This window comes from Canis lupus, chromosome 23 (assembly GCF_048164855.1).
Source record: "Canis lupus baileyi chromosome 23, mCanLup2.hap1, whole genome shotgun sequence".
Classification (NCBI taxonomy): domain Eukaryota; kingdom Metazoa; phylum Chordata; class Mammalia; order Carnivora; family Canidae; genus Canis; species Canis lupus.
Window position 1 is genome coordinate 277,958 of NC_132860.1, and position 143,592 is coordinate 421,549.

At 41.2% G+C, this 143,592-nt stretch overlaps 5 protein-coding genes and 2 long non-coding RNA genes across 19 annotated transcripts; 4 read left to right on the forward strand and 3 right to left on the reverse strand.

The window, feature by feature from the left end:
* The first annotated feature begins 17,086 nt into the window (after positions 1–17,086).
* On the forward strand, positions 17,087–33,483 carry LOC140614606 (membrane-spanning 4-domains subfamily A member 3-like). The gene is made up of 7 exons (XM_072793686.1): positions 17,087–17,172; positions 24,768–24,924; positions 25,360–25,491; positions 26,302–26,358; positions 27,023–27,166; positions 30,522–30,623; positions 33,090–33,483. The coding sequence occupies exons 1-7, from the start codon at positions 17,087–17,089 to the stop codon at positions 33,207–33,209; spliced, it is 798 nt and encodes a 265-aa protein (XP_072649787.1). The 3' UTR covers positions 33,210–33,483.
* A 6,182-nt stretch (positions 33,484–39,665) lies between these two features.
* Positions 39,666–47,747, forward strand: LOC140615355 (membrane-spanning 4-domains subfamily A member 4A-like). 2 transcript variants are annotated; one of them, XM_072795252.1, is made up of 8 exons: positions 39,666–39,897; positions 42,000–42,123; positions 42,992–43,160; positions 43,507–43,641; positions 43,817–43,873; positions 44,168–44,296; positions 45,071–45,172; positions 45,501–47,747. In XM_072795252.1, exons 3-8 carry the CDS (start codon positions 43,041–43,043, stop codon positions 45,588–45,590), a joined length of 633 nt encoding a protein of 210 aa, XP_072651353.1. In that variant the 5' UTR covers positions 39,666–39,897; positions 42,000–42,123; positions 42,992–43,040; the 3' UTR covers positions 45,591–47,747. The 2 variants fall into 2 exon arrangements, with proteins under 2 accessions (XP_072651353.1, XP_072651352.1); XM_072795251.1 differs by lacking the exon at positions 42,000–42,123 and adding an exon at positions 42,151–42,218.
* Positions 47,748–48,420: 673 nt separating this feature from the next.
* On the forward strand, positions 48,421–62,956 carry LOC140615356 (membrane-spanning 4-domains subfamily A member 3-like). The gene is made up of 7 exons (XM_072795253.1): positions 48,421–48,545; positions 51,318–51,655; positions 52,850–52,981; positions 53,699–53,755; positions 54,562–54,705; positions 55,799–55,900; positions 61,267–62,956. Exons 2-7 carry the CDS (start codon positions 51,500–51,502, stop codon positions 61,405–61,407), a joined length of 732 nt encoding a protein of 243 aa, XP_072651354.1. The 5' UTR covers positions 48,421–48,545; positions 51,318–51,499; the 3' UTR covers positions 61,408–62,956.
* LOC140615357 (uncharacterized) lies at positions 49,280–57,359 on the reverse strand. Its single transcript, XR_012016026.1, has 3 exons — positions 57,220–57,359; positions 53,528–53,729; positions 49,280–49,378 (listed from the first exon to the last, which is right to left on the reverse strand). It is a non-coding gene; the product is annotated as an uncharacterized lncRNA (long non-coding RNA).
* Positions 62,957–65,668: 2,712 nt separating the features above from the next.
* On the reverse strand, positions 65,669–71,957 carry LOC140615358 (membrane-spanning 4-domains subfamily A member 4A-like). Its single transcript, XM_072795255.1, has 7 exons — positions 71,758–71,957; positions 68,772–68,907; positions 68,247–68,381; positions 67,986–68,042; positions 67,231–67,347; positions 66,277–66,378; positions 65,669–65,889 (listed from the first exon to the last, which is right to left on the reverse strand). Exons 1-7 carry the CDS (start codon positions 71,826–71,828, stop codon positions 65,806–65,808), a joined length of 702 nt encoding a protein of 233 aa, XP_072651356.1. The 5' UTR covers positions 71,829–71,957; the 3' UTR covers positions 65,669–65,805.
* A 15,249-nt stretch (positions 71,958–87,206) lies between these two features.
* Positions 87,207–104,940, reverse strand: LOC140614621 (high affinity immunoglobulin epsilon receptor subunit beta-like). 8 transcript variants are annotated; one of them, XM_072793703.1, is made up of 9 exons: positions 104,843–104,909; positions 96,654–96,799; positions 93,870–95,073; positions 92,492–92,615; positions 91,830–91,964; positions 89,859–89,915; positions 89,177–89,332; positions 88,740–88,838; positions 87,207–87,856 (listed from the first exon to the last, which is right to left on the reverse strand). In XM_072793703.1, exons 3-9 carry the CDS (start codon positions 93,929–93,931, stop codon positions 87,758–87,760), a joined length of 732 nt encoding a protein of 243 aa, XP_072649804.1. In that variant the 5' UTR covers positions 93,932–95,073; positions 96,654–96,799; positions 104,843–104,909; the 3' UTR covers positions 87,207–87,757. The 8 variants fall into 8 exon arrangements, with proteins under 8 accessions (XP_072649804.1, XP_072649810.1, XP_072649807.1 ...); XM_072793709.1 differs by lacking the exon at positions 96,654–96,799 and having other exon boundaries at positions 92,492–92,592; positions 93,870–94,065; positions 94,930–95,073; positions 104,773–104,860; XM_072793706.1 differs by lacking the exon at positions 96,654–96,799 and having other exon boundaries at positions 93,870–94,065; positions 94,791–95,073; positions 104,773–104,860.
* Positions 93,869–101,848, forward strand: LOC140614622 (uncharacterized). 5 transcript variants are annotated; one of them, XR_012015410.1, is made up of 6 exons: positions 93,869–96,997; positions 97,498–97,604; positions 97,865–97,927; positions 100,690–100,838; positions 100,988–101,130; positions 101,383–101,848. It is a non-coding gene; the product is annotated as an uncharacterized lncRNA (long non-coding RNA). The 5 variants fall into 5 exon arrangements; XR_012015413.1 differs by having other exon boundaries at positions 101,554–101,848; XR_012015411.1 differs by having other exon boundaries at positions 93,873–96,479.
* Positions 104,941–143,592: the final 38,652 nt, after the last annotated feature.

Here is a 143,592-nt window from a genome sequence, read left to right on the forward strand (position 1 = left end):
CTTACACCTCACTAAATAAGAGTGGTGGTGTCCTTCTGCCCAATTCTGTCCAATTCTAGCCAGATGCCCACAAAGGAGTATTTCCTAGTTATCCATGGCATACGTGCCTGTGAAGAAGAGTGGTCATTTATGCAGGTTGAATCTCTCACAGATTCATCCCTTCTGCCCCTTAGTTGGTCGTCTTACAGGCTGGCACACTGATTCTCAAATACATCAACTTTACACCAATATCCAGCGGTATCTCCTATATAAGAGTAAAAGTCCAAAGATGATGATGGCTATGTGTTGGATTAAATACTTAGTCGATTCTCCTAAAGCCACGTGGTCCATGTAGGCTGATTTCCAGTGGTATCCCCTCCCCTGAGGAAGTGCTCTTTCTACTGTCCTCATGTGGGCTAGCAAGTCCTTCCCAATATGATAAGGTGCCGTGGGGGGCATTTTTGTTTCTAGGCTATAGCCCACACAGCAATCCCATAAGAACCCAACTTTCTCAGGCAAGGTGTGTTGTTCTGAGTCTAATATTGACAAATGCCTCCACCTCAGTGTGAATCTTGTTATCACCATGCAGTCCCAGGGTTTTGTGCAGTCTCAGCCCAACTACAATAGGGCAATCACCTACAAATCCCTGGGGACTTGTGGGCCCAGGACTCACCTGGGCCCAGTGAACCTCCCACCTTTCCAAACCAGTGTTAGGGCTGGACCAACCCTTGTGGTTATCAGGACTGCGATATGCCCTGCAGCAGCAATCATTAGGAAAGACCTGGAAATTACACAGCACACTGGGGTCACGCAGCAAGGTCAAGGGTGGGAGAGAAGGAGAGAGCAGGGGCCTAGGGGTCTGTTTTTATTGGAAACGAGGGTGAGGACCTAGGGTTTGGGGGACTCTTTACTGGTGAATATAAAAGAGCAGGAATTTAGAATACTAGGAAGAGAAAAAAGCAAGTGGCCCAAATGATCAATGAGGGAAACCAAGACAGAGCTCTACCCCTAAGGAGTCGGTGGCAGAGATGGCCTGGCTCTTCACCACGTGGCTGGCAGTGTGTTTATTCTAGATGGCTCTCTTGGAGGTGGTTGCCTCCTTGAAATGAATGTCTCTCAAAATCAAAGCTTAAGGTGTCAGACACTTGCGTTACCAAAAGCAAAGAACTGTCAGGGCTGACACTACGCCAGTGCATAAGAACTGTCCTCTGAGGGCAACTCTGGAGGCTCCATGCCTTTACCCATAGTGACAGGCTAAGTCACAAAATCTGAAGCTCAAAAATTTGCTTCCACTTAGGGGTCAGTCATGTGCCAAAACATTCCTTTCTACTCGGTAGTATTTAGAATTAGTAGTATGTCCCCTTATTGTCATATAAAGAAGCCATGTGAGTAATGATCTGCCAGGCTTCCCCTGTTATTTCTAGAAAGTATCTTAATTCTTACACACTGTTCTGTTGGGACTTCCTATCCCCTTGGTCACAGTTCTCTGCTACACAGACAGCTCTTTTTTTTTTTAATTAATTAATTAATTAATTAATTAATTTGAGAGATAGAGAGAGAGGCAGAGGGAGAAGTAGGCTCCATGCAGGGAGCCCGACGAGGGACTCGATCCCGGGACCCCGGGGTCACGGCCTGGGCAGAAGGCAGACGCTCAACCGCTGAGCCACCCAGGGATCCCCTACACATATAGTTCTTCAGTAGTAGGTGATTTTGAGTAAATAAAAATCTTCTCGGGAGGTCATGGAGGCAGAAGGCTACCCAGAAAAAGCCAAACCTATCACCTCCTCTTGTTTTAGAGGTGAATCCTGAAGCAGGATCACTAACAATAACCGGGTAATGGGATCCTCAACTAATTTCTTATACCTTGTGCTCCCTGTCAGGCAGCTTTGGTCTGTCTTTCCCAAGTCCCACTCAGATCAAGGTGGGTGGGGAGTCATCCCGATGAGGAGAACCAAGGCAAGAGAAATGCAGGTAAAATTAAATTTCCTTACAACTTGTGGCCCACTGATAAATACCTGAGACACACGGACTGTGACCATTCCTCAAGGAACTCACAGCGGCCCTAATGTTAATGCTCTGCTAGAGACCTAACAAACAAAAGCACAAAACCTTATCTTGACAACAGCCAGACCTCCAGGGGACCCTGGAGTCTTCTTTAACATCGGGAAATTCCTTTAGAGACTTCTGTTATCTTACTCCCTCCCAGCATAAAAATATATATAATATTTATATAAATATATATATATATAATATAATCAGTTACACCTCACAGTTCCAGTGCCCCTCTTTCTGCCCACGGGTCCTGTCCTTGTGCTATAATAAAGGCATCTTTTTTCACCAAAACTGTCTCAAGAATCCTTTCTTGACCATTGCGTTCAGTGACTCCGCATCAGACCCACATCAGAACCACCATCCCGTTCCCATCATGTCTGCTCACTCTTTCTCTGTTCTTGCCTTTTTATCACAAAACTGTACCACTTCTCTTAAAAACTGATTAGTGGTTTCTAATAAAGCTGAACATGTGTTTTCTGAGACAAGTATCTGTTTCAAGAGAAGATTTTTGATAATGAAGAACATTTTGAATCTGGTCAAGTCAGGAACCTTTTCACAAAATGCGGAGAAGATAGAAAGCAGTTCTATTTGTTTTTTAATGCTGCCAAATCTCTTTGCAGTTGTATTGCCAAATCTACAATAGCCCCAAATTTTGCCCTTTTTAAAAAGTCGAGGTAAAGTTGACACACAATGTTGTATTACCTTCAAGAGTAGAGCGTAGTGATGAGACACATCTGCCTGTTGCAGAGGAAGGAGAATTCTTCCTCTGACCTTCAAAGCTGGGCTAGGAATTCAATTTACATGACATAGATGAACAGGAGGGGAAAAAAAAACAGTTTCATCATGGGTGCAAGAGGTCCAACAACGAAATTGAGGCCCAAAGCAATGACCAAGGCAGGCAGTTTTTATATATTTAGACCAGGAAGTTATCCATTTGGGAGGTTATCCATTTGGTTATCCATTCCATAAACCCAGGAATTTACAGGAGAAAGAAAAGTATTTAGGAGCTTTAATGAGTAAGGAATTCTAAGCAGAATTTGGGCTGAGATAGTAGATTAGTAAAATGTAACAGGGTTTATTTCTATAGTTTTCTCACCTTTAAAGAAGGCCCTTTCTCAGGTGATAAGGGTGTCTCTTCACTTCTTAGGACAGGGAGGGTATTTTTCCATACGGGAGATTTGTTTCCTGCTTCCAGAGGGCGAGGAGGGTCTGAGTGTCTTGGCGACAACTGTTTACCAGGTTGTTTTGATTCAAAATAATCAGTGTGCCATTGTGGTTCATGTTGGGAGTGGCCTGCCCAAGCGTAGCTAGCCTGTCACTATCCGTGCTCCTCACACCCCATTGACCATACTCCTGACGCTGTGCCTTCTACTCCCGTGACTCGGCCAGAACTGGAAGCCCGTGCCTCCCACTCCCCTTCACGCGTGTTTCAATGTTACTTTGAATAAGCATAAGCCAGGATGCCAAGCACATCTGTTAAAGCAAATACAAGCTAAAAATAGAAGGATTAATTCGCCCTGTTGAAAATGAGAGAAAAGACTTCCCTCGCCCTCCCTTTCTTGGAATATTTACTTTAGAAAACTAGTAAGTTCTTCCTCTGCCTCACTGAAAGGTAGGTATGTCTTTTTGAGACAGGAAAACTAAAGGACTCGATAAAAATCTGCTTTTTGCTCCTTTTCCTGCTTCTATTCCTGCCAGGACCTGCACCTCCAGCCCACTCTATAGCGCCTCACAATGTAACTAACGTGGGTTCCTTCTTGTAAGGGACAAGGAGCTGATGATTTCCCTAGATTGGATCATCTAAGGAAAGATCAGGTGAGAATGATCGGACAAAGCCGTCATACGTGTCCCAGACCACTGGCACCAGATATCTCGACGCCAAGACCCCTGGGCTCTGTGGGATGACCTGGCCCCTCACCTTTGTTCTAACCAGTTCCTGGATGCCTGAGAGGACACGTACACCAGACCTCCATCCTCAGTAAAACCCTCAGACCCTGAACCTCGTTCTCCTTTTCCTTCCAAGTCTCCCAGACGCTCCGTCTATATCTGCTCTCTCTACGTTCTCCGTAAACTCTGCTCTCACTTCCTGCTGGCTCACATTTGATTTCGATCCTTCAAGAAACCAAGGACCTTCTTGGCTGGTCTTGCAGGATCTCCTCTGCGTCACTGTACCCAGTCTTCTAGCATCATCTTGGAAAGCTTAACCCAGGGGCACCTGGGCGGCTCAAACAGTTAAGACTCTGCCTTTGGCTCAGGTCATGATCCTGGGGTCCTGAGGTCCAGCCACCCATCCCTGCTCAGTGGGGAGTCTACTTCTCCCTGTCCCTCTGCCCCTACCCTCACCCCCTCATGCTACCTCTCCCTCTCCTTCCCTCTCTCTCTCTCAAATAAATAAATAAAATCTTAAAAAAAATAAAGAAAGTAGAGCTTAATATGTCTCTTGACAATTTTAAGACTCAGGAACGCCCTTCTCAAGGACCTGGGACCCTTTCTTTGAGATAGAGTCATCAAGACAGTGCCCCTATCTCCCAATTTCTGTGGTGGTAAGATCCAGCTCCACTAGGCAGCTCTCGCTAGGTTGCAAAACTGCCTCCTGATGGACAAGATGATGGCTGTGTCTGTCTTTGTATCTTGTATCTGAGAAACATTATTTGGGAAGATGTAAACATTGTTGTAGGGCCTACACTGTCATGGAAATGTGACATGACTTATGTGATTGACAGGAATTCAGGGGAAATTTATTAATCACATCACCTTCTGGTTTAATGCTTATTCAATGATGGAATGGTTTGTTTCTCTTTTTCCTTTGTGGAGAGATTTTCTGGGTTGGGAGCAGATTATGTTTTCTTTCTTTCTTTCTTTCTTTCTTTCTTTCTTCTTTCTTTCTTTCTTTCTTCTTTCTTTCTCTTTTTTTTGTAAATTTATTTTTTATTGGTGTTCAATTCACCAACATCTAGCATAACACCCAGTGCTCATCCCGTCAAGTGCCCCCCTCAGTGCCCGTCACCCAGTCACCCCCACCCCCTGCCCACCTCCCCTTCCACTACCCCTAGTTCGTTTCCCAGAGTCAGGAGTCTTCATGTTCTGTCTCCCTTTCTGATATTTCCAACTCATTTTCTCTCCTTTCCCCTTTATTCCCTGTCACTATTTTTTATATTCCCCAAATGAATGAGACCATATAATGTTTGTCTTTCTCCGATTGACTATGTTTTCAATTGTATTTCCCCAACAAGTCATAGCTAATCCAGAAAAGAGATTTTTAGACAGCTAAACAGATAAAATCCTTTAGATACATGTTCCCAAGTATAATGGCAATTGACTTCAAGGCAGACCACTTGACAGCACATTCGTCCTTTTATATTTCAGCCTAAATTTATCTAGCCATGGGAATAGCCATCTGTGCTAGTCGTCTTTGTGTGAAGGAATAATAAAACATCTGGGATCTCTATGATAAGCAGATGGTTACAGTTTGGAGCAAGTTACTAAGCCAAACTTCCACAGTGACAAGGGAAGATGGAGGTTTTCCTATTGTTTACATTTCAAGGAGACAGCTCTGAGCTCTTAAAAAAATATTCCTGAGTTGTAATGCTGGCAAGAGATCTACTTAGCCAAAAACCTTTTACATACATATCAAAGGAATATGGGAAGGATTCACAAACACTAGGTTTCTCGAGGGCATGCTTTTAAAAAGAGGTGGGAGTGGGGAAGAGAGAAGTCTATTTCCATTTAGCAACAAGGAAAATTCTAAGTATTTTATTCACCATTACAATAGTCCTGAAGCCACAGAGTGGTGGCTTAGCAAGGGAAGTCTATTCCTTTAGGCAGAGAGGTAGCATCAGGAAGGCAGTCTTAGGGTAAAAGTTCGAGTACCTCAATTTTGCTCAGGGAATACTCGAGGCTATTTCAGAGAAATGTGGAACCTACAGATGACAACATCCTGCCACCATCTTAAAACTGTATCCACTTTCCTGGAATTTGTTGAGAAAATGGTCTGTTGATATCTGATTGTCTTAAAGATGCCATGCCCCAAATAAGCCTAATATTAGAAAAGGTGTCTATTTGGAATCAGAGTAAGTTTTTGATGGAGAGAATCTTCATCAAAAGATGAAGAGAATCTTCTAGTGACAATTTTCTAGGGGATGAGCAAAGGATTAAATCATCCATACATTGAAAAAGAGTAGAATTTACCTTGAATTATAGTTCTTGATTTATAACCTGAGAAGTATGTGCAGATGCCCTGAGGTATGGCTGCCTACATGGAGTTTTGCTTTTCCCAAGTGAAAGCAAACTTTTCACATACAGGACTGGCAATGGAAGTAGAGAAAGCTCTACCACTATGAAATAAATAGAATCTGAAGAAATGGGAAGCAAGAATAATTTTCTGGCTGGAAATCATTTATCAAAATCCAAGAGATAATCCTATTCAGAGCAGCTATGCGATCCTGAACAAGAGCTGTTTTATCCATGAAGTGTCTTTGCTAGTGGTCAGGGCTATTAAACAGGCTTATCTAACATATGTTCAACCTTCTTTGTTTCAGATCCTGTACAATTCATTACAACCAGATGTGGCCTCTTGTTTGGGGTTACTGAAGGAATCAGATTTTGTTGGTGGTGGGCTGGTTTTTAGGATCATGGTAACTTAAGGCTTCAATAGTCTGCATCAGTATTTCTTGCAAGGCATAATATAATAAGGACTTTTCTGATAGATCAGACAAAACTGATATAAGCAATATAAACTCTAGAGCTGGAAGATCCAATGTCAGAAGGAAGACATACATCTGAAGGAAATCCATCTGAACCATGGAAAATGGTGATATCCCAGTTACAAAGAATATCATGGCCTAATAAGACCTGACAGAGATAGAGTTGTTAAGGTTGTTCAGGGGCCTAAATGGCAGAAGTTGTTTAGGAAAGCAGCAAGGTCTATGGGTTTTAGGGAACTGTGCTAAATAAATCTCTGTATTCCAAGGATCTAGTGAAAAAATGGCAGGATTAAGAAGTAAATAATGTAGCTCGTTTGTCAACTAGATAAGTGGCAGTTTTTCCCAAATGTGGTAGGAAAAGTTCTCCATTCATGTTGAAAGGAAGGAAACAAAACATGCAACTACAAAGCCCTGTTGGGAGGAAAACTTTTCTCTACCCTCCAAGATTCTTCTCGCTGGTCTACAAATTAAATTGATGTGACACAGATTAATAGGAGAAAATCAAATGTAATTACATATGTACAGGAAATCCACAGACACATGGAAACTCCAAAGACAGTCAGACAGAATGAAGTACATATACCATTCTAAACTTTAGGAGAGGGGTATGGAGTCTCAGCTCCAAAGGTAAGGAAAGGCATTCACAGGAGGATGAGGAGTAAATGTTTGGTTAAAAAAAAAAAAAAAAAAGTTTGCTGGGCCACACTGAAGCAATGAGACATAGAGGGATTTCAACAAACAGGCTGCTAAATTTCTCTGTGCCTACCAGCCCTGCCCATGGCACACTTACACCGCAGCTGTCTGCGCTGGGAGCTCTCTTCCTGGAGCAGCTCTCTAGCTAAATATTTTTAGGCAGTTAAGAATAAGTCAAAGTTACTTCCTTAGTGGTTTGAGCCTTACTTGTTTTCAGCTTCAAAGAGTCTGCATGCCAGAGTGGACGTCTTGAGGGAACTAGTTCTGAACCCCTACAGTTCCCATTAATCTGATTGATAAACAAAGACTGTCAGTTCTTAAGACTGTTGCTTGCCAGCTAAGGCAAAAACAACTGTTCTGCCAATGTCCTTACCACCATGATAAGCATCTTCACCTAGTGTATACCACTCGTCAGTGAGTTTATCTACTGTGCACCACCTCGCAGCTAGTATAGGGACCAAGGGTAGGCCGCCCCAAATACACCACTCTGACATATTGTTTTATTTACGTATTTATTTATTTACTTATTTAGAGAGGCACAATGGTAAGGGGAGGGGAGAAGTAGAGAGAGAACCACAAGTAGGCCCCATGCCCAGCACAGAGCCCAACGTGGGGCTCAATCTCATGACCCTGAGATTATGACCTGAGCTGAAATCAAGAGTTGGATGCTTTAACCAACTGTGCCACCCAAGTGCCCCAACATATTATTTTAAACAAAAGTTACTTAAGAGTGTGTTCAAGAGGGGTACCTCACCAGACACCTCTCAGTTGCACCTGAAAGCAGGAAATAAATCTCCCATGTGAAAGGCACCCTCTCATACCAGGAAGGACGAGATGTCTTTATCACCAGAGATAGACAATTTGGAGCCAAGAGGGTGGTATAAACAAAACTTGTTACTTTTTACTAATTTACTACCCCAGCCCAAATTCTGTTTAGAATTCCTTACTAATTGAAGCTCGCAAAGTTAAGTTTTCTTTGTCCTGCCAATTCCTCACAGATTTATTGTCTGTTGGTCTAAAAAGTCTAAAAACTGCCTGCCTTGGTCTTTTCTTTGAGACTCAATTTTATTATGGGGCCTTCATGTACACGCGGTAAAACTCTGGACCTTTTCCCTCCTGTTGATCTGTCTCATGTGCATTCTTAGTCTAGCTGGAAGAACCCAAAGTGTAGAGGAAGAATTTTTCCTTCCTTATACTGATAAAACTATAAGCCTATACATTCTGTTTGAAGTTAATCCTCTTTGTTACCTACTGTTCCCTCAGGATATCTGGCAGGTTGCTGTCCTGGCAGGTGAGACCAGTTGTATCCTATACTCTGCCTTTCCTCCTACCCTTGCTGGAAAGCTGCTACACGTCCAAATGTGTGCTCAGTGGTTTTTTTTTTTTTTTTAATTCTTCCTTTATGTTTGTATTCTCAAAAAAAAAATTGAAGAAAATGTACTTTTCTGTACCAGGTCATCATCATTCTCTCCTGAAAACACCCCTATTTGCAGCCTTCAAATTGCCTTGATTTTAGTATTTAGAACTCCTCACAATTCAACATTGAAGTGTGTAAGATATGATTTCACTGCTCCCTTTTGTAGAACTTGACCAGAGGTTTCTAAATGTCAAGTTCAGGGATCCCTGGGTGGCGCAGCGGTTTAGCGCCTGCCTTTGGCCCAGGGCGCGATCCCGGAGACCCGGGATCGAATCCCATATCGGGCTCCAGGTGCATGGAGCCTGCTTCTCCCTCTGCCTATGTCTCCGCCTCTCTCTCTTTCTCTCTCTGTGTGTGACTATCATAAATAAATAAAAATTAAAAAAAAAAGTTTAAAAAAAAAAATGTCAAGTTCATATTCTTTTCATTCTCTTGCAGTAATTCCACAATTGCCAAACACAATTATTAGAACAATCTTCTTCTACAACAAGAGTATTGAAAATATAGAGAAACTAACTCTTGAATTTGGCCTCCATCTTAGATGAAATATTTTAAATCAGCATAAGAATTCCAAACTAACCATTTTTGTACTTCGGAAGACCGTGAAAGGGAAAGCTGCACATTAGCTAACCAACGTAAGCACCCCTGAGATTCATACTTGTCTCAGGATGATCCCTGCAATGCTTATATTGGTTACCTAACAACTATGAGGCAAGTATCTTGGCCAGTTTTCTATTATTTTTATGGAAAAGGCTTAATGGTAATAGGAAATAAATAACTGAGATCTTTTTAAAAACACAGTCTAGAAGAATTCTTTGCAGCTTTAAACTTGCAATATTAAATCTGCAGCAAGATAGTAACATTAGTGCTCTCTACAAAATTGGAAATGTTTCAGAAAGGGGTTAGCTTTCTTAATTAATCCTCAATTAAAGAAATAATCTCTTCCTAAAATGTATCCCGTGTTGTACAAAATTTCAAAACCGTAGCTCAAAAGAGAGAATTTGGATAAGCCCTGGAAATTGACCCGGGACCAAACTTATTTTCTAACACAAGTACATGGAGAAGATTTGCCCTATGTGTAGGACAGCAGGAGAGGGATTCATGCCTTGGCCCATAAATATCACTCCATTTCACCAGGGCCATAGGACGATAGCTCTGTAAGGCATCAGTGTTAGGTTCCATCACAGAGCTTTCCCTGGAAGCATTACACTGGGTTCCTTGGGGTACTATACATTGAGGTAGCTGGATATTTTTCCCATTTGTGCTAGATTTTTTTCTTCAAAACAGAGTTTCTCTGTTGTGTAAAGAAATAATTATTCAACACACTCACAGGCACCCTCTAGTCTCTACTTCCTCCAGATAAGGTGTTAAGATGGGTTAAGATGTGGACTCTCTCTGAGATAGCCTTTTATCTTTTATTTTGAAACATTCAGACCTTTATCACAACCTACAAATCTTGATTCCCCAAAGCCTGACACATATTTTCTTCCCTTTGTCTACCAGTTGTCCAAGGAGTCAGTAATGGGTTATGTGAGGGAAAATATCAGTAATAGAAAAATTCACATTCTGAGAATCAGAAACTAACTTGTCCACAAAAGAATCATGATGTGAAAATAATATAGGGAATATTCCTTATGGAAGTTACATTGTCTTAGGAATTCTCTGTTGATCCTTTAGAACTCCATTTTGGCCTCATCAACACCATAATCCTTTACAATCTTCTCAAAGTCCCCAATTATTCTTCTGGAGAAGAATCTATAGGTAAAGAATGCCCAATGAACCTGAGAGAGGAAATCATGGCTGGCAATGACCTGTCATTTGTCTCCGGTCTTATCTTTCCTGATGTTCTAGGGAGGCCATGTTATATTTTACTCCTCTTGGAGTTGAAAACAAGATCCTCTCCCAACCATGAAAATCTCTCTGCAAAAGTAAGAAGAAAAACATTTTGCATAACAGATGTTTCCAGCTGTTCATTCAAATTTCAGAAGAGAGCTTTGCTCTGAGGTTGATGAGCAGTATCCTTGGTCACTATAACACTAAACTGCCTTCCCAATTCTTTTCCTTAAGTAACATTATAATATACACCCGACCCGCGTCAATATAGCGTATTGAAACTGATCAAGAATTCATTGTCCCCACTCATTAATTCTATGTTATCAAGGTGCTCCTTTTATAAGATGGGGAGTCAAGAGTAAAATAGACGTTAGTCCTGGTAATCAGCCATTCTTAGCTCTCCCGGACTACCAGGAGGGGTCCAACACAGTGCACTTGCCTTCTGTTACACTGGAGGGGAACGTATCATCTCTCTGGCTATTGGCGCATGACCGAGCACCCATAGCCCTCTCATTTTAATGAATTTCTGTATTGAACTAAGGCATCAAGCCCTATATTCTAATCTTCTGAGCCAGAAGCTGCTTTTGTTGTTTTGTTATATTTTCTTTGTGGGAAGGCACCTATATGAACCAAATTAATTCTTCGTACAAATTTCTACAAATTTCTATAATTGAGTTCATCACATGGGGATGATTTTCATTGACCATCTAGGGCCAATATTGCTGATCATCTAAAAAGCCTGCCTGCTAACATCCTCCCCACCAACACACATGTGTTAATATTACACTCTGGGGCATGAGCCAGACTCTTGTTCCACTTCTAAGTTTGTTACCATCACCTCTGAAATACTCTAATTCCATGCAGATTTTATTGTCTTCCAGACAGCAGTGTAGTCATTAACCCAGGAATTCCCATCAAGAAACTACGTGACCTGCTTTGCCATTAATAGGAATCTTAGGACTCAGACTACCTCTGCAGTGTCCACAGAGGCTCTCAGCGACTCCTCCCTTGCCAGTGTTAGGAAACAACCTGATCACAGTGTGTTCTTGAATATACCACTTCATATTATGAATGAGCTTTTCTTTTTTTAATTTTTATTTTTTTAATTATTTTTTTTAAATTGGAGTTCAATTTGCCAACATATAGCAGAACACCCAGTGCTCATCCCATCAAGTGCCCCCTTCGATGCTCGTCACTCAGTCACCCCAACCCCTGCCCACCTCCCCTTCCACTACCCCTTGTTCATTTCCCAGAGCTAGGAGTCTCTCCTGTTCTGTCTCCCTCACTGATATTTCCCACACATTTCCTCTCCTTTCTCCTTTATTCCCTTTCACTATTTTTATATTTCCCAAATGAATGGGACCATATAATGTTTGCCCTTCTCTGATTGACTTAGTTCACTCAGCATAATACCCTCCAGCTCCACTCACTCTCGCGCTGTTTGTGGGAATGTGAATGAGCTTTTTTGTGCTGCTTCCTCTCTGTTCAATTGTCTGAAATCAAATATTTCTACTCCTTCTTTGTGGAAGCAGTTGTAATCATCTCAGTAACAAGCCAGTTGTCTCTCAATTAGATTCTAAAGAGAAATTGTCTCAGACAGTTTTTCAAACTTGGGGACTCTTCTCTGTGTAGACCTGATTTTTTTCTCAAGGTCTCGGTCTGTGTTCTGGTTGCAGATATACCTCTAGTATTATCTGAATAGGTGGAACAGGAGGACAGAGGAATGCCTTCACAAATGTTTTTTATAAATATTTTAATGGTTGTTTCGGATCAAGAACGCACTCTAATTCAGCTTTTTTTTTTTTTTTTTTTTGCTGTGACATGTGAATAGAAACCAATAATATTTCTAGATGAGGGAAATTAATATTGCTTTGGAAGGAATATTCCATTTGAGTACGAACATTTTCTGTTTTTAGGGAGGTCTGCCAAACCCACCTGTTTTCATATCTAAATCCCTGCAACAGATTAGTTGTTATAATATTTGAAAGCATCCATGCATAAAAGGTTACACACCATGTTTTAAATTTCCTGCTCTTTGATAAATATCATCAAATCAAATATTAAAATTAACATTAAAGGAAATTTCAGGGACACCTGGATGACTCATCAGTTTGGTGCCTGCCTTTGGGCCAGGGCATGATACTGGAGACCCGGGATTGAGTCCCACATCGGGCTCCCTGCATGGAGCCTGCTTCTCCCTCTGCCTGTGTCTCTGCCTCTCTCTCTCTCTCTCTCTGAGTGTGTGTCTCTCATGAATAAATAAATAAAATATTTAAAAATAAATAAATAAATAAATAAATAAATAAATAAATAAATAAAGGAAATTTCAGAACATCATCAGTAATGAATCAAAATCATGCACCACCCAAAAGACACAATAGAAAAACCTCATCCTTCTTCTCCCCTATCCCTGTCCCAATCATACCCTCATTCTATCATGATGAGACTTTACACAACTCCATATTGAGAAACATTCTATAAAACAGCTAGTGTATAGTCTTCAAAACCATCAAAATAATAGCAAAGAAAATTCAAAACTATTCCAGACAGAGGGGACCAAAGAGATAGGGAACTAAATGGTGTATGATTCCTTACTGGCTCATTTTGCAATAAAGAAAAGTATTTGATTATTAATAAAATTTGGGTAGTCCTGGGAATTAGATAGTACCACAGTATCAACGTGAATTGCCTGGATTAGATACAAATCTCTTCATCAATATTATCATGAAGTTATGTAGAAGGCAAGCTACTATATGACAGAAGATATTTGCCACAGTTATATTCAACAAAAATCTTATTTCCACATGCATAAGTGTCTCCTACAAATCAGTACATCAAGGAGACAAAACAATGGGAAAAATTGATAAGACTCAGAAACAAGCAAAAGTTTGTCCAATAAGCATATGAAAAATAGATATTTAACCTCATTAGAAAATAAAACCAATATGAAACCAGCCTTGATAGAGTAATGGATGCCCAGATTGCTCTCCTAATATAAACCAATAGGAAAATGGGTGGAATATATAAAAGAATTATTTCCAGAAATAAAACAGGAAGCATGGGAATTTCTTTTCTGAGAGAATGAAAACAAATAAATGATCCCTACACTCAGGCTTTCTGCCTGGAGGACTAGTGAAGAAAGCAAAAACCAAATGCGAGCATAGCTACTTTATTGATTTGAAAAGACAGAAACCTTAGTTCCAGGGAAGCCTGTGTGATTTAGAAACAACAGGGAAAAGCTCAGGAGAAGAGGAAACTAGGTAAGAAATGCACTGTACAAAACTGCCTAGGAGTCCTTGAGTCTTTGCTGTATGGTAAATCGTGAAGTACAGTGCAAAACTCCTCAATTCTGGACAAAGGACAAGTTGAGACCAGTAAGCCTAGTGATTCCTAGAGCTCATCTAATGGGGAGAGACACTCAAGTGCAGAGGAGGGGCCTTTGTAATCATTCAGCACGTTCAACAAAGACCACAAACATATCATGTCTTAGTAAAAGGGATAAAGTTTACCAGCATGAGGCTACTTGACACCCATACTAACCAAGCATAAAAACAAACTAAAAATACCAAGCTGATCTGTATGTAATACAAGTGCCCAAGGCAACAAAAACTGGCATTATCTTAAAAAAAGAAACAAATATAGTCACTCCAAGTAGCATGTACAATATTCACTATCCAATCAAAAATTCAAATATTCCTGGGATTGAGTCCCACACTGGGCTCCCCACAGGGAGCCTGCTTCTCTCTCTTTCTATGTCTCTGCCTCTCTCTGTGTGTGTCTCTCATGAATAAGTAAATAAAATCTTTTTTAAAAGGAAATAGAGAAAGAATGAAAGGAAGGAAGGAAGGAAGGAAGGAAGAAAGAAAGAAAGAAAGAAAGAAAGAAAGAAAGAAAGAAAGAAAGAAAAGAAAGAAAGAAAGAGGAAAGAAAGAAGAAAGAAAGAAAGAAAGAAAGAAAGAAAGAAAGAAAGAAAGAAAGAAAGAAAGAAAGAAGAAAGAAAGAAAGAAAGGAAAGAAAGAAAGAAAGAAAGAACCTTAAAATAAATAATCAGCACTGGGGAACTTGGGTGGATCAGTTGGTTAAGTCTCTCGATTCTTGGTTTTGACTCTGGTCATGATCTCAGGGCTGTGAGATTGAGCCTTGCATCAGGCTCTGCACTCAGCAGGGAATCTGTTTGAGATTCTCTCTCTCTCTCTCTCTCTCTCTCTCTCACCCCCCCCAACTCTCTGTCTCTCTCAAAAAGTCTTAAAAATAAATAAGTAAATAATCAATCAGCACGTTGGTAATTTGTAGAAGAATACCAGGCAATTTAACACACGTATAAATGGAGTCACCTAAGAAGACAGAATGAGGGTGAAGAACAGGAAAACACTGAAAAAAAATTATGGCAGAAAACTTTCTAACTGCAAAAACTAGGAGCCCACTGACTCGATGCAAGATAGGCCAAGTAAGATAACATGTAAAGGTGACCACATCAAGCTATAGAGTAATTAATTTTTTGAAAGCCAAAAATCAGAAAATCTTTAGACTTGCTAGAGGAAAAAATTATGTACAGAGAAACAAGGAGATTAATGGTAACAAATTTCACACTGGGAAATATGCAATATGCAGGGAAGAGGAAAATGGGAATTTATGGAGTGCTGAGGGGGACTATATCTGATGACTATTCCTTCAGAAATGAAGACATGTGGTCAGGAGATTTTAGGTAATATTGAAGAGGTGTCTATCGCTGAAAGGCAGAACTGTTTCTGATAACGACTGCTGTATTGCTGATTCTTTTACTGAATGAATTTTTCAAGCTTGCAGCTTGAGCTGAATATATATATTCTCTTTCCAAATAATTGTTTGACCACTGAAGTGCACAGATGGAAAGCAGACCTTCAAGTTGGGCAGGAAAAAAAATGGTGAGAATAAATATAAGCTTCTGCATGTTATAGAAGAGACAGCGTCCAACATTTGAGTCGGTGTGATTGTAACTGCTATCTACCACCAGCAACCGGCAGCCGTGAGAACACAACAGAATATAGAATACAGAACACTATGATGTCTATTTTAAACTGAAAATTCCTATGTATGCAAAAATGAAAGGGGGATGGAGAAAAGGAGGAGGAGAAGAGAAGGAAGGAAGGAATGAAGGAAGGAAGGAAGGAAGGAAGGAAGGAAGGAAGGAAGGAACTGATGCTTAGTTTAAAAAATAAGAAAAGACAGAGATGTCTGGGTGACTTGGTTGTGCGTCTGACCCTTGGTTTCAGCTCAGGTCTTGGTCTCATGATCTTGTGATCGTGTATCAAGCCCAGAGTTCTCGGTGCAGAATCTGCTTGGGCTCTCTCTCTCCTTCTGCCCCTCCCCCTCTGCATGCTCTCTCTCTTTCTCTGTCTCTTTAAAATAAGTGAAGAAAATCTTAAAAAAAAAAAAAGCAAAAATAAAAATTTTAAAAGACAATAGAAAGCAGACTGAGTTGAGCCCAAAGACCAGTCATTAGTAACTTTGCTCTAAAAAAGGAAATCATTTTTGTCTAAATCCCAGCATTCCCAAGTATAAAATCATGAAGATAATATAGCTGACCCTCAGACAACACAGAGGTTAGGGGCACTGACCCCCTCCGCAGTAAAAAACCAAAGTATAACTTTTGACTCCCCCAAGACTTAATGACTAACAGCCTACAGCTGACTGGACCCTTATCGGTAACATAAACAGTTGATTGACACATATTTGTCATGTTACGTGTACTATACGCTGTATTCTTGTGCTAAGTTAAGCTCAAGAAGGGGAAATCATGAGGAAGAGAAAATGCATGATTCGTACTGGACTGTATTTGTAAAAAGCAGGTCGGTGTATAAGGAGACCCATCCGGTTCAAACCTATAATGTTTGGGCATCAACTATACTTTGGTGTCTTCTCGTAGGGAGTTGAGGAGATGTATTGTTCCTAAAGTTCTCAGCACAAAACTTCTTTCACTAAAAGGTCCTAAAATTCCGTCTGCCCGTGTTTCTTATCTGTATTATTTCTGTAAATTCCTTCTGATGCACAGAAAGGAGACATGGGGCCGGGCTGACGACTGTTGTCGGTGCTCACCGTCCGCTGCTCCCTCCCGGGTGTGTCTGAGGAGCGGCTCCAGCTGAGGCACAGGCACAGGGCTGAGACCACTGAAGAGACCCCCTTTTAGCTAACGGCTGAGGGGACGATGGGCAGAGCTTCAGTGAGCAGGCTGGAGGGACCAGGAGTCAAGGGCAGTGGCAAATGACGCCGTCAGCAGCGGGAGGTAGGCCCCGATGCCCCTAACTGTGGGCGGTGGAGTTTGATAGGTATCAGCCTTCAGCAGCACGTGCCTGAACACACCACAAGGCCCTGATGCGGGGGCACAGCCTGAGGAGCCTCCCGGAGACCGGAGTGGAGATCTTGCCCCCACATGACGGTTCAGTCTGTGCCAAACAGGGAGCAGGGCAGCACCCCAGGAGACTCCGGGCCCCCCTCTGTGCAGCTGGAGCAAACCAGGTACACACCACTCTTCACTCTTCCTCCTGACCTGGGGCCTGGGGCCTGGGGGCGGGGGTCCTTGGGTAAATCCTAGGATGTGGAGACAGACCCTTGCCTCTGGAGATGAAGCCAGTGGGAGGGTGGGCTGCAGTGCGACGTGTCTGCTTCCTGTGCCAGGAGCTCTGGATGTGCTCTGCGCCTCGTGTGTCATCTCCCTGCTCCCCTCCCTCCATGACCTGGGTCTTGCTCATGCTTTCTTGACAGAACTGCCCTTTATGGCAAATACATTTTCCTCGGGCTCCTTTCCAGGGGACCATGCAGTAGGGCTATTTGTAGTCAAAGTGAGTATGGGGAAGTTTTTATTTTGCTGGACTGAGTAGGAAACAGACTTTGCACAACTGTGTCCTCTGCAAGAGCGATAGAGAGAATGGGGCTGCTCCGGTAACATATTTCTGGACCACAAACAGAGGAGAATTCATGTTTTTATCATTCAAGCATCCTTTCTCAGCCGGGGCGGGGGAAAGAAGGAACCAAACTAGGCTCTGAGTCCTTCCACAATAAGGAGCCGTTTTAAGGACTGTGGGGTAGAGAATGACCAACACCAGTCCTGGCACTTATTAGGAAGTCGGTGTGCCTGGGGGGCAAGAGAATGATGAATGAAGTCAGCAGAGAGAAGTGCCCTTGGGAAGTGCTAAGGATCCCCCAGCAGATCCAGGAGCAAGCAAGCACGGAGAAGTGTGCCCCCGGCCCCGTCAGGGAGCTGGATTTTTCCACTCTGTTCTTTTTATCAAAAGAGAATTTGGAATCCTGCGTACTTTAGATTAGCTAAAATATAGTGGCTCAAACTGTCTTCACGTCTTAACTTTCCACTGAGGCTGGAGTGAAATATGTAGAACCAGACAGTGTTGGCACCATCAACCCTCCCTGTTTCCCTCTCCCTTCCTTTTTTCCTTCTTTTCTTTCTTTCTTTCTTTCTTTCTTTCTTTCTTTCTTTCTTTCTTTCTTTCTTTCTTTCTTTCTTTCTTTCTTTCTTTCTTCTTTCTTTCCTTTCTTTCTTTCTTCTTTCTTTCTTTCTTTCTTTCTTTCTCTTCTTTCTTTCTTTCTTTCTTTCTTTCTTTCTTTCTTCTTTCTTTCTTTCTTTCTCTTCTCTTTCTTTCTTTCTTTCTTTCTTTCTCTTTCTTTCTTTCTTTCTTTCTTTCTTTCTTTCTTTCTTTTTTTTCTTTCTTCTTTCTTTCTTTTTCTTCTTTCTTTCTCTTTTCCTTCCCCCTGTCTTTTCTTAATCTTTCTTTACTCTCTTCCTTTTAAAAATTGACCAGAAGTTTACACACCCATAATATTGCACTTCCACTTTATTTCATTGATTCCTTACTTGGGAATGTATCCTCCAAGTTTCACTCAACAAAACGGTGAGTGTGCACAACACCAATTTATTTTTGGAACAATGCCTAAGGACGTGGATGCCGGAGCCAGAAAGCTACACTTACCTCATATTAGTTTTGTAACATGGAATATGTTACTTGTCTGTACCTCAAAATGAACTTTTATTCAATAAAAAAAGAAAAAAAATATGTATGATTAAAAATTACAGAGTGCGATTGTTGAGATTCAATGAATTATTCACTTAATTAAATTGATGAGATTTAATACAAAATATACCAAGAGTAATAGTCTGTTATTAGTATTTAACCAATATTACCATAGTATATATGAGTAAGAGAGAGGTAGAGCTGGGTAGGGAGGGACAGACAGGGAACTACCTGACTAGGGTCACATAGAAGTACGTGATCAGGCTCATTGAAAATCCCAGAAATCCTGAGGTATAAGGAAGCCAGAGATAAGGGAACAAACCAGATCACACTGCCCTGGGCATCAGGGTGGGGGCGGGTGTCTTTCTATGGCAGGCACACTGTGACCACAGAAGATGATCAGACCCTAAGAAGAAGTTAGCCATTAAAGATGTGATCACCAGGCCTCACTCAAACCAAGACATCATGAAAATGTTACGGCCACAAGCTCCCTGGTCAGTTCTAAATAAGAGACTGTCCGTGGAGGCCCCCGCGGGCCGCCCTGTTCGGACCCTGCTCACTCCTGGGAGCTTTCTCTGCATCCTTGCTTCACAAAATTCTATCACTTTGATTACTTTCCTTTGTCTGCAAGATTCATCCTTCAGCTCCATGAGATAAGAAAGTCACTCTCCTGCTTCATAAACACAAGATCACAATAATAGCCAAATTCTACTTAAAAAGTGATTAAGAGTTTCTACTACCTGCATGACTGTGTGAGGAGGTTTACAGAGCTATCCCCAGGCAAACTGGTAAAATTCTTAAAAAAACATTTAATGTGTCTATAAATAGTCATAGAGAAAATTAATAAAATTTATTGAAGGCAAATAAACTAAAATATGGGGGTAAATCCGTGGTATTTAAATCTAGACCTGCTCACCCCAGCTCCCATTCAAAGATCTGTCTTCCTGAGAGGGGCAGGACATCAACATTTGTCATCCTGCCCCCACTACCTGTTGTGAGGCTAAGTTCCAGATGAATGTACGTGAAGCTTGGGTCTCCTTCTTTCTTCTCAGCCCCTACCTGTGGCTCTTCCTTGGCACAGCACTGCTGAGAATACCGGGTCTCGACCCAGCTCATGAGTTGGGTTCCATACCCTGAGAGGTAACGTATACACGAGTCTGATGCCCTTCTCCTCTTGGCTGCTAAAGCGGCGGTGTCATTCATAAAGAAGCGTGTCCTTGTTCCTCTACCCCAGCACCAGAGCTACAATTTAAAGATTTTTTTTTTTTTGACCTCGGGATGGGGAGTAGCAGAACAAAGAACAAAGGCCTTCAAAACACTCCCTAAAGGAAGCAACTTCCTTTGAAACAGAGTGTAGAGAAGTTCAAACCCAAAAGTTCTCTCAAAAACAGTGTGGGTTGCAGTGAAAGGTGATCGGAAGCACATCAGTAGATTCCCTGGAGATACGTGCTAACCTGTGTGCTGGCTAGCTTTGCAGGGGAAAGGGAAGCAGAAGTCTGCCTGGGGCCAGCACAAATTTTGAACACTGACCTGGAACTATTTTTTAAAGGAGCTTGATTTTGATTGCACTTGTTTGTGTAGCAATTCAAAAGGCACTGGAGAGGCCCTGTTGAAAACAATCAAGCCGCCAGCCTGCAATTAGTGGAGATTAATAGCTGGTTGAGGGCAAGGAAAGGAACATTCAAAGCAAGCCCCAAGGAAACCATCGTCATCCCAGGTGACTGCCCAGGCTGTGTTCCCTGGGGAGCAACATCAAAGGCTTCATGCTGCCTGGGGAGAAGTTGACTTACTAAAATAGCCCAGCCAGGGAATATAAAAGTAAACAAAGAAATAAAAATAGCAAGCCTAGGAGCAGTACAGTTCCCAGAAATGCTACCGTATATTATGTAAAATGTCCATTTTCTAACAAAAAACAATGAGACATGGAAAGACACAGAGACACATTAGTACAGATAAGGAGTGGCATTTGGGAAAACACACTCATATATGCACCTAACAACAGAACATCAAGATATAGGAAGCAAAACCAACAGAAATTAAGTGAGAAATAATTCAACAATTCTAGCTACTAAGTCAATGCCTCAGTCCAATAACGGATGGAACAGCTTAGTATAAGATCAGGTATAGGAGGCTTGACACACCGCCCACCAGGACCTCGCAGTCTTAAGGAGTCAGAGTGGAGTTAGCATTCCATCCAACAACAGGATAGGCATGCTTCTCAAGGGCACACAGATTAGTCTATAAGGTAGGCCATAAAGCAAACTTCAATATGTTTAAAAGGAAAGAAATAATACAAAATATGTTTTCTGACCACACTGCAGTGGACTTAATAATTAATAATGGAAATGAACTTGGGAAACACACACATGGAAACTAAGCGCCACACTCCTAAAAGTTGGGGGATGGGGTGCGGTCCAGGAGAAAGCAAAAGGAAGTTAGGAAATGTGCTTATGGCAAATGACATAATTTATGGAATCCAGGTAAAACAGCGTTTAGAGGCAATTGTGTACCTGAAAATACCTATATTAAAAAAGAAGAGCGTGGCCCAGTCAATTAAGCATCAGACTCTTGATTTCAGCTCAGGTCATGATCTCAGGGGCTTGCTCTGCCCTGGGCGAGGAGCCTGCTTAAGATTCTCTCTCTCTCTCTCTCTCTCTCTCTCTCTCTCCTCCCCTCTGCCCCTCCACTCCCCCCACTCACTTACTCACTCTCTCTCTAAAAAAAGAAAAAAAAGAATAAGAAAGATCTTAGAAATCAGTAACCTAATATCCCACCTTAAGAATCTGGAGGGAAAAAAAAATACACTTACAGCAAGGAGGAAGAAAGAAATATCAGAGCAGAAATTAATGGAATAGAGAATGAAAATAAATAGAAAAAAAATCAATGAAAAAAAAAAAAAAAAGAAAAAAAATCAATGAAAAAAAAATCAAGCTGGTTCTTTGAATAGACCAGGAAAATTGACAAATCTTTAGCTATACTGAACAAGAAAAAAAGATAAAAGTCTCAAAAATTAGAAAGAGGGGACATTGCTACTGATCTTATAGAAATGATCACTGTAACTGTATACTGTAAGCAACTGCAGACAAATACATTTCTTAACTGAAATGGAATGTATTTCAAAATCCAAAAGATACAAAGTACTGAAAAGACTCAAGAGAAAGCGATCTGAGGAGATCTTTAACAGGTAAAGGGGTTGGCTTATTAATAAGAATTATTCCCTCAGAAAATCCCAGGCCCGGGTGGCCTCATAGGTAAGTTCTGCCAAACATTCAACGAATTACTATCAAGTTCTCATCAACTCTTCCAAAAAGTAGAAGAGGAGCAAACACTTGCAAACTCCTTCTGTGTGGACAGTCTTACCTTGATACCCAGACCAGGAAGTACATCACAATAGAGGAAAGCTGCAGACTAGTGTTGCCGAGGCATAGAGATCAAATCCTAACAGAACATAAGCAAACAAAATCCTGCGACATGTAAAAGAATGATACACCATAACTACGTGGGGTATATGCCAGGGATGTAAGGTAGCTTTAAAGCCTGAAAAATCAATTAATGTACTGCACCATCATTGCACAGAAAAAAAAATGCACCATTGATAGAAAATGATCATCTGAATTGATGCAAAAAAAGCACTTGACAAAATCCAATACTTTTCATTATAAAAGCACTCAATAACTAGGAATAGAAGGACACTTTCTTAAAAGGCGTCTATAAAAATCCTATAGGTAAGACCATACTTAATGGTGAAAGACTGGACGCTTTCTCCCCAAGAGTAGGAATAAGATAATTTTGTCTGTAGTCACCACTACTGTTGTCAACATTGTCCTTGGAAGTCCTAGTTAAGCAAATAGGAAATAGGGGGAAAAAGAAATAAAATAAGAGATATTCAAATTAGGAAGAAACAAAACTGTTTCTGTTGGCACATAACGTAATTGTGTGTATAGGAAATCTTAAGGAATCCACTAAAAAAATCATCTATTAGAAGTAACAAAATTGGGACGCCCGGGTGGCTCAGTGGTTGAGCGTCTGCCTTCAGCTCAGGGTGTGACCCCAGGGTCCTGGGATCGAGTCCCGCATCGGGGTCCCTGCATGGAGCCTGCTTCTCCCTCTGCCTGTGTCTCTGCTTCTCTCTGTGTCTCTCATGAATAAATAAATAAAATCCTAAAAAAAAGAACTAATAAACTAAATCAGGAAGGTACAGGATACGAAATCAATATACAATAATCACTGTAATTCTATACACTTGCAATGAGCAAGCTGAAAATGAAATTAATAAGACACTTTACAATAACATCCAAAAGAATAAAAATATTTAGAAATACATTTAATAAAAGAGGTATAAAATTCAATGCTACAAAAATATTATTCAAATAAGATATAGTTAAATGAAAAAAATATGTTTATAAATTATAATGTTTAATATTGTTATAATGGCAATAGCCACCAGTGACCTATAGAAATTCAAGACTCTCTCTCTCTCTTACAACCCCACCTGGCTACTTTTCTAAAAGTTGATACACTGATTCTAAAATTCAAATAGAATTGCAAGAGGCCCCGTATAGCAAAAATGTTTTTGCAAAAGAACAAAGTGTAGGACTCACATTTTCAGTTTCAAAGCAATAATAATCAGGAAAGCACGGTATTGGCATAAGGATAGACATCAGTACCAAGAGAATAAAACTGAGAGTCAGAAATAAGTTCACGTGTCTGTTTACAGTCAAATGATCTGTGAAAAGAGTGCCAAAACCATTCAAAGTAGGAAGAACATTTTTTTCAACAAATGGTATTGGGAACAACTGGATAGCCATGTGCAAAATAATGAAGTTGGACCTTAGTTCATACCATAAATAAAAATGAATCCAAAGTGGATTAATCTAAATTTAAGAGCCAAAATTACAAAACTCTTTCAAAAATATAGAATAAATCTTCATGACCCTGAGTTTAACAATGGGTTCTTAGAGATGAGACCAAATATGTGGGAAACAGAAGAAAAATAATCAAGTGGACTTCATCACAATAAAAGCTGGGCTTTGAAGAAGACCATTAAGAAAGTGAAAAGTCACCCATAGCATAGGAAAAAAATTTTTGCAAATCATATAACAGATAAGGGAGTTGTATATAGGATATGTAAGGAACTCTTGTAAGTCAATACTAAAAAGACAAATGACATAATTTTTAAATGTGCAAAGGCTTGGACTAGGCATTTCTCCAAAGAATATGCACGCTTGGCCATAAACATATGAGAAGATATTCAAGATCTTGAGTCACAGGGATCTCCAAGTCAATACCACAATGAGATACCACTTTATATCCACTAGAACGATTAAACCAAAAGGTCAGTCAGTAATAGATGTTGGTGAGGATGTGGAGAAATTGGAACCGTCACACCCTGCTGAATGGAAAATAGCTGATCCCCTCTGTAGAACAGGTTGGCCATTTCTCAAATGGTTAAACACAGAATTATCATAGGACCCAGCAATTCCACTGCATGTCTACACCCAGGAGAATTAAAAACATATGCACATACAAAAATTTACACATTAATGTTTACAATAGAAAGATTCATAATAGTCCAAAAGTGGAAATAACCAACATGCCTGTCAACTGATGTGGATAAACGAAATGTAATATATCTTTATAATAGAATATTCTTTGGTCATAAAAAAAAAGAGAGAAAGCACTATACATGCTACAATATGAAGTAGTTCTTTCTGGACCATCTTGCCACCTAGTCCACATAGAACTTTCAAACCCAGATACAAGAGTGACAGATTTCTATAACCTAGAAAATTTCCCAGACACCTGATAAATGATATTTCTAAAGCTCCATCACTTTCTTTCTCCTTTATTTTTCCTACTTTTGCTGCTAGGGGCCTAGTGTGGGCGTACTGCTGGGATCTGCAATGATAGACAAACATGGCTTGGCTTGAGACCCTTTTGACTTGTGAGATATAAAGTCTGCAGAAACGGGAACATTAGTGTCTACTTCATGCTAATATTCCTCACAGACAAGCAGAGTATCGTGAGCAATGAGTAGTCAATACTGGATAGTGAATCTGACGCTGGTAACAGATGGTTTCTTTACAGAATGGGAGAAATTGTGGGTTCCCGTGGAATAACTGTGGATATTTCCTTCAATCAAAACCAAGGTATCCAGTTAGGGAAGGCTGGGATATCCAATGCCTCAGGTCACACACCAGGCAAGCTGCAGAGATTCCTGAAGGAACATCTCAGGCAACTGGGGGTACGTGCATCTTAGCCAGGTGGAGTTTTGGAGAGGAGAGACTGGAAGCTTTGTTTAATCTTGGTTGGTGATGGCGGCTGGGTTGACTGGAAGGTGGTAGAGTGGAGCGCTGGGAATCCCTTGGAGGAGGCTTGATGGACACCAGTGTGTGCCTGTCGGGGTGACGTCAGCCAAGAGGACAAGCCTTCACAGTGATGCTATTTTAACTGTTGCCATTAGAGGGAGGAGATTTCATTGCACTGGGCTCTACTGAAGAGCTTTTTTTTTTTTTTTTTTTTTTTAAGTTCAATTTAGTTGACATATAGTGTATTATTAGTTTCAGGGGTAGACTTAGTGACATCTGAGGGTTCACTCCATGAAAGATCTTTATGTTTGAACAAAGAAATCTTCTCTCTTGGAATGTCTATACTTTATTCTGTTCTGTCTTTTATCCAGGTGGTTCAGATTATGATTGGTGTGAAATTCATCGTCTATGGGACACTTGGAATTACGGCTCTCCATTACACAATACACAAAATTGGTTTCTTCTCATTTCAGATAGGCTTCCCCATATGGGCAGCTTTATCTGTGAGTACATCTGACTTATGTCTAAAATAATTAATAGTCAATTCACTCTTCACTCAGTCATCCATTCAGTTGTGCATTAGCCTCCTGCAAATGCTGCAGAGTTTTCAGACATGCTAATCGAAGGTTCAGTGTTCATTCTCAGCCATTCTAAACCTTCCATCGTAATATGAACCTTAAGGTCTACGTGCTGGGGATTATTCGTTAAATTCTAGGTGTGTACTAGGTGTGGAGCATAAAGCCATACAGTAAAATCCTGTTCACTTGCTTAGGAGACTATATTGGGTTGGGTTACTAGATAATCCCTGATTCATCCACAGAGTTATCTTCAAATATGCAAGGGGTATTGAAGTGTTGAAGATAATGGTAAGGTAGTGAACTATTCCTTTCAACTTCTCTGTTTTCCTGGCCAAAATTACTGAGATGAATATCATGTTGTATGAGTGCATATAGTCCCTTCTCTGAACCTCAAAATAATTTGTATCTAGCTCTTTTTTTTCATTTTTCTCCACCTTCTATTAAAACATTCACAGGAATCCTTTGATTTCACCTCTCTACTTTATGTAAGGATTTTTATTTTATTTTAATTTTATTTTATTTATTATTTTATTTTATTATTTTTTTAATGTAAGGATTTTTAAACCTTTAAATAATGTGAATACAGCCATGACAATTTAGTCAATAATCTACTTGAAGTTTTGAAGGGATTTCCATAGGAAAAAATATACACTAAGGATAAAGTTAGTCCTTTAGAGGTGGACTGTAAATGTCCATGAAGCAGTGCTAATATGCCCATTTCTCTCTCATGAGCAGTTTATTATTTCTGGATCTGTGACAGTTGTGTCTGCAAAGAAGCAAACAAAAGCTCTGGTAAAGTATCAGTGAATTCACATTTATGAATAGTATGTGGCCACTAACACTCTGATTTCCTATACAAAGCCCAATGAACCAGAAGTTCCACAGCTTTCAGTACATTTGAGAACAAGTTCAAACGTCTTTTCTTTCCACTAATTCATCTGATCACTCCGGGTCTAGATATAATCAGAAGCTCTCTCGGGTTTAGATTACATATATTCCCCTGGAGTTTCAGAACACAGACCTCCATGAGTAAACCTGGAGATAGATTTTACAATCATGAATGGTGTTGATATAGAGAAATGAATGCCTTTAGCCTTGAACAGGGTAGATATCTATTTGGGCCCATCCAGAGCAAGCAAAGGAAATAATAAAGGTTTATGGGGACCTGCAAGAATATGGAAGTAAGAGTGGCTGGGTGGCTCTAACTCTTGATTTCTTCTCAGGCCCTGATCTAAGGGCTGTGGGATGGAGCCCTGCCTTGAGCCTGCGTCAGGTCCCATAATGGGCTCCTCACTCAGCACAGAATCTGCTTGAGATTCTCTAGCTCCCCCTGCCCCTCCCCCCACTCGGTTGCCCATTTTCTGTCTCTAAACGAAATAAATAAATCTTTATAAAATGAATATTGAAATAAAGTGTCCTGAATATTTTCAGTGAATGAACTTTCTTTCTATTTCAGCTGAGAGGAAATCTGAGAGCTAACATTCTCAGCACAATTGTTTCAGGCACTGGAATTCTGGTTCTCTCAAACAACTTAATGAAAATCACCTTCCTGAAGTTTGAGAAAGAAGATTTATGTTCTGGCATCACATCAGTTGCAACTGTAAGTATTTTCCTTCTGAATGCTGAAAAGCCTGATAACTTCTGAGGCCCAGGATCAGGAGATCAGATAGTCTAGGCACAAATCTAAAACAAAAAAAGTTCCTGCACTTGAGTTTTATTCATAAATTCTAGCTAAATTTGATGTCCTTTTAACAAGAGGCAACATATTCCATTCAATTCAATTGGGCAGAGAGCCCAATATTCCTGTATCCCAATTGGATAGCTTCATGAAAAATGGCAAACAAATGGATCAACATTATTTATTTCTTGGTCCATGACTGCTGTGATTTCCATTGTCTGCTTTATATTAATTCTTTCACAAATTTTCTACAATAAGTATGCATTACTTATACAATTAAAAACAGTAAATAATAATAATAATAATAACTGCTGTACAGGATTATATTTTATCTGTATTACCAGTACCTGTGAGCAGACCTTCTACTATATGGCCATGTAGAAGAAAGGGAGAATGAATGTCAAAGGAAGAAGAAAAGGAATATGTACTATACTTGGGAAAAAATTTTTTTTTAACAAAAACAAGAAGATTGGAGGATTACTACTAGTGGATAAGTTGGAGTAACAGGGCCTGGGTGCCTCCTTTCACTTGAAACACCACCAACAACAAAACTCAAGAAATATATGAAACAATGATTCTTAAGACACTGGACATTGATGGTAATAAAGAACTCGATCCCTGAGGATGAAGTAAACCTTACAAATGAAGCAAGCCTAAAAACTACTCTCACGTACTGACTTGTGAGCATTTCCTGGCCAGAGCACAGGGTTGGACAATCCAGGCAGAACCAAGAAAACTGTCCAAATTGAGGAGATGGGGGAAGCTGAGAGTCAGGAGAAGCTACAGCATCTAGAGTCTTCAGGAGAGAGCACCTGAGAAAAGAGATCTGCAAACAGAGATAATTCCAGATATATTCAATAGGTCCCCTTTGATATTAATTGCAGTACTTATCAGTGCATGCTCATGAAAGAATACCTAAAGGCGGAGAAAGCATCGCCCCAAATGATTAGAGGGAACAGTACCCGATATTCACATACGGCCATGAACAGTGTCTGTTTCTACCTGCAAGTCTGTAAAAACATCCTGTATCCAACAGGATAAAAATACAATGTCCCACATCTAATAAAAAGTTACCAGACCTACAAAAAACAAAATAAAATGTTCTATAATGAGATAAATCAATTGAAACAGATTCAGGAAAGACATGGATGTTAGAATTAGCAGACCATGATGCTAAGAATTACTTTATTCTGCATCTCATACTTTCAAAAGTTAAGTACAGACATGGAAAATATTTTTTTAAAAGTCCCACATCAAACTTCTAGAGGAGAAAACAGCCTTGTTTGGGGTGCCTGGGTAGCAGAGCTGGTCAAGCATCTGACTCTTGATTTCAGCTCAGGTCTTGATCTCAGGGCTGTGATTTCAAGCCACACATTGAGGCCCATATTGGGCATGGGGCCTACTTAAGAAAAAAAAAAAGAAAGAAAAAAGAATAAGAAAAATTATCATATATGAGAAGAAAAACTGGATGACAGGATTAATGACTGAATAAACATTCAAGAAAATAAATACTAATAAATAAAAGTATTAATAATGACCTTGAAATAATATTAAAAACTCTGCAAAGTGAAAAATAGAGGCACAAAATAAAGGTGAAAATATTAAAAGAGCATCAGTGACTGATGGAATAACTTCAAGTTATTGAAGAGACATGTAATTGGGGTCCCCACAGAAAAAGAATATGGGACAGGAAAAAAATATTTGAAGTGTTGGGTAAATTTTTCCAAAATTTTTAAAAATCTGTATATTCATAGAATCCGAAGTTGAATGAACTTCGAGTGTAAGAAATCAAACAGTAACTATCTCAAGGTTCATAATAGTGAAATTTCTCAAAACCAATGACTGAAATATGAAATATTAAAATATGAAAAGCAGCCAGAACGTGAAGAAAAACACATAAAGAGAATTGCCAACAGATTTTGCATCAGAAACAACACAAAGGAGAACAGAGTGAAGAAAAAATTTTAAAGTACCGAGAGAAAAAAATTTGTCACCCTAGAATTCCATGTCTAGTGAAAATATCTTTCCACATGAAGACACAATAAACATGGTTTTAGACACACAAAGGCTAAAATAATTTCTATGCAGAGCCTAACAATACAAAAAAGTGTGAAGTTCTTCAGGAAGAAGGAAAATGAGCAACTACACTAAGTATGAACACCATAGATGGTGACATGGGAAAATATATAAGAATTTTGTGTTATTTAGATATCTTTAAAAGATAATTGACTTTTCAAAAAAAATTTTATTTATTCATGAGACACACACACACACAGAGAGAGAGAGAGAGAGAGAGAGGCAGAGATGCAGGCAGAGGGAGAAGCAGGCTCCACGCAGGGAGCAGCATGTGGGACTCGATCCTGCGACCTCAAGGTCATGCCCTGGGCTGAAGGCAGGAGCTAAACCACTGAGCCCCCCAGGCTGCCCAAGGATAATTGACTCTTTAAACAAAAATAATAGCAGTGTATTTGGGGAACTTAAAAATATGTATAAATCGTGTGTAAAATTACAAAAACATCCAGTCCAAGAGGGTAGAGACTATATTATTATATAATCCTTATATCACAAATAAAAGCGTTATAATATCAATTGAATATGGATTATGATTGTTTAAATATATATAATATAAATCCTAAAGCAACCATGTTAATAAGCAGAGTTATATCTAATAAGCAAAAAATATTTGAGATCACAAGACTATATAAATAATCCAAAAAAGGTAGCCTGGGAAGGCCACAGGCATGAGGCGGCCGGAGGTCATGGTGGGGTGGGGGGAGCAGTCTTGCTGTGCCCTGCACCTTTCAGATGAATGATTATAAGGGGATCTTCAACCTGTAGGACACTCCTGGTTTCAGTTAGGAGGCCAGGTTCAGGAAAGGGGATTTGGATCCCCCTCCATCTCTCCTTGAATCCCCTATCCATTGAGAACACTTGCTCCTATAGACACTGCATCTTTCCTGCGGAGAATGAACAATATCATGATACCAACAACTTATAAAATGATCCTAACACAGGAAAGTAACCAAGGCTATTTTTTTTTAAAGCAGACATTGTTATGTTAAAATTCATAGGAACACTGGCTTTCTTTCTTTTTTATTTCTGAAATTCAGTTCATCAAAAGCAACACGTTACATCTTTAGGCTCAGACCCCACCCGGCAAGTCACTGCCTTGGGGACCGCCTAGATGGACTCCAAAGGCCCGAGTGGGCTCCGGCTGAGGGGTCTCCAGAGGGCAGGGGAGCAACATCCAACCAAGTGCGCTCTACTCTCTTAACAGGGCCTGGTGGTCGTGCTGATGCTACTCAACTGTCTGCAATTTTCAATCACACTTGCTCTGTGTGTGCTCGCCTATCATGTGGACGGCGAGAAAATTGATTGGGTAAGTGGCAGTTCTTGAGAGAACGGGGATGTAATGGGTTATTTTATTTGGCGACCTGGGCTGTGATTATTTGCATGATCTTGGAGAGGAACAAAGACAAAACAGGTGGTATAGAATTTCCGAGAACAGCTTTATATATATATATATATATATATATATATATATATATATATATATATATAAATTTGTTTTTTATTGGTGTTCAATTTGCCAACATATAGAATAATACCCAGTGCTCATCCCGTCAAGTGCCCCCCTCAGTGCCCGTCACCCAGTTGAGAACAGCTTTTTATACGCTGACCGTACTTTCGAGCACAATGATCGCTGCCTCGGGTAATCAGAAGCTTTACCCGACGGCGACACCGAGTAATTTCGTTTTGTTGCTAGTTTATGGATCCACTGACGTGCATATTTAACAAACGCAGGCGATGCACTGTGTGGCTCCGCAAAGATGCAAACACCAGTCCTTCCTTGGAATGACTCCAAGCTGCTGGGATGAGTCGTGCCCTCGGGCACCGGGCACCGGGCCAGGAACTCAGACCACCTTCAAAGTGCCTGCAGGGTGTGATTTTCTCTTCCTTTCTTGTCCCAGCTCAGGAGTAGGCGGCCCGCACCCGGTGGTGTCACCCTCGCCTCCTGCACCGTGTGGTCTCTCTCTTGGGTACAAGTTGCTGCTCTGGCTCCTTCCTTTCTGCCTGCATCACACCCCAGATCTTTGTCATGAGGCCACACACGGTTGCAAGGGACATTGCACAGTTCAGTCATTAGCTGGGCATCATCTGTGTAGGTTAAGCCCAAGGGTTCTTTTTTTTTTTTAACTTAATTTCTTTTTTTTTTAATTTATTTTTTATTGGTGTTCAATTTACTAACATACAGAATAACCCCCAGTGCCTGTCACCCAGCCCAAGGGTTCTGCTACCCAAGGACGCAGATGGTATCAAAAGTGGGTAGGCAACCCTGTCACATTGGGTCCAACCTTCCTCTCCCAGCTGAAGGTCCCTCCCCACTCCTCCAGGAGAAAATCCTTGAGAAAACACAAGTCTGCTGCATTTGTTGTTCTTGGCTCAAAGTCCAAGATTCTTGAGTGATTTGCCATCTTCCCCTACAACCCTGGAACTACTTACTAGTTTAAGAAGCTACTAAGTAGAAATCCAGCTTGCACGCACATATCCTCAGAGCCAAGAGGTAATAGTCGATGAGGAGGATTAAAAATAATAACAATCCCCAGTTTGAAAAACAAGCCCCAGTAACCTCCCTGTTACACATCCTTAGGAATGATCTGACGGTGAGCTGTCCACACAAGGGCATGGCTTTCCCCTCTGCTCATTTACTAAATAGCCCCTTACTGTCACCTGTCTGGGTTCTTCCTGCCTGGGGCTGGATTGCTGCGCCCCACCCTCTGATGGGGCAGCGGCATCCGGGGGGCAGGTGTCCACCGTTCAGGTTTCTGCAGTGCTGGCTGCTGAGTCGATGAAAAGAGTGTCTTAAAAAAATCTGGGGTGGTTTAACAGCCCTGTTGTCTTCAGCCTGAGCTTCCCGTCTGTGGTCTGTGCCAAGCACGCTGTTTCAGGCCCAGCAGGAGAGGAAACACACATTTACTTTGCGTGTGCCATTCAGGAGTGGCTCACAGTGTTCTTTCTTGCACTCCCTTGGCTTCAGAATCTGGCCACTCAGAGATGAAAATAGCCTTGAAAGATCAAGTCACATTCAATGTTAATAATTGAATTCAAATAAAATTAAACATAGAAAAAAAAAAGAAAGAAAGAAAAAGTCACAAATCGACAGCTGCTTGCTCAGGTAAATGCAAATGGATTTTTTTTTACAGGAGTGAGAGAGAAAATGTGGCCTTACCCCTCCTATAAGTGTCTTAAAAAAGGGTTCTAAATATATTTTATATATTTATAACACAATGGTCCTCCTGCATACATGTAGATCTTACATATATTCTCTTGTGAAATCTTCTTTACACATTTATGTGTGGACGAACATAAAATCACACACGTGCAAGTATATATTAAGCTTCTAACAGGCACAGATGATTTCTAGGCCCTCATAAATATCCAAGGTTCCCAGAAATAGCCAGGCTGACTTCCAGGTTAAGGACAGACAAGGAGGGTGGCGACATTGTATCCTTCCCTAGGGTGTGTCATCCTGAATATCTTTTAAGGGGTAAACTTTCTTTTTCCTTTATATTCCGGAAATTCTGTGGACATGGGCAAATGGGCTGGACAATGTCCACATGCACCCCGACACAGGGGTGGATCTCAGGGTAACTTGGTGGCATCAGTGGTGCCTGGAGTTGACCCCCACTGGGCCGTCTCTGGGGGGAGTGTGCTAAGTAACAGGCACTCAGAGTAATGTGGGGTAGACTTTGGAGGCCAGGATACACCATCAGGAATCAGACTGGAAAAGAACTCTGAGGATTTAGGGGAAATGATTCTGAATGATGTTTTGGCTTATTTGCAGCTTTCAGCATTATTTTCCCAGAAATCAGCTTCAGAGAGTCCTGATGAAGGCTTGCTGCCTCTCCCTTCACTCTACCAGAATCTTGAGAGGAAGGACACACTGTTATACTACAACACCTGAGACAGGAGTACAGGAGTGAGAATGTGCGGTCATGAAGGTGGAAACTGGAAAAATAAAACAACAGAAGGCCGAAAGCTTGTCTGGATCCTCTTTTATTGACTCCTGTAATATCAACCGGCATAGACAATGATGCCGTAAGAAGATCTAATCCCCGAAATGCTTCTTGTGCTCATCATAATTGGATCACATGAGTTGCATATCCCATGTGACCTAATAGGTCAACAGGTGCACCTGCCAATTAAAATCACATTAAGCCAAAACAGACTGAAGGATTTAGCCGTGGTTCCATGGAGGCTTGAGTACAGGTGAAAGCAGGTGAAAGACAGGTCCATACCATGGGCCTTCTTTGCTGTCATGTTTAACCGATAGAGCTTCTAACCAATAAAAGATTTCTTATTCTCTTTTCATGTAGGCAAATCTGAATAAACATTACAGCCATTACCAATATCAGAGGCAGCTTCTCAAATGTAAAAGACTAGTAACTTATTTTGACCAAACACTTAGGATGATTATTTTTCCTGACTTTCCTTGTGATAAAGACACCACATAACAGTCACAAGCCTCCTTCACAAAATCCTCCTGGATATAATTTTTAAAATTCTCTTTACTCTAGTAGTCTTTCTCCTCCCTGGCTTTATTGAGATATAATTGACAAAATGTAATATTTTTAAATTATACAATATGGTGACTTGATATATACAAACCTTGTAAAATGACCTCCAGAACTGAGTTAATGGACACATCCATCACCTCACACAGCTGCTGTGTGTGTGTGTGAAAGCTTACGATCTACTCTGTTAGCAAATTTCAAGTATGCAATACAGTATTATTAACTACGGTCACTGTGCTGTTTATCAGACCCTCAGAACCTTTCCATCTTATAATTCTTTTTTTTAAGTTCTTATTTTAATTGTTTACTTAAATTTCAAATAGTTTACATACAGTGTAATATTAGTTCCAGGTGTAGAATTTAGTGATTCAACACGTAACTCTTTATTGCAAGTCATCCCCAAACTCTTACCACAGTGAGGGTTGGGTGGCCCATGGCACACTTGAGGAGAATGACAATATGACCCCTCCCAATTATATATCCAAATTAAAGGGAACATCTAACACTTTCCTTTCTGAAGTCATGTACTTTTTACCTTTATAGAAATAAAAATAAGAGCACAAATGCTTAACAGCACTCCACTAATGTGTGTGTAACTGACTTGCAAAAAATTGCACATTTAAACTAGCAATCTATTACAAGAAGAAAACTGGGAAATTCAAAAAGATAAAATTAAACAACATGCTGCTACTAAACAACCAGTATGCCAAATTAAAAGAGAAATTTAAAAATATCTTGTGACAAATGGAAAGAAAACACCAAAACAAGGGATGCAGCAAAAGCAGTGCTAAGTCGGAAGTTCATAGCCGTGAATGTCTATGTGAAAGAACAAGACCTCAAAAAAGCAACCTAACTTTACACCTCAAGGGCTAGACTAAATCTCCTTTTACATATTGCTTCTAGAATAAATTTCTAGAATAAATCTTAGCAGTGGATTGTGGAAATCTCAAATTTATGAGGATAATCCTCAGTATTCTTCCCAAAAGAGGTATAATGGAATAATTAAGCTTTCATATGTAAGTTAAAATTTATCTCCCTAAACAGAAAACACATGCTTCGTCAGCAAGGCCTTTGGCACGTGATTGGTAACGGGGAGCTCAGGTTTGTGCTCAGAATGGAAAGCAGTGATCAAGGCTTTGTTACCTGAAACTGTGACTATCCAAAAGTATCCCAACCATGGAGATTAGGAGCTGTGTCACCATCCTGCAACCGACTCCATCACAGAACACCATCTGCTAGAAATGAAGTTGCAGAAAGATGCTTAAGGGCAGTACGTCCTCAGCTCCCCAAACAGCAGGGATCTGTGTCTTGCTTAGTAAAACCTCAACACGGTGAACCCCATGCCCATGGTCTCAAGTGCCTGGTAGGGATGCAGCTCGTATGCATGTCTGCTGTGTTTGGGGAATCTGCCAGGAAAGCTTCAGAAATGGACTCTCATGAATGGATGCTCCCTAGTCTTCACCAACATCTAGGTAAGACTGAACGGTGTTTGGGGACAGAGCTAGGTATTTCTCCTATTTTCTTACATATGCAGCTATCCTCTTAGATTCTTAGAGGGTTTGCTCAGTCTGGGCCAGTGACTAAGGCTCATACAAGTTTTCCTTGAGTTGTCCCATGCAAAGAAAATATAGAAGAATATTAGTTTTACAAAAAGCTCTTGTTATGGGACTAGTTATTGGAGAAGGCCATTGAGGTCTAAGGGGATTTCCTTTTCCATATATATATATATATATATATATATATATATATATATAACACCTGGGTGACTCAGTGGTTGAGTGGCTGCCTTTGGCTCAGGGCATGACCCCGGGGTCCGGGGATCAAGTCCCACATCGGGCTCCCTGCATGGAGCCTGCTTCTCCCTCTGCCTGTGTCTCTGCCTCTCTCTGTGTGTCTCTCATGAATAAATAAAATCTTTAAAAAAATTACCTGACTCTGGTTGCAAACAATGTGACTATTTTATAGACTCTCAGAATACTTCTAAGCTGGGCTTTGAAATGATTGCAATCATGGAGTCATTCTCAAAGGGCAGGAGAGAATCTACTAAAACCCATATTCTGTCCAAAATGTGCAACCCTGAGTACTTTTTCAGTGGCCTTCAATGTTGGCTAGCTAATTCCCCTTTATCCAATTAGCCACTTCATCCAATTCTATGCAACAAATAATTCTTTTGAAAATGTATATCAATGTAAGGACTGTGATCCATGAAGGAGGTGTACTTGACGTGGAATCATGTTCTCCAAGTACTCATTGTTCTTGCTGAGAAATAGGATATTTCACAAAAAGGCTCTCACTTCTGAAGAGTGTGTTTTGTAAATCACGAGTCAGTTGAAGAAAAATTGTAAAATATGCACTTGATCATCATGAAGAATGAGTCACGGTTTGTCCGGAGAGAAATAATTTGCTTTTAATTCAGATATGACTTGATAATGACAAACTAGGATTAAAAGATTTAAAAAAAACAATAAATTAAGTAGTGAAGACAGAAAGTAATGAGCTACTTATAGTGTTATGAAAATATAAGAAAAATACACTTTTTCCTAACAAAACACAGAATTAACACAAAATGCATTTGGTTTGTAGGGTAAGCCAGGGTGGAATATTTCATCACCATCGAGAATATGTCCATCATTTATAAAGGAGAGTAAGCAGGGTCAGTGGCAGAAACTCACTGTGCTCCATCCCTCAATCTTTTCTTTAGACAGGATTTTATTTTATTTTTTAAAAGAGTTACTTAATTTTTTTAAAGTTTTATTTATTTAAGGAATCTCTATACCCAACATAGGGCTCAAACTCAAGACCTCGAGATCAAGAGTCACACGCTCTTCCGACTGAGCTAGCCAGGCACGCCTCTATCCATGATTTTAATTGGCAGGGGATTATGATTTTGAGGCTCATCCTCTTTGTGCTTGGACTTGTCAACTCAGTGTCTCTGGATTTAGGTGCAAGTGCTGTTTGCTATGATGTGAGCTCAGTGAATGTGGTCTGGAGGACTTGGAATATGTTCTAGGGCTTCTCCACCATTCTCATATTTACCTCTATTGTTATTAGGCAGTACGCAACATATAAAAGCCCTGAGCCCCTGTTTAATGCTACACATCTGTGCGAGGAGCCCATTAGTGCTCAGTTTTGCCCCTAGGATCCACAGGCATAAGATTGGACTGGGCACAAATTGAGGAGGTGCCTAAGGTGTACATGTTTGGATCAAAACAAGACAAAAGTATCCCCAGGAAGGATCCATAAGGACATTAGGAAATCTACGGCCTTGAGAAAAAGAAACCCCACATGCTTATCTGTTGTGTGTCCTGATTTCTCCACAGGCGGTAGTTGACTTATCTTCCAATGAGTGTGAACTCTCCATAATACTTCCACGTCATGATGATGATGGTGTGGCTTCCCAACCCACCTGCATTGCTTGATATATCTCTTCAATGAGAAAATCCTAGATTTATTCTAGTTTGTGCTCTTGAATTTATATCAGTTTCCACAGCGAGAGGAGCTGATGTGTCCTCAGCAATATGACAGTCATAGGTTTGTTAATGCTGACTTTGCCAGGGTCATCTACTCTTTCCATCAACGTATCACCTTTGAACATAATGAATTAAGCATCCAATGCTCATGGCATCTGGACTATCATCATGCCACAGCTTTCTTAGCATGAAGAAAGACACATCAGGAAGTCTGTTGAAGGTTTCAGGTGCCGTCCGCTCCTAAAGAGAATGTCTCAGGACCACCGATCTGTACAATTTCTAGAAAGTCATTCACTTCAGATCATACTGTGAATGCCATTTGGAGTCATGCAATAGGCCATCTGTGCCAGAGTGTGATTTTTCTGACTCCTTCTGCACAAAACCATGTTATACATTTCACATGTAACCATGAAATATAAATAATTAAAAATGAACCCTGTCCTTAGCACCTGACCCTATAGTAGGCTCTCCTGTTACTTATTTAGGTCTTCGGACTTGGACCCAAACTAACATTGGCTCTGTGGTCTCCAATCTGCTGATTGTGGAACTTCGGACTTCTCAGCCTACACAATCACACATGCCAAATCTTTATAATAAATGTCATTGTTCATATCAGTGCATCTTTCTGGTTCTGCTTCTCTGGAGGACCCCGATCGATACAGATAGACTTGTATCATGAAAAGAAATTGAATTCATAATTAAAAGACTTGTCATGCACGGAAGGTTGGGTGGAGATGGCTTTGCTTGTGAATTCTCCCGAACATTCAATGAAGAAGTAATACCAATATTATACAAACAACTTTCTAAACATTGAAGAGGAAGAAAAGCTTCAGAGCATATTTTTGAGGCAAGTAGTAACCAGCTCTCTCACTCTGCAAAATGGATTAAAATATCATAAGAAAATAAAATATGCATCTATTTACATGAACTTAGACCCATATATCCTTACCAAGACTAATAAATTAAACCTAGTAACATATAAAACAGGTATGTCACAGGAAAACTGGTTTATGCAGGGTGTGCAAGTTGTTTACACCTCTGAATAAAGGGGAGAAACTATATGGTTGTTACAATAGGGGAGAAAAAGCTGTTGAAAAAGATCAAACTCTTCTTTTTTTTTTGTCTACTACCACCAAAATCTGCACCTGCTGTGTTTCCACTGGTGTCTTCTGGGCTTCAAGGTTCATTGCATTGGCCCTCCTACTAGTCACAGCATGGAGACCACAGGGTGGGGGTTGGGGGGAACTGCAGTACCTCCCACCTAGGACCCCACACCCTCCCACACCACCCCCTTCCAGCCCATCCATTTTCAGGGCTAGTTGGCTCGCAGGTGAGTTGTTACTCACTCCTTAGTGGATTCTGACTTCATGGCCGCTGTCCTCTTGGTCAAACTCCTTTCACGATAGAACTTTTCAGCGAATAAAAGAATATACTGAAAATTCTTAAAGTTAAGAAAAGGAGGAGCAGGGCTCGCTTTGGCAGCACATATGCTAACATTGGAACAATACAGAGACGCTTCACGCAGCCTCTGATGACACTCACGTTTGTGAAGAAAAGGCAGAGCATTCCTTTTGATGGATATGAAGCAAGAACAGGGACAGTTAGTCCTTCTTTTATTCAGATACAAGGATAGGAAAAGAGCTTCTTTTTTCCTATTAGAAGCTTTACCTCAAATGATTACACCTTGAGGGAAGGCAGGGGGGTGGTGTGGAACACGGAGATTCTCCATCATTCATGATGGAAACTATGGGCAAGACCATAAAAGAACCCAGAGGGGTCACAGAGCAGAGAGAAGGACAGTTAATGGATGATTGAGCCAAGATGAAAGAATATACAAAGGCTCCCTTTTACATTTGAAGACTATAATTCCAGAGATATGGACAAACAGCACATTACTCCCATCTTTGGATTTCCTGACTTGGGCTCTATAAATATTATATGCTGTTTTTCTAAAATTATTTGTCAAGTAGTAGAAATGAGAGTAAGGAAGCTTGCTAACATCATGGCGGAGGAACTGGCATTGTTAGCAAAACATACAGAGTATAATTTGGGAGCCAACAGAGTAAAAATCCCATATTTATGGAAAAAAATCCCATATTTTCTAACAAAGGTGAAGACTTCTATGCGCAAGTTAAGGTTTTATTTTAAATCAAAATATTTCCCCAAACAGAAAGCATGTGGTTCATGGACAAGGTCTTTGAGGAGTGGTGGGTAAACAAAATTAAGATTTGCCCTGGCAAAAAGAAGAGTGTGCCAAGCTTTGGCACTCAAATTGTGGCTATCTGAACAGCAGAGATAAGTCGTTATCTCTGTCAACATCATCAATTTACTCCATCATAGAGACCCATCTGCAAGAAGTAGAGTGCAGAAAGATGCCTTTAGGGTGGTGTGCCGTTGTCTCTTCATAGAACAGGGCAATCTGTCTTGAGCAAAACCTGTGTACACCAAGGACCCAGGACCTCGAGTGCCTGATGGAGACACAGATCATATACTGCTTGCTCTGTGGGGGGAACTTCCTTGGGAAGACTCTGAGACCGACTCTGGGTACTGAAGTTCCCACATCCTGTTTGGATATCAAGTTAAGACTCAATGGTGTTTTGGGACAGGGGTATGTATTTTTCTTTTATTCTTACTTAGGTGGCTATTCCTCTGGCCTATAAGAGGCATGTCCATTCCATGCCGGTCCCTAAGACTCATGAGAATTGTTCCAGGGGATGAAACCATGGAACAGGAGTAGAATAATCTTATAAAAACTACTTTTTGTAAAACTAGTTGTCTGAGAAGGACATAAATGTCTAAAGGGATTTTTTTCCATTAAAAAAAATGCTTGACTCTCTGTTAGCAAATTAAATCTTACAGTTGTAAAGAAACATTCCAGATTGTGCTTTGAGATTATCTCAGCCATGTAATCATTTTCAAAAAACAGAAAACAAGTAGCCTGAAAATCATATGTTATCCAGAATTTGCAACACAGAGTTCTTTCCTAGTAGTAGGGACCACTAGTGTGCTGCTTTATTCAATTTTATATAATGAATGATTACTTTGTCCTTTTTTTGTCAGCGAAAGGATTTGATCCAAAAGGAGGAGGTTCTTGATCTAGAATTATATTCTCTGTATAATCATTAATTTTTTGAGAAAAAAATACAGAACTGAGTGGACTCTGAGAGTCCTGCTTTGTAAATCAGGAATCAAGGAAAACATATTTTTTAGGGTGTTGACTTTATTATCAGAGAGAGACAGTCAAAGAAAGAAAGAAAAGAAAGAAAGAAAGAGACAGTCACACAGTTTGCTCAGAGAAACATATTTTTGCTTCAGATATGATTAATAATATGGAACAGAACTAAAGTTTTTTTTAAAAGTAAATTAAAGAGTAAGGACAGTAGCATACTAATTATAATGCTATCAAGATGTAAAAAAAAATACATATTTGTTTCCATACCTATGTATGGTTGGTAATAATCTCTGTTGGTAATAAAAACAGATTTTGCATATGAGAATTCAGTATTCAGAAACTCATTGAAACAAGGGTAGAAATAAAGTCAGAATATCAAGTCAGAATTCTATATAAAAGATCATTGGCCTGCATTAAACACCAAAGCTTCTATTCCCACTTGACTCCTCATGCAAATTCAACATCTAAATACCAGCTTTCAAATGTGTATGACTTTTCCCCACCCATTTTCCATTTGAAAATAATTACAGTTGACCCATGAACAACACAGGGGTTCTGGGCATCCTCTCTCCCCACAGTAGAAAATCTGGTATAACTTTAGACTCCCCCAAAACTTAAGTATTAATGGCCCAGTGTTGACTGGAAGCCTTACCGATAACATAAAAAGTCAATTAACTCATGCATCTTATGTTACATGTATCTGTACTATATTCTTACAATAACCTAAAGAAAAGAAAATGTTACTAAGAAAATCAAGAGGGGCCCCTGGGTGGCTCAGTGGTTGACCATCTGCCTTTGGCTCAGGGCATGATCCCGGGGTCCTGGGATCAAGTCCGGCATCGGGTTCCCTGCATGGAGCCTGCTTCTCCCTCTGCCTGGGTCTCTGCCTCTCTCTTTCATGAGTAAATAAATAAAATCTTTAAAAAATAATCGTAATGAAGAGAAAATACATTTTCAGTACTGTACTATAAGAATCCACAGATAAGTGGACCTGTAAGGTTTGAAACTGTGTTGCTCAAGGGTCAACTGTGTTTTCTTTTCTTTCTTTCTTTCTTTCTTTCTTTCTTTCTTTCTTTCTTTCTTTCTTTCTTTCTTTCTTTCTTTCTTTCTTTCTTTCTTCTTTCTTTTTCTTTCTTTCTTTCTTTCTTTCTTTCTTTCTTTCTTTCTTTCTTTCTTTCTTCTTTCTTTCTTCTTTCTTTCTTTTCTTCTTTCTTTCTTTCTCTCTCTCTCTCTCTTTCTTCTTTCTCTTTCTTTCTTTCTTTCTTTCTCTCTCTCTCTTTCTTCTTTTTCTTTCTTTCTTTCTTTCTTTCTTTCTTTCTTTCTTTCTTTCTTTTCTTTCTTTCTTTCTTCTTTTTCTTTTTCTTTTTTTCAATCTCCTAAGAATAAAAGGCATTCATTTCTATTACAGGATCACCAGATTTTATGGAACTTAATAAAGGTAGTAGAAGAAATATTTGTTTTATTGCTATTGTTTTATTATATTTTCCTGATAAATTCGAACGTACCTGTACACCATATAGCTAGAATTTTTTTTACAGTGAATTCTAGAGGAAAAGTGGAATTGTAGCTCCATGGACTATACCAAGTTTCCTATGATTTCACTTCAAAGAGGAATGTATGCAAGACAGAGTATCCGTTGCCATCATAATGAAGACAGAAAAGGTGATACTATTTCTTGTTTATACTCAGGATGGTCCATGTGTTCAAATAAAGAGAGAAGATTTCTTGTGGTCAGAGAAGGGAAGTATTTCTAATATGTGAGTATTTTGCTTGACGTTTCTGTAAGCAGATCATGAGTAGAAAACAAGGGTTTGGGCTCGGGCAGATGTGGTTCCCAGCCACCGACTCAGCTTCGCCAGTGCGGACATATGGTCCCTTCCAGGCTTTCTGTGAGTCGTGTGTCGTCTGTGTGGCGAGTCAGTTGGAGGCACCAAAAAGAAGCAGCTCTGAGTCTAGGAGCACACATGTTACACAGTGGCTTGTTGGGTCAAGTGCTGTTAGTTCTTAAACTTCAGAAGGAGCCTGAATCCAGAGATAAAACAAAAATAACAATGCCAGATGCTACCTAGGAACAGAGGTGTAAAGAAATAAAGTAATAAATACTGTCTTTCCATGGGACAGGAATACCAGGACCAGTGGGCAATATTTATTTTCAGCTTCATGGTCAAGACAGTCAACATCGTTTCAAGACAATAGGATCTATAAGGCACATGCTCTCGGGCTACCATCCTCAGTTTCCTATAATGTAACTTTATGTTACTTAGATAGCCTTTCTGGAACTCAACATAATAGTGACTATGTCATTCTGAACTGCCCGAGGTACACTGTTAAATACTTAATAAATGTCAGATTTCTTACCCTTAAGAACTGAAACAATTGCATGGCCCAATTTCTTACACTTAGCACAGCACTTACTTTTACTTTAAAATATTTATGAACACTAACTATTGCATGGAATCAGAGACTAATCCTTTTACCTGATCTTTCTGACCAACATATGCTTCACATGTGTCATGACTCAACGCCACAGTGAGGGGAGCAACAGGTTGTGAAGAGTGACGACATCAAGGGACACAACCATGGACCTTCAGCAGAGGGATCCAGCTATCCACCAGGGCCAAACTGGGCCAGGGTCTCTGCCTCAGGAGGCACAGAGAAACCTGCAGAATTTCCTAAAGGGACAGCCAGTTATTATTGGGGTAAGTACAATGAAGGTCATCTAAGGATTTTGAGGTGGCTCATATTCCTCTGAATTTGCTCTGGGTCAAAGCTACATGATTACCTGAGACAAAAGTTTGGAGTGGTCACAATAATTACCATATCAAGAAGAAAATAGGACTTTAAAATGAGAAAACACATATACCATTTAGCCAAATCACCAAACTATTTTATATTTGGGAACACTGAATGGAAATTTAAGTGCTGATCTTGGAATTCCCCCAAGTTAAAGGGCTCCTGAGCCATTTACACCTCCACATGTGGGGCACGTATTTCTAAGAGGAAAGCTGATTCCTCCTAACTCAGAGGCACTTTCTCATTTTCTAGGTGAGCCAAATCATGATTGGCCTAATGAATATTTGCCTGTGGATTATGGTAAAAGTCTTCCTTTCATTCCATAAACTACATCTATTCCTAGAGGATACTGTATATACCTTCATTTTCCTTTTGGGACCAACTTTTGTAAGTAAATTGGAACAACTTATCTCTGTATCACTTAGAATATATGTAAAATCCTTAATAGTTATATGTAAGCACAAAATTGGAGGAAAAGTATTGAGAAATATTTGGTGTTAGGAAAAAAGACTACGGAATGAGGTATTCAAAGACTAACTCCTTGAACTTTATCTTTGTACAGTTAATCACATCCGGAACTGTGTCTATTGTGTCTGGGATGAAGACAACAAAACAGATGGTATGTTTATCTACAGTTTCAGAAAATCAAAGGAGGCATAGCATAGATTGACCTTCATTTTCGAAATAATCAGGCTGTCTTTGATTCTCGGAGTTTTTTTTTTGTCTTGAGTTGTGATCTCAGGATGATTTTTTCCCTGTTCCCTATAGGTCATATAGTAGATAGCAACCCTGTGCATAATTTTTACAAATTCCAATTTTACCTACACTTTAAGTAAAATGTTCACATGTGTACAATCAACTTGCCAGGTTGAAGAGTGTAAGAACAGGGACTCAGTTTCTGATTCTTTTTCAGATCTATGGCAACATTGGAACAAACACTGTGGCCGCCATATTGACAGGAGTGTCCCTAATAATCGTTGCATTCAGAATAGCCATATCCCTTTACTTCCTACCAAGCACATCAATTCGTTATTTCATGATTGTAAGTATTGATAGATCTGGTGAAAAAAAAACTCCTGATATTTATCCACATGTATAAAATTTCTTATAGAAATCTTTCTCATCACAGGTGGGCAATAGGGCCCCACTTAAAACTGACAAATCACTTGCAGAAAGGTCAGGGCCTTGACTCCAAGTGAATATCTACAAAATATAAATTATTGATGATGTCAGGACTTATGTACATCAGGTGAAGCTAAATAAGACTCTTATTTTAGGTAAGATCAGAATGGGTGCCAATGAATTCGCTCAATGATTGTGATTGTCTTCACTGAGGTAAAGACAAGTCTAGATGTTTAGTCCATTCAGCACAGTGATAGACAAAGTCTAGGATCCTTTCTAGAAAGTATATTTAACAAAACTGACATGGATCTACTGATCACATGGTGAAAATTACTATGAGCTAGAAAGGAATTCTAAAACATTCTGATTTTTAAACACCTCAATAAAGTAAGGTTTGCAAATGAGCAGCTTTTTATCAGTTGGTTATGTCGAGAAAAAAAATGGATAACAGGATCTTACTTCACTTGTGTGAAAATTACAAATGAATGAAATTGCAAATTTGGGAGTCTGTAAATTGGAGTAATTATGTGTACCTCTGCCCAGATTTTATCTGAAGGTGAAGCCAGAGTGTAGCATCTTACTACCGCTGACAATTTGTCAATGAGTTAGGAAGGACAACATTCAGGGTCCGTGACAGAAGCTCCCTTGCTCAGTTCTTCAAACTTTCCTCTCCCTGCATGATTTTAACTTGCAGGGGATTATGAGTATGAAGCTTATCCTCATCATCCTCGGACTCATCCTCTCAGTGTTGCTTTCTGCGTTTGGATGCAGCGCGGTCTGCTGTGGTACGACCTCGGTGAGTGTCCGTGATCTAGAGGACTTATGATGTGTTCTGAGATATTCTCTGCCACTTTTCCATTTACCTCTTTAAGTTGTCCTGAAACAGTTCAAAGCATATGAAACATCTAAGACCCTCTTTCACTTTAGGAGCCCCTCACATTCCATTTTGCCCCTGGCAGCCACATGAGCAGGATCAGACGTGGCACTAGCAGAAGATTGCTTGGATGGATAGAGATGTGTATGTCAGAAAGAGAAGAGTGGCCCCAAGGGGACTAGGGCCATGGGCAAGTGAAATGTCATATCACGTCATGAAATATCATCTCCTGTGTGTTCTTCCTCCACAGGTGGTTGTCGACTTATCCTCCAATGAGTGTGAACTTCCCATATCTGCTCTTTATCATAATTATGATGATGTGGCTTTCCAACCCACTTAGTTGTTTGATATATTAACTTTTGAGCTATCTCTGGAATTACTTAAATTTCATTATTGGGAGTAAATTAGTAATCAAGAAGTAAATAGTCTTCAGTGTTCTCAGGGGGAGAAAAAGGCTACAGATTTGCTGATGTTGACGCTGCTATGGTCTCCTACTCTATCCCCAATCATGATTACATTTGGACATGATGAATGAAGCATATGATTCATCTGCATCAGCACTGGCATCATCTCACACCTCTTGTAGTGTGAAATAAAGGGAACATATCAAAAAAGTTGTAGGTATTTGGGACTCTGGTCTGGCCTTGGAGGATATGTGCCAACTGCTGACCTATGCAATTTCTGAAAAGCCATTCACTTCAGACTATAATGCTAACGCTATACTGGGAATTGTGCGATAGGCCAGCCGGGTAGATCATGCTGTTTCTGACACTCGCCCTCTTAAAGAGTACAGATTTCCAGAAATAAATGAATTAAAATAAGCCCTGCTCCTATCCTTTCACCTTGAAGCAGCCATTGTTTCTTTTCATTTTATGTTGTAGTGTTATCTGTATCATGAAGATTTGACATCATGAAGTCAGTTACCATCTTTTAACCTCAGGATTTTATAAAGCCATTCAATGAGTAAAGTGTGACTGGTGTATTAAAATAGGAAAATACCCAGGCTGGGTGGCTCAGTCAGTTTAGCGTCTGCCTTCAGCTCAGGACATGATTCCAGAGTCCTGGGATGAAGCCCCATGTCCAGCTCCCTGCTCAGCCAGGAGTCTGTTTCTCCTTTTTCTCTGCCACTCCCCCCATCCTCCCACTGGTGCTCTCTCTCACTCTCTCATTGTCTCAAATAGAAGAATAAAATCTTTTTTAAAAGTAGGAAAATACATACACATTCTGCACACAGGTACTGCTTCTTCAGTGACTAATCCCTTGCAGGTCCTTATTCTCTTTGCTTTGTGGATCCTGATGCAGCCTGAAATAACCTACACACTACTTGACAAGGGAACAGTCATTATCACATGTTGACTTTTTTTGACAGGCCTGGAACACTCTCAATTTGTAATCTGTCATCAAAAGATGCATGTGGCCTCTCTTAGTATATGTCTAACCAAAATTTAAGGAGATACTAACAGATGGCTTAATGCAATCCTGCCCCTACCACCTGCAATAGGATCGGAAAATGGCAATCCGCTGTGTGATTCTGACTTAACTGTTGTCACAGTTTGATAGCATGTTGTCAACTACAGTACATTTATTGGCACTTAACACTGTCTTAGACATTAGACTCTGGTCTATGGGAACAACAAAAGACTGTAGAAAAAACATCTAATTGTGGCCTAAAAAATTAAACTTTCTTATTTTAATGCTCTTTTTCAGAAAGCAAAGTCTACTTTACATTTTCTAGTTCTGGATTTTTTAAAAGATCCTTTGGGACTTTCTACATAGACAATTATATCTTCAATAGGGACATTTATATTTCTTACTTTCCAAATTCTAAGTCTTTTCTTTCTTTTCTTACCATATTACACTGGCTATGACTTCCAGTAGATGTTGAACAGGAGTGGGGAGGGCAGATACACTAGTATTGGGAGACAGAGGAGTACATTCAGTAGGTTACTATTGGGTATGCTATAACTGTAGGTTTTTGTATATGGCTTTTTTCAAATAATGGGAATTCCCACCTACTACTAGTTTTCTGAGAGTATTTTTCTTTATCATGAATGAATAAGTTTTGTCAAATGCATTTTCTGTATATTGAGAAGACCATGTGTTTTGTATTTATTTTGTCAACATGATGAATTGTATACATTGATTTAAAAAAATCAGTTTTGCCTTCTTGAAATAAATCCCATTGGTTGTGGTGTATTATCCTTTGATACATTTTTGGATTTGATTTGATAACACTTTGTTGAAGATTTTTGCTTCTATATTGAAAGTTATTGCTTCGTAGTTCTTATGATATCTTTGTCTTGTTTTGATATTGCAGTAATGCTGACCTCATAAAGTACAACGGATTATGTTAAATTATTAGTTTTTCCTTAAATATTTGGTGGAATTAGTCAGTGATATGGCTAATCAGTTGGAGTTGGTTTTGCTGTTGCTGTTGTAATGGTTTTGTCTATACATTCAATTTTTTAAATAGATATTAAACTATTGAGATCATCTATTCTTGAGTCAGTGTTTATAACTTGTGTCTTTCAAATAAAGATTCTATTTCCTTCAAGATGTTAAATTTATTTCATAAAATTGGTCACAGTATTTATTTATTATCCTTTAACTGTCTCTGAATTCTGCACTGGTATCTCTTCTTTTATTCCTCACATTGATAGTTTTTGTCTTCTCTTTTTCCCTTGGTCAATCTGGACAAAGTTTAATCCATTTTATTGATTTTTATTGTAATGTCATCTTAATATAGTTATATATTAATACTTTGTTTGGTATATTTGAGCTTGATCATTGAGATAGAGTCCTGAAATTTAAATATTATTGGAAATATATTTATTTTTCTGTTTTTTTTAATGTTTATTTTACTTTAGTGAAGGTATAGTTTATAAGGTGCTAAAGCAAAGACCAAGAGAAGTTGGTTGAAAATATGAATTTCCTAGAAATTGCTCCAAAGGAAAGAATTTTATTTAGTAAGCTAAAAAAATACATTCTTTTTTAGATTAATAGAAAGAAATGGAAAGACAATGTGCAGAAATAAAACTATCAATTGGTATTGCGGATTATGGTAATAAGGCTACTAATTTTGTGCAACAAAATATGATATGTATCAACTTTGTCTAAACACATGAGAACTGCTTATCTGGAATTCTGGGTGTGGAAATACAGCAAATGAAGAAACACAGAGATCAGAGCATAGATTTTCCTCCCCCATATGTTGTCACAGTCCTTGATAGATACAGAAGAGACGTAAGCTTAAGAAGACTACAGGCTCCCACATCTTGTGGTGGAACATGTCTAGGTAGGTAACCTTTTTTTCCTCCATTATCCTGAGCACCAGAAAGTACTTTTGTCTATGTTCTGAGAGGCACAGGTGTGAAACCTGACAGACTGAGGCTGGACTGAATGTGGGCTCAAGGCAGAGACCATTCTTCCTTTGTTTCCATTGGTAGATACTCACTGCCTAATATTTCAGGAATTTTTTAAGGTAATGAGAAAGTTCCAGTGACTTAGATACATTTGATCTTGTCTTCATTCCTGCTTTCTGACTTTCTGATTATGCAAGCACACCTTACTCATCAGTGGGTAGAGAGTAAGGCTTAGCATTAACAAGGAAGTTTATCTCCAGCCCTATTTTCTAGAGGACGCAATTTAAGATACAGGGGAATAATTTGGTTAGAATTGTGACAGAAATTTTTTGGTTACAATCTGCAAGTGCAATTCAGCACTTCAAGACTGGATATGGTAAGCCAGCTAGGTTCACAGTGGCATTCTTAGTGAGAATCATGAGAGTTTTATAACTAAGCTGGTAGAGGTATAACGAAGAGGATTTGGTGGGTTTGAAGCTATATTAACTTAAGAGGTTAATAGGGCTTTGACCTCAATATTTAAGGTGAGGACAATGTGGTAAACAAGGCGAATTTTTGTACTGTGGAGTAGCCAAGAAATATTGCAATGTCATTCTCTAAATAGACAACAGAGATGGAAGAGCAGCATTTGTTAGAAAGATGATAACTGTAAATGCGAAAATCTTACCAAAATATTGAACAGTTGGATGGTGGCTTCAAGGAGCAATCAAAGGCTGAATTACAAGTGTAAGATTGATAGAATATTACAGTATTTAATAACATATATCTGTAACAAAAATCATTAAAGTGAGTTTAGTGAATCAAAATGTGTCCAGTAAATATTATAGTCAATATTTTAAACCTAGAAAATAAATATATTTATTAAGTGAATGAATGAGTAAATAATAACATTTGCAATGAGGAATAATGGGAGATACTTTTTGGAGTCAACAATTTATTCCCCCCCAACAAAGTTATACTGAAAGCTATGGCTCCCTCAAAAACTCAAACCTGTTACATGGGAGCTTCAGGAGGCTGAATAGGGGATGTGTTAGTCTGAGCCAGGCTTGATCTAAAGAGAAGATTTTTACTTATCAGACCTATGGCTCTTTGGTCCCACATCTATAAATATGTCTGTGAACTTGGGCAAGTTTTTTTTTTTTTTTTGGTTTGTTTGTTTGTTTTTTACCATCTTTGGATGTAGGAGTCACATGTTAAAAAGATATAATAACTGATTGAATAGATATTTTTTTTAATGAAATATTGACAAGACTCATCCACTTAAGAAATAGAAAAAAAAAGTTCTTGTTAGCACTTCCAGCTTTCTCATATAAGATAAATTCCTTGTTTCTACTCCTTAATTGAAAGCAACTAGTGGAAATAGAAAAATTGAATACTTAGGATTAATCTTAAATGTCCCATAAGAGTCCATGTCATGATATCTTAATCTTTTCATTGGGGCTGCAAAGAAATTTACACACACACATTATTGGGACCAGTATACACTGCTATCTCCCCCACCCCCTTTTTAAAATAAATTTGGTATGGACCACAAAAGTCAGAAACTATGTTTCCACTTTGATCCAGGAATTTTGTACAAAAGCAATTAAGGGTCTAATTCCATATAATTAGCATAATGGGAGGAGGAAACATAAGAAATTATACAAAGTGTAAGCAGAACTAAATTAAAACATACTAGGGAGAGTGATAGAATTCATAGATACCAATGCAATAAGGAAGAGTCTGCCCCTATCTCTCAAACTTAACTTAATGTTAGCACATAGTCATAAAGTTGATATGGTAGAAGATTATATAGAAATAAAAAGCTAATATTTGGGGAGCAAAGGTTCAAAATGAGTTAGTTTTCAAAGGTGGCCATTCTGGGATTTGCTCTTCTATGGAAATCCATCACTGTTTTTGACAAGTACCAAAGCATAGCCTAACTTCTTGAGAAGATAACTGAGAATTTATGCTACATTTATCACATCTCTGATGATACTGAGAAAATCGGTTGCATCATTTCTGGTGTCACACCTATGAGGCATAAACATAATTATATTTTATGTTGACAAACCTGGAGCTTCAACTAAATTCTTTGTCACAGTAATTTTTTAAAAAAGATTTTATTTATTTATTCATGAGAGACACAGAGAGAGAGGCAGAGACACAGGCAGAGGGAGAAGCAGGCTCTATGCAGGGAGCCCGATGTGGGACTCAATCCCGGGTCTCCAGGACCATGCCCTGGGCTGAAGGCAGGTGCTTAAACCTCTGAGCCACCCAAGGATCCCTTGTCACACAATAATTAAAGGTATGGTGGCTTTTATCTAGTGTATCCCCAGGTCTCTGTTTCCTTAGCATAATTATGGATACTACTCCTATTCTCTTTCATTCTCAAAACTATCTTGGATTGGATGATAAATTACCTATACATTTAATTAAATTAAAGAGAAATGTCTTTAATTCAGATCCGTTTGCCTCTAAATCTCAGGTTATTTTCACTCCACCAAGAATAAGGCTAAATAGATATATCACAATTCCCATGGTGAGTACTTTTGTACAAGTCTGTGACCACATGCAACCTAAAAAACAAAACAAAACAAAAACTACAGACTTGAGATTTACAAATTTCCTTAACTTGGGAGGATATCTTACAGTTATGTAGGCTTTGATATTTCTCAACCTCTGTCATCTCTCTCCTTAATTTACACTGTTGTTTATCGCATCAGTGATATCAGAGTTACCAGCACGGACACATGAACATCACATGGCCAGTGGCTTCTCTTCATACGTGATAAAGGCCTCAGATAAAGGAAATCCAGTATCTACTTCCATTGCGATAAAATGAACAGTATTTGGCATATGACAGTACATATCTGATGTTATTATCAGATGACAGATCTATTACAGAATGAGCAAAGCTTTGAATTCTGATGGGATGACTGTGGACATTTCTTCAAACCAAAACCAGAGTACCCCACTGGGAAAGACAGAAACATCTGGTACCCTGAGACATCCCTTAGACAAGCTGCAGAAATTCCTGAAGGGAAACCTAAAAGCACTGGGGGTAAGTAAACCACTAATAAAGAATTTTGAATCAGGAAAAGCAGGAGGATATATTCAGGATGAAGGATTATTCTGGCTAATGAAGTGGTTGGCATAGAGGCACCAGGTTATGACCTGTGTCAGCCATTCTGTGTCAACCATTCTGTGAAGTGGAAGTACAACACTTTGATTAAAAGCAAAGGACTAGAGTTTCCTCAAAAAGTTGAAAATAGAGCTACCTTACGACACAGCAATTGCACTATGAGGTATTTACCCCAAAGGATACAAACATAGTGATCCCAAGGGGAATCTGCATCCTAATGTTTATGGCAGCAGAGTCCACAACAGCCAAGCTGTGGAAAGAGTCCAGAGGACGTCCACCCACAGATGAATGGACACAGAAGATGTGGCATAGCGAGGCAGCGGAATAACACTCGGCCACTAAAAATGAAATTTTACCATATGCAACGATGTGGATGGAACTGGAGGGTGTGATGCTGAGTGAAATAAGTCCATCAGAGAAAGACAATTATCATATGGTGTCCCTCATGTGGAATTTAAGAAACAAAACAGAGGATCATAGGGAGAGGGAGGGAAAAATAAAACAAAACAAAATCAGAGAAGGAAACAAACTATAAGAGACTCTTAACTCTAGGAAACAAGTTGAGGGTCACTGGAGGGGAGGTGGGAGGGGATGGGGTAAATGGGTGATGGGCATGAAGGAGGGCACCTGATGGGAGGAGCCCTGGGTGTTATATAAGACTGATGAATCACTGAGCTCTACCTCTGAAACTAATAATATCCTATATGTTAATTGATTGAATTTATATTTAAAAATAATAAACATTAGCAAAGAAAGAAAGAAAAAAAGCAAGGGACTGTGTTTATATGGGCATGGGGGATGGGGAGGTACATTAAGAGGAGACCGTAGAAGTCCTAAGCTCTTGGATGAGCCTCATACTGATTATATCTTATTGAAGCAAGGTTTACCCACATGGGCTGGCCACTGGAAAAAAAAAAGAAAGGCAGATTCTCCGGGAACTGATTCTTCTTAGCAGATCTTTTAATAATAGTCAAGGGGGTCAACCCTATGAGTGACCACGATATTTGGACCAAGTGATTCTCTCTCTTGAAAAAGGTTCACCATTGTCTTTAAAACATGGATTTTTGATAATTTGGGTGGTTGGTAATTTGGCTTGTTTTGTCTCTTATCCAGGTGGCTCAGATTATGATTGGTGTGAAATGCATCTTTTATGGGATAATTGGATTTCTTCTTCTTGATTCTAAAACGTACAGAATCATTTTCTTCTCGATTTACACAGGCTTCCCTATATGGGGGGCATTGTCTGTGAGTATCCCACATCTCTAATTATAATCATTTAATCACTCATTCATCAACTCAACACAGAACTTGTATGGCATCCTGCCAATTCTCGAGTGCTTGCAATGATGCTAGGTTAAGATCTGATTTCCAACCTGAACTTGAATATATATTCTACTATAATAAAGCCCTTAAGTTCTGTTCATTACTGTATAGCATGAACCTATTCGGTATAATCTTGTGATTTTGCCTGAGGAGAATATCCTGGGTTTGACACATAGAAGAAGAGTCTCTGAAATGTATTATTAATACGTGGATCAGAGAAGATGCTGGGGATAGGGAGATGCTCCTCCTTTTAAGTCATCACAATTCTTGGCCAAATACACTGAGAAAAATGCCATGAAATTTGAGCTCACCTTTTCTCTTTGAGTTACCTTTGAGTTATATCTACTCTCTTTATTTCATTTTCTCCACATTGAATAAATTGTTTTCCCCTGTGATTTTTACATCCACTTCTTTTATTTAGCTAAAGGAATTTTACTATTCATAAGAATAAAAGGAAGACCATGGTACCTTAATTGTGTGGTTGCACACACTTTAAGGATCTGCTTTCCTCCAAGTTCTGAAGGGAGGCCCAGGAAGTAGGGGAGGGAGAGGGAGGGGGGAGATGCATCTGGCACGAGGAGGAAGGGCGAGTTGAACGTAGCTGCTACTCTGCAGACATCTTTCTTATTTTATAAACAGTTTATCATCTCTGGATCTCTGACTGTTGCGTCTGCCAAGAAGCAAACAAAATCACTGGTAAGCTAACAAGTTTTCCATTTGTCGTTCAGAAAGAAAATGAGAACTTACAACACTCTGACTTCCCGTGTGAAGCCCAGTCCCCCAGGGGATTCATTATTTTGTAGTACATTTCATCCTGTAACTGTCACGTTGGCCCAATGACTCAAGTGATCATCCTATGGCTGGATCTCCCTGGATTTTAGAAATTGTGATCCTCATATCTTGTCACCATAAGAAGAATGAATAAAGATTTACGTAGCTACTAAAACTCTCTATGGTATGAGGTTGGGAGATGTGAATAAAGAGAAAACCATGTCTTAGGGTTGAGCAAGGCAAACTTTTATTTTTGGTGGAGGGAAGAGCTATACAGAGTCAAAAACTACAGAGGCTAAGATGTCTATAATGCTTCATATCCTATCCATGGTATGTGCTTAAGAAAGATCAGGGATCCCTGGGGGGCTCAGCAGTTTAGCGCCTGCCTTTGGCCCAGGGCGCCATCCTGGAGATCTTGGATCGGGGCCCCCGCAGGAAGCCTCCTTCTCCCTCTGCCTACATCTCTACCTCTCTCTCTCTCTGTGTGTCTCTCATGAATAAATAAATAAAATCTTTTTTTAATAAATAAAATCTTTTTATAAAAAAAAATCCATCTTCTGCAAATTTTCTTCTCCCAAATGTGATTTGCCATTGAGCTGAATTGACCATATAGGAATGATGAAAGCCTGTAGATCCCATGGCTAAGTTAAGTCAGAATTCTCCCCTCAGCTTATAGGGTCTAGAAGCCCCTGGCCCTTAACTTATAAGCTCATTATTTACTTTTTTTTCAGCTGAGAGGGAATCTAGGCGCCAACACTCTCAGCACCTTCATCTCGATTGCTGGGATCTGTATTTTGTCGTACAATTTAACAAAAAATATCCACCATGATTGCGAGAAGGAACCTCTCTGTTTGGGCATCAAATCAATTGCAACTGTAAGTATTATCCTCCTGAATTGTGGGCAGACTGAATGCTTATCTGAGCATGATGCAGATGAGACATGATCATTGGTATATTTGAGGAACAAAATTCTTGCTTCCAAATGCCCCTCTACAGGTGTCACATTTAGGGAAAAAACAAAACAAAACAAAAACTATTTCTTTACAATGGCAAAGATCCCCAAGTTCTGGGATCTAAATTTTGTTTTTCAAGAAATAGCGGTGAAGAAGTAGAATGATGTTAAAATTTGAGTCAAAGATTGGGGTAGTCTTTACGTTATTCTTTATTATTCTTTAATTATATTCTATCATAATATTCATCACTGCTAGGAATTAAAAATAAGTATTTCACAAAGCTACATGGAGAATGAATATTTATTCTGACTTGCCACCACCTGAGAGTGGACGCTTTTTTGCAATAAAGCCTTGTGAAAGTAATGGAGATGAATGGCCTGAGGCAGAGGAGAAAGAAACCGGTGGGAAACCTGTAAAAGAGGCCAAGACCACTGGAATGTTGGAAGACACATCTCACCTATTAGAGCAAGGACAAAAAATTTCGCAACCGTCATTTGATTTTTACCTTAAAGTGTATTCCAAATTTGGGAAACTTTCTGGTTTTAACTAGAATTGAGTTCACTGGAAAACTAAAAGAATTTAGTATCTCACTGGGGAGATAGATCTGAACCCCTGCCGTTTCTGCTTTGTATATTGAGAAGAGCCAACTTTGTAAGCATTGGCAACATTACCAATATCTATGGCAAACTAATAATAACTTCAATAATAGTATAACTAATAACCCACCACTACCACCACCAATAATAATAGTAAGTGGAATAATCATTGTGAATTCTGAAATCTCATCAAGTTTTACTTCCTATCTTATATTAGTATATTCAAGAATATTGACTATGCTAACTCTTGTTTCCTACAGCAGCACATATACATCTGGGTTCAGATCCAACCTCATGCCACCATTTTGTATAATGTAATGTGTCCCCTTTTGAGGGCCTGATGTGAGGCTCTGAAATAAAACCTTCCAAACTATCATCAGGGTGGAAGGTAATGCATGACATTTTATTTTCTTTGACAGGGACTTGTGATTGTCCTAATGATCCTAACTTGTCTGCAAATTTTAATTTCACTTCCTCTCTCCATGCTCAGTTATAATGTGGATGACGAGAATATTCACTGGGTAAGTGCAATTCTTGGAAGAGTGAGGATAATTTCAACTATTTCATGAAGTGGTTTGTCAGTAACTCTTTCTACCTTGGGTAAAACAAACAAAAACATAAGCTATAACTGATTCTGTGGATAACCTGGGAGCTACTAGTTGTGTGTTGAGCACTGTTGGAATACATAGTGTATAATTCTCTAATCCATACAGAAACTCTCACCCATGGGTATATATCCATGAATTCAAACATCCATCCGGGCATGCATGCATGCATCCGTGCCTCCATCCATCCATCCATCCATCCATTAACTTACTAGAGAAGTATACTCTTTAGTATGATGAATATACAAAGTACATATCATCCAAAAAATAATAAAATCAAGGTATAATTAATTTAAAAACCTGAAACAGATTAAATATATTATTGCAGGTCCACACAGTTGAAAATACAGCAGACTAAGAAACACAAATAGAGTTGGAATTTTGTATTTTATTATCACACGTAACAAATATAGGTAATACAGAAGTAGTAGCATACTTTCCCAACCTCATTACTTGGTTCTTTTTCTGTGTTGAAATTACTGCTGCAGCTGTGCGTCAGTTAGGGTTAATTCAAACAGAAAATGGAAAGATTTATGGCAACAAAACTCCCCTCCCCTCATTTCAAGTATATAACACTTATCACGAGCATTGAATTCCCTGATCCTAAGGGAAATAATGCAAGTCTGAATTCCTCAGGACAGGCAGTTGGAAAGGAAGACCATGGATGGGAGGGACCCAAGGGCATGGCAAAAGGCGTCACCCAGAGGTGGAAATTCTTCCCTTTCACCTTTTATTGTAAGCAAGAAGCTGGGTGAGCTTTACCTTCAATACTTTGGAAATCTCCTCAGTTTGTTATCAAAGTTCACCATTTACTAGTTGTGCTTCCCACATGACCGTGAGACAACATTCTGTTAGATTTCTGCCTCTCCACAGCAAGACCTTCCCTTCAGTTTCTAGTAATGTGTTCCTCACTCCTTTCTGAGCCACACTGACAGCATTCTCAATGTCTTTAGTTCCAGTAAACAAAGAATTTGAAGCATTTTAGGCTTTCTCTGTACTTTTTATTTCTCAAAATTTTGTTCTTGAAAATCTTGCTCCTCAAAATTTTCCTCAAACTTGTTTTGTCCCACTGCCCACTTCCACAGCTATTCCCATATCCTAGATATTCATTCACATACCTTAGATATAGTAATAGTACTGGATTGTTACCCCATTTCCGGTACCAAAATACATAATAAATGTTTGTTGTTGCTTGACGAATTGCCACAAGCATACCAACTTAAAACAATACCTACCACCGACTTACCACCTCGCAGCTCCGTAGATCAGAAGCCTGGGTGGACCTGGCTGGAAGCTCCACTCAGAATCTCATAAGGCTGAAGTCCATGTTCTGGAGACATCAGACCTCTGGAAAGTCTCAAATGGTCTGCTAGCTCATTGTTGTTGGCAGGATTCTGTTGCCCATCACTATGGGACTGAGATGATTGGCCAGGAGTCACTCACATTCAGTTCCTAGAAGCCACTCTCAGACATTATCAAGGTGTTCCCTCCATTTCAGCAACAGATAACTTGCTCTTTGTCAAATGTTTCTCATGCTTTGAATCTCTCTGACTCCTTCTTCTACTATCCAGAGAATAATCTGCTTAAAAGACTCCTGTAATTAGATTAAGGCCATCCAAATAATGTCTTCTTTATCATAGGATATAACATAACTATAGTAATGACACCATATTATTCTGCACGCCACAGCTCCTCCCTTCATACTTGTGCAACACCCAGTGAGAAAAGATACAGAGAAGGGGAAGACGTGTTTATTCTTGTAAGGTCATGGATTTGAGGTGAAATGTATCTCCCCTCTCGCATTACACTGGACCAACACGTGTCACGTGATCTCATTGAACTATAACGTATGCTGCAGAAGTCCATCAGGCTCAAATTGAGCTAAAGTAGATAGAATTTCTATTATTAAAGAAAGATGGGTAATGTTCTCAATGTCATTCTTCTCTATAGGCACCACGTATAAATATCTACCTTCCTCCTCATGCCTAGAATACACTCATCAACTCAGAAAGGACAATAATCCAAACCATTTATTGTGCTGGAGTCTTTGTATATTTGTAGCTCTCTTCAACAAGTCCAGGCGTAGCCCATTGCAGTGCTGGCTGAAAGACAAATCACTTGCCCCCACTCTACTCACATCCTTTATGTGAGTGTGGAATGGACCAAAGATAATGATCATCAACCTGGAGAGAAAAAAAGAGAAATGTGAAATCACTGCTCTATAGCAATTGCAATAATTTTTATGCAAGAATTAAGAATTATGAAGATTCCTTTCCCCCCGCCCCAAAGACATAAAATACTTAAGTTATAGTGTAGTTCACGTCTCTGGGAGGTATTAACTTATTCATTTTTCCTCTCCAGCTCTTTGTACACTAATTTTCACGTCCATCACTACAGTAGACATTGGAGAGGATACTTTTCTTAGGTATTTCTTAGTATTTGCATCCTATTCTCTGATGATATAGGTGGCAGTAGAATTGCTTTATATTTTAAATATTCCCTGGCTATGGTAAGCCAGGTCTTTGCTCTCTATGGCAATGTACTTTTACCAAGAACAGGGATGGAAAGGTAGAACTTTTATTCTCAAAATGTGGCTTTCACCTCTAGATCCATGAAGGAGGTTCCAGCTCCTACTGTCACATCCACATCTCAACCAGCAGAAAGGAAAAAGGGGGATGAGAATACATACCCTTCTTTGTAAGTGTGTAACTCCAAACTGAGACATGCTATTTATTCTCACATTTTTCTGGATAGTAATTAAATATCTGTCCATACTTAGCTGCAAGAAAGCCTAGAAAACAGTCACAATTTTATCTCCATTTTCTAGTTTAAAAACAAGTTAGATTGTTAGGCAAAGAAGGGAAATGTTAGTAACAGTTCCATAGATTAAGTATTATTTAAAAATTATGAAAATACAATAGTCTTCCTTTATTTAAAAAAAACTCATATTTTTTCTCTCATCAAGTAATCATTCATTATAGAGACAAATATCAAATCACAAATACAAAATACAAAAAGACCTCACATTTTATATACATAATCACACCTACTGTGTTCAGACACTCAAAAACTTAGTTCTATTATCAGCTCATTATTTTCCAGCCCATCAGCAATGCACCAAATAAACAAAATTCCCAGCATTAGGTGGACTGGCATTCTTTATACCCAAATGATAAAAGAAGGCAAAAAGCCCTATCATCTCTCCCTATTTCTGTTGTTCAAGAATTATTTTGATGGGTAGGCTTATATTTTCCTTTATCTTCCTCAAGACTAAACACTGATAAGCCAGGTAGCCTGATACCTGGCTAAATATCTGGAAAAAAGTCATTATTGGGAAGTTTTCTTTCTTTACTCATTCACCTTCATGGTGAGCTTGGTGCTAAACCATTCATAGATGACCTGCTTCTGCATGTTTTTTTGTCTTTGTTTTTGTTTTTGTTTTGTAGCAGAGCAGTTCCTTTGCTCTTTGCTGCAATCTATTATTGAAAGTCAGCCCTTGACACAAGGGTTTGTAAATAAAATGTAAATAAAACTAAAAAACTATTAGCAACAATGTCCACAACAGCCAAACTGTGGAAGGACCTCGACGTCCTTCAACAGATGAATGGTTAAAGATTATGTGGTCTATGTATACAATGGAATATTACTCAGCCATCAGAAGGGATGAACATCCACCATTTACACCAACATGGATGGAACAGGAGGGTATGATGCTGAGCAAAGTAAGTCAATCGGAGAAGGACAATCATCATATGGTCTCACTCATATGGGGGATATAAGAAATAGTGAAAGGGATGATAAGGGAAAGGAGGGGAACTGAGTGGGAAAAATTAGAGAGGGTGACAGACCATGAAAAACTCCTAACTCTGAGAAACAAAGTGTTGCAGAAGGGGAAGTGGGTGGGTGATGGTATGTCTAGGTGACAGGCACTGAGGAGGGCACATGATGGGATGAGCATTGGGTGTTATACTATATGTTGGCAAATTAAATTAACATTTTTTTAAAAAGGAGATTGATTTGGGAAAAAAAAAACTACTAGTCTCAGGTGTACAATATAGTGATTCATCACTTCCATACAACACCCAGTGCTCATCATGAAGAGTGCCCTCCTTAACCCCCATCACCTATTTCACCCATCCCTCCCTCACCTTCCCTCTGGTAACCATCCATCTGTTCTCTATCGTTAAAAGTCTGTTTCTTGGTTTCTCTCTCTCGCTCCTTTTTTCCTTTGCTTATTTGGTTTGTTCCTTCAATGCTACATATGAGTGAAATCATATGGCATTTCACTTAGCATAATACTCTCTAGGTCCATCCACATTGTTGTGAATGGCAAGATTTCATTATTTTCTATGGCTGAGTAATATTCCACTGCATATATATATTCCATATATACTACGTATATATACACCACATCTTCACAATCTGTTATAAGTTGATGGACACTTGGGATGCTTCCATTTGGCCACAAATGGCTACTATTTGGCCATTGTAAATAATGCTGTTATAAACATTGGGGTGCATGCATCCCTTTGAATTAGTATTTTTGTATCCTTTCATAAACACCTATTAGTGCAACTGCTGAATTGTAAGGTAGTTCTATTTTTAACTTTTTGAGGAACCTCCATACTGTTTTCCAGAGTGTTTTTTCTGCCCATTTTTTAATTGGATTATCTGGTTTTGAAGTCTTGGGCTTTATCAGTTTTTTACATATTTTGTATACTAACCCTTTATCAGATGTCACTTGCAAATGTCTTCTACCATTCTGTAGGTTGCCCTTTAGCGTTATTATTTCCTTCATTGTGCAGAAGCTTTGCATTTCAGTGAAGTTCCAATAGTCTATTTTTGTTTTTGTTTCCCTTGCCTCAGGAGATATATCTAGAAAGAAGTTACAATGACCAACGTCCAAGATGTTGCTGCCGGTGTTCTACTCTAGGAGTTTTATGGTTTCATGTCTCACTCACATTTAGCTCTTTAATCCATTTAAAATTTATTTTTGTGTATGGCGTAAGAAAGTGGTCCAGGTTCATTCCTTTACATTTTGCTGTTTTTTTCCCAACACCATTTGTTGAATCATTGGGTACTTTTAGTCATGATTGAAATTGACCTTATCTTCTTCCTTTTTGGAGAGCAGCCAGTGGGCTCCTCTGGGCCCAAAGTCCACCCAATTTATCTTTGGAGTAAGAGAGCATATATTTGGAGACAAATCATTGAGGACTTGGATTATATTATTCTTAATGGCTTATGTTACATACTTTAAAGATTATTCTTTGGCTTATTTACAGATTTATGTATTGCTTTGCTGGAAATCACCTTCTGAAGGTCTTTATCAAGACTTGTTGCCTCAAACTATAATATATCAAGAACTTGAACGCAAAGAAGATACACCTTCACGTTATCCCACAGATACTAACAAACAAATATGAGTCTGCACCTCTGTATTTTGGATCCACAGTGATAGCAAGAAGCTCATACTGTGGCCACTGAGGCATGAATACACACCTGTGAAGATACATAAGCATAGAGTTCAGGGTCACAAAGAGAGCAACTAGCATTTATAACATTGAGATTTTGGTTGTTGCCACTTTTTTTGTTAGGGTTGGATGTCATCACAGACTAGGTTTATGCTCTGTTACAAAACTTAACCTTGAAATATTGGTGGCTTAACACATCAGAAGTTCATTTGCTATCTACTTTACATGTTCTTTACTTCACTTTAGATGCACACTGATATGAGTTCTACCAAATAGAACAATATCTCAAAAAGTTTTTTTTTTTTTTAATTTTCTCAAGATAGGGAAAGAAAATGTTAGAAGTTGGACCTTTAGCAATTAGTTGTTCTAGAAAAAGCAAGTGTCACTTTTTGCCACAATCCTTTAAACAGTCATCTTCCCAGCACTGTGTGGGAGACAGGAAATGTAGGCTGACATCAAGTTAAGAAGCTTAATTTTTGATGAAAACCACTGAAGTAAACATAGAGTTTCCTGAAGTAATTGTGAAAATTGTTTGCATGAAGTCTTTGGTCCATCATTTTTACACTCTGTGACTTTGGATGTGCATCTTCCCTGACTAAAGATCAGTTTGCTTATCTCTCAAATGGTCTAGCTTGTGCTTACTCAGTTCAGATTGGGATATCTATCAAGGAAAACAGTTAATATAGGTTTAAAAAAAAATCCCAAACTTTTAACTATATGAGGTACTATAGATTATAATATTTTATTAATATCATGTTAGGTTAATTATTTATACTGCATCATTCTAAGTACATTAAGGTTTTCTGATGATATTTTATGTAAATAGTCATATATAAAAACTTGTGTTGTTTAATTGACCCACTGACAATTAATCAAAGCATTACCCCATTCCTCTTGAATAATACAACCAAAACTTTTCAAAGTCTAATAAAATTAATACTATTTCCCATGAGATCAAACAATTCCATTCCTGTTCTACATACTACAGTAGCCACTATACATGTATAGCAAGTTAAATTTAAATTATTTAAATCTTTTAAAATTTAAAGTCTATTTTCTTAGTCTCAGTAACCATATTTCAAGTGTTCAATGGCCACTTGTGGCTGGTCCAAAGCATTTGAAGAAAAAGATGGAGAAAATTAAGAGGATAAATAGACAAATACACCATTATATTTGGAGACCTCAACATATTTTTGACAGCAACTGGTGTATCAACCAGGCAGAGAAGTAGTAAAGGTATAGATGGTATAGATGGCCTGAGCAGCAGTTCAATCAGGTTGATCTAATTGACATTTATAGACTTCTTCATCCAACAACAGTACATTTTTCTCAAATATTCATGGAATATTTACCAGTATTGGTTACTTCCTGTGTTGAAACACAACTCGACAAATTTAAAGGAAAAGAAATCATACAAAATATGTTCTCAGATAATAAGAGAATTGTGGTAAGTGGAAAATTCAATATATTTGGAAATTATTAAACAGCATACTTCTGAATAGTCCATGGGTCACAGAATAGTTTTTAAAATGTGTAAAAATTGTGGAGCTTCTTGTGCCTTTTTTTAGCACTTCTCATGATTTTCTTTTCAAACCAGATGTAACATATATAACAGATGGCTATGGATAAAAATTTTTATAGATGTGTACAAACATGGTGCTATGGACTGAGCATCTGTACCACCCCCCCACCCCCCGCCATCCCAAATTCACAGGCTGAAACTCTAATCCTCAATGTGATGGTTTTTGGAGAAGGAGCCTTTGGGAGGGAATGAGGCAACAAGGATGGATCTGGAATGAATACCTCATAAGAAATGATATGAGAAAGTTTGCTTTCTCTCTTTGTTCTCTACTATTTGAGCATACAATCAGAAAATGGCTATCTAGAAGCCAAGAAAAGACCTGACCATGCTGCTACCCTGATCTCAGACATCCAGCCTCCAGAACTATGAGAAATAAATGCTGTTTAAGCTACTCAGTCTATAATATCTTGTTATAGTAGCTCAACCAAGACATGTGAGTTAATAGACATATGCACATTTCTTTGCTCTGTTAAGTTAGAGAACCGGAAAGAAATGACATACCAATAGCAACAACCATACCTAGAGCCCAGATCTTGATTTCTAATCCCATTCTCCAATAAAAGGAAACAGGGCTGCCTGATGAAATGGCTGATTCCAAAACTGGAGCACTAGTTCCGTAAGATGAGCCTGAGAATATGGTGGTGCCATAAAACAGGGAAGGGCTCACACACAGTGAGACACAACGATGGGGTTCAAAGAGACACAGGAGCCACTGTGACCAAAATAGAAATAATTTGAGCAATAAAATAAGGTAGCATTTGATTATAACCCAAAGTATATGTAAATATTCATGAATTCATACAAATGAATAATTGAGTGCATAAGTAAGTGGGAGAAAATAGATAAAATCCCAGCACAGAATATCTAGTAATTTATGTAGCTACTGCACCCTCAACGCAGTAGATTATAACTCCTGACTCCTTGAGTCTGGGCTGCACGCAATGGCTGTATAGTGACGTTTTTCCCAAGAGTACAGCATAAAAGTCAGGAAAAAGGTAACAGTGGAAAAAACCGAAAAACTTTACTCAGGGAGGTGATTAAAGTCAACATAAACAGCGTAAATCATGTTGATAATATATGCCCTTGATTGGTTATGATAAGAATATATTTTACTTCTGCAACCCTCCTCCCCAAACTCAAAACACTAGTCTAATCATGAGAAAGAAAAGTCAGACAAACTCCAGTCGAGGGCTGTTTTACAAAATACTTGGCCAGGATTCCACAAAACTATCAAGGTCCTCAAAACCCGAGTCTTGAGAATCGTCACAGCCAAGAGGAGCCTAAGGAAACATGGCAGCCAATGCAATGTGGTGTCTTGGTTGGGATCTTGGAACAGGAAAAGGGCGCTCACTGCAAACTAAAGAAATCTGAATAATAGTAATAATGCTTTAGTTAATGATAATGTATGAATATTGGTTCATTACACTAATGTAAGATGTCAACTGATTTGGGTTGTATGGGAACACTCATTACTATCTTTTGCAATTTTTTTTTTTATAAATCATTTTAAAAATACCATTTATTGGGCAGCCCGGGTGGCTCAGTGGTTTAGCACCGCCTTCGGCCCAGGGTGTGATCCTGGAGACCCAGGATCGAGTCCCACGTTGGGCTCCCTGCATGGAGCCTGCTTCTCCTTCTGCCTGTGTCTCTGCCTCTCTCTTTCTCTGTGTCTCTCGTGAGTAAATAAATAAAATCTTTAAAAAAATAAATAAAAATAAAAATACCATTTATTTTTTAATAGATAATATTAAAAGTATTACAATGTGAACAACTACATCAAGATGGTTAAAATGAAAACCACAAATGCCAAGGTGAAAATGTACAGTGACTGGAATTCAGGGACTGCTAGAAGGCATGTGTGTGTGATGTGCAATTTGGATATGACCTAGCAATTCCAGTGGAACTGTACACATACCTGTACCAAGGTATAGAGGTACAGTTTTCGTGCACAGCACTGTTCATCCCGAATGGAAGTATCTCAAATATTCATCAATACTAAATAGGTAATAGCTTGTTCCATAAGTCTTAAAATAGAATATCTTCAGCAGCATGAATAAACTACTGCCACTGGCAATCGCATGAGTGAAGTTCACGAGCACGCTAGAAGAAAGGAGCCATATTCAGTACGCATACTCAGTTATACAGATCACAGATTCCCTTTTATATAATTCAAAGACGGATAAAACTCACATTGGTTGTAAAAGTCAAGACTGCAGTTACCCTGGGGATCTTAGTGAGTGAAAAGGAGCACTCAGTCTTCAGGAACTTTGATAATGTTAACTCATTGACACAAGTGCTGGTTACATGAGGATGTTCTCTTCCTATTTATCTAAAAATTGGAGGTTCCTGGCTGACTCAGTTGGTAGTGCATGTGGCTCTTGATCTCTGGGTCATAAGTTTGAGCCCCTGTTAGGTGTAGAAATTACTTAAAAATAAAAATCTTAAAAAAAAAATAAAAATCTTAAAAAAAAAAGAAATTGGCCAGCTGTTATAGTGATCTTCTCACTTTCCTGTGTGTGCGGCATAGTTTCTTTAAGAGTTATCAAGAGAAATGATACTGTGCATCCCAGGCATATGATTGGTTATGGGACGATGTGGGAGGATGGGATTCAAAATCACAATCAGCACCAATAGAGGGAAAAAATGTATTTTATTTGGTTTTGTAATAACTGTTCTTGTGCACAGATGTGAACACTTCCTGGCAGGCAAGCTATTATTGACTCAGTGACGCACAATGAATGACTTTTCTAAAAGCAGGAACAATTCTGTTAAAACTCCAGCTCCTCATAAACATGTTCATAAGGGGCCGTTACTGAGGGCAACTTGTCATTGGTTGACTGGATAACCACCACCTGTTGGAGATTGAGAATCACACACAGAGTTATGCACGTACTCTTTCAGCTAGAGGGATTCACATCTATCCTGGGAACACCTTCTTTTCTGTATCCTGGGACCTAAGAGTTAAGTATCTGTTCTTTCAGGGCCTTGGACCCTCACTAGATAAAGATCAATATCCAGCAAGATCTATGAGACTCCTGGAAACACCTGCCATAGCTCTATCTCTGCGTGCTGCTGTGTTCTCTAGTTTCAGGAAGAAGTCACATCACAGCCATCCTTCCTTCACTCTGCTCCTTTATCTTTCCCATCGGTTCAGAGAGAAGAGCCAGTGAAAGAAACAGAAACACAGACTCAGCATCACTCGCCAAATGTGAACCCTCCCTCAGGTCCTGAGCACTCACCTGCGAGACAAAGCAGGTCACCTTGCACCCAAACACAGAAAGAGAGATGGCGATGCTGATTTCCAGGAGGGAAAGGACCAGTATCACAGTCTCAAATGCCCTCTAAAAAGAAACAGATGCCACAAGGAAAGAGGGAAAAAGGGAAGGAATATAATTAATAGATGGAGCTTCTGCAGGCCCTGGATTATCTGATTCCAATCTGACTCTTCCTCCACTTTAGAAATAGGTACATTCTTTCTCATAACAAACCAAAAAAGAAAAATTGACAAGAAGATCCTAAAATGACTGAGAGGAGTTCTACTCCGGATCTCTATAAGTGCAGGGAAATTCAGATTAAATCAGATGTATTTCCTTAGTTTTTTTTGGTTTAGAAATTCTCTATGTTGTCTGCTTCAAGTTTTTTTCCTTATAACCACTCCCCTGTATGAGTTTATGCTTTTTTCTCATCTAAAGATCAGGGAACCTCCAGGCCTAGGAAAGGGACATCAGTGTCCTTTCCTTTTACATAGCACACCCCGGAGTTTCTGAGCATCTTGGCTTGGGGCCCTGCCTCTCCTCCCCACCACCACCCCCTGCAAATGACACTGAGCTCACTGAGCCAGCACAGCAGCCTGCTGCCATCTCAACTTGAACCTGGAGACTTTATAAAAAGATCCTTAGGAGCACTGGATGGTATACTATATGTATAACAAATTGAATTTAAATTTTAAAAAATGTAAAAAAAAATTTTTCTAATGTAACTCTGTTCAGTGAAGAATGAGAGAAAAAAGGTAACTATCCTGGTAGGTCCCAGCAGAAAGGGGCTGAAAATTCTCCCCATGAGATCAGAGTCCTGGATCTTCCGGCTTGTCATGATACGCCAGGATCAGCTAAGAGACAATCATCTCGGGCAAATATACATTTAGATAATATAAACAGAGTTTCAGAAAATCAAAGCAGCTCGCAAACACTTACAAAAATAAGACACCTTCTTTCTGACTTAAGTTCCACAGTCAGTTCTACTGTTGATATGATTGTCCCTATTCCTCCAACCACAGCACTGAGCGTGTTCATTCCCAGGCTGCCCTTGATCTGGAAGACAATGATCGGTGTCACCTGTTTCACGCTCTTCTTCTCTTTGGAAAACACAAAAACATTCACTTATTTTTTTTTAAGATTGATTTATTCATTTATGATAGACAGAAAGAGAGAGAGAGGCAGAGACACAGGCAGAGGGAGAAGCAGGCTCCATGCCGGGAGCCCAACGTGGGACTCGATCCCAGGACTCCAGGATCGCGCCCTGGGCCAAAGGCAGGTGCTAAACCGCTGAGCTACCCAGGGATCCCCACATTCACTTATTTTTAAGGGGTTGAAGACACATTCTCAAATAATTCTCCAAAGTCTAAGAAAGAAGGAGGAGCATGGGCTGAAGCATTGGATTCTATGTTCACAAATTAATCCCAGGGACGGAATGTCAGACAATAGGGGTGGAAAAAGTCCGTCAAACCTCAGTTTCCTCATGGAAGAATTTGCCATGACCCCGTAGAGCCCAGATGATTCAGAGAATTGGGGATTATTTCTTTTGTCTTTTTTTTTTTAAATTTCTTTTGTCTTGAGCTAGAGCGCACCTGCTGCCTGATTCTTTTTTTATTTAATTTAATTAATTTTAATTTATTTATTTATTTTTGCTGCCTGATTCTGCTTGTGCTTTGGGCCCCGGAAGTACTTACCAGGTTCAGTGTCCTGTTTCTTCCAGCAGCAATAGACACCGCTCCGGATATAAGGAACTAAAAATGGAGGGAGCCACTCAGCCTGGTGGGCCTGCCCCTGCACTGCCACCCGTACCAGAGATCATCCGAACCCCAATGCAGTTAGTCACATATTTTGCTCTAAGAAGTAAAATCCCAGGTCAAGTCATTGGGTTTTGGAAAGAGAAGGCTGGAAGGAATATTTGCAGACTGCTATCACTGAGGAAGGTAAGGTGTACTCACAAAGAAGGATCCCCATATCGGATATCCTGAGACCATGCTCAAGGGATGACACCAATAACTGAAGTCAGAATAATAGAAACACTGATTTGTAGCAAACAGGCACACTTTCATCAGACCAATCAGAATCTGGGCCACCTGGGAGTGAAGAAGAAGACGCTCAGAGCATGAGGCTTGCAGGTCTCTAGGAAGAAGATTTTGTGGTCTTGACACACAACTGGTTTTGAAAGGGCTCCCAGGATGAAACCCCTAGGAGTCCATGGCCTTTCCTCAAGTGCAAGGCTGTTTAGAAAGATCTTAGGATAACTTTTTTTCCCCCTTTCATTGCAGAAATGCATTTTCCTTTCAGATTACAGTACTTCTGATTTTTTTTTTTTTAAAAGAAATCTCTTTCCTGCCACTGAGAGGTTTATGGAGTCAGCTTAGGACACAGTTAATCATGGCTCAGGCGTCACAAAGGAAAACTGTTCTCCTCTCTGGAATCCGCTATCTCCGCAAATACTATGCTTGGAGGCCAAGCTCACTCACCCCCAGGATTTGGGGCTCCCCCTTCAGGAAGGTCTTCAGGTTGTCTGTTTGGTCTTCTTGGATGATGTTTTTCTGTAGAGGATTCGGGCCAAACCCTCCAGGTGTTCCTTCTGGTGTATTAACACAGTCTCTAGCACTGTAAATGTAAACATTTTACAGAAAACAGACTCATTCTCCAACCCCTTTCTTCTAGACATGAAAAGCGGCCTTTGGGGAGAATGGTATCATGAGGCAGTCTGCTGTGCTGGTAAGTTACTCTACCAGAGTTATAATTCCAGTCACGCACTGTATAAACCATCTCCATGCTCTGGTTTTTAAAATTATAAAATGGTGGGGGAGGGGTACCTGGGTGGCTCAGTCAATCGAGCATCCAACTCCTGGTTTCAGCTCAGAACATGGTCTCAGGGTCATGAGATGGAGCCCCAAGGTGGGCTCCATGCTTAGTGCAGAATGTGCCTGAGATTCATTCCCTGTCCCTCAGCCTCTCCCCCCAGCTCTCTAGCTCTTTATCTCTCAAATAAATAAATAAATAAATTATTTTAATAAATAAATAAATTATAAAATCATAAAAAGGGGGTGATTGTGGTACCTGCCTCCTATTGTTTGTCATACGTCTATGATTTCACAGATCTGTATGCATAAAACTGGGAACTGGGTACCTGGTGCCTCCTAAGTACTTAGTAGATAGTTAGCATCATTTTTAAAAATTGTTTTATTATTAAAACTTGATATAATAAATATACACACAGAATGCTTACATTTATATCTTCTAGAAGAAAATGACTGATGGAAAATGAATCATGTAGAATCCTGTAAGAGCCATGTATCGTGGCTGCTGTTCACAAGAGTACTATCCTCTCATTCCATCAGTCAACAAATATTGATTAAATATCTACTATGTGCCAGACCCTATTATAGGTTTTGTTGCTAGGAATATAGCAATGAACCAAACATGCGTAATTCCTGTCAATGGGAAGCCTACAATACAGTAAAAGAGAATACATTTTTAATTTATATCATGAATGTGTAAGTGCACGGGAATAGAAACTACGTAAAATGAGAATCTTCACTTTCCATGTACGGAAAATGTCAGTCGGCGTTTCCATGTTTGAACCAAATGAGACTTCACCTTCTCTGGCAAACTGGCCTTCGCTAATGTTGCCCTTTGCTACAAGCATAGTGACGATTTATTAGAAGCTCTGATGGCCGGGCCAACTCCAAATGGCCTTCAGGCTCTTGTTCATTGTTGCATAGCAGCCCTGCAGACAGGTTTGTTGCACCGACAGCCTTTATCCTTTCCCTTTCCCTGCGTTCACACCAGGGCCACATGACTTTGCCGCTGCCCCCGTTAAAAGGTGGAATATATTTTCTTCCTCTCTCAATGTTGATGTTGGCCTTGTGATTCACTTTGGCCAAGGAGATATCAGCAAATATCTTAAAAGCACAGGCTCTTGAGCTCATGCGTGGCTAAGGAAAACTAGCTGGGCCCCCTTGCTTGAGGATAAGAGACACTGGAAAGGAGAGAAGTCGTAGCCTTCATCTCGGGGGGAGTCATCCCAAATCAGGCAGCAATTATGGGCCCTCACGCGTGTGAGTGACCCCAGGGGATTTCAGAAGAACCATCCACACCCACGTGCAGACTTGTCAGCAATATGCGTGTTTGTTGCTTTAAGCCAGTAAGTTTCGGGGGTTACTTGTTATGCACCGTTACTGTGGCAATAAATCACTGACGCACCCTTGCTCACGCTGCCGGACAGACTCTGCCTTCATTCTGATGTGACCTCTAATGAGTCTCGTTTGTCTGTATCTCCTAGTTTCTGTGTCATTTTTTTGCCTTAAAGGAAAAAAAAAGTGCTCATTCCTGCATATTCTCCCACACAAACAGGGATCATTACAAATAGACTCGAACAGTAGCTTCACTACCTCTGGGAAAAAGAACACGGACAGAGCCTTGGCGACTATCTGTTCAGTGATCAGGATCCAGGTCTCAGTAAAACATCCTGAAGACAAAACCTAAACTTGCCACCTCAGGTTACATTGGGTCCCAGATAATTTTTGCATGTGTTTAAAACTTATAGCTACGGGGCAATGTCAAAACATGTTAGCATATGATCTTCTGTGTCTCAAGAAAGAATAATATTTCTTTCCCTTTTCTTTTTTTTTTTTTTAAATTTTTATTTACTTATGATAGTCACACAGAGAGAGAGAGGCAGAGACACAGGCAGAGGGAGAAGCAGGCTCCATGCACCGGGAGCCCGACGTGGGACTTGATCCCGGGTCTCCAGGATCGCGCCCTGGGCCAAAGGCAGGCGCCAAACCGCTGCGCCACCCAGGGATCCCTCTTTCCCTTTTCTTTTAAGTACACTCCATGCCCAGCATAGAGCCCAACACAGGGCTTGAACTCACTACCCTGAGATGATCAAGATCTGAGCTGAGATCAATAGCTGGACACTTAACCGGCTGACTACCCAGGCTCCCTAAAAGAGCAGTATCTCTATCATTACACAGGGAATACGGATGGGCTAGTGAAGTTTCCTTACATCATCAAGTTCTCACAGTTTCCCTGTGAGATCAGGTCACGGGTGAAGCCGGGGTGTGTTGAGCTGCCTTCCGCACGTGAATAGACTCAGCAGAGTCATTTACCAGGAAGGGGGGGTTCTACTGATACCCTTAGCCTGCCACTTCTTCCTTTTCCCTTCCTTCAATTTCTCTGGCTCAGATTCCATTTATTCTGGAAGTTAGCTAATATTTCCCTTTGAAGTAAATGTTGAATGGGGCACAATTCCGCAGCCTGGACATTCACGCCCACGTAGGTGAGAACCTGCCCTTCGAAAGCCTGGTCAGGAGCAGGCTAACTCATCCCAAAGCTCATTCTCACCTCGGCCTTTACCAGACACCTTTGACCCACCTTCCCGCATGTCACCCACCAATAGCTGAACCCAGAACTCTTCCTAGAAGCTGAGAATAGAAAATGAGCTCTGCCTACCTTTGCATCTCTCTAGAAGTGCACCAAATGGGAGGTGAGAGCTCCTCCTGACCATCGTTCCTTAAAACCATTTCCCCTGAAGAGTCTGATCTGAAGAGTAGTGGGATGACCACCTTCAGCTCTGCAGTCACTGTTGCTTCCTGTGGGTCATCGTACCCCGCCTACCACAGGGCAGCTGCGAGGAAATTTCGTGAATTAAACCAGTGCTTGCATGAGATAGCGAAGCCAAGGATAAACCAACAGAAACTTGCTTTCAGATCTTGATTGCCCTCCTGGGCGGTTTTCTTAAGTACCGTATTTAAGGTGTTTCATATCAAAACCTCAGTCACATGAGGACAAGTGATTGACTTTTATCCCAAAGCCCAAACTGCAGCTAAGAATAAATTTAAATTACCACAAATTAACACTTGTTAACAAACATCAGGACGAAAATCACTAACCGCTATGACTGGATATACTAAAAAAAGTTGCTGGGGTGCCTGGGTGGCTAAGTAGGCTAAGCATCCTGCTCTTGGGCTCAGGTCTTGAGCTCAGGCCCCGCACTGGGCTCCATGCCCCGGGTGGAGCCTATTTAAAGTCACTAACCAACCCTTGTGATAGCTCTCTACTCTTGGTCACACTAGAGAACTCCGCAACCACTACTCTTATTATGATTATGATTTTACTTGAGATGTCACATGTGATGTTCTAGTGTCTTTTCCAACACAAATATTTCAAATATTTACCCCTCAGCTCTGGGTCCCATCAATTTGTAAAATCAAGGGGGATATTCCATTTATTTTATGGCTTGTTAATTAATTTTTTAAATCAGAGAACCAATTGCTTCAGAAGAATCAAGAGATAGAAATCAGATCCAAAAAGTTTTTTTTTTTAATTTATTCCACTTATTTTCTACAAAATATAACATTAAATACAAATCAGATTTTTTCGGGATTGATTTTCAGTGCTCTGCTCCTTATATCTTTCTCCAGTTTTGAAAGTCTGTGAAAGGGAGTGCATTCTGTTAGGATATGGGCAGACTAAAGTAAAGTTGTCCTTAATCAAGTTCACTAATATATTATGATTGTGTTTTTAAAATATGCATTTTATCACGTTTTCCTTCGTCTTCGAAGAGCATTTTTCACTCTCTATCATAATGTGTGGCTTTTATTCATATTAATTATTTTACCATATTCAACTGTGTAAATACAAACATTTTTTTCCTCACATGTTGATAAAATTTACAGTTCTTGCAATATTTTTATTTTATCAGAAACCCAACTCAGAACATTCTGGTGCATGTCTCTTTATATACTGGCAAATAATTTGCAAGGTCTATGTCTTAAATTGTGCACACCTCCTACCACAGGATATTCTTAAATTATTCTCTAAGTCATCTTTCTAATTATCTTACTTCCTGGAATATGTGATGACCGCTATTACTATTGCTTCACATCTTGTCCAATTCTTGGTTTTATAAGATATTAAAAACAAACAGTATACAAGAGATCAATTTGTATCCATTCTATGGGCTTAAAATGGTGGCGAGTTTCTTTTCATATATTTTTTGCTTTTATTGGAATTGACTGTTGTGTCTTCTATTTTTCTGTTGGTTTGTTTGAATTTGTTGTCTTGAGTTTAAAATCTTCTTTAAATAATTCTGTGTTACTTTAGTCTTTTTGGGCTGCTCTTTCTAACAGAATACTATACTGAATTGCTTATACACAGTAAAATTTTATTTCTCACAATTTTGGGGTCTTGGAAATCTAAGATCAAGGTGTAGGCAGATTTAGTGTCTGATGGGGGCCCACCGCCTGGTTCACAGACCTCACAGTCCTTATAGGGCAAAAAGAGGCAAAGTGGCCTTCCGGGGTCTCTGGTAAAAGGCACTCATCTTATTTATGAGGACTCTGCCCTCATGACCTAGTCACCTCCTACAGGCCCCACCTCCAAATATCATCACATTGGAGATTTAGCTTTTCAACTTATTAATTTTGAGGAGACAAACAGTCAGCCTACAGCATGCATTAATGTTGTCAGTCAAGTGTAAAACTACTATACACAGATACTGGAATTGAACAACTAAGTGGACGGTGGATTGCGGAAGCCGGGTTTCTCATTGTTGGAATGGGACGTTATGGATGGGCCAGGGGAGAAGTCTAGAATGATCGACGTGGCAACCTATTAGAGATGGAGAAATCAGTATGGGCTCATATTTCAGCTAAGATAGACACAGGTGGATATACCCAGGAATATTTATAGATACATATGTTTACAGGGGTCAGCGTGCACACCCATTTCCCTGCTCTTTCCATTGAGAGTACTTTAAAAGAACAACACCCCAGTAACAAGCACACCTAATTTGCAGATTTTTGCTTCAAATACCATGCTCCAATAAAGAAACAATACCTTGAGCAAGTGGTATATTCTAGGTCTTGGGTAAGAAATAGACAAGATAAGTTTGGAGTATATTTCCATGCCAAAAAGTAAGAAAGTAATCAAAAAGAAACAGTGACAGGAGATGTCAAGGGGACAGAGGAGACAACTGAAAGAGCTTATAATGTCCAAAGCTGGAACTTTTTAAAAAATATATTTTATTTATTTATGAGAGAGACACACAGAGAGAGGCAGAGACACAGGCAGAGGGAGAAGCAGGCTCCATGCGGGGAGTCCGATGTGGGACTCGATCCCGGGACCCCAGAATCACGCCCTGAGCTGAAGTCAGGCGCCAAACTGCTGAGCCACCCGGGCTGCCCAAAGCTGGAACATTTTAATCAATGAGATAAATAAAGTTGTACTGGATTAGAATCTAACATATACAATAAATATCCATACTGGTATAACATAAATGACTGAGTAAATAAATAAAGGAGGATAGGCAATTCTGCTGTGTAAATTCCAAATAATTTTAATTGTCTACTGCAAGGAGGTGCTTAGGAAATCAGGCAGCAGATAAACTAATTCTCTCCAGTCCCTCATGATGTGAAAATATTCTATTTTCCTTCCATGAACTCAAATAGTCTCAATCTCAATGCTTACTGCCCACTTTTTCCACCCGCTCACCCAGCCATGCCCCACTACCAGCCAGACAGCTGCCTGGACTTGGTGAGTAACATTGGGAATTAGGGAGAAGGATAGAAGATCATTAGAGTCACAAATATATAAATATCAGTGTTAAGCTCGTGCTACATCAGTGACCAGGTCTGTAACCAAGGTAACAATAAAGCTTTTCTAATCTTTAATTTCCTTAATGTCCTTAAATCAATGTCAATGGTATTTTTTTCAGTTTTTGTTTTGAATTTGAGGAGAATACACATAGAGATAGGTATGCATAGATAAACCATATTACATATATAATCATATATGATTATATTTTTATAATTATATTTTATTCAACTTTTATATTTTATATATTACATATATAAAATTATTGACAGGTTGCTTATTTCCTTTTGAGCTCACAAAATTCTGATTTTAAATGTTTGTTCTGTAAATTTGGCGATGAAAAGAAGGGAAAGAGACATATTCTCCACTTTTATTAATTCTGATAATAGCCACCCCTACTTTGGTTTTACTGTAGGATAATTAAGAAAGATCCAAAGCAAAGTCATAAAGGAGAGGTAGAGAAGAAATGCACTATTCTCAGTATCTATCTATTTCAATGGGAAAAGATTAACTTCCAGAATAAGTGGGATCTCAGCCAGGGAAACAGAAAGGAGTGAAAAGGGGATGAGGGAGTGGAATAAAGCTTCAGAGTCTAACTCTAGGCAACAGAGATGAGTAATTATCTACTGTACTAGAAGTCTGGACACATTGCAGCTGTTTATCAGAGAGCACCAGGGGCTAAAACAAAGATAAGGAAAACCCCACAGGGGTTCCTGCTAAAGATTTCTTGGCCCAGATGCTCAGACTATGACAAACACAGAGTTTCCAAACACAAGGAGGTTCCTAGATATGACACCCAAGCACAGCCCATTGCCAGGTCTTTATTCTTTGGCTGCCAAACAAAGAGAATTCTTAAGCTGGAGAAATGTCATTTTCTAACTCAGGTTTTTAGTCAGACGTTTTAAGTAAAAAATTCAAAAATACCTTTTATATTGGATTTTGGTTCATAACAGCGACCATGAGCTCTCATTTTCTGTATTGACTTTTCCTCTATTCTTTCCTCTATTTGTAAAATTTCATATAATCAAAACTTGCAAAAGAGATATCTTCTTTTTTCTCTTAAACTCTTTATTTTGGGTTGATCACATCCAGTTACATAAATGTAAGTAGCATTTAAGTGCAGGTGGCTTCCACCATTTTATCCCCAAGTCTAGACACATATTCCAGAATGCAGACTCTACACTTAAACACTTATCCATCATTTTACACTCTTATCCAAGCATAAAGGCCCAGTAAAAATCTCTTATTTCCAAAAGTAGCCATTAGCCTTTTTATTTTTTTTAAACTTTATTTATTTATGTATTCATGAGAGACAGAGAGAGAGAGAGGCAGAGGCAGAGGGAGAAGCAGGCTCCATGCAGGGAGCCCGATGTGGGACTCGACCCCGGGACTCCAGGATCACACCCTGAGATGAAGGCAGACACTCAACCACTGAGCCACCCCGGCGTCCCGCCATTAGCCTTTTTAAAGTGTATGATTCAAAGGCATTTAGTACATTCAGTGTCGTGCAGCCATCACCTCTGCCTGGCTCTGGGAACTCTTCACCACAAATGGAAATCTTGTGCCCATTGCTTCCCTACCCTTCATCCCTGGAAACCACGAATATGCTTTCTGCATGTATAGGTGTGTCGATTTTAAGGGTTTCGTATAAATTGAATCACATAATATGGGATCTTAAGAACTACAAACAGTCAAACAAACACTTGTATACATATGTTCATAGCAGTTCTATTCACCATAGCCAACAGGTGGAAACAACTCAGGTGTCCATCAACAGAGGAATGAATAAACAGAATGAGGTATGTCCATATAATAAAACATTATTCAGCGACAAGAGGAAATTAGGAACTGATACATGCATCAAAGTGAATGAACTTTGAAAATATTACACCAAGCAAAAGAAATCAGAAACATTGTGAGTTTTTATTATACAATTTGAAAAGGTTTTTTTGTTTTTGTTGTTTAGGGACGCTGAAGGGCCCAGTCTGTTAAATGCTTGGCTCTTGATTTCGGCTCAGGTCATGATCTCAGGGTCTTGAGATCAAGCCCCCTGGCAGGCTCTACACTGAGTGTGGAGCCTGCTTGGAGTTCTCCCTCTCCCTCTCCTTCTTCCCCATCCCAGCTAGGGCACACATGCACCCTGGCTTGCTCTCACTCTCTTAAATATTAAATAATTAAATATTAATTATTAAATACAGCAAACCACAGCATTTAGTACCTTAAAAATAATCATGCAGATGAAAAATAAAGGCCATCTGGTATACCTGGGTGGCTCAGCAGTTGAGCATCTGCCTTCAGCTCAGGTCATGACCCTGGAGTCCCAGGATTGAGTCCCATGTCGAGCTCCCTGCATGGAGCCTGCTTCTCCCTCTGCCTGTGTCTCTCCCTCTCTCCCTCTGTGTCTCTCATGAATAGAAAAATAAAATCTTTAAAAACATTTAAAAAAGAAAGGCCATCAATTTGGAAGTAATATTTGCAAGATATATAAATTGCACAAGATTAGCACATGCTACAGACTGAATGCTCACATGCATGCAAAGAAAGATGGCTAAATGTCTCAACCTCCTGTGCTCTGACAGTTCTGGGAGGTGTTTTACACACTTCTTGAAGATTTGGGAAATTGAATCCCAATTGCCCCAAATAGTGGATTTAACCATCATATTTTGGCTTCCTTTCTCCTTTCCTATCTACTCTCCCCACTCCCTCTCACAGCTTTCTGAGCAGATCACCCAATAAACCATCTGCACTCAAATCCTGATCTCACATGCTGCTCTTAGGGGAAGTGAGTAGAAAGGAACCAAAATGGCTCTACAAAGTAGACGTTCTTTATCAAATTTTGGGAGCGAGTGTGTCTACGCAGTCAGATAATCATAAAGATTCCAGATTAGTGGAAATTATAATGATGATGTCTAGATTGCTGTAATGTCCCTACTGAGATTCGAGCCAGCGGTGGGTAAAAATGAGGTCCATGTAGAAGAGAAGGTTTTGAGTTAAGCAGTGTTAGTGTTTTGAACAATATGAGGAGATGATAAGTATTGTCTCATTGTCTGGTGATATTAGGTGCATTAGAAACCTTAAAGAGGGATCCCTGGGTGGCACAGCTGTTTAGCGCCTGCCTTTGGCCCAGGGCGCGATCCTGGAGACCCAGGATCGAATCCCACGTCGGGCTCCCGGTGCATGGAGCCTGCTTCTCCCTCTGCCTATGTCTCTGCCTCTCTCTCTCTCTGTGTGACTATCATAAATAAATAAAAATTAAAAAAAAAAGAAACCTTAAAGAAAATGAATAGAATTCTTAGGTTATTTAAATATCAACCAAATGCACACCAAGGGAGTCTCAAAGCTTCCCCTAAAACACTTATATATACATACACTCTGCAACCATAAAGCAGAGACTATGATGGAAATCAAGGCCAAACATTAGATTTTGAAGGTAATACAACTGCAAAGGATACTAGATATATGCATATTAATAAATCTTTTATTGTGTTGTCAGGGACCTTAGTGATAAAAACAGTGTGATGGTGAGACTTGGAATGGGGAGATGGTCGTGAAAATGCCCGGAAAACTTTAATTCCCAGATTTTCCTGTAACCTGTAAACTGGCAGAAGCTTTCTTACTTGATAGAGAAAAATCTCTCTCTTGCTTTTGCTGATGAACTTGGAGAAGTGCAAGCATGATCTCCTTCAAAAAATGCAAATTGGACTTCAAATTATAAAACATCTGTTCCTTGAAATATGTAGATGTAGAATAAAAACAAAAGGCTGAGAATAAAGAGTTTCAAATCATGTTTCCAATAAAGGACTTGAATGAAGAATATACAACGACCTCACAACTCAATAACCAGAAAACAAGCAATTCAGTTTAAAAGGAGGCAAGAGATATGAATAGACACTTGACCAAATAAACAAGTGATAGCATGAAAAGAACTCAAAATACAAGTTAAACTCACAAGGAGACTACTTCGCATCCATTAGCGTGGTAAAATGAAAAAGACTGGCCATTCCAAGTGCTGGCACTGATGCGGGGAAACTGGATCTCTCATATGCCTCTGGGGGGATGTAAAACAGTACGATCCCTTTGGAAGCTACGTGGCAGTTTCTTAAACGTAAAATATCTTTCATGGGAGTGAGACTTTCCACTTCTAGATATTTATTTAAGGAGATTAAAGCGTGTGTCCATATAAAGGCTTGAACAGGAAAGTTCATAGTAGCTTAATTTGTCATAGACCAAGCCTGGATACAGTCCACTGTCCATCAATAGGCAAACCGATGAATTGTGGTAAATTCATACAATGGAATACAACCCGGTACACACAAACACGAATGACCATCAGTAGAAGTTTGCTGAGTGAAAGAAGCCCCCAAAAAGAGCATGTAGCTATCGAGAGAGATTACCCATCTTCACACATAAAGGAAGAGAGACGAGAAAGATAATGTTGTTTTGCAGAGAGGTTCCTCTTTCTGGAATAATCTATGAGGTCACCTATTCGCACACAGGAAACAGAATTATCTTCAACACCATCACGGGGAACATTTAGAACCAACATAATGTAACAATAACCACAAGGAAAGATTTTTTATATTTAGTGAGTGAATCTCTTCTCCAAGATGCAAAAGTCGGGCCACACGTTGTGCATACATAGGGCTATAGGCCCACAAACACAGTAGAGCATTTTCACAGAGACATGGATAAAAGACTGTCTTGAACCTATCTGTCCATGGCTTATAGTTTTCACTTCCAGACGTACCAAAACCCTCAAAGTTAGTGCTAGAGAGTCATCAATGGCACAGACATCTGCTTCCATCCTGGCATCCTGTTCCATCCTGACCTTCCCTCTTCCTGATAGAAAAGAATATAAATTCGTCCACAGAGGAAGTGCAATATGCAAATAGGCGAACACCAAGCACTTAGTAAAATTATCTTGAGTATGTACGTTGGATTTTTTCATGGAAACCAGGGGGTCCTTCTCATTCAATTTCCTACTTTGTGTGAAAGGGGCTAGAAGACTAGAGCCAATCCCTACCAGATCTCTCAGCTAAGGTTCTAGAGGCAATTCATACTCTGTCAAGGATGCGTGCTAGAATAAGGTCGGGTAGGGGAAGAGACATAGAAGTTACACACTTTTTTCTAGGTTGGCAAGAAGAGGTGTAGACACACGCTTCAGCAAGCATGAGGAGTAACAGCAATGTTGCTTTTCCTACTGGTCTCCTTCCTCAGTGCTCTAGGGGAGCCGTGTGGCCACTGGTGGGATTTCTGCAGCTTCCTATCATGGGCAGCAGCAACCATATCTTGATCTACTGGAAACAGCCGTGACTGACAGGCAACAGCAGTGTCTTCCTGGATCTGGTTCCCCAACAATGTCCAAAAATTATTTTTTAATTTTTGATTATGGGAAAAATAATATATAAAACTTACTACTTTAACCATTTTTTAAGTACAGCGTCAGCACTGTTAAATATAGTTAAATGGATGCACAACAGCACTTAGAACTATTTCTTGTTGCAAAACTGAAATTCTGTACCCACAGAACAACTTATTTCCTACCCCTAGACCCCGGCCACCACCACTCTACTTTCTGTTTCTATGAATTGGACTTCTCTAGATCCTCATCACAGTGGAATTATATGGCATTTGTCTTTTTTTTTTTTTTGTGATTGTCTTATGTTAGCATAGCATCCCCAAGGCTCATCCATGTTGTACATTTGAGGAGATTTCTTTCTTTCTTAAGACTTAATAATATTCCATTGTATGTATACACCGTATTTTCTTTATTCATTTGTCTGTTGATGAACCTTTGGATTGTTTCCACCTGTTGGGTGTTGTGAATGATGCTGCAATGAGCATGGGTGTGCAAATATTTCTTCCAGATCCTGCTTTCAGTGTATACTCAGAAGTGGAACTGCTGGATCAAAAGGTAGTTCTAATTTTTTATTTTTCAAAGAATGTCCGTACTATTCTCCACAGTGCCTGCACCAGTTTACATTCCCACCAACAACATAGAAGAGTGAAGAGGGTTCCCTTTCCTCTGCATCCTCATCAACATTTGTTGTTTCCAAACTTGTTAATTTTAGCCATTCTGACTACTTCATATCTGAAAGATAATTTTTCTGTATACAGTACTCTGGGGGGGGGGCAAGTATTTTCTTTCAACACTTAAAATGTCATTCCACTATCTCTTGGGCTGTAGGGTTTCTGCTGAGGAATCTGCTATTAGCCTAATGATGGTTTCTTATAGGATAGGCTTCATGCTGGAGTCCTGTGGTCAACAGGAGCTCTGCCCCTTTCATTCCCTTTGATACTCTTATCTGTCTCTTTCAGGATCTCCTCCATATCCTCAGTCATGGAGCCTCAAAAATCAGGCTGCTCCAGGACAGGAACCATTTTCTCTAGCAGTGACCCACACAGCTGCAGTAGCTGGGAACTCAATCATTGCTCTCGCTTTTCCCCAACAGAGAGAGAGAGAGAGAGAGAGAGAGAGAGAGAGAGAGAGAAACATCGCCACCAACCACTTCAGCCCCATGACTGCCTCTTCAAGGAAGGGGCGTCACTGGAAGTTCCTCTTTGCCCTCTCCAAGGTGTCAAAACTTAGCATTTCTTTTGGTTTGGTTTTGCTCAATGGAGTGCTAGGATCTCTCCTTGGTAAGACCGGACTTGTACAAAGTCTTTCACCTATCAACGCCAGGTGAGGCCTCCTCTGATTTTCCCCTACTAAGGCCGAGAGAAGTTGTGGCCAGTTAGCCAGCTCCTGATGGATCTGGAGCCCCTACTCAGATCTGTCTGCCTGGCACCAGATGCCCAGGGCAGCAAGACTCCTCCTAGGTCCCTTGGTGTGTGGTACTGAAGCTCCCACAGAGGCACTTGTGTTCAGGGGCAGATCCAGGATTAGTTGTTTTTAAATAAAGGGGAACAAGGATACCTGGATGGCTCAGTGGGTTAAGTGTCTGACTCTTGATCTCAAGGTTATGAGTTTGGACCCTACACTGGGCTCCATGCTGGGCACGAAGTCAACATAAATAGTAAGTAAGTAAGTAAGTAAGTAAATGGAACAAAGAGGAGTGATGTCTTATGCTTTATGATGCTGATGTCACCCCAATGATCCAAGTTTTCTGTGAGGAACCAGTGAACAACCCTTTGGAAGATGACAGGACTCATTTATCCCACACTTCCCGTAACCAAAGGGGCAGTAGAGCCAAGAGGAAACAATGTAGATATTGAATCCAGCTGGCTTGGGTTGAGATCCCAGCTCTGTCCTCTCCTGGCTAGGTGACCTTAGGTGAACTACTTTTATTCTTGTTATATACAGGAACTTGCAGATTTTAAAGAGAGATATTGCTTACCTCACAGTTTATTTTATGGAATAAAATGAACTAAGACAACATAGACTTCCAGCAGAAGGCTTCCAGCAGAATTTCCTAGTGGAAATTCAATGAACTTTAACTTTATTCTCTTTCTTACTCTCCCACGAGAGTTCAAACTCCAATTCAGCTTTTTATTTTTTTTATTTTTTATTTATTTATTTTGTTTTCAGTTCAGCTTTTTAAAATTTAATTGTTGGTTTCCTGTGGTACCTTCCCAGCTAGTGATACTGTTCCTCTGCGTTCTAATAGCATCTTCTATTCACCCAAGTGAATGTTTCTTTCTTTTTCTCTCTCCCTATTTGAATATAAACCTCTGAAGGGCAGGATTCACAATATATTGATCTTCTGTTCTGTGATGGAGAAAAATGTCTGGAATACAACAGAGGATCACTGTTTATTTTGTGATAAATAAAATATCCATATCCATAGAATTGCCATATCCATAGAATCCTGTTAGATAAAATATCAGTTCATTTACAAGTGACAAAAACATGGCTGGAAGCTGGAAGTGATAATTGTCTATCCCAGGATACTTGTCTCTGGGAAAGGAAGCACTGAAAACTATCACACCAGGTAGAAAGCCGTTCCTAACTTTCTTGCGTAGACTAATTGTCAACCCTCTTGCCTGCCCTAAATTTATCCCAGTGACCAAGTACTCACAAGAGCACAGATCAGAATCCAACCCAAAAATGTTATCGGGGTCACCAAAGAATAAGAACAGAAAATGAGTTGTTTCATCTGGTACCTTTTTGGCGCAGCTGAACATTAGATCCCAGAATCTCCCTTGATTATCCATCTCTCTGTTCCTTGTGTTGGTTTCGGACTGAGGCTCTTGCACTGCGTTTTCCTAGCAGTTCATTCTTACTAGGTTGACAGCACGTGTTCATTGCCCAAGAGAAATGTTTTTAGAAGTTTCCCAAACTTCATCTGGTACCATGTTTCTCTATGGCCTCACCTCTTCTACATTTCTGCCTATTTAGGGCTAAGCCAATGCCATCCTCCAATGTACATTTCATGCATTTCAATTTACCAGAAGTATATTATGTGAAGCCTACTACTAGTTACCTTTCTTGGTCCCTTCCAGTCCCATACCCACTTTCCCGAACTAGAAATGACAAGGTATAGGTGAATTTTGTCAAAAGCTTCTGAGAGGTTGGGACAATATCTCTTTTCCTAATTTTAAGTTTATGATTAGGCATAGATATATATCTATGAATGCAAAAGTATGTCCTATACACCATTCTAGACACTTGGCTACATGATCTTTGAAGATATACAATGAATTTGAAATAGTTGCGTTTAATATATCAGTTTAAGAAATAAGAAAAATAAACTAAGATAAAATTGCCCAAGATGATAGAGCCGGTATCTATTGTGGCTACTACAATTTGGCTCTGAGGGTTTTATATCCCAAAGTTCACATTCTAAACAGTCTCTTTCCTCAATGTCATTCACCAAAACTCTACGCAGGGTGTCCCAGAGAGAAGCTGTTTGGGAGACACCAGTTGAGCCCACTTGACTGTGCAGTGAGTAGAGGTTTTCCAGGGGAAATAATATTCATGAAAAACAGCAACTATCAATGGATTTTCACACTCTTGCATGTATAAATTCACCTCAACACTCTATATCAACCTGAAATTATGAATACAGTGCTCTATTTTATTAGTGTTTTTTTTTTTTTTTTTTTTTTTTTTTTGTAGGTAGACCCAAACCTGATAGAATAGGAATTATTTGGGAAATTTTATTTCTAAGACAATTTTCAGGAAGAAACCTTTGGTTAGCTTTGGTCAGAGGAGTTTAGAACATGTATTATTGTCCCAGGTGCCTTGCTAGGCCCTACGTCAGCTAGCATCAACTAGCTCTGATTGCTAAAGCTAGCTCAGCCACAAACTTAATCGCTATGATTACCAAAAGCACAGAATATGGAAAAGTGAAAGATCAGTGGGAAAACTTCTGTTGCATTTTCAGACAGAGAACCCGAGGTCCACAAAGGGAGAAGATTATTCCAAGTTCAAACACAGCAAAAAATTAGAGTCAGAATGAACTTGTATATGAGATTCATCATCACATTTTTTTACACTTTATCCCACCATTTATTGGCAGGAGATGGCTGACAATTGCTCTTAAAACTGTTTTCTGTCTATAGGATTATTTGGAGTTTGTTCTATTTGATAAAGTATTGATCAAAAAGGAGGATTCCACAAACTGTTCTTGGTCCTGGACATCACTGAACTGATGCTTTGAGTCTCTGTTACTCTTGGTCAGACCCTTACCCTCATGCACAAACACAAACACAGACAAGAAATCAATTTAAATTATTCCAATTTATTGCACAAATGCTAGTGAGATACTTTGAGAAGATCACAAGTACACTAACAATAAATGATTATATACTGCATCATGGGGTAAAGTGGTTATGAAGCAATAAGTGAAAGCTGGATAAACAGGTGTGCACCTGGCATCTTCATGCAGAAGACTACCTTTAAGTTGAAAATTTTAGAAAGATAATTTGAAACCAATGCATGTGAGAAGAACAGGCCAGTTGTGTGCTTGGTGTATGCCTGATGTGGGCACACCATAAAAGGTAACTGAATGGTCTTGAGAGAAAATTTGTCACGTACACAGGAAAGACAGAGTCAACAATGTGGCTAAAATATGAATTGAGAAAGAGTGATGTATGGTGCAGTTGTAAAGACAAACTGGATGCATTTTCGAGGTCCTGGTAGACCAGGCTTAGGAGTTTGAATGCATATATATACGTCATGGAAGTGATGTGCTCCAGAATGGGGATATCACTTAGCAAGCAACACAGTGAAAGGGGACATTTTTATGCTGCTATCAAATTTTGAGAGACACAATATTATTTCAGAAAAATTAAGGTAGAAAACCTGAGGTACTAGGATTAGATACTAAGTGTATGGTTATGTGATCACTTGTAGAGTCTAGGGGAGTTGATGTCTACCTGCCACTTTTTAATCTTGGCACTCTAAGTACATAAAACAAATATTTCATCAATGAGTTGTGAATGTTACCCCAAGATGATTTTTCAGGCTCTCCACAGGACCCGTCTGCTTGGCCTAAGATGTGAACCACTTTTTCCTCCCTTTAATAACAAAAACAGCAACAGCAACATAATCATTTTGCTTATTTTTCTTCATGAGCTGCTACTCACCATCTCTTCTCTTACTCGTCACATGACATCCTCCCTTTCTTCTGCAAATGTATTTACTTACTCACCACCAGGTCCTGGTTTCAATTCATTTGCATTGTCTCTGCCCCATCTCCGCACTTCACCCTGAGGCCCACTTCTGAACACACCAGGGCCAAGTCTTCTCTTGGAGACTTCTCGTGGCCCAGGCCAGCAAATACTGTCTCTGTTGGTGAGTTAGTCTCTCTTTACCAGACCTCTCTCTGCTCTGAGCTACCTGCTGTCTACTGTTTTACAGTGTAGTTTTCTGACTAATTGTAGTTTCGACCTTGGTTTGTTTTTCCTTCCTTTTTACCCCTGTGTCTATAGGTGTGCAAGGGTTAACTTGGCTTCCCTTTTATCTCAAAATAATTCAGAGTGTTAAGCTGCTTCATTTAATAATGATCTCTCTCCTAATGACACCAAATCTCATCTTTCCCAAAACTCTGTATTGGACATTGTCAGGCTCTCTCCATTGCAACTCTCTTTGGTTTCCTAAAAATGAAAGTCTAAGAGTGAGCTTAATTTAGGTTTCTCTGTGCCCCTCTCTCATCAATTCATATTTCCGACTTCCTATCAGTTCTTTCAACCTTAGCAGGTGTCCTCCTTTGACCCGAGACCCTGTGGCAGAATGTGTTTATCAACCAATTGCTTGTCTAACTTTACCCTTTAATTCAACTTGTTAACAAGATCTCCCGATTTCTCTTTTGCTCCATGTTTTAGATATAACCATTTCTCTCCATTCCCAGTGACTCCATTTTAGCTCAGGTCTTCATTAATTCATTTTCAAGTTCTTCATTAAATGATCTTTTCATTTATGGCTTTCCTGTTTTTCACCTACCCACCTCTCCAGGTACTGAGTTACTTAGTAAAACTCCCCACTGCCCACTCATCAATCTGCAAACATTATTGAACAAACTGGTGTCAGTTAATTTGTTGGTGATTCAGGAAATATACAGATTTTTATGAGACCTTGTGTGTTTGAAAAAAATATATTATCATTAAAATATAACATAAAATATTTGCATGTGGAAAGTTACATATAGTGTAAGTCGTGTGTGTGTGTGTGTGTGTGTGTGTGTGTGTGTAGGGGGGTGTGAGTGTGGGTGTTCCCACAACAGACCTTTAATCCTGGCAGGTAAATTACCTTCAATATCTTACTTTTACAGATGAAAAAAGACAAATTAATTTATTTTTTTTTAATAATTGCCACAACTCACTCAACTAATAAGCAATAGGCCTGGAATTCCAATGCATTTTATAAGATCAGTGGTCCTTCTAACATTCCATATAAGATCAAACTTCAAAAGGAAGCATCCATTGCTAAGCTGATATGATAAACAAAATGATTAATACAAGCTTCTAGGATCCTATTCAAATCTCCATCCAACTACTCTCTTAATACAAACTATCTGCCAGTTTGGTCTCTTTATCACCACCACGTTCACTTCAGAGTAATTTCTTTTCCTTGTCTACTCTTCCTCTTACCTGACCTCATGGGATACCCTCCCAGAATGTTCCCTCATCCACTCTGTAAATCCACTTCGAGCTCCCACTATGAGCGAAACTGGGAAGCACAAAGTGAAGGAGACAAGCGTGGGAAATTTCAAACACCTAATTGGTCCTCAGTGTACATTTGCTGCATGAGCTTTGCCCTCTAGGCAGTTCCAGTTCAGGAGGGGGACATGTATCACACATATGTGTAGCTCTTGTGAACTCTGAAAAGGGCTAAGAACCAAATATTATCAAACTGTCAAAGTTTTTTTAAAATTATATTTATTTATTTATGAGATTGGGAGACAGAGAGCAGAAGAAGGGATAGAGGGAGAAGGAGAGAGAGAATCCCAAGCAGACTCCCCACTGAGTGAGGAGCCTGACATGGGGCTTGATCTCATGACCTGAGCTGCAGTCAAGAGTCAGACTCTTAATTGACGGATCCACCCAGGTGTTCCAAAACAGAAAGTTTAACTCAGCTCTCAACCAGCCTTCCACTTGTTCCCTCTATTTGTACAGTTATAGGCACAGAATAAATGCTTGCTGATTACACGTTGACTTCCCATAAAAGTTGCTACACAAGAGAGCAATAGAAAACAAGAAAAATAGGAGTCTATCACATACCCATAAGTGGGTGGTGGGGAGGGGGAATTTTAGGTGAACAGAAACAACAGGCAGCATATACCATTTGGAGAATAAATCCTAGTGTAAAACTAGCAGATCATAGACAAGAATCAAAATTTTGCCTGTAGCCCCTTTAACAAAGATCTTGGCTTATTCTAGACCCTTTTCTGTGAGAATGTTCTGAACACAATTCTTATGAATCAACAGGAGAAGATTCCTCCGCTTTGTCTTCCAGCTCACTGTAAATCGGTGAATATATGTTTAATTCTTCATAAAGACGATCTTCTACAATCTGATGAGGGAAAAATGATTTAATATCAATCACCAGGAATTTTCTGCCACTAGATGACTCATTTGCAAGAACTGGATCATCTCTTTTTGCTTTTCTGAGTCTCATACTCTCTCATTACACTGTGATTATTCCCTCCATCTCCAACAAATCAAACCAGACTGGCTGGCCAAGTGGGCCCAGAAGAAATTACATCCATCAATAACAGTTTGGAGAGACTATTATGTGTCTGATCTTTGGTATATCTGCTGTCTTATTTATCTTTGGAGGGAAGTTATATACAAAAAAAAAAAAAAAAGCCACCAGTTGAATGTTTCAGGCAAGTGGACAGATGGAGAGAGTGTGTGCCATCTGGAGGATCTGAGTAAGTGCATGCACATCAGGTATTGGTGGTTCTTTCTCATACATTGAGGGTGTAATGATGGGTAGGGCAAGTGGAAATGCAGCTGGTAGTCGTGAATTAGGAAGGAAAGAAAATTGAGGCTTCAGAGCAAGCACGAAAGTAAAAGCCAAGAAAAAGGAAAAAGCAGGAACAAATATAAGGAAGCTACGCTGGAAGAGAAAATGAACCCGGATACCTAAGTGTTTCCATCATATGATACTGCATATTCGTCTCTCATGCTCAGCACATTTAGAAGCGTATCTGCATTTTCTGAAATTATGAAGATTCTACTCTCCTAACCCTTAGTCATGAGGATTATACTATGAGATTTGCCCTCTTATGAGTGGAAAGTGTGATTTAAAATATAGATTTGGAAACCAAAATACTAAAACATGGACAAAAAATGTTCTAGAAGAAAGTTTCCAGGAAATCCAAGCTGTATTTTTAAGCAATGAAGCTCAACTGCTTCAGCTTGTCATTCAGGATTATCAGGCCTCTACTTACCTTGTTCCCTTGGACTAATTCTCCAACTCCATAGATCGTCAGTGACACAGCACTGCAAAACCCCAGAATAGTGAGAAACAGGATCATTGCCACAATTTCCTGTTGAACAGTAACCAACAAGACAAGTAGAGTCACAAGGCAGGTGCCCCAAAGGTGTGTTCCTAACAGAAGCCCCTGATTTCATCACCCCGATGTGATCACTCCCAATGAAGTGACACATACGTGGGAAAGCCACAAAAAGGGAGGTCAAGGCGGGTGACTCCAGCCTCACAGAACCCAGCTGGGGAGGGAGCGGCAGCCAGCATCTTTGTCCATGAACCCCCCGAACACTACACTATGTGATAGAGGTTACAGCAAAGGACGACGTTCGTGGGAAAGGAGAGGGCTTGTACTTAGAGTAGGACCCAGACCTTAGCCCCCTCACAAGAAATACGTACTGTGGAAAAACAAGCCACAAAGCAGAAGTCGTCTCTGGGAGCTTGCTGGCAGTTGTGGATGTAAGCCGAGCTCCTCTGCAGGTTGACCGTCAGGATAAAGATTCCTATTCCCGCAGCTATGCTGCTGACAGTGTTGGCTCCCAGGCTGCCCCACGCCTGATGGTGAAGGACAGCATGCAGGCCTGAGCCCCCACCTGCCAGTGCGTTCAATAGCCCTGTGTGTGTTTTTAGCGCTGGTTGTACCCAATAAACTTTGCATCAGTTCAAAATGTAAATTAAAAAAGGAAATCTTGGAAACATCCTCATTGTTTAACAAACATCTATAACCTTCTTGTGGGTCTGTGTTCGGGAAGACCCATATGGACGCACGTCATCCTCCTCAATCTCGTTTAACCAGAAACAAATCATCTGATCATCTGATTGTCCTTACGAGGACAAGGCCTGGTGGGGCGTTATTTTTTAAGCAAGTGCCAAGGTAATTATGCTTTATTGTTTTCTAAAGAAGACAACTGATATTTTAATGATTATATCCAACACAAAATAGATTGGAAAAGAACCCCACATATCCACATTCACTCATAATATGAGACATGATGACATGATGACACGTCTCCCTCAAGACTCCTAAAATTCCATCGTCCTTATCTTCTCAAGGATGGATGAAGACTGAATGGCAACTCACCAGATATGTAGCATGTTTCTTTTCAGACATAATTGGCAAAAATCCAGAAATAGCAAACTGTAAAAGGAAGAGGGAAAAACACAGTGAGTCTCTGCCCTTTATTTCCTCTTCAGCCCCATCTTCCAAATACAAGGTAAAGTTGTGAGAACTCTGTAAAGCTGAGTTAATATTCCCCATAAGCTCACTATTTTCTTAGTCTTATTCCCTATAGAGTGCTTCTCAAAATTAAGTGTGCATATGAATCATGTGACAGTATTTTTAAAAATACAGATTCTTTTTTTTTTTAATTGAAGCATAGTTGACCTGCAATGTTACGTTAGTTCCAGGTGTACCGCATAGTGACTCCACAAACCTACCCACTACACTATGCTCACCACAAGTGTGGCTACCGTCACGCTATACAACACTATTGCAACACCATTGACTGTGTTCCCTATATTGCAACACCATGGACTATATGTGCCTTTTATGCCCATGACTTATTCATTCCATAACAGGAAGCCTGTACCTCCCACTCCCCCTCACCCATTTTGCCCATCCCTCCAACCTCTTCCTCTCTGGCAACCACAAGTTTTTTTCTCTGTATTTATGGGTCTGCTTCAGAATGCAGACTTTTATTCAGTTGGTCCTGAAGGGGGCTTGAGATTCTTAATTTCTACCAGCCTCCCAGGTGATGCTGACCCTAACAATCCATGGGTTACTTTCAGAGCAGCAAGGTCTGGGAGACCTGGTACATGACTGTTATAAAATGATTCCAATTTATCGTAATTATTTCTCTGTATGAGCGTCCTGTGTCAGAGTGTCAGCCTCTCTGGACAAGAAATATGTGTTTGTGGCATATATCTCGAATCTGAAGTATGTTGCATAAACATATAATAATTATGAAAATGTACATGGGAAAAGATTTATTGAAAATATAAATTAATGGCACAAATGCAAAACAATTTCAAAGTTTCAGAGTGTATGATGGGTTGAGAGACACCTAATAAGCTAAGTGTATGGAATGAAGGACAATAGAGAGAAGTGTGGAATAAAATATGGCAGAGGCTTGAGGAGAGTCATGAACACAGGTAGGTGATCTGATGAGTCCTAAGTGTTTAGCAGAGTGCCAAGCTAATGTGATATTTTTTTAGAGTTAAAATATATCCTTGTGAATGAAATGTTGATACAAAACACCATGGATTAATAAAAAAAATTATTGTGCTGAGTGAAGGAAGACGGATTGTAGAGAGAATATGCTGTATAATTCTCTTTAAATAAAACCCTAGAAAATCCAAACTAATCTGAAGTGACAGAAAGCAGATCAGTGATTGCTTGAGGGTGGAAAGACAGGGAACAGAGGAAGGGATTACCAAGGGGCGCAAGGAAGTTTTTAGAGGTGATGGAGATGTTCCTTATATTGATGTGGTGCTGTTATCACGTGTATACACGTGTCAAGATGTATCAGGTTGTAGACTTTAAACATGTGCAATTGATTGCATGTCAATTACACATCAATAAAGCCATATATTTTTATGATCTCCTTCAGTCCTCTAGTTTAGAAATAGCACAATGATTAAAGGAGACATAATGAGAACACACTTAAAGGAGTTTCTAGGATGTAGTAGTTCATCAGATGCCTTCGACCTAACTTCAACTTACTCTCCTCACCTCCTCAGTCTTCCCCCTGACCTCATGGAGATAACTTGATCGATGAATAGGTTTAGAGATGTTTTCCTGGAATTGATTTCTGAAAGTTTAGATTCAATTTTTTATTAGCTAAGTGCCCCTTGGGCAATTCATTTAACTTTTATCAATCTCAGGTTTCTCATCTGATAAAAGTGTGCTAACATGTTTAGCCCAAGTGCTTTGTAAACCGCAATATGTTCATACACCCTAAATACTGGAGTAAATGGTTGGTTAGACCTGGCTGAGACAAGAGAAAAGCTATGCGCAGTATTATTTCCAAAGCAACTGTAGATATTTACTCACAAACACTGCTCCCCAGAATGGGTAGCCTGCTTTAAATGATGAAAAAATGTCTTCCTTAAATTCTGAAATATTGATCACGGAGCAGACAATTATTCCAAAACAAAGACATACCAAGGCAATCAGAATTTGTGTTACCTATAAAAAAAATGCATATGTTTTGTAAAATAAGAAGGTATTTTCCCAAGATTGCATCAAATTCCTTTTGACTGAGGCCAAATATGAGAAATTGCTTTGGTGTCTTAGGCAGTTCTGAGACAGAATTCAAATGCAGCATGTCCCAGTATCACCTGGCCACTCTAAAAGTGGATACAGGCGTGACCTAATGCAGGGGCAGCCAATACATTTCCATATGCCTTTATTTACATGGAGTGGACAAGCAACAATTGTGCTTTCCATCGAGGTGCAGACAAAAATTATTAATTTGATATTAATGATATTAATCCAAGAGCAACTGACCAGAGTTGGCAGATCCCATTTGCCATTCTTACCCTAGTCTTCATGAGGAAATGCTTTTCTCCACTCAGTCAGACCCAGTATCACCTCTTCGTCTACCAGGCTTTTACAGCCTCATGAATTCAAGTGGGGAAACTGTGTTCATGTACCCAAATACTCTTTCCTAGAGCCAGTCCCACTCTGGTTGAGGTAGGCAGATGTTCACTCACCCCCAGAAATTCCAGCTCCCTCTTCAGAAACATCAGCCACGTATGGCACGGTGGGGATGAACCAGCCTTCTCCAGTAAGGGGTTTTCACGGAGAGGTACTTCTGAAAGTTCAATTTCAGGTGCACTGTGAGGTTTAAATAGAAATCCAGCCCTGAGAAAAATTCTCTCTCTGTGAAAAGTTCTCAACTGACAGAAAGGAGAGATTTTGATTATTTTTTCAAAAACAATCTTGCAATTAAAATCTTCATTAGGGGATCCCTGGGTGGTTCAGTGGTTTGGCACCTGACTTTGGCCCAGGGCGCGATCCTGGAGTCCCGGGATTGAGTCCCAAATCTGGCTCCCTGCATGGAGCCTGCTTCTCCCTCCTCTACCTCTCTCTATCATGAATAAATGAATAAACCTTAATAAAATAAAATAAAGTAATAAAATAAAATAAAATAAAATAAAATAAAATAAAATGAAATAAAATAAAATAAAATCTTCATTAAAATGTATAGGAAGCTAAGATTCAGAGGGTCAAGGTTGGGGGTCAAGAACGCTGTCTACCGGTGATGAGATGAACAAAATGGAACAAAAAAAATGAGCCAAGTCTTGATTCATGGTTACTACCAAGTTCTTTCCCAGTGATCTATGCTGATGAGGAAAAATAAAAACAGGCATGCTTACCTAGGTATCTCCCAGTCTTTTTAACACAAAAATACGTTTTGTCAATGATAAAATGTGCCCAAAGGAATGGCTCTGAAGGATTAGTTGAAGCTCTCTTCTTGTTTTCATCCTCAGAGAAGGCTAATTGGAAATACTGCCCCTCCTAAAACCCTGGAATATACTTAATATTTTGCAATGGTATTCAATCCAATACTGACTCTCAAGGCTCTATCATCAGCCTCTGTAAAGACTTTAAAATGAAACTCTTAATAACATGCTCATCCTCAGAATGCAAGTGAAACCTGAATCGTGCCTCTCTACCAACCCCGCTCAAGAATGTTTCCCACTACACAGTGGGGCAGGATCCCATAGCTGGTGGTTCACAAAGAGTGACCAGGAAGGTGTCCCAGGTCAGGCTGGAAAGTTTCCCTTCACAGACATAAAATGCAGAGGCAAGAAATCCCCTTTGGTGGGACAAACTCCCCTACCTCAACCCCAGAATATGAGCCCTTGTTGTAGGAAAACTTTATTCCCAGTGCACAACTGAATAAAAACCTTCCTCCCCATCACCCAGACAGAACCACTGGCAAAGTGCAGCGAAGAGCTCCTTTATACTCAATATATTAATTAAACCAGATGGGTCCATGCCTAAATCCATGGACTGGCATCGCCCCAGCCCTGTGACTATCTCTGTTCCTCTGGGAATAGGAGAAAACCAGTAGTTGGCACCTACCTGGAGGGTCCCTGCGGGTTCGGGAGAGCAAGGCCTGCCCTGCCACTGTTTTCTGGCTCCATTTTCTCATTAGCCGAGCTGTCGGCCAGGGAAGGACGTTGGTGCAGTGAGCTGGGGGGGCTTCCGTCCGTTGGGGTTGTCTATGACACGGATGACTATCTTCATACCGAAGATACTGGTCAGATAAGTTTCCCAGCTGATTAAGAGAAATAGGGCTTTTTATTTGTTTTTGTTTGTTAGAATGAGGAACAAAGCCGAGGGACTGTTCAGGGAGTGGTGGGAGATGAGGAAATTCGAGACTTCTGGAGAATAACTCTCCTGAGACCAGCACAATTTACAGAACCAGCAAATGAAACAGGTTAGTGGAGACTGAGAGGGTGAGAGAGAGTCGCAGAACACAAAGATGGTCTCCTCTTCTGGAACTTTCTCTACTTGGCCGTTTCTGTGCCAGAAGTCTTCCGAAGGTGCCTCTGGGAAAGCCCGTGCTCCCTGTACAGGGCAGAGGCCGCATCACACACCGTCTAAGGGTGAAGCACGGCTAGCCGGAGGGTCTTAGCCCGAGTCTCTGGATTTGGCTCTGACTTCAATACTTCTCGTCTTCCTCTCTCTCCCTGTCCTTTGGACACTATTTACATGGCCCTCGGCAGCGGATGGGCCCTGAGACTGGACGGGGGAAGGCTCCGGGTCACTCTTGGTAGACGGCGGGAGCTGCGTGTCCACACAGAAGACCCCTGGCTCCTAAACATTAGGCCGATTCCGCTGTTTTGATTTTGACGATGGCAGAGCTGTGGCCACGAAGCACCAAGGGACAAGAGCCTGATGATCCTGTGAGTAGATCTAGGCCGCCCTGGATGGAGCAGGGCATCTGAATAGGGTCAGAGCTTAACGGACATGTTCATGTTAATAGCATGAATAACTTACAAGAATTGGAATACGTGGCGAAATGAATCCACAGGTGAGATTCACAGATTCCGGGTCCTTTTGTTTCAGTTGAATTTAGACATAACCTTGAGTGGCTCTTCCCTACACTGTAAGACACTGTAAATTGCACATGTATTACCTCCCTGGGATGTGATGAAACTTCTCCTCCTTCTCCGGGAAGCTAGGCTACGTACAGCAAGAGGACACCAGAAGACATATGAGTGCACCTTTCTGACAGCAATGCATTAAACCCGTGCCATCTTCCCACCGTGTCTTTGGGAACCTGTGGATCAAGTCAGTGTGTTACTGGAATTAAGAAATGAAATGTCTTTATGCACGCATTCATCCTAAAGGGCCGTGGGGCTCGGGGCCAGGCACTGCCTTGTCACTGAGCGGGCAGAGGAGGACCCCATGGCCCAGCCTCGGCCGGCTCGCTCCCAAAGCTGGCAGAGCAGGACAGAGGTAAGTGAGATCATGTCACCAATACCTCAGTCGCTGCCGGAGCATGAAGGAGGGGGTGCGATCCTACTGCTGGGGGGATGCCCAACTCGAGAAAGTGTCCTGTGAGCCAGGACGTGAACTCGCGCCCTCAGGAGCTTTCATGTGCAGAACGAGACCACATCTGCCGGCGAAAGTCCTGAGGGACACGCCTGCTGCTGGGATGTCCTGGGAGCCTGTAATCGCGCATTATGTGCAATTAATCGGAAATTAGGCTTGAGATGTGGACGGGAAACAAACGGAGGATGGTCTTTGGGGTTTGGACAGGATACTGTTTTGTGAGAATTCTCAACAGAAACTTGCAAACTGCAAATTAGAAACCGAGACACACCTTGTGGCCTCCAGCTTGCTCCATAGCCGGGTTTCACCAGCGCCTCCTCCCCCCGCTCCAGATGCTGACCCAATCACGCACCCACAGCTGAGTCCGTGGAGCACGCGGTGCCGTCTTTCACAATTGGGAACATTGAAACGTGTGCCAAGATGATGGTGTGTGTGTGCGTGTGTGCGCGAGTGTGTGCGGCAGAGGCAAAATTATCAAGATGAGTCATAACCATGCCTCTGTCTGAAAGAAAGAGATAACAGAGAGACGTTTCCTGCACCACGGGGCCTGCACAGCTACTTGCACGCGCCTCCAACCCACCACCTTGTTTCCAGGAGCAGTTGCTTTTCTTACCACACATCGGACTCACTACTCTTCCAAACCCAGAAGACAATTTGCTTTCAGATCCCGTCTGAACAACTGTTTTCTCCAACCGGATGCTCAATTTACTTAAAATAAATATGCACCAATTTGCGTGTTACTAATGGAACTGTTTTCTGGTATTTCCAAAGGAATTATTACAGCCTCGCTGTCTCCATCTCTGTGCATCTCTGTGTCCCTCTGTCTCTCCTTGAGAGGACCGGAGAGGCCGAAATGGACACCAAACGCCAAGGTTCCGTGGGAAATTGGGTCATAAAAAGGAAGGAAATAAGAAAATGTTGCTCACAATGGGCTACTCACCTGCCAAGGTCCTGCACAGGTTCCTTCTCTATCTAAGGGCTCACACCCCTTCTAGCTCCCAAAATGCACTTCCACGGGGGAAATTATAAGCGTGTAATATGTTCTCTTCTGACCAAAAACATCTGCCTAGTGGGGAGGCCAAGAGACACCTGGCATCATAGGCCGAGAGCAGCCCCTAGCTCCCATTCCAGGTATGGAGGTGAGCGTGCTAGCTTTCCCCAACCCCGCTGCCTTTCTCCCCAGCCTCCTAATACAACTATATTGGAACATTTGGTCGAATTCATTTTCTACTTTTTCAGGGTCATTCCCAGACTTTGCATAATAGCCTATTCTTTATCAGCTTATTTTTGAAAATGTGATTCTACCTTTCAATCCCTTCCAAGTGTTGTATAAATCGCCTCTTCTTCCCATTGCTAACCCTGGAGAATGAGGTGATGACAGACTTTTTTTCTGGATTACCCGTGTGCCCTTGTTCCGGCCTGGACTCGTTGCCCCTGCGGATGCCACGCTGCTGTCATTGTGGCGATGCGGGAAACAAAGGCAGAAGACAAATTGTTCAATCTCTTCACTGCTCACAGCCCACTGACAAGCCCTTGCAACACGCCGAGGGACCTTCCTCTAGGGACTCAACTGCCTCTGTGTGGACACTTTGCTATGGGCAAAAGGCAGTTTTAGCCCAATCATCCCCCACCCCCAGCCCCAGGATCCTGTAAGCCTACTTTAATGTGTAAAAATTCCTTTAGAAATTTCCTTTACCTTGACCCTCCTTCCCCAAGACACATGTTGGAGATCATCCCCCAAGTACATGACCCACCGATATACATCTGAAGGGCCTCATGACTGAGGTTCTATCAGACAGTAATGAGTGACCTTTCCCCAATGACAGCCAGCCCCCTCAAGGTCCTGGAGACCTTGCTTACAAACTTCTTTAGAGAACTCTGCTTTCCCTAACCCCCTCCCCAACTTGAAAGTCTATAATGGGCCCCTCCTCAAGACGCTGGCACCACTCTTTCTGCCCATGGGTCCTGTCCCCATGCCTTAACAAGATCGCCTTTTTGCACCAAAGACATCTCAAGAATTCTTTCTTGGCTGCCCACTTCAAACCCTAACGTTCTTCCCTACACCAGTAGGACTTCCCATTCCCCTGTCTTATATTGCATTTTCTATTTCCCTGATCCCACTTTTTTTTTTCCCCTTGCACATTGGCAGTGTTTACCTGGAAAATAAAACGGCCAGTTATTTGACCAGCAAAATGAGTTTGTTCAGGAATAGCAGAAGAGTTGCAATTTGGGACAAGCAAAGTATGACAAACTGAGGTGAGTCCAAAAAAACAAGGGAAGGGCAGTTTTTATTAGGTTTTACAAGGAAACTGGGGAGGGTTGTTTTGAACAAACATTCACTGGAGAAGAACAAGGATTTGAGGTTGTGGCAATTCTTCACTGGCTGCAAGCGGTGGTTAGTGCATTGTTGCAGGGGCAAGGAGAGATCTCGTTCTTTTTCTTAAAAGTGGGAGATAGAATTCTTAAGTGAAAATGTCCTCCCTTGCTAAACTAATCCTCTTCCTTTTTTCCTGTAGACAATGCAGGTTGTGAGAACGGCATGTGTGCAAGAGCGTCCACTTCTATTACTCCCCGTCCAGGTAGGACATGCTCTCCAGTTACACACTGGCAAAGGGTATCTGGGAGATAGAGATTGTGAGATTTTGCTGGCCTGAACATTTCCCTTTTTACACCCTTGTACTTGATTGAATTCGAGGGAAGCATAGCCTTTGAACTGGAGAATATGCTTTAACTCAGAATCATTCACTCTATTTTCCTCTAGCATCTAGAGTTCATTTTGGCAATTCCAATGTAATTTTGCAATTACAGTTTGCAAAATTACAAATATTTGTATGGGTCATGTATTTTCTCTCTGGAAATTTTTATAATTTATCTTCATTCATTGAGGTAAAAATACGTGATGTTCAGATTTAATGTAAATCTTTTCTTTTTCGATCGTAAAAAAAGACTTATTTCTTTAATATCTCATTTTTTATTTTATTTATTTATTTATTTTTATTTATTTTATTTTATTTATTTTATTATTTTTATTTATTTTATTTTATTTATTTATTTTATTATTTTTATTTATTTTATTTTATTTATTTTATTATTTTTATTTATTTTATTTTATTTATTTATTTTATTATTTTTATTTATTTTATTTTTATTTATTTTATTTTTATTTATTTTAGTATTTTTATTTAAATTCCATTTGTCAACACATAGCACATCATTATTTTCCAATGTAGTTTTAAATAACTCTTCAATTGTGTATAACCCTCAGTGCTCATCACACCATGTGCCCTCCTTCATGTCCATTGCCTGGTCATCCCGTCCCCCAAACCAACTGCCCTCCAGTTTTCTTTTTTTTTTTCTTCCAGTTTTCTTCCCAGAGTTAAGAGTCTCTCACGGTCTATCCCCATCTTTGGTTTTTTCCCATTCAATTTCCCCTCCTTCCCTATGGTCCTCTGCACTATTTCTTCTTATATTCTGCATATGAGTGAAACCATATGATAATTGTCTTGCTCTGGTTGACTTATTTCACTTAACATAATATCTTATGCATTGATTCTACTGGGTAGTCAGTAGTGTGTTCAAATTGGAGACCCACCCATATTCTTTGTTCTAAAAAAATGGCCCATGTATTCTTTTTTGATTACTTCATCATTAAGAAAACTTGTTTCTTTTATCTTTGTGGACCTCTTACTAGGGAGATGGCAGACATCCGAAGTCTGTCTGTCTTTACGTCCTTCTCACATATGGAACACGCTCATTCTGGCCCAATGGCCCTAACTCATTCCAGCACCAACTCGAAAGTCTAAGTCCTGAGTCTCATCTAAGTATCACCTGCATCAGATATGGGTGAGACAATCCATCCAGAGATAAATGCTTTGATAGATTACTCAAATTTGTCTTTAATCAGTATCAAATTGTGACAATTTAGGTAACCTTTATTTGGTTGCGGTTTCATTTTTTGAATTTTTTGAATGTTTGACTGCATTTATTATTATTTTTTGTTTTATTTTTATTTTTTTAATAATAAATTTATTTTTTATTGGTGTTCAATTTACCAAAATACAGAATAACACCCAGTGCTCATCCCGTCAAGTGCCCCCCTCAGTGCCCGTCACCATTCACCCCCACCCCCCGCCCTCCTCCCCTTCCACCACTCCTAGTTCGTTTCCCAGAGTTAGGAGTCTCATGTTCTGTCTCCCTTTCTGATATTTCCTACCCATTTCTTCTCCTTTCCCTTCTGTTCCCTTTCACTATTATTTATATTCCCCAAATGAATGAGACCATATAATGTTTGTCCTTCTCCAATTGACTTATTTCACTCAGCATAATACCCTCCAGTTCCATCCACGTTGAAGCAAATGGTGGGTATTTGTCATTTCTAATGGCTGAGGAATATCCCATTGTATACATAGACCACATCTTCTTTATCCATCATCTGTCGATGGACACCGAGGCTCCTTCCACAGTTTGGCTATTGTGGACATTGCCGCTAGAAACATCGGGGTGCAGGTGTCCCGGCGTTTCATTGCATCTGTATCTTTGGGGTAAATCCCCAACAGTGCAATTGCTGGGTCGTAGGGCAGGTCTATTTTTAACTCTTTGAGGAACCTCCACACAGTTTTCCAGAGTGGCTGCACCAGTTCACGTTCCCACCAACAGTATAAGAGGGTTCCCTTTTCTCCACATCCTCTCCAACATTTGTGGTTTCCTGCCTTGTTAATTTCCCCCATTCTCACTAGTGTGAGGTGGTATCTCATTGTGGTTTTGATTTGTATTTCCCTGATGGCAAGTGATGCAGAGCATTTTCTCATGTGCGTGTTGGCCATGTCTATGTCTTCCTCTGTGAGATTTCTGTTCATGTCTTTTGCCCATTTCATGATGAGATTGTTTCTTTCTTTGGTGTTGAGTTTAAAAAGTCCTTTATAGATCTTGGAAACTAGCCCTTTATCTGATAGGTCATTTGCAAATATCTTCTCCCATTCTGTAGGTTGTCTTTGAGTTTTGTGGACTGTATCCTTTGCTGTGCAAAAGCTTCTTACCTTGATGAAGTCCCAATAGTTCATTTTTGCTTTTGTTTCTTTTGCCTTCGTGGGTCCCGTTTCTTACTCTCCCGCTGTTGCTCTCCCTGCTTGTGCTCTTTCTCGCTCTCTCTGTCAAATAAATACATAAAATCTTTTTTTAAATAAATAAAATTTATCCATTGGGGAATGTGTGTGTTCGTATATGTGTGTGTATATGTATATACACACACATATAATGTATATGTACATATACATTATATATGTTACTTAAAGATTTTATTTTATTTTTATTTTTTTAAGATTTGATTTTATTTATTTGACAGGGAGACAGAACACATACGCTGGAGGCATGGCAAACAGGGGGCAAGGCAGGCTCCTCAGTGAGCAGGGAGCGCTAGGCAGGGCTGGATCCCAAGACCCTGAGATCAGGACCTGAGCTGAGGGCAGATGCTTAACCGACTGAGCCACTCAGGTGCTCCTAAAGATTTTAATTTTTAATTTTTTTTTAATTTTTAATTTTTAATTTTTTTTAGATTTTAATTTCTTTTTTTGCCAATTTGAATGTCTTTTTTTTAAATAATAAATTTATTTTTTATTGGTGTTCAATTTGCCAAAATACAGAATAACACCCAGTGCTCATCCCGTCAAATGCCCCCCTCAGGGCCATTTCTTAAATCTTTATACTCAGCGGTGGGGCTCGAATTCACACTTCAAGATCAAGAGTCACACGTTCTGCTGAGTCAACCATGCCCTCCGGGGAATAGGTATGTATTTTAGATAAGACATCTACTGAGCTAAAACGTATGTGATGTGGGAGCAGCGCTTCTCCCTGATCAGAGGGCTGCGTGCCTGTTTTCCTCCTTATCTCACAGCTCCAGCCAGCCTTGGTTTATTTCTTTTAATCTCCCAAGCACCAAGCTCTCAAAAGCCTCAAATCTCCCCTCTTGGTGTTAGTCCTCCCTTCCTGAATGTGTTTCCCCTCAAGCTCCACCAGACAATTTCTGCTTTTCCTCCAGACTGACTCTTGTGTCCACATCCACACTTCCCTGAATGAAGCCCTCTCCAGTCCTGGCCAAGTCTGGAGGAAGCTCCCTGGTGTTGAGAATGCCCTCTGCCTCCCTTCTCCTACTGTTTTCACTTCTGCGCCTCCACTGACCCGATGCCCCGATGTATCTGCGTCTTCCCAGGGTGGTAACTCCAGGGCCCAGCTCCGAGTCTGTCACACTCTGGACCCGCAGTGAACACACGCCTAGCAAACGGATGAACTGTTGGCCCAGCCCGATACAGCCGTGCCTCGCAGATGGTAATGAAAATAGGTTTGCAAGGACTAGAGCCTCTCATCCCAAGGAACTCCGCAGTGCTTCTGGAGTGAGGAAGTCTCTTCTGACCACATCATTTAACTTGACTTCTTAAAATAACTACAAATAGCAGGGATAATTTTCAGCCTTTAGGCAAAATAAATTACGTTCAATAATTTTCTAACTTTAGCTTTTTTTGTTGTTTTTTTATTTTTATTTATTTATTTAGCTTTTTTTTTTTTTTTTTTTTTTTTTTTTTTTTTTTTTGAATCGGAGAAGTACAGGTCTCTTGAGAACCCCAGTTAAGTTCACCTACCCAGCTTTTACTGGGTCAAGCATTGTTCCAAGTGTTTTTCATTTAACCAATTTATCTCCCACAGGTCCATATGAATAAGAACTACTCTTATGATCCTTTCCATTGCGTAAGTGGAGCATCATAGCGTTAAGTAACTTGCCAAAAGACGCACAGTCAACAATGGAGGAGAGAGGGATTGGAACCTGGTAATCTGGCTCCCGAGTACCATTATTATCCCTCTGAGCTTATGCAGAAACTCTCTCACTAAATTCCACACCTCGGGTGTGTCCAGACCATCCCATTCCACAGTTGGCAGCCACATTTGGAGGCAGCCTCTTGGATTTAATACATCTAAGGGGTGCACATGTGCACACACGCCCATGCCCATGTCTTTCCAAAGCAATAACTATATAATTATGTCTAACATTTTGGCACCAGGGTAACAAATTCTAGAGGGAAGCCATGCTCTTAGCTAAAAGTTCCTAATCTCTACATGGCAACCATACAGAAAACTCTGCATTCTCATGGCCCACTGGGAGGCACTTCTAACAGATGACAAAAAAGGAGGCTTTCTCTGAAGAGGAAATCTCTTGAGTTTACCTTGGAGGCATCAGGCCTTGGAAGGCATCTTCCCTCTGAGCTGAGTAGGAGACACTCAGTAATGATTGCTACCGTGTCTGTTCTGGAAAACTGCAGCCTCTTCTGACTCCGGTTTAATGTACCTTTGCCTTGAACAACATTTTAGAGGAATCAGTGAAAATGTGGTGGCTATAGAGGGTGCTAACCCCCCTCTGCCTCCGAGACCGCTCTGATTTCACTGCACTTCCTGAAGGGTTACTGTTGATTGCAAAACTGACAGCAGGAGCAACCGCGCTCTGGCTTTGAGACGTTGCCCAACGCATTGTTGGAACAAGAAATACAAGCAGGAAATGCAGGAGGATGGGCGGGAATGCATTGTGGGATGAGGATGGAATAGTGATTTCAAAGAATAATCGAGTCATTAAGAGTGGTGTCTGGAGGAGGGAGAGTGGTCACGTGTGTCATCACATTCAGTTCTCACAGGCTTGGAGAGACGAGGTGATTGGCCACAATGTGATAGATGCAAAAATCATGCAAATTTTAAATGCACCCAGTGATTGCCATGTAGCATTCCTCACTCTAAATGCTTTACATGCACTGACCCACTTCCTCCTTGTGCTAACTCCAGACCTAGGTACAATGGTTAGACCAATGTCAAAGAAGAGAAAACCATGACATGGAAATGTTAACAGGCTTTCCTAACACCAGCCAGTACCTGGGCAAGCTGTGCGCAAATCTCAGGCTCTGGGTAGGGTGAGATTGGAGTCCTTCCTATTACCCCCACTGGGATTTATTTTATTTTATTTTATTTTATTTTATTTTATTTTATTTTATCTTATTTTATTTTATTTTATTTTATTTTTTTTTATTTTATTTTATTTATTTATTTTATTTCATTTCATTTCATTTCATTATTTTATTTTATTTTATTTTATTTTATTTTATTTTATTTTATTATTTTATTTTTATTTTTTTTTAAGGTTAGAAAGAGAGTTTTATTTGAGCCCAAGTTAGGACAACTGCCTGGGAAACAGTCTTCACAGGGGAGAAAGTGTTCTGGAGAAGGAACAGTTTCCACAGGCTTATTTACTTTTTACATCATGTACAAGCTCAAAAGATTATACATTAATATATCGGCAGGAATCACAAGTTTTAACATCAAGGGATGCAGGAAGTAGGAGCACTGATTAATATCTCAAAGACAAGATGGTTTTCCTTTAGGTGACTCGTTCACAAAGCAGGTGCACAATGTATGCTTGCTGGGCCATAAATCAGAGTTTTGGTATTTTTTTTATTTTATTTGAATTCAATTTGCTAACATATAGTATAACACCCAGTGCTCATCGCATCATGTGCCCTCCTCATGCCCATCACCCAGTGACTCCATCCCCCGATCTCCTTCCCTTTCCACAACCCTTTGTTTCCCAGAGTTAGGAGTCTCTCATGGTTTGTCTTCCTCTCTAGTTTTTCCTCACTCAGCTCCTCTCCTTTCCTTTATAATCCTTTTCACTATTTCTTACATTCCACGTATAAGTGAAACTATATGATGATTGTCCTTCTCCGACTGACTTACTTCACTCAGCATCATACCCTCCAGGTCCATCCACATCGATGTAAATGGTGGGTATCCGTCCCTTCTGAGGGCTGAGGAATATCCTACTGTATCCATAGACCACAGCTTCTTTATCCATCATCTGTCGGTGGACACCGAGGCTCCCTCCACAGTGTGGCTACGATGGTCATTGCTGCTGTGAACATTGGGGTGCAGCTGTCCCGGGTTTCACTGCATCTGTATCTTTCCCCCACTGGGATTTTAATAATGCCTCTGTTCACTGAGAGAAGTGTCCCAGCTTAGAAGATGAATTATTGTCAAAATTAATAAAAAGAAACCTCATTTAAAATGGTGTTGGGAGGGAGGGAAAGATAAAAAAAGACAAAATCAGGGAGACAAACCATACGAGACTCTTAACTATGGGAAACCAACAGAGAGTTGCTGGAAGGGACAGGGTAAGGGGAAGGGGTAACTGGGTGATGGGTATTAAGGAGGGCACCTGATGTGATGAACCCTGGTTTACATAAGACTGATGAGTCACTGACCTCTACCTAATAGAAACTAATAATACACTTTATGTTAATAAACAACTGAATTAAAAAAAAAATAATAAAAAAAAAAATAAACAACTGAATTTAAGTTAAAAAAGTGGTATTGGGAGGCCAAAACCAGGAGCTCTCACCTCCTACCACTTCAGGGGGATTACAGGCCTCACAGGGCAGAGACATACCTTCTCGAGCTACTTTACCTACTTTACTATCCAGGAGGAGGAAGAAAGGTGCTTCTCTGGCAACAGCCCAGCCAATGAGGAGCCCCTCTGCTTGGAATTCCCGGCTTCTCCAACGGACTCTGTGTTCATAACAGCTCCCCAGCCCCCCTCCCGCTTCCTCTATAGAGGAGCTGTCCTGTTTCTGTCCCCCTGACCTGCCTGTGGTGTGTTGTGGTTTGCTTTTCCCCAGTTGTAATCGTCCACTATTTCCAAATAATAGACAGTTTTGCTTGTAAGCTTACCTCGACATAATCATCCTAAATAAACAAGTGTCCTTAAGTAGGTGATGGAAAGACCAGAGCCAAGAGACAGTAAGGAAATAACGTGAAGATTCAAATCACAGTGCCCTGGTCACAGAGCCGGGCTGGTGAGGGAGGCCTGAGAAGGAAGTCTGTGAGAAGGAGGATATTTCCGACAAACTGGGCGAGGTTCTAGTTCTAGAAACTGGAGCAGAATTGGTAGCTTGGTCACAGGAAAGAGAGAAAGGGGGTGGGATACGATGACCCAAGGGAAGTTCTGGGAGACTGTGAACTTGGGCCCGGAATAGATAGTGGGCCGAGGTCCAGCAGCCTGAAAAATGTAAAACTGCAGGAGCTCTGCCGCCAGGGCTGGCACCTGAGCCTGGAGCAGCGGCTGCAGAGCGATGGGCGACAGAGAACCCCCAACTGCAATTCATGAGGGAACAGCCAGCAGGAGGGCAGCGCTGCAGCTTCACGGTAGCCAGAGCCATTGCAGATGGGATAGTGAAGAGGGGGCTGGAGCGGGGAAGGGAAGGGGAGCAGGTGGAGAGAGGAGGAGGAGGGAAGATGGTAGGGGGTGGAGGAAGGAAGGGAGGAGGAGGAGAGAGGATGGTAGGGGGTAGGGGAAGGCAGGGGAGGAGGAGGAGAGAGGGGGAGGAGAGGAGAAAAGGGAGGGAAGGGAGAAGAGGAGAAGGAGAGGAAGAGGAGGAGGAGGAGGCAGGGGAGGGGAGGCGGAAGAGAAGGATAAGAGAGTGCCTTCAGGGAAGGAGAGGAGGGAGTATGAGTAAGCGGGGAAACAGTAGTTCCTTTAAGGTACGTGCTCTAACTGTAGAGCGTGGGGGGAAAGCTCTGGAAGGAAGTCACTGAGGTCGGGGTCCAGTTGTCTTGTTTGCAGACAGGGACCGAGTGCGCACCTGGGGAGCGGTAGGGAGATGAGGTGTCGGGATGCAGGTAGCCGGGTCTCCGGCCTCTAAGGAAGGCCTTCACAGCCACTCAAAATAGACGAATAGAGATGGGGGAGCGTCTCGAATCCCTCAGAGAGAGGGTGGCTGGGAAGCCGCCCTGGAGAGAAGACCACGGGGCGTCCTCCCCTGGCCCGCGGATCCCCTGGCCCCAAGACAGAGTGTTTCCGAGGCTGCTGACCAGCTTCTGGGGCGGGACCATCACATAATGAATGATCAAGCTCAAAATTCAAGTTGCTGGTTTCCAAAAGGGAGAAGGAATCCTTATTTGAATGAAGTCAGCACCGCAGTTGACCGGCCGCAAGGGACCCGTCAGGCTACTTGGAAAGTGGCGCGTTTCTCAACACTTGCTTGTCTTAACCCAGCTACTCACTAGTGTTTGCACCGCTGCTTTGATCCCCACACACGAGCGTGGGCTCACGAGAGCACAAACCCACTGCAACTGCGCCCTTCCTGGGGCAGCGCCTTCGTGCGTCTTAATAAGCAAATAAATTCTTGCTGAGAAAAAGAACCGGTTCACCATGTGAGGTCTCTGAAATGCGGTCAGGGAGTTTGCGTCTCCTCTGAAAACTGGGTTTTCTGTGCCATTAAGCGCGAACCGTACAAGTGATTGACTCGGACCCTATCCTCTCGGCGGGTCCCCTCAGCAAGCTGCGCCTCTGGGACAGCGGTGGAAATACCAGGAGCTGGAGGAGGAGCTTCCTACAGAAAAAGCTCGTTCAGTTCTCTCCCAATAGATGGATCTTGCACCAGTTTAGGAGCTGACCCCAGGCAGTACTTGGAAGAAATGGCAGGAAGAGTGTCTCTGACAGTGACCATCAATCGTTTAGTCCTTGTGCTTCTCACGAATAAGCCTGCCGTGAGCCTCAGCAAGCCAGTCATGGGTCCGAGGGACTAATTGTCTCTTTTTTTAAAGATTGTTTGCTTGTTTATTTATTTAACAGAGAAAGAGACAGGGTGGGGCATGAGGGGGGAGGCGAGGCAGAGGGAGCAGCAGACTCCCCGTGGAGCAGGGGGCCCTAGCCCAGCATCAGGACCCCAGCCAAAGGCGACCAGGCGCCCCTGATTGTCTCCCTCTCGCCCTCTGTCCTGTGGGACCGCTGCTCGCTCACGTGTCCGTTGCCAAATAACAACAGAAAGTGGGATCGCACGGTGAAAAGAGCAGCTGAGGTTCAACCCTCGACGACGAAAGCCCCCCAAACAGTAAGAGAGCCAGCTGACGCCGGAACCGCTCAGGACACTCACCACTAAGGAGGATCTGAATCTTCCCAGAGTGGAAACATGTTCCTGTCCCACGGCGAGCGGTTCGACGCTGCTTGGGCCCGGGTGCTGGATGCTTTCGGTCTTTACAGATCAGTCAGCAAGAAGGTGAGACAGTAGGGGGGGTGGGGGGGGGCGTTCTGGGGCCTGGGGCAGGCAGGTGCTCTGCGCCTGACGGGGAGCTGCGGGTTGCTCCAGGTGTGGGAAGCATTACCCTAGCTTCACTCGGGTAAGGGTCGGAGGAGCCTCCCCAAGGGAAAGAGTCGCAGCAGTTCAGAGATGGGTACAAAAGGGGAATGGACGGGCCCCACGGGAAGTCCAGGCTTCTGGCTTCATTCATTCTATATTACGGTCATTCCAATCTGACGTCATGAGGTCATATCTCAGGTGGCTGAGAAATTCTCTGAGGGTCGGTCTGAGGTGCACGTGTAGCTGCCACACCAACTGGCTGAAATCGAATCCTCCTCGAATCCCAGCATCACGGATCACAGCCGGGCCTCAATGCCCCTCCCCTTACCCCAGCTGATCCTGGTGCCCTGCATGCCCCTCCCTGCCCCAGAGGCCCCGACACCCTGCACCCCCAGCCCAGATGGCCTCAGCATATTGAGCCAAGTCTTCTTGGTCCAGAAGTCTCTATGTGATTGTAAGATCCAACCTCTTTGAGAGGAGACTGGCTGCATGGGAGGTGTCCTCACCTTCCGAGGAAGCGTCCTCTAGACCTGGCTGCAGAGACCTCGGTCTGGACAGACCCCAGCAGCACGTCTCAGGAAGCAGGATGTGGCGCTGGCCCTGAGCCACTGCATCTGGCGTGGTCCCCTCGGCTGCCTTCACCGCCCACCGACTCAGACAGGAGAGCCGCGGGGCGCCCTGGCAGCGGCCCCCGGGAGCTGTGACTGCAGATTCTCCGAACACTGAAGCCCAAGAAGCATATCAGGCAAAAAGTGCTATCAGACGACGACGCTGCCTGAGCCCGGCGACCTCACCAGGAAGGCTGGGCGGCACACAGCACCCCCGCCAAGGCTCAGGTGTCCACCTAGCATGCAGAGCAGCCGAAATCACAAATATCTGAAATCAAAAGACATCTATTTCTGCTCTTCTCTGGGTGTGGCTGAAAAAATCAGCAGTGGAGACAATAAGGTAACTTGCCCAGAAACAAGCAACCCCAGGAGGAGAGGGACTTGGAGAAAACCAGCTTTCTTGGCATCCAGTCGATCCACAGGCCCGTCTTTGTTGATTTGTCCATTGATTCATGTTCTAGTTACTTTGGTCAGGTCAGGCCTTGAAAGTATTTGCTTATAATACAAGAGAACGGTGTATGTATATTTTTTTATGCTGGGAAGATCTCCCAGAAGACAAACATATGTATGTCATCGTAGGTTCTCTCCCCTCGTGTTCACACACATCTGCCCACGTGTATAACCCAGCGTTAGACCGATACGTGCATTCCAACACTCAGCCGGAGCACACGTTCCAACTAAGCATTTTATTGCATCTTTCTAAAAATGCCCGTTGTGACCAGAATGGGACTGTGTAATTTAAGTGAACTTGGAAATCAAGCTCACGCTAAAAAACGTTCCCAGCATCTATATCAAAGGCCTATTATTGGTTCTTGTGACAACAGATTATACTCTCAGCTGTCAAGCAAGAGCACGCAAGGGCTTCCTTATATGTGCTGGAAACGGGGTCCCCAGCATCGCCTTGTCTCGGGGTCAAGGCCGGCCCCCGGGCCGCGACCCACTCCGTCTGCATCCCGAGAGCCTGGAGAGCCAGCTCCAGCGACGAAGAGGAAGAGGCTGAGGAAAGACAAAGACAAGTCTACGTGTTATGGTTTTTGTCTTTCACTCTCTTTTTCTGGACTTTCTTCTGATGTTAACATTTCTAGATTCATAAGATTTACATTTATCTTTTAAATCATTCCCAGGGCGCCTGGGCGACTCAGTCGGGCGGGGATCTGCCTTCAGCTCGGGTCGTGAGCTCGGGGTCCTGGGACCCAGCCCCAGGCGGGCGCTGTGCTGGGGGGACGCCTGCTTCTCCCTCTCCCTCTGCCCCTCCTCCCCACTCATGTTTGCTTCCTCTCTCTCTCTCTCTCAAATAAATAAATAAAATCTTTTTAAAAAATTTAAATTATTCCAATATAAGCATCTAGGATTGTTCCAGAAGGTATCAGAGTCCACTGGTTAAGAGCTTAACCCCTGGAATCATAAACCAGGTTCTCCACTCTCAGTTTCTGCAAATTTGGGAACGTTGAACAAGCTGAGGCTCCCATTCTGTCACCTTTTTTTATTTTTAAAGACTTTTGTTTATGAAATGTGAGAATTTTTATTTACACTTAGAAAACCTTGCTTGTAATATATGCTTTCCCAGCACCATTTTACTTGTAATTAATCATGTGATGACTCCTAAGTTCTCTGTTGTCTCTTTAGACTCTGTCTCTTGAATGCATCTAACATTTTACCAAAAAAGTATTCATCAAAGCCTCAAAAAAGAATTTTTAATTTCTGCTATATTAATGTTATTTATCATAGTTTTTTTCTTTTTAAACTGTTTGATTTGTTTCCTTTTCTCTTTTTCTTTTTTTTTAAGATTTTATTTATTTGTTTGAGAGACAGAGCACAAGTGGGGCAAAGGGAGAAGCAGGCTCCCCACTGAGCGGGGATCAATGATGTGGGGCTGGATCCTGGGGCTCGGGGTCACGACCTGAGCTGAAGGCAGATGCTCAACCCACAGAGCTGCACAGGCGCCGCCCTTCCCATTTCCTTTTTTCTATGCAATTAATCCTCTACAAAGCAGAAGCTCCTATATATTTAATTCTTTGGAAGTTTTATTTTTTTTTTTATTTGTCTTAAACTTTACAGGATTCCCTCTGCGTCAGGGTCTCCAAAGCCATCCCCAGTCCTGATGACTCGCTAGGAGGACTGAGCACACAGGCTATCAGAGCGATGATTACAGCTGAAGGATGCAGAGCAAGGGAACAGGTGCGTGGGGCACAGGCCATAAGAAACTGCGCTCAAGCGTCCAAGGCTTGAGGCCCAGGGGAGGCCCAGGCGTGCGTACCCCCCAGCAGTGAGCCGAGGCAACAGGTGCGTGTGGTCCACCAAGGAAGGTGCACACAGACTCAGCGTTCAGAGTGTTTATGGGGGGAAACCACATGAGCACCCCCCCACCCAGCACACACCAAAATTCCACATTCTCCAAAGGAGAACAAGCGTTGAACATAAACCATACGTTTCACACAAACAGTTCAGGCACAGGGAGCCTCTGTCCTAAGAGTGGCGGGAACACTACCCGAATGCAAGTTCCCAGGTGCCACCCGGCAAGCAGGCCTCCCAGAGCTTAGCGGGCTCAACCTGCTGCTTTTAAATGGACTCTGCACGTCGGCGAATTGTCAGGCTGGGGAGGCCTCTATTTTTCTATCATCTGGAGTTAAATTGTATCCGTCGTAGGCAGACCTCTAAAACTGTTTTCTGAGATTGATTCAATCCAACATTAACCTAGGTGCTGCTGTGAAGGACTCCACAGATCAAGGATTCGAAAGCAGGGAGCGTGACCGGGATTTTCTAAGTGACCCGATCTAATGACATAAATCCTCTTTTTTTCTCTATATTTTTTTATTTGAGTTCAATTTGCCAACATATAGCACATCACCCAGTGCTCATCCCGCCAAGTGCCCCCCTCAGTGCCCGTCACCCAGTCACCCCCACCCCCCACCCACCTCCACTTCCACCACCCCTTGTTCGTTTCCCAGTCAGGGGTCTCTCATGTTCTGTCCCCCTCTCTGATATTTCCCACTCAGTCCCCCTCCTTTCCCCTATGATCCCTTTCACTATGTCTTATATTCCCCGTATGAGGGAGACCAGATGATGATTGTCCTTCTCCGATTGACTTATTTCACTCAGCATCAGACCCTCCAGGTCCCTCCACGTCGAAGCAACTGGTGGGTGTCCGTCCTTTCTAATGGCTGAGGAATATCCCACTGTATACACAAACCACATCTTCTTTATCCATCATCTGTTGATGGACACCGAAGCTCCTTGCACAGTCTGGCTATTGTGGACATTGCTGCTAGAAACATCGGGGTGCAGGTGTCCCGGCGTTTCACTACATCTGTATCTTTGGGGTAAATCCCCAGCAGGGCAATTGCTGGGTCGTAGAGCAGGTCTATTTCTAACTCTTTGAGGAACCTCCACACAGTTTTCCAGAGTGGCTGCACCAGGTCACATTCCCACCAACAGGGCAAGAGGGTTCCCCTTTCTCCACATCCTCTCCAAAACTTGTGGTTTCCTGTCTTGTTAATGTTCCCCATTCTCACTGGTGTGAGGTGGGATCTCATTGTGGTTTTGATTTGTATTTCCCTGATGGCAAGTGATGCAGAGCATTTTCTCATGTGGGTGTTGGCCATGTCTATGTCTTCCTCTGTGAGATTTCTCTTCATGTCTTTTGCCCATTTCATGATTGGATTGTTTGTTTCTTTGGTGTTGAGTTTAATAAGTTCTTTATAGATCTTGGAAACTAGCCCTTTATCTGATACGTCATTTGCAAATATCTTCTCCCATCTGTAGGTTGTCTTTGAGTTTTGTTGACTGTTTAGTTTTCTGTGCAGAAGCTTATCTTGATGAAGTCCCAATAGTTCATTTTTGCTTTTGTTTCTCTTGCCTTCATGGATGTATCTTGCAAGAAGTTGCTGTGGCCAAGTTCAAAAAGGGTGTTGCCTGTGTCCTTCTCTAGGATTTTGATGGATTCTTGTCTCACATTGAGATCTTTCATCCATTTTGAGTTTATCTTTGTGTGTGGTGAAAAGAGAGTGGTCCAGTTTCATTCTTCTGCATGTGGATGTCCAATTTCCCCAGCACCATTTATTGAAGAGACTGTCCTTTTTCCAGTGGACACTCTTTCCTGCTTTGTTGAATATTAGTTGACCATAGAGTTGAGGGCCCATTTTTGGGTTCTCTATTCTGTTCCCCCAGCCCTGGCTTTCTTTTTCAATATTCCCCTGGTTATTCGGGGTCTTTTCTGATTCCACACAAATCTTAAGATTATTTTTTCCAACTCTCTGAAGAAAGTCCATGGTATTTTGATAGGGATTGCAGGAAATTTGTAAATTGCCCTGGGTTCCATAGACATTTTCACAATATTAATTCTTCCAACCCATGAGCATGGAATATTTCTCCATCTCTTTGTGTCTTCCTCAATTTCTTTCAGAAGTGTTCTGTAGTTTTTAGGGTATAGATCCTTTACCTCCTTGGTTAGGTTTGTTCCTAGGTATCTCATGTTTTTGAGTGCAATTGTAAATGGGATTGGCTCTTTAATTTCTCTTCTTCGGTCTCATTGTTAGTGTATAGAAATGCCTCGCACCTAAAGGAACTGGAGAAAGAGTAGCAAATAAAACCTACACCCAGCAGAAGAAGAGAGATAATAAAGATTTGAGCAGAACTCAATGAAATAGAGACCAGAAGAACTGTGGAACAGATCAACAAAACCAGGAGTTGGTTCTTTGAAAGAATTAATAAGATAGATAAACCATTAGCCAGTCTTATTAAAAAGAAAAAAGACTCAAATTAATAAAATCATGAATGAAAGAGGGGAGATCACAACCAATACCAAGGAAATAAAAATTACTTTTTTAAGATTTTTAAGATTGTATTCATTTATTCATGAGAGACACACACAGAGAGAGAGAGAGGCAGGCTCCATGCAGGGAGCCCGACGTGGGACTCGATCCCGGGTCTCCAGGATCACACCCTGGGCCGAAGGCGATGCTAAACTGCTGGGCCAAACGCGGTGCTAAACTGGCCTGTGGGCCACCCAGGCTGCCCACAAACGATTTTAAAAACATATTATGAACAGCTGTACACCAATAAATTAGGCAATCTAGAAGAAATGCATGCATTTCTGGAAAACCACAAACTACCAAAACTGGCACAGGAAGAAACAGAAAACCTGAACAGGCCAATAACCAGGGATGAAATTGAAGCAGTCATCAAAAATCACCCAAGACACAAAAGTCCAGGGCCAAATGGCTTCCCAGGGGAATTCTATCAAACACTTAAAGAAGAAACAATACCTATTCTACTAAAGCTGTTCCAAAAGAAAGGGATGGAGTACTTCAAAACTCATTCTATGAGACCAGCATCACCTTAATTGTAAAACCAGACAAAGATCCCACCAAAAAGGAAAATTATAGACCAATATACCTGATGAACACAGATGCAAAAATTCTCAACAAGATACTACCCAATAGGATCCAACAATCCATTAAGAATATTATTCACCACGACCAAATGGGATTTACCCCGGGATGCAAGGCTGGTTCAACACTCGTAAAGCAATCAATGTGATTGATCATATCAACAAGAGAAAAAACAAGACCCATATGATCCTCTCAGTAGATGCAGAGAAAGCATTTGACAAAATACAGCATCCATTCCTGATCAAAACTCTTCAGAGTGTAGGGATAGAGGGAACATTCCTCAGCATCTTAAAAGCCGTCTACGAAAAGCCCACAGCAAATATCATTCTCAATGGGGAAGCACTGGGAGCCTTTCCCCTAAGATCAGGAACAAGACAGGGATGTCCACTCTCACCACTGCTATTCAACATAGTACTAGAAGTCCCAGCCTCAGCAATCAGGCAACAAAAAGAAATAAAAGGCATTCAAATTGGCAAAGAAGAAGTCAGACTCTCCCTCTTTGCAGATTACATGATACTCTACGTAGAAAACCCCAATGACTCCACCTCAAGATTGCTAGGACTCATACAGCAATTCGGCAGTGTGGCAGGAGACAAAGTCAATGCCCAGAACTTGGTGGCATTTCTATAAGTACATAAATCCTTAAAGCGGAGAACTTCCTCTGTCCGAAAGCAAAAGAGAGAGAGACTGCCTCAGAAGGGGACGTCAGTAAGATCGACGACTGTGGGGAACTCCACCTGCCATCATTGCCTTTGAAAGGGCCCAAGAGGGAAGAGATACGAGAGGTGTCTAGTGACCTCCACCAACAGCCAGCGAAGGAAGGACTTCAATCCTGTATGAAATCAAATGCTGCCACCAGCCCAAATTAGCCTACAGACACAGCCTCTCCAAGAGCCTGAAGAAGCGACAGCCCTGCTGACAGCTCGATTTGAACTTGGTGAGACTCCACGCGAAGAACCCACGTGAACCCCATGGTGCCTACACTCCAGTCATACAAAGTATGGGATGATAAACGGTGCTATCTTCTGGTGCCAAGTCTGTGGGGATTTGTTACATCAGCAGCCAAATCTAATACACGATCGGGATTCTCTTACAGGGAATCATCCACATTTTCCCAACATTTTGTGATAATTTGGGATTTTATTTCCAGATTTTACTCTCCAGTATGAAACTTAAGCCAAAGAATAAATTTCACCGATAGAGTGACCTTCCAACATTTACTGGCATTTACCTTTTTGAGTACATATTTCAATAACTCCTTAGAGGGGATCTATATGTTACTTATTGTAATCCCTGTTTTGTTGATCATTCTCACATGATTAGAGGGTGTCTAAAATTAAAAATGCTTTAAGATGATATATTTTTCTTAATCTCCTTTTTTTTTGCCCTTTACAAATTAATTCTAGTTAGCCTGAGCATAGGAGGGAAATTACTAAAATAAATGTCATCAGAATTTTAATACTGTTATTCCATATAGCTCTAGCAGATAATTCTGTTTCCAGGTAATTCAGATACAACCAAATAGCTTTTTATAATGCGCGTTTGCGGCAAATTTGAAAATATTCAGTTTGTCTATAAATGCAAGAAAACAAGAAAGTGGTGAGCAAGACGTGAGCAAGCAAGACGTTTGTGAAACAGTGAAGAGGATGGGTTAGCCCAGCAGAGGTTGTAGGGTATGTGCTGGGAGGCTGGTTTGTAGGCTGAAGGCCCCTGTTAGTCACACCCTCAAGAATGTAGAGATCCTGTCTTCCCTCTATCTTCCATCAAGTAGAAGGTGCAGAAAAACATGTTCAGCGTTCAAGGACAAGGACTCCTGGGGCGGTCAACGTGGAGCATCTCCCTCGTTAGGAAGAGCGCCCAGATGTCAGGACGCAGCCCCTTGGAATGCTGGCCATGCAAGGAGGATAAAGCCTACAGAGTTGCTAGGCTAAGTTGCTGCGTAGACCCAGCAGCAGATGCTTTGTCCAGTCCGCCGCTCCTAGAGCCTTCTGTGCAAGTTCCCCCAATAAACCCTCGTCTTGGTCTCTGTCTCCAAATCTTGTCTTCACCCTCATGGGACTGTCACCCACCCACAGCTTCAAGTCTGCGGCGGTGGGGGTGGGGGTGGCACTGCACACAGACATGACAAAGATGGACCGAATAAATAGAAAATGCAGTGGAACAAAAAAGAATGAACCTGACATCTTTTAGCGAGTTAGCTATTAGCAGGTCATTGATCACCAGTGCTAACCTTCAAAATAAAATTGCCAGTTATTCAACTTGCAAATGGTGGATTTATCCAGGAATAGCAGGGGATTGCAAACCAGGACATGAAGGAATGCACAATCATGGGCAGGTCTGGAGAACAAAGGAGAGGAAGGCTCTTTGATGGAGGAGGAGGGCAGTGGAGAAGGCTGCTGTAAATCCCAAGGCCGTTGAGTAACCTGGGAGTTCCAAGCATAGTGAGTGGTCACGGGCTGATTTGTGACCGTCTCATTGGCAGGACCATTGCTATGGGAGGAGAAACCTCTTTCTGCCCCCTGCTGGGATGGGGATGCCTCGTGGCTGAAATGTCTAATGCGAGGTTGCAAGGTCTCTTCCTGTTAGCGGGGGTAGGGTATGAGACCTTCCCCTGCTGAAGCTACGAGCTCTCATACCAGGGTATTAAAAGACAAATCCCCAATGTCAACAGCTGTACGTTTAAAAAAATAAAGCACTCCCACTGCTTGAAATTATCACCCTCCAAAATTCCCTGTTTCTTTTTAGAATCATTAAAACTATAAATCAACACAAAAAAAGCATAAAGAGCCCCCCCTAACACGTCGGAAATCTTTGTGTCAGATCTCAAAGCCAGGTACTACAGGAAAGAGAAATCAAGGCGCTGAGCTTCTTCCAGTGTCGGTAAATCTCTTGCATCCTCAGCTATGGGGGGATCTAGCCTTCTAGGAAGTACCCTCAGCACAGTTTTGGATTTTCCTTTTTATAACTGAAGTTATTATAAGTAAGAAAATCAGGAGGGAGGATGTGAGAAGGTTCTAGGCTATACCCCACCCCACAGCGGTCGTGTCTTCCCCAAGCACATGGATGTGCCTGAAAATGTCTCACCTAGTATTTGATATGTGTCTATTAGACTGAAAGAGCAGGCTTTGCAAGATGCTTCGAGGGATCCTAGTGGGTAATACAGAAGAATCACTTATGAATTCTTTGACAATATTGTGTCTTATATTTGCTCTGGATTCTCTGAAAAGAAGCCAATTCCCCCACCTCCAGCCAGTGATTCAGACCCAGTAAAACTGGGACAAGACATGCTAATCTGTACCTGTAACCAGCTCCAGGAGATTCTTACAAACACAGAATTGTGGTCTAAGTTTGGGAAAACACTGCTTTCTCATTTAATTTTACTCTACCAGAAGGCATCTTGTTATGAATGTACATCCTTAAGGTGCTGAGGAAAGGTTCTCATAGAGCATTTTTGTCCAATTAAACCTAATGCAGAATCTTGAAACAACGGGATTGTGGATAGGGATAACAAGGTGAGCTGGTTCCATATTTTAACAAAAACTAACCTTCAAAAAGCCCCATCGCAAAAGTAAAAGCTTAATAAATTACCTTTAGGGCGGGGGGTATGGGTGACTGGGTAGTGGGCACTGAGGGGGGCACTTGACGGGATGAGCACTGGGTGTTATTCTGCATGTTGGCAAATTGAACACCAATAAAAATAAATTTATTATTACAAAAAAATAAAAATTAAAAAATTAAAAAATCATAAATAAATAAATAAATAAATAAATAAATAAATAAATAAATTACCTTTAGAAATTATATAGAATGTCACATGGATTGCCCCGGCTTCTAAAGGCAGGATAATTATTGGTGAACATTGTCAAATTTAGATATAGGAATCTCCAGGATTATGAGTTAATATAATAAAGGACAAGCAAAACAGTATACCTGTCATCATCACAGACCTCAAGGTTAAGTCCTGTCTACAAAATATTTTATTGTATTTTATCTTCTTTTTTTAAAATTTTTATTTATTTATGATAGTCACACAGAGAGATAGAGAGAGAGAGAGAGAGAGAGAGAGAGAGAGAGGCAGAGACATAGGCAGAGGGAGAAGCAGGCTCCATGCACCGGGAGCCCGACGTGGGATTCGATCCCTGGTCTCCAGGATCGCACCCTGGCCAAAGGCAGGCGCCGAACCGCTGCGCCACCCAGGGATCCCTGTATTTTATCTTCTTCAAAATTAACAAGAATTCATTTTAGGGCGTCTATTGCTTAAATTATATTCAAGCATAAGAGCCTTAGAGTAAATATACAATTCCTCTTTGTGAATTATACTTCAATAGAGCTAAAAAAAAAAAAAAATCCTTCTCTTTTAAAACTTGGGGGAAAAAGAATCTGAATTTTAACAATATCCCCAAGTAATATGCATGCATCGTAGAGTTTGGGAAGCAATAGTACGGTGCGTGGACAGGAGCCTCGGATTCGGGTTTGAATTCTAGGTGTACCCCTGCTCGCTCTGTAATCTCAGGCTGGTCACTTAACTCCAGACTTGAGGTCCTCACCCATAGCACGGTGACAGGGAGGATTATTATACTGGATCATGCTCAATACCTGGCACATTGTAGGCATCAGCAGTGGTGGCTAAACGTGTTCAACCTTTGTCGCCGTCCTAGTGGGGCACGCGTTTCCCCACCTGGACCACCGTGGTGATGCCTTTCCTGCTTTCCAGTCTTAGCTTGTCCCCACCCGTCCTGTCACAAATGCCAGCACCAGCTATTTCCACTAGCAAAGGCCTGACTCTGAAACCGGTCTCCCCAAAAAGCTCCGGGGCATCCCAGTGCATTTATAAGCCTCTCAGGGCAATCCTAACCCAAACTCCGCAGGAAATCCGCAGCCTCCTACTGTCTGAGCCGAGCCCAGCGAGAATGATACGGTGACAGAAGGAACCCCTGGGTTGGCAGCTCCAAAATTTTGCCCTTGTTTTAACAACACTGAGCTGTTTTGACTGTTTACTCTCTCCAGGCTGCAATTCCCTAATCTGTACAATCAAGTAATTTGGTTAATAGTTTTACCAAAAGGCCTTTTACCCCCAGCGATGGATGAGGCTGGAACCTAAACCAACTGCATGAACACACCAGGAATAATTTAATAAAGTGACAGAACATAAGACCAACATACAAAAATCAGGGCTTCTCTATACACCAACAAGCCATCGGGGAAGGAAATCAAGAACACAACCTCATTGACAATACGACTAACAGAATAAAATAGAAATTCACCATCAAATCCAAGACTATGAAAATCTACTATGCTTTCTTTGAAGAGTTTCGTATTTTTAACTCTCACATTTGGGTCTTTGCTACATTTTGAATCCACTTTAGTGTATGGTGAGCAGTAGGACCCCAGCTTTGTTCTTACGCAGACACCCCGTCGCCCAGCACCATCTGTCAAGAGAGTTTTCCTTCTCCATTTAGGGACCTTGGCATCCTTGCTGCAAATCAATTGATCGTAGATCATGGTTTTATTTTTGGATTCTCAATTCTATTCCATTAGTATATATGTTTATCTTTACGCCAGCAACGCAGTTGTGATGACTATACCTCTGTAGTAGGCTTTGAAATTGGGACATGTGAATCGTCCAACTGCATCCTTTTCCAGGATCATTTTGGATATTTCGGATTTCCATACGAGTTTTAAGATCAGTTTTTCCATTTCTGTTTTTTAAAGAATGCCACTGAGATTTTGATAGGGATTATATTCAATCTTTGGGGGCAGTACTGTCATCTTAATACAAGTTCTCCAATCCATGAACACAGGATATCTTTACATTTATTTGATCTTTAATTCCTTTCGGTAGTTTTTGTAGTTTGAGTTGGTTTCCTTGTCCATTCTGCACCAATATCACACTATCTTGATGATAATCAGTTTATGGTTTGTCTTGATATTTTGTACAGTAAATGCTTCTACATGTTCTCTGAGAGTGCTCTGACTGTATTTAATCAATCGCCAGCCTATAATTTCTTGAAGTTTGCACTTCCTTATATTTTTCCATCTTTTATTTTTGCCTTTCTACCAAATTTTCAAAAGGACAGCACAGGATGGTTAACTATAATAAACACAGTTTTATACAGTAAATCCTAGAACTTTTTCCCTTAATTAAAAAAAAAAAAAAAAAAACCTGCTTCCCAAGTTTAAGTTAAAAACCTGGTTTAATTAGTATTGGAATGAATTTATAATCCATGCATCTTCAGTTCATGAGCATGATGATTTCATCTTTTTCGGGTCTTTTTAGGTCTAATCATAAAGTTTTATAATTTTCTCTTGAGTGCTTGCATATTTTTCAGGTTTATACATAGGTATTTGATATGTTCACTCTATTATATTGCTTTTCTTATGCTGGTATCTAAATTTCTGTTGCTTTAAATTTTTTTAAAAGATTTTATTTATTCATGAGAGACACGGAGAGAGAGAGAGAGGGAGAGACACAGGCAGAGGGAGAAGCAGGCTCCATGCAGGGAGCCCGACGTGGGACTTGATCCCGGGTCTCCAGGATCACACCCTGGGCCGAAGGTGGCGCTAAACCGCTGAGCCACCCGGGCTGCTCAAATTTCTGTTGCTTTTAATATATGAACTGTAATAATTTGTCTATAGATTCTTTGTATTTTCTACACATGCACCTATTCACTGTGAACAATGGCAGTTTTCTTTTTTCTTGATAGCTATTTTTATATTTCACTCCTTAATGCTGCTACGGACTTTACCCAGAATCTCCAACATAGAGATGCAGGATCCACCATAAGGGCTTTTTTGACCATGACCCTTGCTTTTTTGCTTGAAAAATTCAGTTGATTGTATACACTGTGTGATTTGAACATTGTCCTCTGGGTTTTTTCTGGAATACCCATGTTAGAGATTAAGCAAAAGGTATTGAATTCCAATATTGCCCCCACATTCTTTTCTTTGTAGAAAAACCTATCTTCTTTATTTCTAAAGCTATTTTGTAAGATTTTTTTATTCTTGGTTTTCTGAAATTTCACTAATATAAGTCTAACAAAGACCTGGGTGAAATAATGGAGATAGAGGACGATACCTTACATGTGCAAGAAAGTCCCTGACCTGAGGAGGTACAAGAACTCAAACAGTTAAAACAAATAATCCCAAAATTTAGACAAAAGAGCTGATATTTCTCTTCACTCTCCAGGAAGGTGTATAAAAATAATTTCTCGGTTGAAACAAAAATCATGGTCTTACATTCAAGCATAAGAATATTCCATATTGTGTCAGTAAAGTGCCCTAGTGGTTTACTAGGAAGGTAAAACAGGTGGAGTAGGGAAGACAGGGGAGGGGTCAGGGAAGGAAGGACCAAGTGAGGCAGAATTGGGGGAGCATATTTACTCACTGTACCACCCAAGACATGCAGCGTTTGAGACCTATTTAGGAACTTCATCTTCCTTTCAATTTTTCTTATGAGAAAATTCAGTCCTCACCCCACTGGTGAGGGAGGGAGCCACTACACACTCACCTAGATCTCTGTTGGTCTCTTAGCCAAGTCTCTTGCATCATGGAAACTCTATAAAGTGGGAATCTTCTTCCTGAGATTGATTGGTTCTTAGGACTGAATTGCGTCCCCACCCATCCACCCAAATTCATAGGTTGATGCCCTAACCCTCAATAGGATGGCATTTAGAGATGGGGCCTTTGGGAGGCAATTAGGTTTATTTTTTTATTTATTTTTTAATAAATTAATTTTTTATTGGTGTTCAATTTACCAACATACAGAATAACACCCAGTGCTCATCCCGTCAAGTGCCCCCCTCAGTGCCCGTCACCCAGTCACCCCCACCCCCTGCCCTCCTCCCCTTCCACCACCCCTAGTTCGTTTCCCAGAGTTAGGAGTCTTCATGTTCTGTCTCCCTTTCTGGCAGTTAGGTTTAAATGAGGTCAGAGTGGGATCCTCGTGATGGGAGGAGTGGCCTCATTAGAAAAGAGGCCAGAGCACACCACAGCCCCGACACCCTCTGATTTCATCTTACTTCACATCTATCACGAGAAGCAGTGGTACGGGGATAGGAACTAGATTAGCTGCAGAGGGATTGTGTGATTCCTCATGACTCTGGACTTCTTTTGTTTAAAGCATAACAAATAATTGCAAGATTTTTCTTTTTAAAATGCCTTTATTACAAATTTAAAATCTAAGGAAGCTCCTTTCCCCCTACTCAAAGAGTTCATTAGTATAGACATCAGAACAAGTTCTTCATTTTAAAATATCACTTATAAATTGTTAAAAGATGATGTCCATGGGCACCTGGCCAGCTTCTACCATGCAGTGCAATCCTCGGACAGCCACCATGCCAAGGGCCAACAAGGTTGCCTCACCATCCAGAATTTATAGGTCAATTCCTGCCCTTAACAGGGAAAGAAAATTCATGTGGTCAAAAGGGGGGGAATTATACCTACAATGAAGGGGGAGGAAGAAAGCACAGTCGTATAGTTGCAGTGATGGGAAACTATTCATAGATAAAAAGTCACTGAGGCTCAGCAAGGCAGGACCATGAGAGAAGAAGGCAACAATTTTAAATCCCAGGACCCACTACAATATTTTAATGATTAGGGTTATCAGACATATGACATTATATATAATTAATAAGTTTTACAGAACTTTTTTTATTTAAATGTATCCATTGATATGTAGAAAAAAAAATAGAGCTTTCTCTTCTACAATACAGAAGCCCAAAAGCCAACTTAATGGCTTAATTAAGAAGGATTTTCTCTCATGGGCATTTAGTTCTTCTAGAACAAAAAGCTAAAAAAAAAAAAAAAAAAAAATAGAACAAAAAGCTGATAGGAGAATATACATTTGAATTAGCACCTTCATGGAAATTTCCAGACCCATCCATACGTAGGTTATAGTCAAAGATTTTTCTCTGGCTGAATGGAGGTCAATAAAATTGATTTTTTTAAAATTGATAAAACAAAATAGCTCTTGAGGTTATAATAAAAACAACAACAACAACAACAACAGCAACAGTGCTTTACCTGAAAGAATAATGAGAAATGCTCAGGCGGGTATAACTCAATTGCCATAAGAATTCACGGCTGGGATAATCCTGAACTTAAATTATGTGGCCACATAGAGCACTGTGTGTGGTGTAGCTCAATACTTAACACTTGCCTTTTTTCATGACTGTATGGGAAAACATGTGTAGTACTAAGTCAAAATACTTGCCCAAAAGACACTTGTGGATGGGTGCCCACATTTTCCTTCTGCGAAGTATAAATTTCCATTTTTTTGTCTAAGCTACTTGATTTGGTGTTCTGTTGCTTACAATCCAGATTTGTCTGATTTAGTTTCTTTTCCTAAACCACAGTCTTTCTCACTCCCCTAAAGAGTATACATACCAGCCTGAAATCTATGTACTTCTTTTTTCTTTTTTTAGAAAGTTTGTGCAAAAAGAGATAAAAAATAAAAGTAGTACACCTGGGGCCTTCATCTCAGGGGTCTATGCCACTTACCTTTGGGTGTACCAGGATATCGGAAGGTAACCAGTGATATTTAAATTTGTTGGCACATAAGTGATTGAACTTTCGATGAGAATACCCCATGGGCACTCCTAAGGAGATAAAGAGCATAAAAGTAGTCATTCTGACCATGTTTGAGGGTTACAAACAATTTAGGAATAGAAAAACATAAGAATCATCATTTTCACATTAATATTTAAAGTAGAAATAAGTAGAATATTTATTATTCTTTATTCTTTATTATTCTTATTGTAAAGTAGAACAGAGCTAAGTGATAAAATGTCTGTTTTTAGAAAAACCCACTGGGGCACCTGGGTGCCCTAATTAGTTAGGTGGCTACCTACTGCTTGGGTCATGATCTCAGGGTCCTTGGATAGAGCCCCACATCAGGCCCTCTGCTCAGGGGGGAGTGTGCTTCTCCCTCTGCCCCTCACCACACTCATGCACACAATCTCTCTCAAATAAATGAAATATTAAAAAAAAATAGTTCCTGACATTATATTTGCTTGGCAGCTGAGTCTGTACAGTTATGAGTCACTACACCTGTTTACAAGTAAGGCTCTGACTTAGGCAGACCTGGACAATGGAGCGAGTCACTCTGGGAGTGAACTTTAAGTATTTGGCACTTCAGAGCAGGGGACAACACAAAACAGGAGTCGGCCACCTTTTTCTGAAACAGGTTGAAGAATAAGTAGTTGAGTCTTTGAAAACCCCAGTGTCTCTGTTATAGAGACATTCATTCAGCCACTGGAGCAGGAAGGCCATCAGAGACAATACCCAAGAGAATGGGCTTATTCTATTAACACCATTTACAAAACCCAGGGAAGCTGGCTGGATTTGGCCCTACAGCCATAGGAGCCTCAGCCAGAACTCAGTAGTATTTCAAAACAAGATATATAGCATGCTCAACATAAATAAGCGCGGTACACACAAATATTTCTAAAGAAAAACAATTAACCTAAGACCGTTGTCCATTTGTCCAGAGTCTTAGATTCCATGGAAAGTGTAAGCCAAGAGACATGCATCGAAGTGTGCGCTATAATTAAATGTGTTTAAATTCTGGAATCACAAATATAAGGTGGTGTCTACAATGAGAGCCAACGTGTCCACAAAGTGAGGTGGAATCACTAGTTCATACAACTCATCTTCAAGCGCACCATTTCGTGGCTTAGAAATATCGTATTCAAGGGTACTTTGGAGTACCTCCGACGGCTCAGGCTCAAATGCGGTCTTAAACGCTTACTCCTAGACTGATAGGAAGGAATAAATACACCTAAGCTTTTTAATTTATAAAATGAGCCTGGTAAGGGGTACCTGGGTGGCACAGTCAGGTCAGCACCCAACTCTTGGTTTTTGGCTCAGGTCCTGCTCTCAGGGTCGTGGGATCGAGCACCACATCGGGCTCTGAACTCAGCCCAGAGTCGGCTTGATTCTCTCTCTCTCTCTGTGCCTCTCTCCCTGCTTGCTCACTCTCTCAAATAAATTTTTTTTTTTAAGAGCCTGGTAAGAATCTGTAGGGTTGAGCAGTATACAGGACAATATCACATATTAAAGACATTCTATTTGATCTGGATTTTGCACAAATAAGAATATACCAGCCCATGTTCCTCAGCTCCAGAGTAACTAAACAATAGGAATATCTTGACAAAACAATTCCATTGCATAATCAATTACCAGGTTCTTTCCTTCCTACATCCCCCTGACCCCAAAATCTGGAATCTTTTCCTGTCCTCGTGTTGGTCCTTTTCCCAGGCAGGTTCTTCTTCCAGGGCTAGCAACTGAACCCTCGGCCCCGCTTTCCTTACAGATGACTTGCTTATAGTTCCAATGAAAAGGACAGAGCCTCTTCCCTAGAAAAACCTGCAAATGTCCTAGGAAGTTTGCATTTGACCTGGTGGGATTATCTGAAGGGACAACCGACAGCCTTTTTGTTTCACGAACATTGATGGTACGTAACCATTACCTCTCTATGCTCACCATGTGCTGGGGATGGGTTTAGGGCCTGAGGATACACTGGTAATCAAAGGCGCGGGAGGGTCAAGAACCTGGATCCAGAGGTAGAACCAGTTGACCTAAAAGTGAGGCTGTGTGGGACCCACCAGGAAAACCAGGCTGCCATGACCACACTCAGCACAAAGTTCACGTAGAGCCAAAGCAGCAGGTGTGAGAGACCTCGCAACTCCCCAGTCACCCCCTCTCAGACCCAACTGCCCCACTCACTGAGAGACCCTGGGAGAGTTACTTGAGTGCTCTCTGCCTTGGGGTCTTCATCCTTAACGTGGGCAGAGTCCTATCTAGCAAACGGGGTTGCTGTGAAGGCTAAGTAGACCACCTGGCCCTAATCAAGGTGTATTTATTAAATAAATATAACCTGTACTAGGGATTGAGGGGCTCTAAACAACAAGTCTCTAATATTCATTAGCACAACTGCCTAAATAAGGGTTATTCCTCTCCTACTGGTCTCCTACCAGCTTCCTTCTCACCAGAATCCATTTTATTCAGGATAGTTCATGGAATTTAGGCTTTCTGGCTTCAGACAAGATCAACCACCCCTCACCCCTTTTAATTATACAACAGCCACATAACCTATTGGAGTTGAAACTTTTGAACGACAAAAAAGAACAGGTGGGAGATTGGTCAGTCTGTTTCAAAATAAGGTGTTGCCCTCAAGTTAGGTCTCATCACAGGCAGGAAAGATGGGGAGATGGATTGGCTTTTTTTTTTTTTTTTAATGCACATGGTGTTCACTACAGCGTTATTCACATTAGCCAAGATACAGAGACAACCTAAGAGTCCCTGGACAGGTGAATGGAGAAAGAAGGTGCTGCACAGATACAGGGGGCGTTGGTCATAGGAAAGGAAAACGCACTATTTGTGAGGACACAGCAGCCCTTCAAGGCCTTGTGCCAAGAGAAAGAAACCAGCAGAAGGCAGACACTGTAGGATCCCACTTGAATGTGGAATCTAGAAGAGCCAAACGGCCACGCTCCTGGATACAGAGGACAGAATGGTGGCTGCAGGGGCTGGGCAGCGGGAAGGCCGGGGAGGCATTGATCCGAGGGTGCAAGCGGCACAAACGGTCAGGGTCAAGATGGATAGTTTCTGAGGCTCCAACCCGGAACATGGTGACCACAGTTAACAATGCTTTATTATCTACGGAGAGTTGCTGAGAACATAAATCTTCAATATTCTCACCACAAAAAAGAGCTGGTTAACACCTCATCAGCTCACAAGATGACCAGCTGTGCCGCGGCAATCCCGTCACGGCACGTCCATATACCAGGTCCTCGCCGGACACCTTACACCCACATAGCATGACGTCAAGTGCAGCTCAGTAAAGCTGGGGAAACAAGGATGCGTGGTGTCTAGAGTGTCACCTCTCACCTGGTATCTTTTCTGCTAGGTAATCATCACGAAACTTTAGGGAGTGACCAACATTACGGGAGCAATAAAAATATCAATGTACAATTAATTGTAATAGCTCAGTTTTTAATAATGGCCCAGGAGAGCCACAAAGAACAACCTATTATTAGTTAAAACAATAACTGCTCCGGGACACCTGGGCGGCCCAGGGAGTGACCCCGGGATCTGGGATCCAGTCTTGCATCGGGCTCCCTGCAGAGAGCCCGCTTCTCCCTCTGCCTGCTTCTCCGCCTCTCTCTGTGTTGCTCATGAAAAAATAAATAATATCTTAAAACAAAAAAAAAAAAAAAAAAGAAAGAAAGAAAAGAAACACTAACTCCTCTTACTTCAACTCTGGTTCCACGAGAAGACAGAGGGTAAAGGAACTCAAAGAAATCCGAGGTCCCTCCAGTTGCAGGACAGCCAGTTCCCAGACAGATTTCATGGTGCTGGGCTTTCTGGGTCAGGGACGGCCTTGGTTTCAGTCTGCTCTGAAGCCAGCGCTGGCCACAGGTCACGGACACTGATGAAAGGGAGACCATGGGAAGTATTAGCCCCGTATCCGTCCCCAAATAACATCCTGGAAAACGTTTAACTTCTTAGTCAACCTGAAGCTCAACGCCAGAGTGAAAACAGCTGGGTGCTACTGGCGGACGTGCCCCTGGAGCCTGGGTGGGCTACCAGAGGTCTCCGACGAGGCTCAGTGGGCTCCGGGAGCGTGAAGGAAATGCCCAGTGCCTCCCGGACTTGCAAGGCAACTCTCAGGCCTTAGGCCTCCTCAGGGCCACCCGGACTTCATCGCAGTGGGCGTCGCACGCCGAGAGCATTCCCAGGCGTGACCCACGCAGCTGCAAGCCGGCACCTGGTCAGAGCTGCAGGCTCCATCAGGCCTTCACCTCCAAGAGGCCGGGCTCGGTGGATCGGGCCACGCCGCGTGCATGCAGGGACTGTCCTGAGACAGGGCCTGGCACGTGCCTCCTCTGCTCGGTTTATTTAGGGCTCACTGTCATTTGGAGGTGTCTGCTTTTCATTCAATCCGCCCGAAGCCAATTTTATTACTAACCCCCACTCGCAGGCTAGGAGTGGCTCTGAGCCCGGTGGAGGGCAGAGGAGGGTGCAAGCCCACAGAGGCCACCCAGGGATCCTGCTCTCCGTGACAGCAGCGGCCCCCCTGCGGTCCCCCCACCCCACAGGAGCAAAGGCAACCCCGAAGCCAACGGTTCGAGAAAGCATGCCCACCACGTGGAAGGCCACCCTCCGGAATTCCCTTTCTCTTACCGTCCTCAGAACCACGAATCAACATAAAGAGCATAAGAAGCCCCCCGAACAAGCCAGAGACCCTCGTCGTCTCAGATCTCCACCCAAGACGCCAGAGGAAACAGGAAACCCGGCGAAGCGGTCTCCCCAGGTGTGTTTAAGCCTCGCGCCTCCTCGGCTGCAGGTGCGAGCTGTCATTCTGGAAGCAACACCAAAACCCGCAGCACAATGGGCTTTTCAGCATCAAGGCCGAAACTACCACAAACCACCACAAACTGCTATAATCGTGGGGACTCAGGGAAGCGAGAGGACATCTATCAGTGGCTTGACCACACCCGTCCGAACCGTGTCTTCTGTTTAACTCATAACCTACTTTTGAGTCTCCTTCACACCTTCCTCCAACGCCACTTTTGCCAAAGTCACCGTGTTGTCATGTTGCCACAGGTAATGGTCAATTTGTAGTTCTCATCCCACGTAACGGTTTAACACGACAGTTGATGTGGTTGATGGCTCCACCTGCGTGGCTCCCAGAATCCCGCTTTATCCCATTTTATTTCCAGTTACCTTACTGACTCCTCTTTGCTTCATTTGAACCCCCTGCCTCCCCTCGACTACCTCTTAACATCGGAAATCCCAAGACTTAAGCCTTAGACCAAGTATAGTCTTTTCCTCAATTATTTGCCTTGAACTCCTCCAGCCTTCTCAGCCTTAAAAATTATTATTTTTTTGCTGGTTAATACAAATTTTCTACACCTAGCCTGGATCTTCTCCTAAGACAAAATTAGAAGTTACAGCTGTTACAATGAGGCCCGTCAAAACCTGGTCCCAAAGTTGGATCCCAAAGCTCAGGAATGATATCTTAAACCTTTGCATTATTTTTAAATCCCCTTTGCCCCCTCTTTTGAAAGCTCCTATGTCTCACCTGATGAGTCCTCTCACCACGCTGAAGCAAGCCAGATCTTCATCCCATCCCGCCCGCCAACGCTGGTTCTTGATACAGTAAGACGCTGTGTGAGCTGTGGCTACGCCTACTCCAGAGAACGCTGGGTAAGGATACTTGCAAAAGCCGACATTTAATGTGCCCAGTTAGGTAGTACATGACATATATATATTAAATATAATATTAATTAATAGTAATTAGGACAAGTAACAATAAGTAAGGTCTAAATCCCCATTGAAGTTTAAGCGGCATTTAGTCCAGTAGTAGAGCCATATAAGTGGGGTTATATTGGGTTCTTTCTCCTGTGCTTGTACTGCCATACTTGGTATTCATGAGAAGACCCTGTATCTTCTAGTCTTATAAAACTCTCCTCATCCTAGGATTTTTTTTTTCCTTAACAGTAAGGATTACTGAGTTACTCACTCTTATTTATTTATTTATTTATTTATTTATTTATTTATTTATTTATTTATTTAGAGTAGAGTTACTCACTCTACTAAGTTCGGACCTGAATATTTGAGCCCCAAACCAATGACTGTAAGAGGAGTTATATTAAGTTCATAGATGATTGCCCGATTACAGCATCTTTATCTTTCATGGAAAGACTGAATGTCTTACAGTTGGAGAGGGCCCTTTACAAAAATGAAATGAGCTCAGTCATTTGGGTTTTCCCACTGGGTCCAGTTCAAACAAAATGGTAAACATGTATTAGACTCCATGGAAATTTGACTTCCATTTTTTTCTATCATCTTTAAGAGACAGGATCTATGTTTTTTTTTTAAGATTTTATTTTATATGATAGAGCACAAATAGGAAGAGAGAGGGACACGCAGACTCCCTGCTGAGCAGGGAGCCCCACACGAGGCTCCATCCACTACCTTGAGATCATGACTTGAGCTGAAATCAAGAGGCAGATGCTCAACCAACTGAGCCATGCAAGTGCCCCTGTGCTGCTCCCATTCTTAAAATCTGTACCAAGACCCTCTGGGATAGAGCTCATACCTAGGAACTATAAGAAAATCATACCTTAAGGGTAATTTTATGTATTTTAACTGTTTCCATTCCTATTTTATCCCATGGCTATGAGCTCAGAGAGAGGTTCCCCCTCCCCCAACAATATCCCTGAAACTTGAGCCTCATAAATGCCACATGCCAGCTAAATATGGACTTGGTTTTTCCCCAGTCAATACCTTTTTATGGACCATGCAATTACTCATTTCAAGAGGATTAGTTCAATCCTTTCATCCATGAATTTTAGAAGCTTGTGTCCTTGGATATTCAGCAGCAGCACAACTCAATTTAGTCGTGTGGCATTTTGTTTTTATATATTCACATTTTTAATTAATTTTAATCTAACATAATCCCTTTCATGATGCCTTTAAGAAGAGGCCACTTGTGTTTTTAACTTTCAATGTGGCCACAAATCCATGAATAAAATTTGACCTATTTTATTGTATATCTGTATTTATTGCCCCTCTAAATGATCGTTCTGAGCTGTGGGCTGAGTTACCGGGAAGGTGGGGGCTGGGGGAGGTCATGGCCAATACTGTTGTCGGTAGCTATTTAACCCCCAGCTGTTGCAAATGGGTGCTAGCTATGTGCCGTAGCAATGGCAGTAAGATCACTCAGAGGAGAGTAACTAGAAACTGAGACCTGCTACAAGCAGAGAAATCTCACAGGAGGTGAGTGAACAGGATGCAGATTTAGATCGCCCCGGAGAGACCTAACTCCAAGAAAACTGAAAGTTATGATCATGTCTACCAATATCTTCCTATTTTACTTTTGTGAAGCTGGTATCCCTTTCACAAGGAACACCTACATTTCTCCACAAAGGTACTGGACACCTTGATCTCAGCAAGACCCAAGACTGCAAACTCTCTAGGCAGAGCTCAGGTATTAAGAAGTTGGCCCTTTGAGCCTGCATCCTCTTATTTCTTGTCACCACCTTTTTGCTTTGCAAGTAAAGAAAGCTGCTGGCATTTCAAAAGTTTTGTTTTGCTTTGCTTTTGCTGCCTCTGACTCCTTACTTTGTCTCTCTCAGGCTATGCGTGTATGGGATTGGGGATTACAATGTTAGGGTCCCGTACTTTCCTGGGCTGTGCAACATCCGCAACCCTTATACAAGAGATGTCCCTGCATAGACCTATGTTCCCATCACCAGAGTTCCTGATACTTGACCAGCTCACATGAAACTCTACTTCCCAATATTATTTACCCGCTATCTCCCCACCCTTACCACCTTCTCTTAGAATAATCCTTTATTTTATTTGTACAGCTCTTCCCAATGTGTTAAACAAGAGCCATTCGAGGAGCAATCCAAACCCCCCAAAATCTGAAGTCATGCATGCAAACCAAGGTTCTAAAGTAAATTTCCTCCCACCAATATATATGTGTCGGATGAATAGGTAGACAAATATAGTAATGCATATTTTCTAGGACTTGTACATCTGAAGAGGCCCAGGCCAGCTGCACTACAAGACTATCCCATACTATCAAATGACTTCAGTCAAGAAAATGGGTATCTTTCTATACAAACTTATATTTGAAATAGAAACATCAGTGATTTGGCACTTTACTTACAGTGCCACAATACCATTCATTCCGCTCATTCAGTATATATTGAGAGATTATGAGCAAAATATTGTTTTATGCCTAAGGGTCTATTAATTTAAAAAGCAAATCTTCCCATCTTGATCTTACATCCTAAAAAATAAGCAAACCAAAATAAATATGTAAAATATATAGTATGTGTTTAGTACTGAGAAGGAAAAATAAGGAAGGGGGGGTATGAAATGAAATTTTAGGTAGGATGGGGAGAAAAGGACTCAAAGAAAAGATAGTTTCAAATAAAGAGACAAAGTAAGCAAGTAGCCATATGGCTATCTAGACAACAGGAAGGGTAAAGCCTTCCCAAAATAATGGCATTTAAAGTAATTAAGGATTCATGCACACATTTCACATTGGGCTCCAAAAATATTCATCAAACACATTAGAACAGCTAGCTATGATGGAGGAAGTCTAGATTGATTAAATCAATTAAATTGAGGTGGGGAGAGCGGGGGAGAGCGGGGGAGAAAGGTGTCTTGCATTGGCCAATGATAACAATGTGATTAACTCAACCCTTGAGATCCCTTTAAAAAGTGTGACCACTGGGACACCTGAGTAGCTCGGTTGGTTAAGTGTCCGCCTTCGGCGCAGGTCATGATCCGATCCCGGGATAGAGCCCCGTATCAGGCTCCCTGCTCAAGAGGGAGCCTGCTCCTCCCTCTGCCTGTGTTCTCTTGCTCTCTCTCCCTCACACGCTCTCTCAAATAAGTAAGTAAGTAAGTAAATAAATTCTCTAAAAAAAAAGTGTAACCACCATAGTTTAATTTTGTTGAAAATTAGAAATAGATGAACCTAGTCCTCTGGGCTTTCTCAGATGGATAGAAATAGCAGTGGGTAGAGCTAGAATGTATTACACTAAGTGAAATACATCAGAGAAAGACAAATACCATAGGATTTCACTCGTATGTGGAATTTAAGAAACAACACGGATGAACATAGGGGAAGGGAGGAAAGAAAATGAGAGGGAAGCAAATCATAAGAGACTCTTAACTGTAGAGAAACTGAGGGTCGCTGGAGGGGAGGGGTGGGGGGTGGGCTAGGTGGGTGATGAGCACTGGCTTCGATATGTAAGTGATGAAGAACTAAATTCTACACCTGAAACCAATATTACCATATGTATTAACTAACTAGAATTTAAATAAAAACTTAAAACAGTGAATAATTAGTCCCTCAGCCGCTCAGTCAGAATGTTTGACATTCCTAAATCCATCCCGCATGGGGCGCCCCCTGCAAAGCGAAGTGGTTCTTGAACCGTATCCTGCATCACAACCACCTGGGAGCCTGTTAAAACACAGACTGTCGGGTGGGGCTCCCACTCCCAGGTGTGAGAGCAAGAATTTGCGTTTGTAGCAACACCCCCCCCCCCCCCCCCCGTGATGCTGATTCGTCCCCTCTGGGGCCGCACTCTGGGAACCACTACCCAGGGATGAAGGCTGCCCCAAGGGCAACACCTGGCCCGCACTTGAGAAGTCCTGGCGCTATTCTAAAGAGGACTCCGGATGCTTCCACTTGATTTGACTTGAGATTGTCCAGCACTCAGACCTCAGGAACGTGGACTCCCACGTGTGTCGAGAGCTTCCTCTTTCCCCAGATCAGTGAGGTGATCCCAGACACCCAGCGGGCCTTGCATGAGCCCACTTCAGGCTTCTCAGCTTCTCCCAAGGCCCAGTCGCCTGAGGGGTTGGTTCTTAGCCGTGATCTGGCATAGGGAAGGCCTTAGGGAGCTTCCCTGTTCCTCCCTCGGTTCGGACACGTTCTGGGCAGGACTCAGCTTCAAGACTACGCTTTGGCTGAAAGGGCGGCTTCTCCATGACCATGAGTCGCGGTGGAGAAGGGCCTCCCGACCTCCATGTCGACCTCCAGCTCCCAGGAGTTCTTCATCCCAGCTCAGGCAGGAGAACTGGGGACAAAGCATCCCTTGATGGAAACCAAAACTGCCCCCTCAGGACCAAGGGCCCCCCTGAGCCAGCAGACTCCGCCTGTGACCAACTCCAGGATGGGTCCATTTGACCTTCCCTCCCGCCTGCATGTGCGCACCCACCTCGGCCCTGCAATTTCCTTCTATAAACCTGGAAGTTTTTTGTCTTTTGAGCTTTGGAGACAGTCTCTGAGACCTTAGTCCACGGTCTCCCCAGTGTTGGCCTCACTAAAGTAAATCCCTTTCGTGTTTTGTCCCCACTCGTCTCTCTGCCTTTGGATTTTGTCAGCAGTGAGCTGCTAGCCTGGCCTGCGGGACCCCGGGAGCCAGGCGCTCTTGCACCCCGGCCACAGTGGGGCTTCTAGGCTAGTCACTGAGGTTCTTGCCTAAAAGATGAGAACAGATGGTTCCAATGAGCCCTAGACAGTCTTCTCCTTGAGTCTAATTAAGAAGTTGGTGAACTCACATCATTATCTTTCTCCCAAAAATCTAGCCTGAGGGTTCCCAGAGTTAACATCTTAAAATTCAATTTAGTTAATACGTAGTGTATTATTAGTTGCAAGAGTAGAATTCAGTGACTCATCCGGTGTACATCACACCCAGCGCCCATCCCGTCAGGTGCCCTCTTTAATGCCCAGCCCCCCACCTCCCCTCCCGCAACCCGCAACCTTCGGCTTGTTTCCTAGAGTCAAGAGTCTCCAATGGTTTGTCTCCCTCTCTATTTTTACCTTATATTATTGTTCCCTCCCTTCTCCTATATTCATCGGCTTTGTTTTTTAAATTCCACGTATGAGTGAAATCCCATGATACTATTTGTCCTTCTCTGGCTTATGTCCCTTAGCATAATCCCCTCTAGTTCCATCAATATCACTGCAAATGGCTGGATTTCCATTTCTGATGGCTGAGGAGCATCCCATTGTGTATAGACCACATCCTTATCATTCATCAGTTGGTGGACATCTGGGCTCCTCCCAGAGTTTGGCTATTGCTGCTATACACACTGGGGTGCATGAGCCCCTTCAAATCTGTATTTTTGTATCCTTTGGATAAATACCTAGTAGTGAAGTTGCTGGATCGTAGGGTAGTTATGTTTTCAACTTTTTGAGGACCCTCCACCCTGTTTTCCGGAGTGGCTGCACCAGCTTGCATTCCCACCCACAGTGTAAGAGGGCTCCCCTTTCTCTGCACCCTCACCAACATCTGTTGTTTCCTGAATTGCTGCTGTTAGGCATTCGGACCTGTGTGAGGCGGTGTATTATTGTGGTTTTGATTTGTATTTCCCTGATGCCAAGTCGTAAAGTTAACTGTCTTTGCTTCTCAGCTCTTGTTTCCTCCCATTAAGTCCCGTGGCCCATCTGCTCTTCCTTCTGCAGATGGTACCCCAGCTGTTCTTTCATGACTTCACATGAAATCCCATTGCCACACTTTATCAACTATCGTCCCTTATCTGATTCTATCTCCTCCCCTCCACAATGCTCTGTCAATTTTCTTAACGACTCCTTAGTTCAAATCTGTCTAAAATTCCAGAGCTTCCCTGCATCCATCCTGGTGAAACAGGCTCAAACTGTCTTCCACCCCAACCCACCCCACCCCCCGCCCCATCAACCTCAGAGCCCCCTGTCTGATGGTTACTCATCTAGAGACTCCAGGAAAAACATTTAGGAACTTTTAATTGGGTGGTTTGCACAACCTTATGTTGCCCATCCGGGTTCGGGAGAAAAGGCACCTGACCTTCACAGAGGTACCGATGCTATGAGATGATCATGCAGCTCATGGTGGTTATTTCTATCCTGACGGGACCACAGGCTATGAACGTATTTGGTGTAACACTATTCTGGGTGTGTCTGTGAGGATTTTTCTGGATGAGAATAACACTTGACTGTAGACTGGGTAAAGCAGGCCGCCCTGCCTAATGTGGGTGAGCCTCATCCAAGTCAGTTGAATCCAAGGACAAAGGCTGAATAAGAGGGAACTCTTCCTGCCCAGTTGCTTTCAAGCTGGGATATTGTTTTTTTTTTTTCCTGCCTTCAGGCTCAAGCCCAAACTGGCTCTTCCAGGTCTCAAGCTTTGGGACTAAAGCCACACTGTCCATACTCCTAAGTCTCCAGCCATCTCAGATCTTGGGACTGATTCGCCTCCATAATCACGTGAGACAGCTCCCTATCATGCATGCTGTTTGGCTCTGTTTCCCTGGAGAACCCTAATACACAGCTACATAAGTTTTGCTCAGCGCTAATATTCAAAGGATACATTTTACTCTACTCACCTCATGAATCTTTAATATCTGTAATAATAAAAGGCTAAATTTTAGGTTTATAATGAGTAAAGGTTCTCTTTAAGCTCCCCAAACGATGGATTATCGCACACACCTGCCAGGCTTCAGTTATTAAAAACACGAGGCAGCTGGTCTCTCACAACTTCCCGTTCCCTGAGTGGATGTTGCCTTGGGCTCTGGCCAGATGAAGGCTTTTCTGGCAGTAGGAGGGCTGTACCTTCTTTTTTCTGTGATTTGGACTTGCTCTGGAGAACAGCCAGGTATTTATAGGGTAATAGGAGAGGTGATGGGTAATTGACGGTCAATAATGAGGCTGCGGCTTTGACTTCCCAAATCTGAGTGTTTCAATCTGCTGCGACATTGCTAATGACTAAGGGCCTAACACTAAGTGGTCTGCTTTGGATCCTTGAGATTGGAACGCCTTGTTTCCCACTGGCTTCACCACAGGTAGCTCTTTGCCCCGCAACATCCTTTCACCCTTTAAGGAGAGTTTATCACACTAGAAGAAAATTGGGGTTGGTCGATTAGATAGAAGTTTCCAATGTATCTGAGATGGAAGGGTGATCTTGGCTTTAGCTGGGGAGAACGACGCCTGGACAGAAACCCTGAAGAGACACATTCACAGTGTACGTGTATGTAGCAAGTGCTTGTCTCTGGATTCTCAGCTATTTCAGAGAGACCTTTACTTTTTCAGTTTGGTAAATCAAGAGGCCAGTGATTGGAATTATTCATAGCAGAAATGCTAACCATGAGGCCAAGAGAATTATATCCCAAAACTCTTCAAGGTACAGGGTCTAGTCCATCTCCAGAATCCAGTCAGTCGAAATACACACAAAAAGACCTCAGGATGGAGATTCTTAGAGCTATTTCTAGAGAAAAGAGAAATGGTCCCCCTCACAGCTGGAGGGACCAACTCAGAATTCTAATACACAGGTCCTATATCCCACAGTGGCTTTTTAAAGACTTTTTAGGTAGGGAAGATCGGGGGGACATAAGAATGTAGACATGTGGGGTCCACTACACATTCCAAGAATTGGAATTCTAGGGGGGCCTGGGAGGCTCAGTTGTTTAAAAGGTTCAGCTCGGGTCATGATCTCAGGCTCCACACTGAGCTCAGAGTCTGCTTATCTCTCTCCCTCTGCTCCTCCCCCTTACTCACTGGCTCTCAAATAAATAATAAATAGATTCTTTAAAAATAAATAAAATGAAGAATTGGAATTTTGAGAATTTGGCCAAGGAACTTGATTTTTAAAATTATTTGTTTGAGAGCGTCAGAGAATGAGCAGGGGAGGGAAAGAGAGAGAGAAGCGGAATTCCCCTGAGTGGGGAGCCTGATGCGGGCTCCTGACCTGAGATCGTGACCTGAGATCATGCCTGAGCCGAAGGCAGACACTTAACTAATGGAGCCCCAGGAACTTGATTTTTAACAAGCACTTAAGTTGGCTTCACAATAAAATTTTAGTAAAGAGCTTTAAAATATATATAAAATTTTATATATAAAAATATAAATTTTATAAAGACTTTATAACTTCTTGATTCTAACCATAATTGGGACTCAATATGAAGTGACTTTCTTTTTTTAAGATTTTATTTGCTTTGAGAGAGAGAGAGAGACGGAGAGAGAGAGAGAAAATGACCGAGTCAGGGTGGAGAGGGAGAAGCAGATTCCCTGCAGAGCAGGGGGCCAGACACAAAGCTCCATCTCAGGACCCCAGGACCATGACCTAAACCAGAGGCAGATGCTTAACCACCCCGGCGCCCCTGAAGTCACTTTATGTACATGTTCATGGTGGACAAAATTAACCCTCAGAAAATTTGATGAGATCATTCCATTCTTTCCTGCCACATATCCGTTCATTTTAATACCTTCCAGATGCCAGGTACGCCGAGACCCTACTACTCCTACTACTATTCTCTCCCTTGAACTCTTCCAACTATCTACTCAACATCATAATGTGGATGTAGAACATGTATCTTCATTATGCCTAAAACAAAATGCAGGCATTTTTTTAAATCTCAAACTTGCCTCTCTCCAGTTTTCTTCATCTCAATTAATTTTAGTGCCATCTATTCAGATTCTCTCAGAATTATCACTTTTCCTTCCACAGCCCCACATGTACATGCGTCCAAAGTGTTTCTAGAATCCCACTGGTTCTTTCCATCTCTTCTACAGAAACTCAAGTCCACGCAGCCAAGAGCTAGTCCTGGTCTCTTTGAATATCCCTGATTTCACTCTATGCCAACAACCTGTTCTCCTACCCACTGGGACAAACTTTTAAAATTATAAATCAGACCCTCCTTACCCTAAATCATGCTGACGGTGCTTCATTACATTCTGGTTAGAATGTGGTTACACTGGCCTTTCCGTTCTTGGAAGTCACCAACCTGAGTTTTTGTATTTCTTAAGCCCACTGCCTAGAATGACAAGTGACTTAATGCCTGAGTCATCCTCTATGTAAAGGGATAATATGCAGCCTATGTACCACACATGAGCCAAAAAGGGAGAATGGACAGGCCAGTCACTTTATGTGAACTCACATTTATGACCATAGTACTGAGATTCTCCAGTAGCTGGAAATTGCCAGCAGCAAAAGATGGCTTTAAGACTATGAACAGTTTACCCCTAAGAGCTAATCAATCCCACGATAGGTTAACCTTCCAGTGGTTCTATGCCTGCCTCCTTAAGAAAGCACATAGCTCCTTTCTCAGAATTTCCAATTCATCTTTTAAATCCTCAGTAGTCTCCAACTATTCTGGGATTTAACTGCCAGATCTTGTATTTTACCACCCAACTTCTTAACTGCTAGCAACCTCTAATGCTTCCACCAAAAATATTCTAACTTTAATTGCCTTCTGGTTGATTGAGCGTGATACTTCTTCAAGTCACCAACCCATTCCGATCCTTTATCAGCAACATCTGGGCAGCTTCATCCTTCACCCTTTACTTCACAAGTCTCAAGTTTTACTCCTATTTTAGTTCTCCTAAAACATAGCCCCTTGTGATCAGGGAGGGTCGGCACGTGCTTCCCTGTTTCTCAGCAATAGGTAGTATTGGTCATGTATCATTCAACAAATACCCATTTATTGTGGGCTTGTTCTTGGCTCTAAACAATACACCAATGAACAGATCTTCATTCTTATGGAGCTTATATTCTCATGCAAAGAGGACAATGTTTGAAAGAATATAACTACTAGGTCCAATTAGTAATAAGAAAAAACAGTATTGAGAATGTACACTACGAGGGGGCACATGGGTGGCTCAGTGGTTGAGCATCTATCTACTTTGAGCTCAGGGTGTGACCCTGGGGTCCCGGGATCGAGTCCCACATCGGGCTCCCTGCATGGAGCCTGCTTCTCCCTCTGCCTGGGTCTCTGCCTCTCTCTTCTCTCTCTCTCTCTGTCTCTCGTGAATAAATAAATAAAATTTTTAAAAAAAGGGTACACTAGGTTAAGCTATGATCACTAAATTTCTATGCCAACATTGTTCACTTAGTTTGGTTAAATAGCTGTATCGGTTGAGAAAATACCAAGATTAAACATAGACATTAAGATGAGGTTTTGCTCTCCAGAAGTTTAAATTGGGAATGAGGGCAGGCGGACTGTTGCCCATAATTGCTAATATAAATGCCACAGTAGAAATGGCCGTCCATTTACAACTGGAAAATGGGGCATCTACCATCTTGTTTGGGTTAATTCTTATCCATGGATACCCGGATTCTTCTTGGCCATAGGAGGGCATGTTAGTGTCTCAAGGGTGAAGGTAAGACTATGAACATCACCTCTAAACTATATCCTCTACTACGGGGGTGGGGGGTGCCTTGTATTGTTAACTGGCTCTGAGCTTCCCTGACCTTATGGTATCACTATGTTGTCTGACAATTTTCTTTTCTCCCTCTCAATAGTGTATATACGATGCAGCCCCTCTTGGTTCTTGGCCAGGGTCAAGCCAACTGCATTTCATAACGATCTACCTGTGGACTCTGACGAAGTGTTTCTGGGAGATCAATGTCCTGTAACCTCAGTCCATCAAGGATTTTATGAGTTTCGATACCATCCCAAGGACTGTAACATCAGGATTGAGGTAATTAGGCATCTGCCCAATTAATCAAATCTTCTTAGAGACTTTCGGCCTCACAAACTGCATGACATGGGGGTTTATTAATTTTTCCCTACGACTGAGCTAAGCTGATTTTGCCATCTGTCACGTAGACCTTGAGAAGTAAAAGAAGGTAAGAAGAAGCAATTCCCACTTGTTAGTCAGTGGCACCTCCCTCTAGAGATGCAAAACTAAACATGACCTGGAACTTCTGAGTCTAGAGAGCAGGATTTTCTTCTTCATTTTCCGCTTCCTCTTCTTCCTTCTCTTCTTCCTCCTCTTCCTCTTCTCTAGGGTTAGCAAAATTCCAGCCTGAAGGCCCTATCTGGCCCACCAGCTACTTTTATGTGGTCCATGAGCTAAGAGTGGATTTACGTTTAAATGATTTAAAAACATAATAAGAGAAGAATAACATTTTGTGATATGTAAAAAACATAAAACTCAAGATCAATGCCTATAGATTCAGTTTTACTGGAACACAACCATCTCATTTGCTCATTCATTTACACACTGTCTTTGGCTACTCACACTATGAGGGCCCAGGAGTTAATTGCTGAGATAGAGGTCATGCATGCAGCCGACAGAGCCGAAAGTTTACCACCTGGACCTTTACAGAAGTTTGCCCATCCCTGCTCAGTAGTATAAAAGCTAACCAAGATGTCTCATATTCCTCTAAATCTTTATAGTCTGAAGAAGCAGCCAGTCCTTCCTGACTATAGGCAAATGGAGGAAGAGGAGCGTGAGTGGCTGACACATCTGACCTTCAAATGACTCCCTAAACCACCTCCAGGCCTCTCAGCTCCCCCCAGAGAATCTAGTGCCCCTCCCTGGGTTGGGGGTCGTGATGGGTGGAACAAGGGCATCAGTCTCAGGAGGGGTGTGGATAGTTGGAAAGCCTCATGGGAAGCCTTAATGATTTGTCTTCACACTTAACCCATCTCATTCCACCCAACCTCTATGAGAAACCCTGAGGGGCGTTCCTTCCTTTTAATTTTTTTCTCCATTTGAAAATCAAGAAACACAGACTTAGTGTCTTTTTAAAGAAAAATTTGACATTACATTCATGTTCCTATAAAAATAGAAGGATGCGGATGAGAGTTAGTGGCAGGGCCAGGTAAGCTAATGGGGGAGGCCAGGTAAGCTAATGGGGGAGTTTCAATTATGCTATGTGAACACTGAGAATACATTTTTTTTAATGCACAAATACTCACCATGGCAACTGCCAGATGATGAGATTAAATCTTTAGATTGTCCATTCTGCATTGTTCACATTTCCTTGAAAGAAAAAGTTATTTCTCAATAATATATAAACCTATTTGAAGTATTCCTTATAATTAGATGTATCTCTTAATGACTATTCAAAGGTCATGCTCAGCAACTCAAAGCCTCTCAGAATCTAGAAAAAAATTTCTCAAGAGAAGAGATTAAAAACCCTTTCTTGATAATGAGAAGTAATAGCTTTGAGGTGATATGGTTCATAGTCAAGTGGCAGGTGCTCCCGCTTCCTGTGAGCCAAACCCTATATAGGTGTTAACTTAGAAAAAGGACCTCTTTCCCATTGAGAAGACAGATTTCAGGGCACATGTGCCTGCTTTTGAGAAATGTTGACTGAGCCACTAATTCTTAACAAAATCTTTAAGCTGATTCACTCTCTCTGTCTCCTCAGGTCCTCCCAGGGGATCATATCCTTTTTGTATCTGAAATCATCTTTATATCAAAGTTCTCGGATCTTGAAGCTTCCATCCCTGTGGCCTGCATTGTCCCCCAGTGAGTCTAGAATGCCCAAATGGTTTCACATTCTCTCAACCGCCCTTGCCTGGTTAGGGGAGGCAGGGAGTGTGGAAGCTGAGGCACCGGGTGACTAAGACAGGGTCAACTGGACCATCCTGAGACTCTATTCCACTCAGTGCCCTATTGTTCTCTGTTCTTGGTCTTCCAACTCTGCTACTTCTTACCAGTGTGATTTTGGGGACAAAATTGCCTTAAAATGAGATAATAGCACGTATGTCACAGACATGGAGTGAGGATTCAATGAGATAATACACATCAAGGGATTGGAACAGTTCTTGCTCATAAGACGCCCATAGGACACAGTGGCTGGTGTCAGCATTGCTGCAGTCCATTCTCTTCAATGTGTATAGAGCTGCGGTAATAGACCTAAGACAAGTAGGCCTGACTTCACCATCTGCCCAGAAGCTCTTGGGCTGAGAAATCAATTTGTTGTAATTACATTTGTTGTCCATATGACAAATTCTATGATCTCTTAGCCAAGACCAACTGGGGATATTAGGGGCCCTGATTCACCTACAGGGGATGGGAGTACTGTGCACTGTACACTGTGAGTTTGTGGGCAGGGGAGAGAAGAGACGCTTACTATAATCCTAGCTTTGACTAAATGTTAAATATTTTAACTATCTCTGTGACCTGTGGGATAGGGCTCCTATTGGCTTAATTAGACTCTACTTTTTCACAGGTGGTCTAAGATCATAATGACTTATCAGATAATAGCCCATCTTGGTGGTACATTTGGGAGGACCTTCTCTTGCATAAAGCTTACAAGGTCCAGTTCCTAAACTATTAACCCATTTTCTAAAATGAGGACAGGATGACAGCATTTCATAGTGTTTCTTCCACCAGTGGAAAAGGGTACTGATGCCATAGCAGGAAAAGTAAGGGTCAAGGGCTTGGCTACACATTCTGAACTCAATCACCAGAACTCACATGGATCTTAATTCCATCCCTCTCTCTTTATCTGCTTCTCCCTTCTGTAGGCATCCAGCTCCTATAATAATAACCACAGGAAGCAATGCAAATAAACAAGGTGGCCTCAAGAGAAGCCCAAGAATGGCAAATCTATACATTGGAGAAACTGTCAATAGGAAAGAGAAGGTGAGGTCACTGAAGTACATAGATTGGTGCTGTCCACAGATATTTTGTAATGGCAACCAGATTTTTACAGGGAACTTGTATGAATGTCTGTGCTCCCAATTCAAGACAGACTAGTTAGTGCTCCCTTGCTTACTAGAGGGTCAATCTTTCTGGCACCCCCTGTCTGTCTGGCACGAACTGGCATATTAACCACATGACTCAGATTGTCCCTCATGAACCATCCTCCATGGGTATGTGGAGGTGTTAGGTATAACATTCTTACCAAAATCAGTATCAATAGAATATTAAATATATTATAGCAGCAATGTCCACAATAGCCACACTGTGGAAGGAGCCTCGGTGTCCATCGGAAGATGATGGATAAAGAAGCTGTGGTCTATGTATACAGTGGGATATTCCTCAGCCATTAGAAATGACAAATACCCACCATTTGCTTCGACGTGGATGGACCTGGAGGGTATTATGCTGAGTGAAATAAGTCAATTGGAGAAGGACAAACATTATATGGTCTCATTCATTTGGGGAATATAAAAAATAGTGAAAGGGAATAAAGGGAAAAGGAGAAAAAAATAAGTGGGGAATATCAGAAAGGGAGACAGAACATAAAGACTCCTGACTCTGGGAAACGAGGTAGGGATGGTAGAAGGGGAGGTGGGCAGGGGTTGGGGGTGACTGGGTGACGGGTACTGAGGGGGGCACTTGACGGGATGAGCACTGGGTGTTCTATATGTTAGCAAATTGAACTCCAATAAAAAATAAATTTATAAAAATAAAAAATATATTTAAAAATTAATACTAAAACCATAGAATGTGGACTTCAATAAGGTAGATGATCTATGAGAATGTACATTCAGAAATATCTTAAACTCAGACTGTCTTGAAAGGAGTAAGTGCCTGTCAGGGAGTACGTTTCCTAAATTATATGGATTTTCCTTCCCAGACAGCCAAGAAGGAAAATTCTAAATATATACAATTATACGTGTTACACACTGAAATGTTACTCTCCCTGAATGGAAAGAGCTGTGCGCTGGAGACGGTGAGCACTTTTTAAAATTTAGGATATGTTATAGATGCTATTTTAAAATAAATACATATAATAAAATAAATACATATAATATATGTTATATATATTTAAAGTAAATATATATAAATATATTATAAATATATATATTATAAATATATTATATATTTTTTCTA

What these genes read in the sequence shown, in the direction of transcription:
- LOC140614606 (XM_072793686.1), top strand. Translation starts at nt 17,087, where the DNA reads ATGACGGTTCAGTCTGTGCCAAACAGGGAGCAGGGCAGCACCCCAGGA. An exon ending in AGAAGCAAACAAAAGCTCTG is followed by an intron (nt 26,359 to 27,022) that starts GTAAAGTATCAG and finishes TTTCTATTTCAG; the next exon opens with CTGAGAGGAAATCTGAGAGC. An exon ending in ACGGCGAGAAAATTGATTGG is followed by an intron (nt 30,624 to 33,089) that starts GTAAGTGGCAGT and finishes GCTTATTTGCAG; the next exon opens with CTTTCAGCATTATTTTCCCA.
- LOC140615355 (XM_072795252.1), top strand. Translation starts at nt 43,041, where the DNA reads ATGGACCTTCAGCAGAGGGATCCAGCTATCCACCAGGGCCAAACTGGG. An exon ending in GACAGCCAGTTATTATTGGG is followed by an intron (nt 43,161 to 43,506) that starts GTAAGTACAATG and finishes CTCATTTTCTAG; the next exon opens with GTGAGCCAAATCATGATTGG. An exon ending in CAATTCGTTATTTCATGATT is followed by an intron (nt 44,297 to 45,070) that starts GTAAGTATTGAT and finishes TTTAACTTGCAG; the next exon opens with GGGATTATGAGTATGAAGCT.
- LOC140615356 (XM_072795253.1), top strand. Translation starts at nt 51,500, where the DNA reads ATGAGCAAAGCTTTGAATTCTGATGGGATGACTGTGGACATTTCTTCA. An exon ending in CTATATGGGGGGCATTGTCT is followed by an intron (nt 52,982 to 53,698) that starts GTGAGTATCCCA and finishes TTTTATAAACAG; the next exon opens with TTTATCATCTCTGGATCTCT. An exon ending in GCATCAAATCAATTGCAACT is followed by an intron (nt 54,706 to 55,798) that starts GTAAGTATTATC and finishes TTTCTTTGACAG; the next exon opens with GGACTTGTGATTGTCCTAAT.
- LOC140615358 (XM_072795255.1), bottom strand. Translation starts at nt 71,828, where the DNA reads ATGGTTTTAAGGAACGATGGTCAGGAGGAGCTCTCACCTCCCATTTGG. An exon ending in ACTTCTAGAGAGATGCAAAG is followed by an intron (nt 68,908 to 71,757) that starts GTAGGCAGAGCT and finishes TTACATTTACAG; the next exon opens with TGCTAGAGACTGTGTTAATA. An exon ending in TGACCTGCTTTGTCTCGCAG is followed by an intron (nt 65,890 to 66,276) that starts GTGAGTGCTCAG and finishes AATCTCCAACAG; the next exon opens with GTGGTGGTTATCCAGTCAAC.
- LOC140614621 (XM_072793702.1), bottom strand. Translation starts at nt 93,931, where the DNA reads ATGGAGCCAGAAAACAGTGGCAGGGCAGGCCTTGCTCTCCCGAACCCG. An exon ending in CATTCTGGGGAGCAGTGTTT is followed by an intron (nt 89,916 to 91,829) that starts GTGAGTAAATAT and finishes TTCCTTTTACAG; the next exon opens with TTTGCTATTTCTGGATTTTT. An exon ending in AGAAACATGCTACATATCTG is followed by an intron (nt 89,333 to 89,858) that starts GTGAGTTGCCAT and finishes CTTCACCATCAG; the next exon opens with GCGTGGGGCAGCCTGGGAGC.